The 121,896-nt window shown below is 36.2% G+C and overlaps 5 protein-coding genes and 1 pseudogene across 13 annotated transcripts; all 6 read left to right on the top strand.

Annotated features, from left to right (window-relative positions):
- Positions 1-525: 525 nt before the first annotated feature.
- LOC109056370 (DCN1-like protein 2) lies at positions 526-5,230 on the top strand. 6 transcript variants are annotated; one of them, XM_019073571.2, is made up of 7 exons: positions 526-681; positions 1,930-2,146; positions 3,155-3,323; positions 3,654-3,784; positions 3,883-3,965; positions 4,117-4,213; positions 4,363-5,230. In XM_019073571.2, the coding sequence occupies exons 1-7, from the start codon at positions 679-681 to the stop codon at positions 4,440-4,442; spliced, it is 780 nt and encodes a 259-aa protein (XP_018929116.1). In that variant the 5' UTR covers positions 526-678; the 3' UTR covers positions 4,443-5,230. The 6 variants fall into 6 exon arrangements, with proteins under 6 accessions (XP_018929116.1, XP_042587529.1, XP_042587527.1 ...); XM_042731595.1 differs by having other exon boundaries at positions 649-754; XM_042731593.1 differs by lacking the exon at positions 526-681 and adding an exon at positions 792-845.
- Positions 5,231-5,377: 147 nt separating this feature from the next.
- cdc16 (cell division cycle 16 homolog (S. cerevisiae)) lies at positions 5,378-14,136 on the top strand. Of its 2 annotated transcripts, XM_042731587.1 has the most exons (19): positions 5,378-6,041; positions 6,516-6,573; positions 6,982-7,036; positions 7,180-7,277; positions 7,521-7,559; positions 7,879-8,019; positions 8,246-8,405; positions 8,640-8,734; positions 9,034-9,167; positions 9,244-9,323; positions 9,412-9,461; positions 9,540-9,613; positions 10,324-10,449; positions 10,557-10,709; positions 10,794-10,857; positions 11,178-11,239; positions 12,829-12,964; positions 13,052-13,142; positions 13,226-14,136. In XM_042731587.1, exons 2-19 carry the CDS (start codon positions 6,526-6,528, stop codon positions 13,468-13,470), a joined length of 1,851 nt encoding a protein of 616 aa, XP_042587521.1. In that variant the 5' UTR covers positions 5,378-6,041; positions 6,516-6,525; the 3' UTR covers positions 13,471-14,136. The 2 variants fall into 2 exon arrangements, with proteins under 2 accessions (XP_042587521.1, XP_042587522.1); XM_042731588.1 differs by lacking the exon at positions 6,516-6,573.
- A 473-nt stretch (positions 14,137-14,609) lies between these two features.
- LOC109092713 (regulator of nonsense transcripts 3A) lies at positions 14,610-35,673 on the top strand. Of its 3 annotated transcripts, none has more exons than XM_042731590.1 (12): positions 14,610-14,816; positions 16,204-16,800; positions 18,525-18,631; positions 18,725-18,831; positions 18,989-19,087; positions 20,798-20,908; positions 31,165-31,220; positions 31,293-31,451; positions 31,802-31,935; positions 32,490-32,775; positions 33,081-33,158; positions 34,652-35,673. In XM_042731590.1, exons 2-12 carry the CDS (start codon positions 16,660-16,662, stop codon positions 34,814-34,816), a joined length of 1,443 nt encoding a protein of 480 aa, XP_042587524.1. In that variant the 5' UTR covers positions 14,610-14,816; positions 16,204-16,659; the 3' UTR covers positions 34,817-35,673. The 3 variants fall into 3 exon arrangements, with proteins under 3 accessions (XP_042587524.1, XP_042587523.1, XP_042587525.1); XM_042731589.1 differs by having other exon boundaries at positions 14,617-14,816; positions 32,487-32,775; XM_042731591.1 differs by lacking the exon at positions 33,081-33,158 and having other exon boundaries at positions 14,632-14,816; positions 32,487-32,775.
- Positions 35,674-36,883: 1,210 nt separating this feature from the next.
- p2ry8 (P2Y receptor family member 8) lies at positions 36,884-43,633 on the top strand. Its single transcript, XM_042731586.1, has 2 exons — positions 36,884-37,170; positions 41,856-43,633. The coding sequence occupies exon 2, from the start codon at positions 41,870-41,872 to the stop codon at positions 42,902-42,904; it is 1,035 nt and encodes a 344-aa protein (XP_042587520.1). The 5' UTR covers positions 36,884-37,170; positions 41,856-41,869; the 3' UTR covers positions 42,905-43,633.
- A 3,454-nt stretch (positions 43,634-47,087) lies between these two features.
- Positions 47,088-53,298, top strand: asmtl (acetylserotonin O-methyltransferase-like). The gene is given in 16 exon segments (XM_042731585.1): positions 47,088-47,211; positions 47,638-47,768; positions 47,865-47,996; positions 48,085-48,132; positions 48,233-48,297; positions 48,385-48,449; positions 48,545-48,653; positions 48,957-49,247; positions 49,249-49,277; positions 49,280-49,314; positions 49,601-49,775; positions 50,015-50,199; positions 50,304-50,436; positions 52,094-52,234; positions 52,390-52,512; positions 52,833-53,298. Coding segments are annotated over 15 exon segments (1,896 nt in total). The 5' UTR covers positions 47,088-47,211; positions 47,638-47,675; the 3' UTR covers positions 53,105-53,298.
- A 122-nt stretch (positions 53,299-53,420) lies between these two features.
- On the top strand, positions 53,421-56,568 carry LOC109070310 (annotated as a pseudogene).
- The last annotated feature ends 65,328 nt before the right edge of the window (positions 56,569-121,896 follow it).

The following is a 121,896-nucleotide window of genomic DNA, read 5'->3' as shown; positions in this document are numbered from 1 at the left end:
TTTTCTAAAACGATGCATGCGTATTGAACCTGTTTTATTACAGTAAAGATATTTTTATTTTTACTTTATAAAAATCATTACATATTTCACAGCAAAAACACACATGTGCCACAACCTGAGGGTATACATTGTTACAATTTTATTTAAAAAGTACTTACTAAAAAAGCATGAACAAGACTACCATTTAGAGGGGCAAAAGCATCTGGTAGGAACAAGCATTCATATGCTACTGAATATTTCTAATCAAAAATACGACAGAATCTCAAAATAATCAATGAATCCTTTGTGAACAAGATGCATAACAGGTATGAACCGTCTGACCGAATCGACTTTCTTAAATTAATCAGATTTTCTGTTTATTTGAGCTGAATGAATTGATTCATACGATCGTTTGTACGAGAGAGAGGAACACAACTACAGAAAATGTAGTTAAATGTAGTTTACTGCTTTTAATTGGTTACAACTCATCTCTGGTAGAGAGATTTTAATTAGACACAGTCAAACCCTTATATTCTCCAAACTACAGAACGCACGTCTACGAACTACAACTCCCAATATGTAACCGCTTCCACCGCGCAGACTCGCTGGCGTTCTAGCGCATTCCCTTGATGCCCACACGCATGCGCTGTTGTACATGGGAGCACTGGGTATCAATTTGGTCAAATAGTGGGTGATAAAATGGTAGGTGACATAGAAATTCAAAATATTGCTGACGTTTTCTGCTTCTGTGTTCGACGGAGAAGCTCTGGCAAACGTAGATATTCCGCGTCTTGCACGAGTTGTTGTCTGCGCGTGTCGCACCGAGAATGATCATAATTGTGTGTATGTTTTGTATGGGCAGGAAGGTCAGTTGTTGATATTTAGGGAGTTCAGCATGTACCTTTACGCCTATCTGTCCTGGAATCATGCACAGTGTGCTGCATAATGTATCTGAGGATTACTATTATTCTGAGCTTTAGCCAAGCATGCATGCCTTTAACACTGATGTTCTGTTTTGGATTTTAAAGACCCTCCAAGCCCTATTTTAACACACCAAAATCGTACTTAACATCGAACAGTCAGGTTAAACGTCATGACTTTTCCAAAATGCAACAGATCTGATTATGAACAAGCTTTCAACTCGATGTTATGATGAAATAGTTTAACATTAAAAACAAAGCTTATTTCTGTTGTGGTGTCATTGAGACCCCAAGTTTAAAACCTGATTGGTAAATGCAATGACATCACTGATGTTTTTAAATGTTTACAGTGAGTTTACACTTACAATATAGGGGTCTCTGGGACCCCAAACAACCAGGCAGTCAGTGTCAGCAGAACAGTTGGGTTAAGTGACATCCATACCCAGCTATGAAATGTCAAACGTAATTCTTTTAGCCCTGCCCTTTCAACCCAGCCCCCAATAGCAGCCTGGTTATTTTCCAGATTATAATACCCTCTAAACATGTCTTAACAGGGCTATCAAACTTTTTGAACATTGTGTTCTGGTTCTTGTCTTGTGATGGCCCAGTAAGAATGGTTCTTTTGAACTCGTTTTAAGAACTAGAGTAAAAACAGCTTACTGTGCATCGATGGAAATAACTGTCGGGTAACCCGGTTGTTTTGCACTGGCTGCCCTGAGCTTGCCATCTCATATTACATGCCAAGCGCGAGTGGCCTGTCACAGGTCCGCACATGCTTGGTGCTTCAGTCGAACTTTCTGTAACCGGTAGAATGTCCTTTTAAATTGCCACATAGGTCTGGTTCTGGACATTTGGTCAGCGCTCTGTTTATGGTTGTTCCAGTTCTCAGCTTTAGTCTTGTGCCTGAATGTGTGCAATTTTCTCTCTCTGTATGTTCGTTTGTGTCTCTTTCTGTTTGTACACACTGCTGAGTGTATTCCTCCGACTGTCTGAGTTCATGTCTGAGGGCATATCTTTTGTGTCCACACAGCATAAACTAAAATCCTCCCAAAAGGACAAGGTACGGCAGTTCATGTCCTTTACTCAAGCCGGGGAGAAGACCGCCGTGTACTGCCTCACTCAAAATGACTGGAAACTAGAGGTGGCCACCGACAACTACTTTCAGAACCCAGATTTGTACCACAAGGAATCCATGAAAAGCTCAGTGGACAGAAAAAAGCTGGAGCAGCTTTACAATCGCTATAAAGGTGAGTTTTAATCTAATTTGGATATGTATTATGCCTGCTGTCCTATGCCTGAGAGTATGAACGAATGCTAAAAAGTGCTCTTAGTCATTTGTTTCTCATTAAAAAAGTCTTTTTTTTCTATTACTTTTAAGAAATATGATTCAGTTGTAAGGCTTTTTAACTTTTCTAACCAGAGTGGCTTACACTCTCGTGAGGTCCTTCATTTTGAAATCACACGAGCAGCAGTGTCATGCAGTTCCACTGAGTTACTAATAATAAAAACAAGTTTTCTTTATATAGTTCATATTCAGCGGGTGCTTACAGTTGGCATGAAATGGAAATGCTTCCTAATTCATCCATGTATGTTTCTTTTTTTTTTTTTTTAATGTTTTGACTTTGTAATGTTTAATCAAATTTGTATAACTCTTTCCGTGAAATGACATGCTTTCTCTTTGGTGATTTATGGCAGACTTCTCAAATAATTCCATTTACATAAACTCTGCCCTTTTTTATATTAAGCTGTAAGCTTGCATTCACATCTTCCTCTATCCAATCAACAACTGATCAGCTGAACCAAGTCCACATCCTCTTTTTTCTTCCAGATAATCAGATTCACTCACAATTCGAAAAAAATTATTTTGTCTCTACTTTTGTTACATTGCAGCTTTAACCAAACAAATACGTACATCTAAACAAAACAATGGAATTAAACTTAGAATAAAGACAAAGTTTGAGTGGAAAAATAAAATGTCTAAACAAGGTTTTCCTGTTAGAGCAATAAAACAAGATCTGCAGCTTGCATGCCACAGAGTGAAGAAGAAATGACAGGACCTATACAAACAAGCATGGTGCATTCACATGTCATTATGAAGCCCAAAACCACTAAAATGAAGAAGAGCCAGCAGAACCTAAAGAAAAACTTACTCCTGCACCTCTAAATGTTGAATTCGTCTCAGAAATTTTTGTTTTACTAAACTCAGACACTTAGTGTTCTTGGTTTTTTGAAAGTCTTCTGCTTTTCCCCCTCAGATCCCCAGGATGAGAATAAGATTGGGATCGATGGAATTCAACAGTTCTGTGATGACCTCAATCTGGATCCAGCCAGCATCAGTGTTCTGGTTGTGGCATGGAAATTCCGTGCAGCAACACAGTGTGAATTCAGCAAGAAAGAGTTCATTGATGGCATGACAGAGCTGGGGTGGGCACTGTTGATAATATTTGGCTTGTGTGGTGGCTGGCAATATCATTAAAGGTGCTATGGGAATATCACACAAATCACTGAAAAAAAGGTGTGTTGAGAAATCACACCTCTTTCTGTGAGTCTTCAGCTCTGAGTACCACAGAACAATGAGTCAATCTGAAATGCTTGATGTATCTCAAATTATTTTGTACGCTTTAGATTTGCTGAGAGAGGCTGTATAGTTAAAATTAGCAGAATGGAAGAAGTCAGGCTGTAATCGCTAACCGCACCTTTAATGAGTTTTGGATTAGATTGATGATGAGCCTAAACGTTTCGTTTCATCTGCAGGTGTGACAGTCCGGAGAAGCTTCGAGCTCTTCTGCCCAGATTAGAACAGGATCTGAAAGATAGCGGAAAGTTCAAAGACTTCTACCAGTTCACCTTCAACTTTGCCAAGAATCCTGGACAAAAGGGTTTAGGTAAGGGTACCTTTTCTTTCTGCATTTCTGTGAGTTTTCACTCGGGGTTCTCACACTGAATAAACAGTTGCCTGTATTAGTTGTCTTGTCCATTTCAGATTTAGAGATGGCAGTAGCATATTGGAACCTGGTTCTGGCTGGACGTTTTAAGTTCCTAGACCTCTGGAACAGATTTTTATTGGTGAGTCATTACAGCTTTGATCCTGTTTAGCACTGAATACAAATAAAAATGGGTTTTCTGGCTGCTGCACGATGCATTAATAACCACAGAGTGGAATAATTTCCTTTAGCAATCAATTTAGATGCTCTGGTCTCTTCCTTATATTGTGCAGGAGCATCATAAGCGATCAATTCCCAAAGACACATGGAACTTGCTCCTGGATTTCGGCAACATGATTGCAGATGACATGTCAAACTATGATGAAGAAGGTGACATGCATTATCAATACTTTTTAGTTTTGTGAGCTGATACACTGACTGAATTTTTAGCGACTGTTTTTTTAAAGTCATAAATTGGCTGCATTTACTCATATAGGGTTTGTTGGATTTTAATAATGTGACGTTTTGTTTTGTTTCAGGAGCATGGCCTGTTCTCATCGACGACTTTGTGGAATACGCTCGGCCAATCGTGACGGGATCAAAACGCAAAACTGTATAGTAACGCTGCCCCCGGGCGAGAACTCACGCCTTGGTCGCTTCATTGACTTTGTAGTTTTTTTAAAGACTTGTAAGCATTATAAGAGAGAACTAAGAGAAACACTTGAAACTGACAAGCTTTGCAAAAGGAAAATCAGGATGGGAAAGATGACTCAGACTTCCACACATCACACAGGAAGGACAAGAGTGCGAAACTCAAGAGTCATCAAATGCACATGGCCAACTATATTTGCACTGGCGACTCAATTCTAGCCCGAAACCCTTGGAGATTTTGGGTGGATAACTTTGAACCTTGTACCTCATCTCCATAGCAATCAGTGTCACTCTGTAGGGCCGAGTCCTCATTGCCTACCCACTCCTCACGGTCTGAATTATGGAATAGTCAGTCTCTCCGGTTTCGTTTTAGATTATGTACTCATCTGTCTGGGTGTGTATCTCATGCAGGACGTGATGCTGATCATATCCGCATTTTAAGCCAGACATTCATGGGCAGGACAGCATGCGGCACACAACACCAGCACTATTGTTACAGTTGTAAAATACTGTATCTACTGCAGCAGTATGTACAGAGAGAAATGTATTATCAGTAATGTTTTATTATATGAAATATGAGACATATGAAAGAAAGGCGTGGTCAAAACAAGATGCCTCCATACCATGTTCTTGTGTGATTTTAGCTCAAACGTGTCATCTGCCCTGTTGCAGAACTTGTAACAGCACGGTTCAGTGTTACTCTTTTTTTTTTTTTGTTTACCAGATTTATGTTAAGGAATAAATTATTGCCCTTTATGTTCTTCTCAATCTCTAACAGCCCTGTTATTTTTTAACAGGGCATCTATGCTAGGACAACAAGAGGCTTTGCAAGCTTTCACAATGAAACATTCTCCCATCATGCTTCCGAATCAAAATTATTAGTACAGAATATTAATATCTCCCTTCATAAATCACTGAAAAGCAACCCTGAAGCATGAAGGTAGGGCGGCAGTTATATTTGGTTTGCACCAAACATTCAGGACACTCGGGTTAATTTTAGAGTCCTGAGAGCACGGTTATTAAAAAAAAAAGCTTTCAGGTTTGTCACAAGGCTTCTAGCAAAATTCAGGCATGATGTAATGTTCATCTCTTTCAGAAGTGGTTTCCTTCTTGTCAAAGAGAGCCAAATCTGCAGTGCTGAGAATATTGATGTCAGCCAAAATGCTCTGCATCGTGGTCCGTAGTGTAGCTGGCCTCTTGGTCACCCATATGACATCTTCCCTCTTTTTTTCTCTTGCTCAGTTAGGCCTGGATTGTGCCCAGTGTTTCTTTCATCCATTCTGTTCAGCTGAACTTAATGTGTTTAGGGAGATATAAAGCTCTGCCTCTGCCAATAATATTATAACCTTTTGAAGCTTTTGTAATTCTTCAGTTCTTCTGAAAGTTCAGTTTCACGGGCTGATCTTTTGTTTTAATGAATAGAAGCAGTCCAACAGTAAAATAACTGATTATATCACCTAATTTAGTGTATTTAAAACAGTTTTCGACTTCTGTGGAACATGAGTTTTTAGGCTGTCATCTGCCTGATATTCTCAATCCTCAAAAAAGTATCAGGAACAGCATACGGGTGAGTAAACGATGACAGAATTTTTATTTTGTGTGAACTATTACTTTAATGGCGGAAAGGAACTTGCAATGCAATTTAGCTGTGTACCACGAGAGAGCGGCAATGTGTTTAAAATCCAAAGAGGCTTCACGTTCACGTTTGAGAGCTTGTGTATTTATGTATTGCTGCATTTTTATTACGTGTGTTTATGTATATGTTCTAAGTGTGTAAAAAAAAAAAAAACATGTATTTTCACTGAAATGTGCATTTTTTGCTGCATTTTTCGTTGTTACTTCCAATCCATATACAGATAATAAAACAAAAAATGACGGAACTTCACAAAACCCGTGTTTCTGACTGTACGGAGTGTTATCAATGTAACACACGTTCTATGCTAACCGCGGGCTTCAATCTACACACAGAGGATCAGTCTTAAACTAATTTTCACTCTATTGCGTTTGATAAGAATGACAGTTTTTTGTATTTGACAAACAGTACAATCGCCATGAATCTTGACAGGCTTCGTAAAAGAGTGAGACACTACATCGATCAGGTAAGAAGAAGCGGTATATGTAGCATTAAGACTGTAGCTTTAATTTGTACCTCAAATGAGATTTTATAAAGCTGTTTATATGATACTACGTAATCAGAATATTATAGAAAACGAAAAAGGTAGAGCTAATACATTAAACTCGGTGCACCTGGGTGTATTTTTGAAGCTAGCCAGCTGACTCTCATGCTAACAGGTTTGAAAGCTTCTTAATTTATTTTTATATAACATAATTATTGGTTATTAATAGATATGACATCATGTTGTTTAGGGCTATTTTCTTTTCAGAAATAAATAGGTAATATAACCTCTATGAGGGCGCGTGCACGTCAGACTGCACTAGTGTGGCTAAATGATCTTCTGCAGCTTTTGATCGCTAAATAAAGTCAAGTTTTATCTTCTGTTTTATAGCAGCAGTATCAAAGTGCTCTGTTCTGGGCTGACAAAGTAGCATCTTTATCACATGGTAAGTATCTTCATCCTCCTGAACACTGAATACTGTCAAACAGCAGTGCAAGTCTTAGATAAAATTCATATTCTGTGTTAATTAAGTTACCTTGACTCTTAATAGCATACTGGACTAACCCCAGACCGTTTAATCTCTTATAGAGGATCCTCAAGACATTTATTGGTTAGCACAGTGCCTTTATTTGACAGCACAGTATCACAGAGCTTCTCATGCGCTCAGATCTCGCAAACTTGACAAGGTAAGAGCTATCGATGGATGAAAGTCATTTCAGTAGTAACAGATATTCTTAAGTCTCCGAGTTGCAGTCCTTCAAAAACCTAACCCCATAAATGAATGGACACAAATGTATTTCCATGCTGAAATGTTGGAAGTGCATTAGTGCAGTAGAATGGAGTAAAGAAATCATTGTGTTCAAGGGAGGTAATGAATTTGTATACAGTGCTTGTTATTTATAACTTCGTTTTTGGTTTTTGTTTCTCAGTTGTACGGAGCCTGTCAGTATCTAGCTGCAAGATGTCACGTGAGTAATTACATTAATGTCATGAACGTTTTAATTTTATGCATTATATAAAATAAAATATTGTGATATTGCATATAAATGCATTATATACAATATATATTTTTTGCCTTTTTTGTGGGAAAATTTGTCAAATGGATTTAATTATGTAAATATAAATAAATAAGTGTCTTGGTGTCTGTGAACTAATCAGACTAGCCTAAATATTTGATAAATGGCTGGAGCATTTATAAAATTTTATGACTGGCGGACCAATTTTTCTGAAAACCTAAATAAGGAAATAATCATTGTTTGTACTATTAAATCTTTTTGTAATCTGCAGTATGCTGCCAAAGAATACCAACAAGCTCTAGACATTCTGGACATGGAGGAAGCAGCCAGTAAAAAAATATTGGAGAAGAATGTAAAGGAGGATAGTGGCTCAAGAGTAACCGTAAAGGAATGGGAAATGTCTCCTGCCTCAGTGAGCATAACTCTTTTATTTATTTTTTAGGTTCAAAACTACTTTGTTTTTTTCTTTTTGATTTCTGGAACATTTTCTTGTTAATTGATTGTTTATTATGTTTTATTTTTGATATTTACACTGTACCTGAATGAATGAGTCTAGTTGGTCTTTAGAAATAAACTTGGTATTTGAATGGCATAACAGTTTGACTGGATCTTTTACTCCCTATGGCCTTTTCTCTCAGATCAATAGTTCCATCTGTCTCCTGCGGGGGAAGATCTATGATGCCATGGACAACAGACCCCTAGCCATGTCTAGCTACAAAGAGGCCTTGAAACTGGACGTCTACTGCTTTGAAGCCTTTGACCTTTTGACGTCCCATCACATGCTGACCGCCCAAGAGGGTGAGAGAAGCTCTTTATAATACTATCATTCAGTTTTTGAAATTCTCTGTTTTTGTACATAAAATTGCTTACAGCTTAACTAACATTATTAGTGGACCCCCCCCAAAAAAAAAAAAAAATATATATAATATAATATATATATATATATATATGTATATACATATATGTGTGTGTGTATGTATGTATGTATGTATATAAATGCTTTTAGATTCATAAAATATTATTTTGTTGTAGAGAAAGATTTCTTAGATTCTCTGCCCTTAAGTCAACAATGTACAGAAGAGGAGGTGGAATTGCTGCATTTCCTTTTTGAAAATAAATTAAAGAAGGTAAGAAGGCCTTTTTTCTATCGAAACTCTTGTAAGGTTAAATTAGGACAAAAGAAGTAAAAGATTTGTGTACCAAAGATGGTTTGCTATGATTTACATATGAAAAAGCTTTGATTGAACATTCACGTCATCATGTGGATCAGATGCTGTTCATTATTTATCCTGATATTGTTGTGTTTATTCTTCAGTTTAAAAAAGGAACGTGCACAAATTACTATGAGAATTTGAAGTACCTGTTTATTCAGTCAATGGTTTTGAAGTGCTCACTGAAGAGCTAATCAGCAACTCTCCTTTTGCAGTATAACAAACCTAGCGAGATGGTCGTCCCAGAAATAGTCAACGGTCTCCAGGACAACTTGGACGTTGTCGTCTCCCTCGCAGAGCGACATTATTACAACTGTGACTTTAAAATGTGCTACTCTCTTACCTCAATGTAAGTCTGCAAAACCTAATGTTTGGTTTGACATTTAGGCAGCGTTTGAAATCCTCTGATGTTGTTTCAAATATAGGGTTATGGTGAAAGACCCGTTTCATGCTAACTGTTTGCCAGTGCACATAGGAACCCTTGTTGAGCTAAGCAAAGCAAATGGTATGAGACTAAATATTGATTTCAGCTTTAATTTAAATGTCGACTTTTAATGTGGAATCATAACATTTATCATCTGTTGTCTTTTTAGAGTTGTTTTACCTTTCTCATAAACTGGTGGATTTGTATCCCAGCAATCCAGTGAGTTAGATTCTCTTTCATAACACAAGTTTCAGCTAAGTTTTATGTGATTGCTTTCTCATAATTTCTTTCTTTTAAGTTTCGTGGTTTGCTGTTGGTTGTTACTATCTCATGGTTGGGCATAAAAATGAACACGCAAGGCGGTATCTGAGGTACAACTGTATTCAATTATGTAAACTTACAATTCCATTCAAAAGTTTGTAGTCAGTAAGATTTTTTTTTTAAGAAATAGTTACTTTATTTAGCAAGGATGCATTAAATTGACCTGAAGTGACAGTTAAGACTTTTAGGTTGTTACAAAAAAAATAACAATTCAAATAAATGCTGTTTAAACTTTCTAAAACGTTAAGTAGCAAAACTGTTTTTTACATTAATGGCAAGTTTAGCTTTGCCTGCTCTGGAATAAATTACTTTTTTTAAATCTATTAAAATAGAGAACAGTTATTTGAATTGTTAACTAATATATAAAATTAATATTTAGTATTACAGTTACTGTAGTTCTGTTCAAATAAATGCAGCCCCGATGATTATAAGAGACTTGTTTCAACAACATTCAATTGTTTTACTGAAATTGTCACATAATGTTGTCTAACATACATTTCTTACTAAAGAAGCCACTCATATCTTCAAAGAAATACAAAATAAGTGAAAAAGTATTGTAACCTTTTGCCCTATTACATAAATGCAAATATTCTGGGGGAAAAACACTTTTTAGTGCTGACCCTACAGAACTCACTTTCCCATAGCGGTCATTTTCGTGAAACACGTTTCTGTGCTAAATCTTGCAACATGTTTTCGTAATGATAGCAGTAGATTTGTAGATGAGGAAACTTGTGGTTAACATCGAAATCCCCCTCTACAGTAAAGCCACCACACTGGAGCGCACATACGGACCAGCATGGATAGCATACGGTCACTCGTTTGCTGTGGAGAGCGAACACGATCAGGCCATGGCTGCGTACTTTACTGCTGCCCAGCTCATGAAAGGGTTTGTAGACCTGCGGTGCTTGTGACACTTCAATTCATTAGGACAAGACAAATATTTGCCTCTAGTTTAGGCCTAAAAAACAACTTTCTGACTTCCTGTTTGAGCAGATGTCACTTGCCCATGCTGTACATCGGTTTGGAGTATGGACTCACTAACAACCCCAAGCTGGCAGAACGTTTCTTTAGCCAGGCCCTCAGCATTGCGCCTGAGGACCCCTTTGTCATACATGAGGTAGCTGTGGTTGCCTTCCAGAATGGAGAGTAAGTGAATACATAAGCATTATGTTCATCAGTTGTTAGTGATTTTGTACAAGCTTCGCTGATGAACGCTTTGCTTTGTTGCAGTTATAAAACAGCCGAGAAGTTGTTTCTAGATGCTATGGATAAGATCAAGGCCATTGGAAATGAGGTAACCATCCTGTTGCTTCTATCATCTAGTTGTTTTTCTTTGTTGGTCAGGATAGATGTTAGTCAGAGTAGATGTCATGATGCACTTTTATGTTCTTGGGTGCATCGTTCAACTGATGAAACAATGAAAATACCTCTTTTACACAAATTTCCAATAGACAAACAGATTCAGTTACTCAAATTCGGTTGTCAAAATAAAAAATATGTCTTTTCTTTATAGCATATTAACTTTAATGGCCGTATTTCTCACTTTTGGTACATTGTGGGAATCATACCCTTGTAAAATGTTCTGTTCTTTTAATGAATCATTTCTTTTTTTAGGTGACGGTAGACAAATGGGAGCCACTCTTAAACAATTTGGGTCATGTCTGTCGAAAATTGAAGTAAGTTGAAAGAATCCTGATTTTACAGTGCATTTTAGTTTTTAGTACATTTACTTTTCGTTTTTCATAACCTACGCTACCATTCAAATGTTTGGGGTTGACAGAAATTAATTATTTTTAAAAAATGACGTGACATACAGCCAAGTATGGTGACCCATATTCAGAATTATGCTGCGGCGTCCGCAGTTGGAGCATCAGTCGTGGTAATGCCGGCCCTAAACTCGAACCCACAACCCTAGGGTTAGGAGTCAAACTCTCTAACCACTAGTCCACGACTTCCCAAAACAAGCACTCTATTAAAGTGGAGAAAACAAGACACAAAACAGAGAAAGGATGCCATGTGACCATCTTCGTTAAAATACCACTCCTGATCATTTTAGAAGCAGACACTTTTTAGTCACAATTCCAGGCTAGTGCGTCACTATGGCCCAGATCTCATAATGAGCTGCATTCAGTTGATCAAGGGTGTAAAAAGTTGAGCAGTAATAGTAAAGACATTTTATAATCTTACAAGAGATTGTTTGAAATAAATGCTGTTCTTTTTAACCTTCTGTTCATCAAAGAATTCTGAAAAATGATCAGTCGCCACAAAAATATTTCAACTTTGATAAGAAGAAACGTTTCTTTTAGAAGCATTTTAGAAAGATTTCTGAAAGATCATGTGACGGTAAAGACTGGAGTAATGGCTGCTGAAAATTCAACTTTGCCATCACAGGAATAAGTTATATTTTAAAATATTATTTAAAATCAAATGCAGCCTTGTTGAGTGTAAGAGACTTCAAAAACATTACACATAAATCTTACAAAACCCAAACTAAATGGCAGTGTACATACACTACATATTGGCAAATATTGCAGCTGAAATACCTCATTATATGCCTTTTAAAATAGATGGGATCTGGGCCATAGTGACGCACTAGCCTGGAATTGTGACTAAAAAGTGTCTGCTTCTAAAATGATCAGGAGTGGTATTTTAATGAAGATGGTCACATGGCATCCTTTCTCTGTTTTGTGTCTTGTTTTCTCCACTTTAATAGAGTGCTTGTTTTGTTCTGTCACTCTAGTGTTTCATGAATTATTCATGTCCACCCACTGGATATCAAAGGGCTCGCAATTCACACTTGAAGATCATTTCACTCATGATTCTATAGTTATAAATGGCTCTTTAATTATTTATTTTCTTGTCTTTGTTTGTTTGGTTTTTGGACTTTATCAATAAAACAATTTGTCCTAAAAAATGTTTAAGTTTGAAAATTTCAACATTGATACAATGTTCAGAATTCTAAATCTACTAAATTAGGCTTGGTTTTGTTTTTCTTCCAAGTATTCAATCCTTTATAGGTACATCTGAAAAAGGACATGCACATTGAGCATTTCATCTACACAAAACTGAAACCTGAGCGTACATAAAAAAGGGAAACTAGACCCACACTAAATATGAAAAATCGATAATTATGTGCAGTGTTTATACTCTCAAGTCGACATTTGATTACGATTTTCCACTGCCTCTATAGCGAGCTTGTCTAGACGTTTATCTGCTGCAATAGACACAAATCAGGTCAGTGATTGCTTTCATCTTGTTTGTGTAGGAAATATGAACAGGCTCTCGAATACCACAGGCAAGCTTTGGTCCTCATCCCACAGAATGCCTCCACTTACTCAGCCATCGGTTATGTGCACAGCCTCATGGGAGATTTTGAGAGTGCCATCGACTACTTTCACACTGTGAGAATATATAACCATCATAATTTGTTGGTCTTTTTTTTTTTTATCAATGATGATTCACTTCAAACATTTAAACTCCTTTATTAGGCACTTGGTCTTAAACGAGATGACACATTTTCCGTAACCATGCTGGGTCACTGCATCGAGATGTATATCAGCGACTCGGATGCTTACATTGGTAAGACAACCATCCATACGCTTTGTATGCAGCATCTAATTCGTAACTTTTCTTTGCAACTGTTAACTTATCTTGTTTTGCAGGAACTGATATCAAAGAAAAAGTGAGAAAGACCCTCAGCACGCCTGCACTGATGAAGATGCTCAACACTTCTGCTGACGGCAATGAGAGCAGAGCACAACCCGTAGAAGAGGTCAACGTGTGCCTGGAAACGCAGTCTTTCAATGCTGACAAACAAACCGATGCTTTCCAACGCTTCCTCTTAGAATGTGACATGCATGAGAGCGATATGATGCTGGAGACGTCCATGTCTGACACCAGCACGTGATTGAGACCTATAAATGGGTCAAAGAGGAACTTTGAGCATGAGATGATAATAGAATGTGACACTAAAGAGGACACAACCAACCCACCCTCCCTCCATCCGCCACCCCTGCCCTGTCCTCCGTGTCGGACCCCTGTGGATTTTTTTTTTACTATGAATAAATGTAAAGAAGTGAATGCAAAAGGGTTCAAATGATTTCATCAATAAACCCCGCATCCATATTTTTTACACAGATTTGTGTATTCTCATTGCTGGTCTATTAAAACATCGGTTTTGTGGATGAGGCTGAGCAAAATGTGATATTTACATTGCCAATCAGGCGATAACATTTATCTGCTGACATTTTAGAAAACCCTGAAATTAGTCAACCAAAGGAAGTTACTTGCAACAACTTTGATCAGTGATTTTATCAGTCATCTCAAATCTGTGTCTGAAGTTGAGAATGCCCGGTAATCTGTGCATTTCTTGTGCAAGTCACCAAAATCAGCCCACAGATTTTATCAGCTTTATTCTTTTTGGGAAATTTGTTTTCGTAACGCTTTATAAAACTTGAAGCTTTGTCCAACCAGATCAGTAGTGAAATACAAGAATATGATGATTAATATGATTTGTGTGATAACAGTGTACACTTTTGGTCATTAAAGATTTTTTTTTTTAATGTTTCTGAAAGCAGTCTCTTATGCTCACCAAAGCTGTATTTATTTGATAAAAAATGCAGAAAAAAATGTTATGTGAAATATGATTAACATTTTGAAATGGTTTTCTCTTTTGAAATGTTATTTATTAGGGACACATTAAATGAGACAGTGAGACATTAATAATATATATATATATTTTCAAATAAATGCTGTATAAATGTATCATAGTTCCACAAAAATACAAAACGGCACAACTGCTTTATTCCAAACTTGTGACCAAAAGTGTATGCTGATGTTACCACTGAAAGTTATTTTAAAGTGTTGCTGGTTTATTTATTTTGCTGTATTCAAAGCCCCTCTCAAGGGGGCATCTGGCACCTCCTCCATAATTATGCATCAGGAACGTCATGGGGTCTTTCAGATCGGCCCCTGAAGTAGAGCAGAAGTGTCTTAGTTTGGTGCCACTGAAATGTGCAGGCTGTGTCACTCTGGATGCTCCCCAGTTGGAAGCTGGCTTGTGAGCAGCAGAATTAGTCATGGGCTGCACACCATCCAAATCCAACATCACCTACTCGCATGTGCGTGTGAGTCAGGATCTGGACACCTGTTCCACATTTGTGCCCAGTATAAAGAGCTCCGTTTCCACGCCAGAGAGGCCTTCACCTCAGCTCTGCATTGAGACGGCCAGCGGGAAGCAAACGTTTCTCAGTGGTAAGACACACTACAACACCTTTAATTATAGATAGTGATACTCTAAATAGAGGAAATAATGTAGCTAGATATAAGTAAATGGATGAAGAGATATATTTGTAGAGTGATGGATTTTGGTCATATTTTATATTAGGTGACTTTAACTACTAAATAGTTATAAATAATAAAAAATAAAATAAATTGTAGGAACAGTGTGCCTACTGTACGTAATTGTATGTTGTACTGCAAATCACAAATCGCTTCTATTGAGACGGGATGCTGAAGTTAAGGACAGGTGTAATTAGATATAACTGTGGGGTTTTTTTTTGTTGGTAACACTATTTTAAGGTATCCTTGTTACACATTACATGTACTTACTATAATAATAATAATAAATTATGCATAATAACATGGAAGTAACACTAAAAACCAAACTATTAATATTAATATTACTCAGCACTTAAACGTATAATTACACTGTAACAAGGACACCTTAAAATAAAGTGTAACCTCTTTGTTTTAAATTTAATGTTAATAAGTTTATTGTTGCTCAGTAAATTTTGTACGTTGAATCGTGGATGCGAATTCACCATTTTCAACTTTATTTTCAAATTATTCAGATACCATATATATATATATTTTTTTTTTTTTTTTTTTTTTTTGTGTGTGTGTGTGTGCGCGCAGGATACTATAGATCAGTTTTGTAAGTGAGGATAAAACAAATAAATAAAACTGTGACATATTATACCTAAACATACTTCATACAGTGGACTACCAGTAAAACTGATAGAAATTTGGGACAAAAGAATTATTCACACACTTTGACCTGACCATGTTTTAAGTTTTCTTTTTTTTTTAATTGCCAATGCACGTTTTTACACCTCAGACTGAACAAAATTAAGCATTGCTCGTTAATCATTTGACTTAAACTGGCATTATCTAATTGTGTAGGCTACTGAAATTTAACAGCTGAATAATTTTTGGTTGATTGTAATCCATAACATACTTTTCTATCAAAGTCATCTGACATTAAACTCTGAGTTCTTGTCATATTTTATTACCATTTTTAAACCGTTGCGAATAAGCAGGGATAATGTGAGAAATGTTAAAGGTGTCCGAATAAATTTGGGTTTGTCTGTATGCATGCTTTTTGATACAGATGAGTCGATTTATGAGTCAGTACGTCGAGACGAACGGATAAATACTTTTTCAAATAAATAAAGTTATATACTTTTGTAGATAGACAGGACAGTCCCACATTTTTTGACAATAAATATAATGGCTAGGTTATATCTGTATAATTGATACTTAATGTTTTCGCCGACGGATGGATAGATAAACCTGCAGATAAGTAAGGGAATGGAACAGAATACAGATGCACTGACAGACGGTCTCGTGTCTCTTGCAGTTCCTAGTCATGACTGTTACGGTCACTCGGTGAGTCAGCCCAGCAGCCCAGGCATATGGAGCACAGTCAGCACCGGCAGCCCGTTCGGACCGGAGCCACCGTGCGTCCAGGCGAGCTGCACCGACAGCGACTACATGGACGACACCGCGGCTCCCGGCACTACACGATGACATTATTATCCCCCTCCACCTCGCTCAAACGAAGATATTTGTTTTACTTCAGTAATATATTTGTGTATCTCTCTAGTATCTAAATCGAAAGATGAACCAAACAACCATATTCTGTTTAGTTTCACAGTTTAAAATAACGTAGCTCTGCTTCATAATTCTGTTTTTGTTGCATAAACAAAATGCAACGAGGCATTACATGACAAGAACAAACGCTAGTCTCGCGGTATTTGGGTGAATTCCGCGAGAGTTTGCGGATTTCGGACAGCGAAGAGGGCGAAATGGAGATATGAGGTCTGAAAAGGAGCAGAGGGCTGGAAGCAGGGAGAGAGGCAGCGTGGATATCCAGTTCAGGGAGTGTCAGAGGGAGCAGGACAACCTCGCGGTGAACCCGAAGCACAAGGAGGAGAAAAAGGAGATCTTCACCAAGGTAAATGGCGCAGTTGTTTGGTAGGCTGGGAGAGTGTGATGATGATGATGATGATGATGATGATGGAGGGAACGGGATTCAGCACCATAGACAGCGAAAGCGCAGGACAGCCTGATGAAACGAAGATCCCAGTGGCACCAATCATTGCATTCCTATGCAATTAGGCCTATCATTTTGGATGGATTAATTAAGTCCAGGCGTTGAATATTTATATGCATCTAGAATTTTACAAAAGAGCACCTTCAGTGGTGCAATAGACATTAGAAAATTTATATTTTTAATATTTATTAGATTTTTAAACTTTTTATAAGAAATCCTCAATGATGAAATATAGAGGGAAAATTGTCTTTTATTCAACTGAAAAACAAAAAATGCAAAAAAAAATGTAGGTGCATTTTGAAATCAATTTGTACTTTATGAAATTAAACATTTATTTTAATAAATTTCATGCAGGTATAAACATGTAAACACTGCAAAATGTTTTTGCCACAAACTCAACTGACAGGCAAGTAATTGCACAAAATTATATAGTATACATAAAAATAAATAATAAACAACACAAATGATATCCCCTTTAAAGTAGCAGTCAGTCAAGTTTATTATTTAGTAAACTGATTTCCACTTTAATACAATATACTATATATATATATATATATATATATATATATATATATATATATATATATATATATATATATATATATATTTTTTTTTTTTTTTTTTTTCTCACCATATTATTTATATTTTTATTGTTACCAAATTCTGTTTTAGCATGTCTAACTATTTGAATTCATAACACAACTTAATTTATTCATTTTATTTTTCTTTCCCTCAGAAATTCTGTGTTGTGTATTTACATTTTTCTGGTTATCAAATGAAGGCATAAAACATTAATTTCATCCTTTATCATTTCATTATTGAAAATTAAGCAAACTTTATTTTTTGGCAAACAAAGGGGATTTACTATTAAAATTAAAACATGGAAGTAATGTTGTGTGATTATTCCTTTAAAATAATGTTTGTTTCATTTTAGTAGTAGTAATAGTAGTAGTAGTAGGCTAGGCTGTACATTCTGTTGTCGTTATTTCAAAACGGACTTTTATTTTTCAGGTTCATACTTTTCAGTTGGCCAAGATTAATCAAAATTAAAAGAAATAAACATTTGAAATATATCAGTCTGTGTGTAATGAATGGATATAATATACAAGTTTCACTTTTTGAATGTAATTAGTGAAAAAAAATCTACTTTTTGATGATATTCTAATTATATGACCAGCACCTGTATAACCCAAATTTATCGAACACATGGAAAATTTTAATAATGTATTGTTAGTTTTTTTTCCATGCATTTGCAATTAATGAGGACTGGATTTTTAATGATTAAAATGACATGAAAGGACCATAACAGCATTCTGTTTGATTCATGCACAGGGATTTTGGACTCTTCAATAAAATTAGACTGTAATAAGTGAAGGAATTAGAAATATTCACAGCCCCACCTAAGCACTAAAATTTCAGTTTTGATTTTGTATACTAGTAAGGTCTCTCTTTTTTATCTCTTGCAGTGTTCTACACACACATTATGCTATGTTCGTTTTTGTTATTGCCATTTTATTTCTAATATTTGCAACTATTATTTTGTAATTATGGTTGCTGATCTTGCTTTGATGTTGATGATTTTTTTTTTAGTTCAATTTTGTTTAAACATGCTTCTTTTTATATAGGTTGTCATACGCCGACTGCCACCCAGTCTATCAAAAGACCAGCTCGAGGAGCATCTGAGTCCTCTTCCATCTTTTGACTATTTCGAGTTCTTTCCCGCTGATCAGAGGTATATTTGATTTGTGTATATTAATATACTGTGATCAGGAGCACTGTCATTGTCTTATACATGTGCATGTTTTTATATATATAATTTCCCCAGCTTGTACCCACATCTCTTCTCAAGAGCATACATCAACTTCAAAAACCCAGAGGATATCATTATTTTCAGAGATCGCTTTGATGGCTATGTATTCATTGACAATAAAGGTAATTCATTTTCATAGTTTATTTTACTCTTTATTCCCCCTCAAACTAGTTAAGTATAATAGTGGTAATAGAAAATGGTTTATATTTAGTCTAATATATAACAAGTCCATTAAATATTTGTTTAATATAATATTTGTTTTATATTTGTTAAATTTAGGCCAAGAGTTTCCAGCTGTTGTAGAATTTGCTCCATTTCAGAAGGTTTCCAAGAAAAAGTTAAAGAAGAAAGATGCTAAAGCAGGAACTATTGAAGAAGGTGTTTATAATTTTAATTTATAAAACATTATTTATACAAACCCGATTCCAAAAAAGTTGGGACACTGTACAAATTGTGAGTAAAAAAGGAATGGAATAATTTACAAATCTCATAAACTTATATTTTATTCACAATTGAATATACTGTAGATAACATATCAAATGTTGAAAGTGAGACATTTTGAAATGTCATGCCAAATATAGGCTCATTTTGGATTTCATGAGAGCTACACATTCCAAAAAAGTTGGGACAGGTAGCAATAAGAGGCTGGAAAAAGTTAAATGTACATATAAGGAACAGCTGGAGGACCAATTTGCAACTTGTTAGGTCAATTGGCAACATGATTGGGTATAAAAAGAGCCTCTCAGAGTGGCAGTGTCTCTCAGAAGTCAAGATGGGCAGAGGATCACCAATTCCCCCAATGCTGCGGTTTCTCAGAGAAAAATTGCAAAGAGTTTGAAGTTATCATCATCTACAGTGCATAATATCATCCAAAGATTCAGAGAATCTGGAACAATCTCTGTGCGTAAGGGTCAAGGCCAGAAAACCATACTGGATGCCCGTGATCTTCGGGCCCTTAGATGGCACTGCATCACGTACAGAAATGCTACTGTAATGAAAATCATTACATGGGCTCAGGAATACTTCCAGAAAACATTGTTGGTGAACACAATCCACCGTGCCATTCGCCGCCGTTGCCGGCTAAAACTCTATAGGTCAAAAAAGAAGCCATATCTAAACATGATCCAGAAGCGCAGGCGTTTTCTCTGGGCCAAGGCTCATTTAAAATGGACTGTGGCAAAGTGGAAAACTGCTCTGTGGTCAGACGAATCAAAATTTGAAGTTCTTTTTGGAAAACTGGGATGACATGTCATCCGGACTGAAGAGGACAAGGAGAACCCAAGTTGTTATCAGTGCTCAGTTTAGAAGCCTGCATCTCTGATGGTATGGGGTTGCATGAGTGCGTGTGGCATGGGCAGCTTACACATCTGGAAAGGCACCATCAATGCTGAAAGGTATTTCCAAGTTCTAGAACAACATATGCTCCCATCCAGATGTCGTCTCTTTCAGGGAAGACCCTTGCATTTTCCAACATGACAATGCCAGACCACATACTGCATCAATTACAACATCATGTCTGCGTAGAAGAAGGATCCGGGTACTGAAATGCCCAGCCTGCAGTCCAGATCTTTCACCCATAGAAAACAGTTGGTGCATCATAAAGAGGAAGATGCGACAAAGAAGACCTAAGACAGTTGAGAAACTAGAAGCCTGTATTAGACAAGAATGGGACAACATTCCTATTCCTAAACTTGAGCAACTTGTCTCCTCGGTCCCCAGACGTTTGCAGACTGTTATAAAAAGAAGAGGGGATGCCACACAGAGGTAAACATGGCCTTGTCCCAACTTTTTTGAGATGTGTTGATGCCATGAAATTTAAAATCAACTTATTTTTCCCTTAAAATTATACATTTTCTCAGTTTAAACATTTGATATTTCATCTATGTTGTATTCTGAATAAAATATTGAAATTTGAAACTTCCATATCATTGCATTCTGTTTTTATTCACAATTTGTACAGTGTCCCAACTTTTTTGGAATTGGGTTTGTAAATTTCAAGTTTTTATAAAAAGTGACTTTACTAAATAAAATATATACTGCAGAAAGCTAATATATTTGTTTAACACTTTATTTAAAATCATTTTTCAGACCCAGAATACAGGAGATTTCTGGAAAATTACTCTTGTGATGAGGAGAAATCAGTGGCAAATCCAGAAACACTGCTGGGGGAGATTGAAGCTAAAACCAGAGAACTCATAGGTACTGTTTTGGAAATTGTTAGTCTGTTTGTAGATAAATGTATGTCAGGACATATATTTACAGGACAAGTGTATTACAAAGCTAGTTTTAGTTTATTTTGATGAGAACATTTTGATGTTGTGAATTTCTACTATAGAGCTGTTCAGTCATGACATCAATTTGCAGGCCAGTCTTGTAGGATAATTTGTAATGGGCTGCTATTGGCTTATTATATAGGTTTTTAACAGATGAGTAAAATATGTCTGTGGTGAACATTACTTGAACTAGAACACAACAGATGTTCCCCATCGATACTTCACTCGTACTGCGTCTGCTAAGACGCTATGGGAAAACTCATTTTTCTCCAGTGACTGAAGCCTTTTCAATAACACAGTGTAACTGCACGGCCATTGGTTCATGCAGTGAATTTAAAATGAACTAATGCCTCGGGAGCGGAGCAGCATGAGCCTATGGCGATGAAAAAAAAAAAAAAATCAGCTAAGCCTTGAGCTCTGTAATTAAACTCTATACAGCAATACTGGAGATGCTGTTAAGTGCCCCTCATTAGGGTATTAGGTGTCCTTCACACTTAATGCAGGCAGCGTCTGAAGAGTAGCTTACTCCTCAGACGTTTTATACTACTTTTTGGGTAATTCAAATTACTCATCAATGTCTGTGACTCATGGTGGATGTCCTTCCTTTTGTCGCTTACGTTCTGTCTGTGTCTAGTAGTCTTCCTTTTCTTCGTCATCGTCATCTTTGTCTGCCTATCATGTTGTGGCCAAATCTTTGTACTCTGCTTCAAAATGGTAAGGTACTGCACAAATTTCTGCCGCAAAAGTGTTAAATTGGTTATTTCATGTTGGTTTGCTCCAATGACATCCCGTTTGGATCCATTCCTCACAGATAAAGGTACGGCCTCTCCCGTCCTTCTCACACTTGTTAAAGTGCCCCATGGTTGGGATTTGGGTCTCAAGCAAGACCTTGGCCTCCACCTTTCTTCTAGGTTCCTGGGGCTTCTCTTCCACCATATCCAGTAATGCTTCTGTCTATGAGATAAAACATCCCATACTCTTTTAAATTCTTAACAATTTTTTCTGTACCTTCAATGTAAAGCAAATACAAAAATTTGGTTTATCACTTTTTTTTCTTCAATATACACTCTTTTACCTCATCATATTACATCTCAGTATTTCAACAAACACTTTTGGCCCTTCCAGCTCATAGTGATGTGATATCATCGCAGAATCAGAATGTTGAAGAGCTGGTGAATTGTTTCAATTCTTCATGTTCAGAAATTCTAAACATAATTGCCCCTTATAAAATTAAAAAACTGAAATCAAATAATCAACCATGGTTTAATAGCGACATAAACATTTTAAGGAAAAAATTTAGAAGAGCAGAAAGACAATGGAAGAAGGACAAATTACAAATCTCATATCAAATCTTACAGAGTAACTTGTCTAACTTCCAAGAAGCAGTTTCATTGGAAAGGGCAAAATACTTCTCTAACATAATCTCAAAATATTCCCATTGCCCAAAGATACCGTTTTCTACATTAAACTCAGTATTAAACCCTTCTAGACCTGCTGGCCCAGAACCTAGCTTAGACTTATGTGAGAAGTTTTGCAACTTCTTTATAAACAAAGTTACTGACATTAGGGCACAGATCTCTAGCAATTTAACTCAGAATTATCAATATACAAATATTTGCCCCTCTGCTTTTTCAAATTTTCAGAATATTTCACACTCTGAGCTGTTGAGCATTATCTCTAACATGAATCCAACCACTTGGTCTTTTGATGCCATTCCCACAAAGTTACTAAAGGATGTTCTGTCCTCTGTGTTCCCAAGTCTACTTTCTATTATTAATAGCTCTTTGCAAACGGGTACTGTACCATTTTGCCTTAAACAGGCTGTGGTCCATCCTTTACGCAAAAAAGCTAATCTCGATCCTTCTGATTTTAACAACTATAGGCCCATTTCAAAACTTCCATTTTTGTACAAAGTTCTGGAAAAGTGTGTACTAAATCAAATTTCCCCCTATTTAATCTCTAACAACATTCTGGATCCTTTTCAGTCTAAACACAGTACTGAATCTGCACTTTTGAGGGTAGTAAATGACCTCTAACTACCTGCAGACTCTGGCAACTGTACTGTTTTTCTATTATTGTACTTAAATGCGGCTTTTGATACTGTGGATCATCGTATTTTGTTAAAGAGATTGTACCTTGAAGTTGGCATTTGTGATGGTGCACTAGATTGGTTTGCATCATATCTCGCGAACAGGAATTTTTGTGTGGAAATTGGAGAATTTTCATCAAGCTCAGTTCCTATCACTTGTGGGGTGTCCCAGGGTTCAATTCTGGGTCCAATCTTATTTTCCTTATACTTACTCCCTCTTCGTTGCATTTTTGCGTCCCATAAAGTTTCATATCACATTTATGCCGATGACACTCAGCTCTGTTTTCCATTAAAATCAGGTACTGATTCAGTTTCCTCTCTGATAGCTTGTTTAGAGGACATTAAGGCTTGGATGGACAATAATTTCCTTCAATTAAATTCGAAGAAGACTGATGTTATGTTATTTGGCCCTTTACACCATTTAAATAATATAAGTTCTACCCCAGGCCCCTTTCAAGATAACATTCGTGATAAAGTTAAAAATCTGGGAGTTACCCTTGACCCTGAGTTAAAATTTGATAAACAAATCAACTCTGTAGTTAGAGTCAGTTTTCTAGGGGACTTTGCGAGCTGAAAAATATTCTGAGCTTTAGTGATTTGGAGACCGTTATTCATGCGTTTATTTCAACCAGGCTGGACTACTGTAACACTCTATATGCTGGAATAAATCAGTCCTCGCTCTCGCGTTTACAACTGGTACAGAATGCTGCGGCTCTTTTTTTAACAGGGACAAAAAAGAGAGAACATATTACACCTGTGTTGTCATCACTTCATTGGCAACCTGTTTGATTCAGAGTTGATTTTAAGGTTTTAGTATTTGTATTTAAATCACTTCATGGTCTTGCCCCTTCATATATTTCAGACCTTCTCCACTCGTGTTTTCCAGTGAGAATGCTCAGATCTTCCACCAAGATGATATTAAATGTTCCAAAATCTCGACTTAAATCCAAAGGTGGCAGAGCATTCTCAGTTCTTGGTCCTAAGCTCTGGAATTCTCTACCTTTGTCTATTAGACTTTCCCCTACTCTTTCTACATTTAAATCTTCTCTTAAAACATAATTTTTTTCTCAGACATGTGTGTAATTTGATATTAATTATTAAATGAATATAAAATTTTTTTAGTCTTAAATATTGTTTTATATTGCATGATGTTCCTGTCTTAATTTTATTACTTTTGTTTTGGTTTCTTTTGATATTTTATTATTAGTGTTTAAATTGTATTGTATGAGGATTTTTTATTTGGTATGTTGTGCAGCACTTTGGTCAGCATTTATGGTGTTTTAATCATTTCTCCTTCTCATTTTTTCAGTGTTATATTGCTTCATTACAATTGTACTGTCATTGCTTAATACAACATTTTTCTACATTTCCTATAATTTCATATAATCACATATCTTCCGCTTTTTAATTTAATCCAATTTACACATTTTCTATATTGTACATAACATTTCTTGTCTATCTGTGTCCAACATTTGCTCTTCTATACCAGACACCAGATCCATTTTTGTATTTTATTCCCTGTAATGTTGACTTCAGGCCAGTCATTTTTTATTTGATGTAACACTCTGGGGGAAGTTGTGGCCTAATGGTTAGAGAGTTTAACTCCTAACCCTAAGGTTGTGGGTTCGAGTTTCGGGCCGGCAATACCATGACTGAGATGCCCTTGAGCAAGGCACTGAACCCCCAACTGCTCCCCGGGTGCCGCAGCATAAATGGCTGCCTACTGCTCCAGGTGTGTGTTCACGGTGTGTGTGTTCATTGCTGTATGTGTGCACTTTGGATGGGTTAAATGCTCAGTTCAGTTCATCTTTATTCATTTCCCGAAGGCAATTTGGTTGCAGCAAACAAGCACACACATAAAACAATGTCACACCCACATACACAAAAATTTTTTACCTAGAATTTAAAAACTTTACAGCTGAATTTTTAAACCGATTAGTTTTACTAAGCGAAGTTCTATACCGGCTACCAGACGGGAGAAGATGGAACTCAGAATACAAGGGGTGAGAATCATCTAACAAAATGTTCTCGGCTTTACCCAACACCTGTCTATGGTATAACTGAGCCATAGTCATCTGCTTCCTCCCTGTTATTTTGTTTCCCTGATTTACCATCCTTTCAATACGGTTTTTATTTTTCACATTCAGAGAGTTGAACCAGCACAACAATGAAAAGGATAAAAACGACTCAATATAGGATCTGTAAAACATGCACATCAATGTTTTATCCACATTAAATGACCTCAATTTCCTTACGCAATACAATCTTTGCTGCCCCTTCTTACACAAAGCATCAGTATTTGCAGAAAATGTCAGTTCTAATCTAATACAGTACCCAAATACTTGTACTGTTCAACACTCTGGAAACCCGCTTTATTAATACTTATTTGCTTATCATCAATTGATTTCCCCCTATAATCTATAATCAATAGTCATCTCTTTAGTTTTCAGAACAATAAGTTTTAAAAAAGCATTCTGACACCAAACAGTAAAATCCTCAACCACAGAACCATGCGTAGAATCCTCCTCACTCAATAAGCTAATGATTACAGAGTCGTCAGCATATTTTAAGATGTGCCTATTTTCAAAACTACTCTTACACGCATTAGTATACAAAAGGGAGAAAGAACGCACCCTTGAGGTGACCCAGTCGATGACACCAACCATTCAGAATAACAGTCGTTTACTTTGACTCTCTGTGTTCTCTGCACAAGGAAATCTAAAATCCAGCCTACCAAATAAAAATCCAACCCAAATTCTTTAATGAGTTTGTCAATTAAAATATGTGGCTGAATGGTATTGAAGTCAGATGAAAAATCGATAAAAAGTAATTTAAAAAAAGTTTTCAGCTTCTCTAAATGCTGAAATACTAAATGTAAGAGAGTTGCGACAGCATCCTATACGCCTCGCTTATTTCTGTACGCAAATTGAAGAGGGTCTAGAGAACTCTCAGTCTTATGCATAATTTCTCTCTTAACAAATTTTTCTAAACATTTCATCACTAAGGATGTAAGCGCCACAGGTCTAAAATCATCTAATAACTGTGCATTCTGCTTTTTTGGCAATGGAATCAAAGTAGACTGCTTCCACCGTGCAGGTACTTTTTGTATTTTTAGGGACCAGGCAAAAATGTAATAAAATATTGGTCCTAACTGCTCAGCACATTCCTTAAGTAAACAACCCCCTATATTATCAGGCCCCGGTGCCTTCCTGATTTTACATTGTTTAAAAACTGTTATCACATCTCCTACACAAAAAGGGACACCAACATTATCTCTGTTTATTCTACACTTATTTTTCAAATCCTCAATTTCTAATTCAAAATCATGCGTATCAAATCTCATATAAAAATGATTAAAATCCTGTGATAAAGCTGCATCTGAACTGAATCCATTCAAACTAATTCTATTATTTATTTTCCTACTATCCTGACCTGTAATTAAATGCATCCCCTCCCAAACAATTCAAGATCTTCCTTATAAACTGCTTTAGCCCTCTTTATTTCACACTTAATTTCTCTTTTTAGCATATAATACTCTACAGTATTTCCCTCTTTGAAAGCCCTGTTCCTTTTTGACAGAAGAATCTTGAGTGATTTTGTTACCCACGGTTTACTGTTTGGAAACTACAAATTTCATCTGTGTCTGAACCAGAGTCCATAAAAACAGTCCAATCTGTACAATCCAGACACCCTTTTAAAAGTAACGTAGCATCTTCAGACCAGACTTTCATCTTAATTACCTGTGGCTTTTCATGTTTCAGAACAGTTTTATATATAGGAACAAGTAAAACCATATTATGATCTGAGGTTCTCAAAGGTGGTTTACCAAATGACTTGTAAGCTCCTTTAATCGACCCATAACACAAATCCAGAATTGAGTCCTTTCGTGTTGGGCAAGTTACATACTGATTAAAGTGGCCCAGTGATTTCTTTAAAGAACACTTATTAAAATCTCCCAGAATAAAACAGGGTGCGTCGGGAGATGCGGATTGTATTTCATGAACCACCCGTTCAATCTCCCTTACCGCATTATCCGCATTTGCTCGGGGGTGGATGTACACTACCGTAATGAGCAGCTGAGGAAACTCCCGGGGCAAGTACTGAGGTCTTAGTGCCACAGTCAATAACTCGATATCTGAAATGCAGAGCACGAATTCTGAGTATGGGTCACCCTACTTGGCTGTATGTCACATCGCTCACTCACTTTTAAGCTCTAACTTGCCTGCTCTCTTATTTTGCAATCTTACTTCTCTAAGATCATCTTCTGATGACTCATTACTCTCACTGTCTGTCTGTCACTCTCACTTCCCTAATTATGTTTCTTATTAAAAATCTGCTCTCTTTTTTAGATTGTTCTTTACTACATGGCTGCGTATTATAGTCAGTCATTATAGTATGTGCTATACTCCTCCATTTCGGAGAACCTCTAGTCACCCTTACTGTTCCTGCTTGTTGAGGACCTAATCTAAACCTCATATTCTCTATTTCCTTAAGAGTTTCTTCCCCTAAACATACAAAAACTGCTCCAGGTATTCCTGATGCTTTAATAATCTGTGGATTTCCATTTACTACCACCATACCACCTGAGGTATTCTCTGTCAAGCCTACATACATTCAGATCATTATCTGTTGTAACTGTATTTCTGTAATAGCTGACCAAGGTGGATGTGGGTCAGCTACTGTGACTACACTATCTCTGTCATCATCTACAGGTGGTAAAGTAAGCAGGAAATCATGTGCATTTTGAAACTCTGTCATTGACTCTCTTTATATCCTAACCTTTCCCACAGTAGGAGTCTCACCCCAAAACTTCTTCAGGTTCTTCCCATTCATAGTGTTTTATTTTGCCCAGGTTCTTTTTACAAACCATGCTGATAATTCCCTCTGCCTCTGAGATTTTATACTGTATAGTCACTTCCTGCTCATGGTGGCTTCCTTTTTCTAGGGCCCACTGTATGCCTGCTGAGCCAACTTCTGACTCTTGAAAGTCTACTCTCTGCAGTCCATCCCTACTTGATAACCATAAAAGCATCCGACCTGGCTCTGTTACCTGGATTGAGGTTTCTGCCCTTAAGGCTATTTTCTCCCAGGCTTTCACCCTGTGGTCTCTCCAGGTATATGCCTGTATTGAGATACTGCTGGATTTTCTCTGGGCTTTTTTACCTGTCATAGTAGAGCGTCCCCTACTTCAGGTTTTTCAACTCTATAGCCCCTCTAGACCCCTCTAGGTCTCACAAGTAGCGACCAGGTTTCCTTGGCCCTTCAGTCCTTTCTGGATTGGTCAATATGGGTCTTACTGGTAGCTCTTCAATGTGTTATCTAGACTTTCAACTTAAACTCAGACCTCAAGCCCCACATTGGGTGCCAAGTTAGTTGGTGTGTTTTTAAATTAAATTAAATTTAAATTAAATTTATGCATTTAGCAGACACTTTTATCCAAAGTGCATTCAGGCTATCAATTTTTACCTATCATGTGTTCCCGGGGAATCGAACCCCCAACCTTGCGCTTCGTAACGCAATGCTCTACCACTTGAGCTACAGGAGCACTTATTAGCACTTTTTTATCTTAAACCTTTAACCCTATGATTTTTCAGGTAGGGTAAGGGTAGTCAAATCTAGCCTAAACCATAAAGGTTACCTTACCCGCCCGCAGGTTGAAGTCCTTCAGGAGTGTCGTAGAAGAGGTTGTTCTTGTGGTTGTTCTTGTTTGAGGCTCAGTTTGTAGTTTGCAGCAGTTTGCAGTAAAGTCTCACGGGAGGCAATAGTAACAAAAAAAAATTATTAGTTACAATACAAAGCAGTTAATGCAAAAATTAAACAAAATCAGCTAAGCCACAAGCTCTATAATCAAACTCCCAAAACAAAGCTCGACATTCCAGCCCGGAATGCACATTTTCTAGTAGTCTTCCTCTTCTTCATCATCATCTTCATCCTCATCATATCCACTTGATGTTGCAATATGCTCTTTGTTGCTTATGCATTCTAACAAAGCAAGTTTTGCAATTGCAAGCACCTTTATCTCAAAGCATATATGGCATTAACATAAAACAAGCAAATAATATAACTTTGAAACAGGTAAATAGCAATATCATTTTTCATATCCAAAACACCTCGGAGGAAGCAATGGCCAGCTTGCGGGTTGAGCGATCAGGCTTGAGCAGTTTCATGCCAGCATCTGCCAGTGTGTGTTACACAAGAGGATCAGCACCTCTTGTTACACCGAGTGACTTAATCCTTCTAGGCAGATCAGAGCAGAATGCTGTCACCTCTCTATTGCTGGCAGATTTACATTTATGTGTGTCGATAAAGCTAAGCTCACAGAAACAAGCTGCTTTCACTACAAAAGCAATCTGTCCCTGTTTCACTCGTGAGAGGAGGCCCCGCCTCCCCCACTCTCACGTTTCTCTCCTCCCAGTTACCTCGGAGGAAGAAACAGTGAACTCGCAGGGATGAGCGATCAGGCTTAAGTGATTTAATGCAGGCCAAGCCCCAACGTGCTTCACTCTCCATGCAGCTCTTTGATGTGCCAGTGTGTTTACACATGAGGATCAGCACCTCTCGTTCGCTCAGTCCACCTTGCTCCGTCCTATATGGGATCTGTCCACGGTGTTGAGCCACTACAGTCCATTGACCTTTGTTCCTTGATGCTAAAAACCACTCTGCTACAGGCGTTAGCATCGGTTAAGCATATGGGAGAGCTGCAGGCGCTCTCTGTGAGCCCCACCTTTCTCGAATTCGGGGCCCAGCGACTTTAAAGTCATCATGAAGCCAAGGCATGGTTACATACTTGAGGTGCTCTCTACTCTGTTCAGAACACAGGTAATAACTCTATGGGCACTTCCTCCTTCGGAGCAAGACCAAGTGTTGAATTTACTCTGCCCTGTCAGGGCGTTGAGAGTTTATATTGAGTGCTCCGCCCCGTTCAGGTAGTCGGATCAGCTCTTTGTATGCTTCGGTGGCCACACCAAGGGATTTATTGTCACAAAGCAGAGACTTTCCAAATGTATATTTGATGCTATTGTGCTAGCGTACTCTTCTTTGGGCCTACAGTGCCCCAAGGGAGTAAGAGCCCACTCAGCTAGAGGCATCACCTCTTCCTGGGCTTGGTCTAGCAGTGTGTCCATTGCAGAAAATTGTGCAGCGGCCAGCTGGGCCTCGCCGTCCACATTTGCCAGGTTTTATAATCTGGACATCCCAGCCTCACAGGCCCGGGTTCTGTCTGCATAAATGGGCTCACTCTTGTCATATGACAACTGGTGCTTAGGCGTGTGCCTTCTTTCCTGTACGCTCTTGGCCCTCACTGAGTTCCAAGGCTGTAAAAATGTATCTTCGAACGATTACCTAAGGCCAGGCCGACCTATGTGTATCTGGCCCCATTGCCTCCTGCGGGGCTTCCCTGCAAAACTTGGTCCCTCTGGGCCCCCTTTGGTGCTTAAGGCAAGTTCAAGTATTAGTCGTTCCTCTAGCATAGCACAGCGGGATTGTACTGATTCCCCACAGCATCTTAGCAGATGCAGTACGAGTAAAGTATCGAAAGGGAACTTACTAGGTTACCAACTTAACCTCAGTTCCCTGAGATGCGAAATGTGCGTTGCTGACTGTGCTATGTAGCTGCACATCTCAGTTGTTGCTTCAGTCTAAGTAACCTGAGGATCCTATGGCGAAATGGCCACTTATATAGCCCAATGGCCCCACCCATTCTGGCGGGCTTCATCGCCATAGGCTTTTAATTCACTTTTTAAACCAATGGCCGTGCAGTTACACTGCGTTATTGAAAAGGCTTCAGTCATCTGAGAAAAAGGGGTTTTCCCATAGCATCTTAGCAGATGCAGCACTCGTTCCCATATCTCAGGGAACCGAGGTTATGTTAGTAACCGAGTACATTCTCATTTTTTGTTCTACTACTTAACACACAATCATTCCTCAAATGTGAATTTTGATCCTACTGTGTGATTTTAAAACACATTGCCATAGATGTTATTTTGATCATCAACAGAAAACCGCTATTCAGAATTTTCAGCTGGAACAAATTGTTCCATTAAAATTGACAATAAACTAAGCTCTGTTTTCCCTCTGTGTGACTTTATGTGCAGCCAAAAGGACAACACCTTTGCTGGAATACATCAAAAACAAAAAATTAGAGAAACAGGTAAGAACACCATCTGATTGTGTTATACACTATGATTTTGTACTGTATATCCATGATTCTTTTCAATTCTAGAGAATAAGAGAGGAAAAAAGAGAGGAGAGGCGAAGAAGGGAACTGGAAAAGAAGCGACAGAGGGAGGAGGAGAAGCGAAAGCGCAGAGAAGAGGAGAGACGAAAGCGAAAGGAGGCTGAAAAGCAAAAGAAGCTCTCTGAAAAGGAGATAAAGATCAAGGTATGACTTAAAACCATATCACATCCTGAAGATGACTGTGTCACAGACTTTCAGGTATTTGTTCTTAGTTTCATGGTGATTCATTTAATCGGCACAGATGTTTGTCATTATTTTCCCTGTTTGCCCTGGATTTAAGTTACCCTATTTCCTCTTTTTATTTCTTTCAGTATTGTTGCATTCAGCAAACTATTTTACATTGCCTACTCATATTTGGATTTGTCTACCTTATAAACCTTGTTTTACTTTAATCTTTGAACTTTATCTTCATCTTCGGACATTTAATATGACAGACTCTTTTTCACCTGTCATTACCAGTCATTACATGAGATTTGCAATATTGACTTCTTTAGCTTTTGAAGAAATGTGATGGAGACGATGACGTGGACTCAGATAGACTGAAAGATAAAGGAGACAGTGGAGAGAAGGAGAAGAACAGATGGGAAAAGCCAGCAGGACACACTAAGTCAAAGGATTCCAAGGATAAGTAAGAACTACCTAAAACTTGCCACTACTTTCCATAAAAGATACAGTGGGGTTTAAAAAGATGGGATTCAACATCTACCATTTAAAGTTTAAAGTTAGCACAAAATGGAAATTCTGTTTTTTGAATGCATCTTAATGATCTTATTGTGAAAGATTTTTCATGCATATGTTGACCTTGTAATCAAAAATCAAAATGTCTATCTTCTCTTAAACACTGCCCATTTCTTACAGTCGGATGCAAGCTCATATTCATCTCATATCTGCCTCCATCCAAGAAACAAAATTGATGGATTGAACCAAGTCCAAGTTAAGGATTTTAAAAAAAAATGTAGAAGAAGTTTAAGTACTGCTGTGTTTCTAGGTCAATAATCAATTACATTTTTGTCACTGATCATGTGAACTCTTTGTACAAATGTTCTTTCCTACATTGAGGCACTTGTTCTTTCATCATTATCAAATCATGCTGGATGTTACTTTTGGACCCCACTGTATAAACATTTATTTATAAATTCATATTCAAGTGGTTGATTTTATTAAGTGGGCTCTCTATAGTAGGAGTCAAATCGAGAGTGACAAGGAGCAGCGGGAATGTCACAGCCGTCGCCAGAGGGACAAAGAACATCGTGGTAGAGATGAGGAGCGCAAACGACAGAGGCATCACTACGAGTTTGACAAATTCATGCGGCGCAAGGAAGAGACCAAATGGGGTAAAGGTTACTGCCAGGACAGAGCCAAGAAAGACCAACATCATGGCTATTCTTACTGCCCAGAGACTGGAGACAAACTGGGAAAAGAGGATCGAGAGGACATGGGCAGCAGGAAAGAACGGATTCGCAATAGGGTAAATAAATGTTAACAGAGTAGCGATATCTCACAGTCACAGTCCATTTGCAGCTCTGGTTCTGGTATTATGTACAGTTATTGTCATCAGTCAGTTTGTCCGGTCTGTGTAGCAGATGAATCCACTAATGCATTCAATATTTACACATCTGTAGTTGATTTATACATCATTATGTCTGTGGGAAATACAATACGAATCTGCCTCCCTCCAGGGGCTTTCAATGCAGCCTACACTGATGTGTTGAGGTAGTTAGCTGTAATTTGGCTGTTGGCAATATTATTGACGGAAGACAACGTGTCTCTCAGTCTGTGTTAGTGCATCAGGAGAAAAGGACTTCCCAGTCTGAGGGGCCAGACCAGATAGGAGGGGCTCTGCCAGCAAAGGTACAGCTAGTTTTTGAGCCTTTCTACCCACGGGAGGGGATGCTACACATGCTGTTTACTGAGAGGCCGCACACCTTATAGTGCCAGGTGTGCTTGTTGACAGCAGAATGTTGCTAATGCTGTAATGGCACAGATGAGGAGTGGTTCCCAATAGAAGAAGCTTATAAAAAGACTCTGTTCCAAAACGTAGTGAGTTGCCTACATGGGCAGCATTTTAAGGCATCGTATGCATCTAGCTCCCAATGAAGAGATGGTGTGGGGGATTCATTTAAGATGGCAGATGAGAAATGTCCAGTAGAAATATAGTGTAAAATGTATAAATGAGTTGCAACAACTAATTTAAACCTATAAATAAAAAATAAGGGTTTTTAAATGTCATATAAAAATATAACATTATAAATTTTTTTTGAAAATCTTAAAGATATCCGCATAGCAGATGAGGTAGGAAAAACGTACATTTTAAATTTGGTTTTTAAATGTATAAATTAGATTCAGCATCTAATTTAAACCAGGAAAAAATGAATAAATGTGTATTTTAAATGTGTATTTTCAAACATTTAAAACATAGAAATGTTATTTAATAAAGTGAAGAATAAATATTTAAGATTCTGCTTTTTCAGAAAAAATAAATCTATCCTAGATGGTGGATGAGGTGAGAGATATGTTGAGTAAATTATAGTCTGTTAAATCGAATATTTCTTTTCAACCTGAAAATAAAAGTTTAAGGTCTTTAAAATGTTTAAAACAAAAAAAACTTTCAAATCTAGGTCTATTTTAGGGGAAAAAAAATCCATCCAAGACGGCAAGAGAATTTTCAGTTAAACCATATTTATCCACTAAATTTTTATACACTATGTATACCTATATAGTGAAAGGTCTGGATAAAACTTATTTAAGACTATATAAAAATGTAAATGTTCCCAATGTTTTTCATGAGGAGCACTATTTGTATGATAGCTGCCTGTGTAAAGCATATGTAGAGTGTTGTCTTAAAAGGCTGCTTCCTGTGTAGACAGTAAATTTAAAGCATTTCACTTGGTTTTGGAACAGATCCTTCATGTACATAGAAGAATACATATGATCTTGCACATTGAAATGCTTACATGCTGGATTCTGTTTATACATTTAGTAAGTAGTCATTTAGCAGATGATTCAGTAGTCCGGTTACTAGCACTGAGCTTTAGCCATTATGTGTCACCCCCATCACCACCACCATAAATACAAACCATGATAAATACAAAAAAAAATTAAAAAAAAGAGCATAACAGATACAGTGCAGTATAATGTTTTTGTTTTGGACTAAATGTATTTTGAGGGGCTGTCAATAGCTGGTTGTCTGCCTAACTGAAATGTGATTCAGAAGGGGACGGAAATTGTTTATATGCATGAATTGCACTTTCTGAAGTAACCTGTCATAAGAAAAATCTGTGTTTGTGGTTGAAATATGAGTGTATTGCTTTAGTGTTTTGTGTCTTACTCATTTCACCGCACAGGACCGACCGGCAATGCAGCTGTACCAACCTGGTGCTAGAAACCACAAGCGAATGGGCTCTGGGAACAAGACGTTTGACTTCCCACCAATCTCTCCTGAACACAGAGGAGAGCACTGCTACAAGACGGTCATTGGTACAGGCTCAGAGAAGAGTGCCGACGAGTGAAAAAAAGACCAAGACAGGAAGAAGTCTATTTTCATAAGCAAGGGTCATGCCAGTATAAAAAGAACAGTCAAGATCAACCTTGTTTTCTGTCTGTGTGAGTATAGTGCATTGAAATCCCCACTTAATATTTTATACACAAAGTCAGCAGTGTCATAAATCTAAACTGATCACTTCTGTATGCTTATCAAGGATTCACACCACTTCATTGACAGCAATACCTCAGATTAGATGTGTATGCCTTTTGTAGTGCAAGAAATGGATTCCGTTAAACAAAAGAATATATATATATATTACTGTAAAGAAAGCAGTATGTGTTGTGAAATCTGTATTTTAAATATATGTAATGTGGAAAGGGGGAACGGAGACATATTTTTACTTTAGGAATATAAAAAAGCTACATTGTATTAATGAAACGTTTAAGCATGCAACTTTTAATTTTACACTTTCACACTGTAATGCCTTTGAATGATGCCTCTGTTGTCCCTGATGTATAGACATTGTGGTTTTTCTGTATTAACAAATACATCTCACAACAGGATATAGCAAATGTCAGAGCATCGTTTTACCTGCGGGCCAAAAAGAACAAAAAATTGTGTTAAAATCGTCTTCTGTTAGGTCAAATAACATTGTGATATTTCTGAACAGTGTGCATGCTTTTGAGCAATTGCAGGCATTCGGTGGTGGAAGCCAACATGGGGTCACAGGCCTTACCTTTGATTTGCACTTAAAGATCCCGTCTGTTATTAAAATAGCCTACAGGTTTTTAGAATTGTGAACTCTGTAGAATACTTAAAAATGTGATACTGTATTTGATGGATTGACCATTTGTGTACAATAAAGATATATGATTATATAAAGTATTGTTTGAATTTCATTATTATTTTTTATGATTCTTTACTTTAAACATTTAAATTTGTAACTTTTTAATCTTTCCACTTTTCAACTTTGATTAAATTTAAAAATGTATAGCCTTAAAAAGAATTTGGTTCAAAAAAATTAGTTAAATTAAAAAAGAAATGGAATTAAATAAAATTACAAAATTCTATAATTCAGTATTTGCACCATAATTACAGTTTCTCGTGCAGCTAATTCTCAATCAAATAATCCTAAAAAAAAAAAAAAAAAAAAAACTTTTTCTTAAGGCTGGATTCATTAAGATTTATGGCTCTTGCTTGCAAAACAGCTCAGCAGCTAAAGTTTGCTCTTTGTGAGTCAACTCTAAACCAGAAACAGTTTGCACAGAAAATACAGAAATTAATGTAATTTGCAGTTTCTCATACTACTCTTTTAGTTCCCACACTTCTAGACCGAGAAAATAAGTCATAATGTCTTCCTGTGTCTTGCGCGGCATGATGTTTTACCTCTAATTTTACTTCTTAGTCTGGTTTTTGCATGCCTATCACCACTGCTTTCTTTTTCTCAGTGAAGGAGTATTAATGGAAAATGTGATAAACACAACCTATTGTCACTCGTGGCAGTTATCTATAGTCAATCAGTAGTAAAAGCAAACAACATTTCCACTCTCTCTAAAATAAAACGCTTATTTTTGGTTAGTGTGATGTCTAGTAAAATACACGAATAACCGACATAAAAGTTGAGCTCACAAAGCATACAGGAAATAAGATCACATATGACGCTGATAAAACCCCCGAATGACTTTCTGCATTACAGTTTCCCTTTTGGTTTTTTTTTTTTAAAAATCAATTAATAAAACCTTTCTTTCTATTTCTATATATCCACATGGAATTTTACAGGCCTGACCAAAGAAACACTGAGGTTTGTATAAATGCATCTGTAAGTTCACTACTAAAAATTTGGCGCATCTCAAAAGTGAATTGTTAATTTTACAGTTTGATTGCGTGGGACCCCTCAGAGTACTTGTGCTTGGCGTGAAGAAAGGTGTGTGCCTTTATTTTACTGGTTTATGTGGCGTATTGCCTTCACCACATCCTACCACATCAATTTCACCTTAGCAGGTGTTTAAAAATCCAATCCAACAAAACATTAAAAGACACACATCATTAATGGGAAAGAGAAACTGGGTAAAACCATCATGACATTAGAGGAACTTCCTCTGTGTATGCTGTAAATTCAATTTTGTTTGTGAAACCGATGAATTAATAGTTGTGATATCTTTGATGATGAAACTGTATGTAATCTTCTTAGAAATGTGATAAATTTAGGATATTTTGGAAGCATGGAATATGTTGTTACATTTCACATATGTTGCTTATTTTGATTGAAATGGGTAGTCAGACGGTGTACTTCCTCTCATCAAGAGGTTTCCTGCGTCTAACAGTCGTGCCAGATTAACTGCCATCAACACACGAGGGAAGTCACACATGCTTCTTGAGGTACGTACACAAGCCTGATATTGATTTTTATTTCCTAAATATGTGCAGATATACTTTACTCTACTAATCACTGTGATAGTCACGTGTACATCATGTGGGTTTCCCTAAATGATTATTGGAAATTCTGATTTTAGTGAAAAGTTACATTTTGTTCATGTGCCCTGCTGTTAGTTAGAACAGATGAGTTGTTACCTGAATGTTTTGCTGCTCTTGTCGAGGTAGAACTGTGTCGTGGTTCACTGATCTCATATAATCTCAGTACAAAATGACTCCAGATTTGACCATTTCAAACATTCCAGCTGAATCTTCTTTTGATACGAAGGACAACAAATGTAACATTGAAAATATAATAACACTGATAAAAAAATGTCTATGTTAGACTCCATTAAAAATTCTTTGATCATGTACTATAACTGTCATTTCACAACAGAGAGCTCTTTTTTTTTTACTACTAGCAGATGAGTCATGATGGTGTAACACCTCAAGAGTGATGAGAAAGTACTGTGAGATTGCAAATAGATTTTACTCTGAGCCTGTGTTATGTTGAAACAATGGGCCCTAGTTGTGAGTTACTATGAGGATTTATATACAAATCTAATTTATAATATGTGTTTTTATCTGGCAGTGGTTTTATATGGTTGTTTCTAACTCCTCAAACTCTTTTAAATGAATATAATTTAGTTGAATTCTGTTCTTCAAACTAAAATGTTTTGTATGTTACCTTTTACCTTCTTTCTGCTTCTAGAATTTGTGTTTGGTAGCTGTTTTACTATTTCAATTTTGCTGACAAGTTTAGAAAAGGCGATTTAATAGCAGTTTCCATTGTGACAACTTACTCCATATAGTTTGATAAAAGGCCCCAATACTGGGGCAATATTTGTTAATGAACTTTGGCATTAAGTGTGAGAATGTTCAAGCTTTTTGTAGCCAAGGTGGTTTGTGGTTATATGGAAACTGACTATATGGAGGAAAAAAACAAACAAAAAAAACATATTCTGAGAACTATTAAATCGTGCAAGTGTGGCAGTGAGCTGCGGCTAGGTTGCTATCTTCACATAGGCATGGTTTCACTGCAAAAAAACATGTAAAAAAAAAGAAATGCAAAGCTAAGTGTGATAACAGTTTAGTAGTTTATACATTTTGCGATTTTGAATTGGGCACATACCAAATTCAAAATGACGCAGTACAGTCAGGTACAGTATACATCGGTTTGTACTGATGTGTGTGGCACTGTTAATGTGTTCTCCTGCAGTTGTGCTAGGAGCGCTTGCATGGAACATGGGCTTAAAACACCCATATAAAAAATACTTGTGAAGGATGCAACTGATGGTCTTCAAGTATAGCGTGTAGCTAAAACTGAACAGAAAAATCAAACAGCCATTGAAAAAATGGCAATGGCAAAAAACAAACAAAAAAACAAACAACAACAAAAAAACATTCTGTTGGTAATGAACAATGGTTTAGCTAAAACCATTGTTCATTACCCCCCCCCCACCCCCACCCCAAAAAAATATATACTGACTATTATGTTGTTTGAAAGCTGCATGACTTTCTTTCTTATATTGATACACTGAAAGTCAACAATGTCCAATATTTTTTGGACCCCAGCAGTCTTCAAAATAGCTTCCTTGGTCCTCTGCAGAAGAACGAAAGACATACTGTACAGGTTTTAAACAACATGAGATTAATAAATGATTACTGAATTGAATTGGGGGCTAAACTTTCCCTTAACTAATAGATATAACCATATTTTCCCCAGCTGATTTACTACATTAAGAATGGCAAACATTTTTATTTGTATTAAAAGTTTTATGAAATGTTATATTTGAATATGCAAATGATGCATTATTTAATCGAATATGCACTAATTTGCATACATTATTATTATTGTTATTATTATTATTATTATTATTATTTTGCTGAATTATTTTGACATACAGTCAAAGGTTTTTACAGAGGAGATTTTGGATATCTCTTTTCATCACTCCGTAAACCCAAAAATCTCTCACTTTATATTAGGTGGCCTTAACTACTAGTACTCGGACTTAAATGAATCAGTTGATCCAATGCACTTATTGTGTACATGCATGAACATTGTACTTATAATTTAAAAATTACCTGCATGTAATTACACCTGTAATTATATTTATAATTACACTGTTGACACATCCCTTACACCTTAACCAACACTTAAACCTCCCCATACAACCAAAACTGGTCCCTAACTTTACCTGTATCCTACCTCAATAGCAGTACTTTGTACTTATTTTTATGTAAGTACTTAGTAGTTAAGGCCACCTAATATAAAGTGGGACAAAATACTGTCAACAGCCAGAAAAAATCACCTTATTTTTAGGAAAAAATGTTGTATAAAATCGGGTGAATTATATATGTGACCCTGGACCACAAAGCCAGTCACAAGGGTCAATTTTTTGATATTGAGATTTACACATCATCTGAAAGCTGAATAAATAAGCTTTCCATTGATGGAATCTGAGGGTGCAAAAAATATTGAGAAAACCGCCTTTAAAGTTGTCCAAATAAAGTCCTTAGCAATGCATATTTCTAATCAAAAATTACATATTACTAATTACTATGCTACTTATGACTGGTTTTGTGGTCCAGGGTCACATATATGAAAAAAATAAAACACTTCATAATATGGATATGTGAAATACTGTAAAAACCTTAAGAATAAGGATATGAATAAAACTGGTAAGTTTTGTGTAAGTGATAGAGAAGTGGAGATTTTTGACTGACTGAAAAACTCATTTTGAGAAAACTGCCTTTATAGGCATATGCTCTATATAATCGTGTATGTGACGAATAAAAATCTTGAATACTTGTAATTGAAATCTACAGACTCAAATGGATAAAGTAAAATAAAAGCAACACTTAAAAGTTTATTTTGTATGTTTTCTTACCACCAGTTTGAAATAACACTTTATGAAAAGACAAATAGCCCAAAATCTCAAAATAGTGTTTTTGCCTGTACACTCAAAAAAAAAAAAAGAATTCATTACACTTACTTAATTTAACTGAAGATAGTTTTAAATTACGTTTAGTTGGCTTAGGTCAAAGTAAACATCAACTTAACTTTATCACACATATATATCACATACACTTTTCTCCATAATGAGAACCACAAAATTCACAAACATCCACTGCCACTTAAATTGTCAAAAAAAAAAAATTATGTAGTTTTAACGCAAATGATTTAAGTACAAGACAGATTTGTTTTTTGTTTTTGTTTCTGGATGTAGTGTTTCGGCGCAAGTCTGCTTTAGGTCGCACTAAATTCAAAGAATTATAAAGCAGAAAATAAATGACTCAAAAGCGTAGGGTTGACTTTTAGACAGAGCTGGGGACACATTTTAGCCACTAACTTTAAGTGTTCAGTTTGAGTATGCAGAAAGGTGGTGTACCCATAAGTTGGCATCATGACCTCAAAAAAAGACTCATCAAGTCTATAAATATCTTTTAAAGAAACAAGGACACTGTTTCAAAAACATTTTTACGTAAAGCATTTGAAACTACAGCCCACCCCTACAATTGCAATCTGTGCAAGACAGCCGCACGAGACCTGTAATGACTATCAAACCTGATGCCGGCACACGCTGTGGCATTAAAATTATTTTTTCACTTCCTTTGAAAAAACACAAAAAAAGTCCCTTGCTCGAGACTCTGTCCGTGTGAATCATTTCAGTCAACATTTATGAAACAGCTCTGAGAATTACGACCTACAGCAGTGATTTGTTGGTTAAATGTGCCATCTGCAGTGTGTGTACCTATTGCAGTAGCATGTTTGGAAAGCACTTCCTGTTCACAGAAGTGCACCCCAATCTATGTGATGGTGTGAAGTAGCTTCACTTTTACATGTTATCTCATGTCTTTCCTGTGTGACTACAGGGAGGTCTTTTCAGCAAAATCTTAAAAGTAGATACTAAAATCAAATAAACAATTATTTTATTTTATTTAATTTTGAATTGTAAATTCTAATAAATAATGTTAATATTAACATAAACATTTAAATATTTTGATCAGTTAAATGATATATAAATGCTAAACCTTTCCATTATACATTCATTTTCAGAAAAAAAAAAAAAAATGGTACAAAAGTTGTCACTGCAGTGGTCCCCTTTCAAAGCATACTAATATATACCATTTAAGTACTACTATATACATTTAAGTTAATAATATGTACCTTTAAGATAATAATATGCACCCTTTAGGTGTAAATAAGGTACAAAATGTACCTTTTGGAAGTGTACCATCTCAGCTTTTGTAACTTTTTTTCTGAGAGTGTAAAAACTATTTAAATTGTGAACTTTATATCAATCATTTATGCATTTTTAAAAATATGATACATTTTCTTTTTGAAAAGAGTCTTAAATGAAGCACTTCAAGTTCAACTACAGTGTAAAAATATGATTTTGTCAAAGTTGTAAATAAAATAGATTTTTGGAGTACTTTATCAGTCTTTCTACTTTGAATTTTCACATTTAATTCAGTGTTTTACTTCCTGTCTCTTTGTAATTATTTGTGAAATTTACTAGCAATTGTTTCTACACCCATTTTTTTTGTATAACTAATAAAACTAACCAACAATGCAGATGTTTATCACAATTTGAGGTTCAAGTGGTAAAATCACATAATAGGTGTAATCTCTCTATCTCTTCAAACAGGTGGGAAAACAACCATGAATGACTCACAAAATTCCGACACCAAAATGGACAATGCCACCTTGGCCATGTTTGACAACAAATTGGCCAGTGAAATAGTGTCAGCCATCTATGTCATCGTGACCCTTGCCAACCTGAGTGGTAACGGCATCTCTCTGTTTCTGTTACTGATGCGCACCTCTCCGAAAACCCCCTCTATCATCTTCATGATCAACCTCACCCTCACTGACCTGATACTGGGCACTGTGCTCCCCTTTCAGATCGCGTACCAAATGCAGGGCTACAACTGGACTTTGGGTGCAGGCATGTGCAATGTACTGACGGTGGTTTTCTTTGCCAACATGTACTGCTCCATTTTATTCATGACTGCTATTAGCGCCGACCGCTACCTGGGGATTGTGAAACCGATGCGCTTCAAAGAGATGAGGAAGAGAAAAACATATGCAATTGTTGCCTGTATATTCATATGGGTGCTAGTCCTTGTGATTCTTAACCCGATGGAACGCACAGAACTGACATATTATGTAAAGGAGCGCAATATCACCACATGTTTTGACGTGTTGAGGAAGGACATGCTCCCAGGGATTGCTCACTGGGCGGGCTTCCTTTTTGGCTTGTTCATCATCCTCTTTCTCTGTCCGTTCATCATAACAGTGTTTTGCTACATTAACATCATCTTTGTCCTTGTCAGAAAGACCAATAGTCAACAGAAAAGCCGTGCTGTGCGGTTGGCGTGCATCGTTCTGTTCGTGTACATTTTTTGTTTTGCTCCCAATAACATATTACTCTTGGCCCACTCAATTGCAAGGCTGTACTACAACAAGTCTCTCTATTTCTACTATAAACTCTCCCTATCTCTTAGCTGCATTAATAGTTGCCTAGATCCATTTATTTATTATTTTGCATCAAAGGAGTTTCGTCGGAAGCTGAGACAAATGCTGAGGTTGCAGACTCTCAGTACGGGAGAGACTCAAATGATTGAGGGTCATAGAGAAAGCTTTTTCTCTGGACGTACAACGTGCAATGCAAATGAAGACTGTGACAATTGTTAACATTTCTTTTGGAAATGTTAAAAATCAGGAAAATGTCATGATTCAGATTTGCAGCGGCCACATGAGCACTGTTAAATGAGTCAGAGCACAAGCGCTAACCGCTAGGCCACAGCTCTGACCCGATTCCTAGTGTTTACAACAATATATTTGTAAATGCAAACACATAGTAAGGGCCACTTCCTATATTTTGTTTTTGTTGTTATTTTTTTGTAGCATTTAGCTTTTGTTCTGTTTTGATTTCCTGGCTGAGCAGCTGAGGAAAAGCACGCTGCTCACATGCATTCAGGCAGCGTGATGTTGTGTACTATTTTTTTTTTTTTTTTTGGTATCAGTCAAACCAAGTTCCTACTCACCGAAACTTTGACATATTTGTTTTGTACATTGATGTGTGGTTAGACTAAGCAGCAACTTCAGTAATTTCTGATTTAACTTAAAAAGTACAAAGACTTCATGTGGTAGCTATTTTAGATGTATTGCTAACCTGTAAGTTTTTTTGTACTGTAAAATATGCAGTTATGTTTTAGTTGGAACTATTTTTTTTTTCTATGAACCAAACTGTTTTAATATTTATTTTACTTAAGCTGTTTATAATGTGCCTGCATTATTACATTCTAATCCATTGTTACATGTTTGTTATTTGTTTTTATTGCTCTGTGGTAACAAAGTATACAAAGTCATATAGGGGCATTTATTTTGTCATGTTATAATAAATAAATACATCTGAACAAATTGATTTTGTAATTATTGTCATTCTAAGATTAAATATTACATATGGCTTATTCAACAAAATAAATGTTACAAGCAGCTAATTTTTTTCATTGTTGTTGCTGTTTAACAAATTAATCTGAGAACCTAAACCACAGACATGTCACAGCGAGTTCAAGATTTTCTTTCAGTTCCTTTGAAACTGAGAACTAAGTGAAGTACTGTGCAAAGTACATGTACTGAACAAATGGAATTTTTAAAAAGTAAAAAAAATCAGTGCATGATCTCAGTGGAAATAAAATAGCTTCCAGGGAATAGATATAAGTGGTCTCAGACCAATGTGAAATATACAGCTGAATGCTGAAGAAAATGCCCAGTGCAATGCACGGAAAGGAAATAAAACAGTTTGCAAATGCCACTTCAAAGTGCACTATGACAGGTGATGTTATTGTTCAAGTGAGTGAGAGAGAGAAAAAGACAGCCTTCTATAACAGATCCAGTTAACAATTTGAAGTGGAGTGATTTGCAGAGTGCATTGTTTTTAAGTTGTCTTCTAGATAGAAGCACGCACACACACAAATTCTTTGTATTTTTATTTGTAACTTATTTCAAAAAGTGAAACTTTCATATATTCTAGATTAATTTCATGTAAAGTAAAACATTTCGGAAGTTTTTTTTTTTTTGTTTTGTTTAATTTTGATGATTAGAGCTTACAGCTCATGAAAATTAAAAAAAAATCCAGTTTCTCAAAACTTTTGAATATTTACATTTAAATTTAAATAAATTAAAATTAAATTTATGCATTTAGCAGACGCTTTTATCCAAAGCAACTTACAGTGGATTCAGGCTATCAATTTTTACCTAACATGTGTTCCCTGGGAATCAAACCCACAACCTTCTGCACTGCTAATGCAATGCTTTACCACTGAGCCACAGGAACACGTTTGAGTTTTGTTAAAAAGACTGTCCCTACAGTATAAATTCAGGGTATCTCTTGTTCTTTGAAATCACAATAATGGGGAAGACTGCTGACTTGGCAATGGTCCAGAAGATGATCGTTGACACCCTTCACAAAGACAGTAAGTCACAGAAGGTCATTACTGAAAGGGGTGGCTGTTCACAGAGTGCTGTATCAAAGCATATTAAATGCAAAGTTGACTGGAAGTGTTGATCCACTGTGTTTTGTCAAGTCCAAAGTCAATGTAGCCATCTACCAGGAGGTTTTGAAGCACTTTATGTGTCCATCTGCTGACAAGCTGTATGGAGATGCTGATTTCCTTTCTCAGCAGGACTTTAGCACCTGCCCACCGTGCCAAAACCACTTCCAAGCAGTTTGCTGACCATGATATTATTGTGCTTGATTGGCCAGCCAACATGCCTGACCTAAACTCATATGGAATCTATGGGATATTTTCAAGAGAAAGATGAGAAATAGTCCATCCAACAATACAGACGAGCTGAAGACTCAATAATGCCTTAGCAGTGCCACAGGCTGATCGCTTCATGCCACACCTCACTGATGCTGGAATTTCTGCTTAAGGAGCCCCAACCAAGTTTCGAATACATAAATGAACATACTATAAAGAACTTGAGCTTTTCTGTTTTGCAAATCCTTTCTTTTGATTGATCTTAGAAAATATTCTATTTTGAGATACTGGATTTTTGGCTTTCATGAGCTGTAAACTCTAATTATCAAAATTAAAACAAAAAACTTTTGAAATGTTTTACCTTACATGTAATGAATCTAGAATGAAAGTTTCACTTTTTGAAATAAGTTACAAAAAAAAAACAATATTATATGTGTGTGTATGTGTGTGTGTGTGTGTGTGTGTGTGTGTGTGTGTGTGTGTGTGTGTGTGTGTGTGTGTGTGTGTAAATGTATAAAATCTGGATTAAGATTGCTCAAAATGTAAAAATAAATCATAAATCGTTTTTCTCAAATCAATAACTGTGGGCTAAGATGAGATGAGTTGCTCACCTATAGTGATAGTAAGCCTCCAAATGCAAGACAAACTTAAAAACAAAAGAAATAAAACAAAAACATTTCTTAGAATAGTTTTTAAGGTTTCTTATAAACCTTCTCATTGCTGGTTTATGGATATTTTTACTGACTTTTTTTATTTAAATACCGTGGGCATTCCCAAATGACTCAACATATTCATTGATATGATCAAGGGATCTAGAGAACAGTCAAAGCAATGTAAATAAATGTAAATATAATATGAGGACTGTAAAGAGGCCATCAGTAGGAAAACAAAGCCAATTGTACCCCCAATTTTGAAATCAAACAGTGGACATATTACTGTCATATTTGTATGGCCCTACACATTCTTCAAATTTGAGTTTGTAGCAGGCATCCATATAACATTACATTACATTTATCAGACGCTTTTATCCAAAGTGACTTACAGTGCATTTAGGCTATACATTTTTTTTTATCAATATGTCTGTTCCCTGGGAACTGAACCCAAAGCCTTCTACACTGCTAATGCAATGCTCTACCACTGAGCCACAGGAGCACATTACATGGGTACATTAGGCAATTTAAAGTAATGAGAAGGTTTTAAGAAACTGACTATTCTAAGAAATGTTTTATTTCTTTTGTTGTTAAATTTGTCTTGCAGTTGGAGGCGTACTATCACTCTTTAGGTGAGCAATTCATCTAATCTTAGCGAACCAACTACTGACTTCAAAAAAAAAAAAAAACAACATGTAATCTTAGTACATATCATATCCTTTACATGGTTTTATACAATCACCAACATACTTGTATTTTATATTATGAAACATAGCCTACCTGAAATGTGTTTTTGCTTTAAAATGTAATTTATTTGTCATGTAGAAAATTTACTTAATAGAAAATAAGCAATTTTTTAGATTAAAAGCCGCATACATATAAATGTAACTACTGATGTAACATTTTATATAATATTGGTGCCTTTTGTCATGATGATACAACTGTCATTTCCTACACTCCATTTACTCCCCCCCCCTCTTTTTTATTAATGCAAAGAAAGATTACAGTTAAAAAAATTTTGTACAAATACACAAAGTATCAAAAATATACATTATGCCAACTGAAAACAAAGATTACAAGAGAAAAAGTAGGAAAAATAAAAGACAAAAACATAAGAACTTCAGGGTAAGACATTTAACCATCAACTATAGTATACAAAATAAAGTAATTGCAAAATGAGATAGTTCTACTTGCTTTCTTATTTTCTGACAATAGTGTTTAAATACTTTTTAAAAATAATTCAGATTCATAATGTCCTCAAATAATTTCTTTGAAAGTAATAGATACATCATGCTGGATATTATTAATTAATGAACCAATATTTTTCCAAAGCTGTTCAGTATAATGACAATTCCAGAATAAATGAAACTACACTCCATTTACACGTGGTCACGCAGGAGTATCGTTATGGTGGCGGTTAAACATTAAAAAGAAGAAGAAGAAGAAGTATCGTGTTGTTACATCACGACAGGTAACTGCGCATGTGCGTGCGTGTTAGACTCCGCCTCTTCAGGATCTCTGCTGTCTCTCTCAGTGCACTACCTTTCGGGAAGCGCAAAGAGTTGAGTGGAGCAAGCCTTTCCAGGTAAATGCTTAAAAAGAATAAAGATAAATTAATAGTTACCCATTTTGTATGTGTGTAATTTGCTACTCCTGAATGCATTAATGTCAAAACATGAATAAATGAATAACGTTACCGCTTTTCGCCACGCTAAGTTCTTGCATGAACACACTGCTGTATAACTAGACTAAATACACTTCCAATACAACTACACTGTCCTTGTTCTTAGAAATGGATAGACTGGTCTTCTCAATTATGATCTGGATAAACTGTGGTCAAGCTCACCTTCAAGCATTATCGAGGTTGCTGTCCCTGAGAACACAGATTTTGCTGGTTGAGCATATGCACTTATGATTTTGCTTTATAAGCCATGTGCTTCAACTGCATGTCCAGGTATAAAACTTGTTGTTTTTGACATGCATATAGGCTAATGTTTCTCTCGATTCCCAGGATCGACCTCTGGAAGTGACAGAAAGGGAAGGTGTATCATGCTGTTAAATCCAGTAATATCCAAGCTGAGTGGAAAGCTTGTTGTCCTGGCAAGCGCATCTCCACGACGACTGGAGATTTTATCTAATGCTGTAAGGGTTTTGGTTATTTTTACTAGGTTTGTACATGGACAGTGAACTTTGAATGATCAGTGCTTTCTCTTTTCTTCCTCTGCATTGATGAGGCAGGGTTTACGGTTCGAGGTGGTTCCTTCTTGGTTTAAAGAAACATTGGATAAATCCTTATTTAAGAGCCCATATGACTACGCAGTGGAGACAGCCAAACAGAAGGCTTTGGAAGTGGCTCACCGGATGCCGTTTGTAAGTTGTTTATATCTGTATGTGAGAAAGCAAATTCTAGTTTCTGATCATTTACAATTCTGTATAACTGTATATGTGATGGATTCAGAAACACTTGAAAAGTCCAGATGTTGTGATTGGAGCAGACACTGTTGTGGTAAGTAGCTGTACAATATAATAGAATATAATAGATTCTACATATGATATTCTGTCTGTAAAATTGCCTTGTTAAATTTGTCTTCTCTTTTTGTCCTCAGACAGTTGATGGTTTGATCTTGGAGAAGCCTACAGATAAACAAGATGCTTACCGTATGCTGTCTAGGTGCATTTTCATTTTTTTGTTGTCTTAATTGAGACGTTTATTACACTCATGCAGAAACTAAAATATATTGAAATGATTGTATTCCAGGTTGAGTGGTAAGGAACATAGCGTATTCACGGGTGTAGCTATTGTGCTCTGCCATGATAAAAGTGGTACGTGAAAGTTTAATATATTTATTTTTACAGTTAAAGTCTTGTATTTGTAAAATAGACAGATCATTTTAAAGATGAATCATTCTTCTTTGCAGGCTCAGATACAGACTACAAAGTGGTTGATTTTTATGAAGAGACAAAAGTTAAATTTGCGGAATTATCTGAGGAGATGCTCTGGGAATACATCAACAGTGGAGAGCCCATGTGAGTTTATGTGTATTGCTTTTCATATGCTAAATACATTGATGGCTGTGATCATGTTTGCTGAGCATGTTCAGGAAATTTGAACTTGCTGAACCTGCGGAATTTGGACCTTTATAGATTTTTTCATCATTTTTGTGTTTGCTTTGACGTGTCGAAAATGACAAGGGAAAATTCAGCAAGGTACATTTTTGAGTAAGGGAGTCCACTTTGAGTAAATAAATCCATTTTCTGTACTCTGGCATTTCGCCTGCCATGCAGAATCTGATCAATGTTGAGATTGACAGATTTATCTGTGCTTTGCAGGGACAAAGCTGGTGGTTACGGGATCCAGGCTTTGGGTGGCATGTTGGTGGAGTATGTGAAAGGAGATTTTCTTAATGTGGTAGGCTTCCCTCTTAACCACTTCTGCAAGCAGCTGGGGTTGATTTTTAACAGCCCACCTGAGAGTCCAGCCCATAAGGTCAAACGGGAATCAGATGAGGCTTGGTCTCTGGTTAACAGCCTGTCTGAAGGTGCCGCAAATGGGGAGGTTGAGCTATTGGAAAATGGTAAAGATGTCAGTCAGTCGTCAATGCAAGAACAGATTGTGATTGGCGGAGTGCAGCAGACAGGACATCCCCCACAGTATGTCAGCTTACTGGATGGGTTCAAAGCTTCAAAGGTAGTCATGATTCTTTACATGTTAAAGAATAGTTTACTTATGCCAGAGTGCAATTTTGATAAAAATTCTTGTGGTAATCAAAATTAAAAGCATATAGGTTTGAGCAAGTCAATAATGACAGAATTTTCACTTTTGTGTGAACTACAACTTTAATATTTTAACTCAATTTAGCTATTATGCTGTCAGTGCATTCATTTACACATGAACCATTAAATTACAAATGGTTTGCATGATTTATCAATGGGGAAATGTGTGCTAACTGCTCTGCTATGCATTTGTTTATCAGACTCTATTCACAGCATCCAAACTGAAGGTGTTTGATGTATTGAACAGCTCTAACAGTCTGACATTAGAAGAGGTAGCTGGCCAAATCAACGCCTCTGTTTTAGGCACTGAGAGGCTTTTGGAAGCTGCTGTCTCTTTAGGGCTTCTAGAACGGGTCAAGCAGCAAAATACTAGTGGTAAGATTTACGTACTGCCGTTTTACTGTTGTAGAAATAGTATGTGGTTTCCCTAAATGCGAGTTCTGAAACCTCTAAGCTCATGGTCCATTTATAACTGACAAGCACTATTCTCTGTTCATTAAAGCAAGGCACTCGCATACATGCATTTCCTCCTACTGATTGTTTATTACATGTTCTCTTCAATGCCATGTCTGGAGGTGGACTGTGAATGTATCATTGTTTATTGTCTGTTGCAGTGTATAGAAATACAGAACAGGCCAGTCGCTTCCTGGTATCAGAGAGCCCAGAGTCATTGAATGGGTACATTCTCCACTGCAATGATATGGTGTGGCCTCTCTTCAGCCATCTAGAGAATGCTGTCAGGGAGGGCACCAGCCAACATGAGCGAGCGTTTGGGAAGAAGAATGAGGATGTGTTTCAGGTAAACGCGAGTTAAACACATCTGCTTATATCACCTATGGAGCATGCATTTTCAAAAGCTATTGACATTTCAGTATTAAGTAGAACTGCTTTGTTGTTTTCTAGGATGCCTACTACAGTAAAGATGAAGTAAAGATACGATTCATGGATGCAATGCACAGCATCGCAAGGGTGACTGGAAAAGATGTGGCAACAGCGTTTGATCTTTCTCCCTACAAAACAGCTTGTGACATTGGAGGTATATTATTTTTACGTTAAAAATAGAGACAGATGATAAAATAAAGGCTATCAGTTGGTTCGTTTTTAGATATACTGATTAATCAAATGCAGGCTCTAACTTTTTTCAATGGACAGCCTTAATATATCAGGTCAATTCAAAGTCAAATAAATATTAAAATCACTAAAAGAAAATATTAAAAAGAAATGAAATCAAATGTTTAATTCAAATATGGATTAAAGAAAAAAATCAGTAAAAGAACATTCTCTCAGCTTTTTTTTCTAATGTTCAGGATTATAAACAAACAAACAAAAAAAAAAAACAGATCAAAACATTGCGTGCCTGGCTTCCCATTGAGACATGAGCGAGTGACCGCGAGAACGCACAGATATGATGTGCAGAAACCACCGTCCCACTGCTGTCTTGCATAATTTGAGATTTCACTAGAGCATAGTGCATGCATATTTTATTCTGAAAGAGCTTGTTCTCAAAAGCTGCTTATCTGAAAAGGAGTTGCAACCTTGTTATGCAAATTATATATGCTTCTAATTACCAGTACTCTCAGGGGATTTTATGCCAAGGACATCTGTCTTAATTGTATCCTGTTTATTCTCTTTACCTGCTTTGACCTAAATTTAGAGCTAGACTTTATTTTCCACACCGACAAAAAAAGTTATAAACTTTAAAGTTACTTAAAGGGTGAAGGGTTTCATTTCTGTGACACTAGAGTAACTAAAAGGAATCATAAAGATATTAGTGTTTCCAAAATCTTCAGCCATCTTTGTTTGTTTGGACAAACAGATGGTCCTGCAAATTCACTTAAACCTGATTCTGACATGAAATAAATATGCACTAACATTTAAATGTTTATTTTTTATTATGGAAGTGAAGAATGTGCCAAATACGGAATCACTTGAACAAATGAACATATATACTGATAGCTGACATTTCAAAATCATTCTGATAACTCCTGTATATGTATTATTGTGATTGTGAGTGTGTGTGTGTGTGTCATTGTATCTAGCTAGGTGTGTGGGAGGAAGCATACAAATCATTGAGTATTTAACAAATTTATAACAGATTTAAAATACCATTTAATATTTTGATGTTAGTAAGATTACTTAAAAAAGGGAAATATAGTAATGCATTTAAATTCAGCAAGGAAGCATTAAACTGCATTTAAAGTGACAGTACAGAGCTGTACGTTTCAAAAAAATGCTATTCTTTAAAACTTTCTTTCCATTAAAGAATGCTAAAAAAAATAACTGTTTCATAGTTTATGCAAAAAATATTAAGCAGCACAACTTTACAACATTGATAATATGAAGAAATGTATCTAGTGCACCAAATCAGAATAGATTGAATTCTGGAGGATCATGTGACACTGAAGCCTGGAACCATCGTTGCTGAAACTTCAGCTTTGAATCATTGGAATAAATTACATTTTAAAGTGTATTGAAATAGAATATGGTTGTTTTGAATTAAAATATTTCATCACAGTATTACTGTTTTATTGTATTTTTGATCAAATACTGTAAATGCCACTTTGTTGAGCATAAGAAACCTTTTTTGAAAAAAATCAGAAAATTCCAAACTTCTGAGGTGTAGTCTAGAGTTATGAATTATATATATTTTACGATATGAGCATTTTAGAAAAGCACATTCTGTTCTCACACAGGTTGCACTGGTGCCATGGCATACGAGTTTACAAAAGCACATCCTGGACTGTCAGTTATTGTATTTGACTTGCCACAAGTCATTGAGATGAGACGCCACTTTCAGCCTAAAGAGGCTGATGACAGAGTGTCATTTGTTGCAGGTCAGTGAAGACTTTATATGATCACTTTTATAATGAAGTATTTTACAGTGTATTAATATTCTTGTTTAATACATCCTGAGTAATGTGCAGAAGGCCTTATGAAATTCTTGACTGTTTATTCTCACTTTTTGTTTTTCTTTCTATTTGCACAATAGGAGATTTCTTTAAAGATGACCTGCCTAAAGCAGACCTGTATATTCTTGCACGAATCCTCCATGATTGGTCTGATGAGAAACTGGATGTATTATTGAGTAAACTGTCCAAAATGTGCACACCAGGTAAGTGCTTTAAAAAGTAACATTATTAAATTATTAACGTGTAAGCCTGATTCTGAAGTATATAACACTTTTTAATGCCAAGGACCCTCTAATATGATGATCCCTTTGTAAATGGCCCCTTAGCGCCCCCTGGGGGTATTTTCATCCCTGTTTGTGAACTCCTGGCCTAATTGATTCATACAGTATAAACTCTATCTTAACATCACTTGTTCCTTTAAAGTATTTCTAATTGTGCAAACATTTAGAACATCTGAAGGTCATCAAAATTACAAGGTCAAGGGTTTAAATGTTTTGTTTATGAATGTATTGCTACCAAACAGGTTGTGGGCTTCTGGTGTCTGAGATCTTGTTGGATGAGGAAAGGAAAAGCCCAAGCCGAGCCTTGTTGCAAGCCCTCAGTATGACAGAAGGAAAGCAGAGGAGCCCCACCGAATACAGTGACTTACTGCAGAAACATGGCTTCACTCTCAAACACATCAGCCACACGGACAACCTGCTGGATGCCATGCTATTTGTGAAAGAAGACCCAAATGACAGAAGAACATTACTAGGCTGTTCTTCAGCATCCATTGAGACTGCAGAACTTGAGTGATAGAATGACTACAGCATTTTGGAAACACTACAGTTGACTTATTCTAGTTCAATGTTTTAGCTGTGTTCAAATATTATCAACATTTTTTGACCTAAATGCTCAAAAAAAGTATTTGTACATGATTATTATTAATCACAGAAACAGTTTTAACTGTTAATGTTGTATATTGAATTAAATATGGTTTTGAATCAAAAGACAGCGTTCTTGTCTTTAGCTTTTATAGGGAGAAATGGGGTTTGTAGTCTTATAGGGAATAGATTATAGAGCAATATATCATAACTAAGGGTTTTAAGTAAAAAGTCCAATTATACAGAGGTACTGGTAATTCAGCACTGCTTTTGTATGTTGGTTTATAGTTCAAATCTCTTAGATTGCAATAATATAATAAAATACATGGAATCAATTAGAATTTTATATAATGGACAATTCATTATGAAGTTATTAATTAATAGATATAGCATGTCATTAAAATGTAAGTTCTGTGTTGTACACAGCGTCTTTACTCGACCCTAGTAATTCGGGAGCAAATATCGCGAGAAACCTCGAGAGTTAGCGCAGTATGTCGTTCGCAGCATCCTCATCACGTCCCGCTTTACCTCCTGCTTCTGCCAGCACGTTTAGTATATCGTGTTTATAATACACTAAGCTTAAGTATTATCGTTATGGCTGATGCTGCACTTTCTTTTGCTAAAGACTTCTTGGCCGGTGGGGTCGCAGCGGCTTTTTCCAAATGTATCGTATTTTAAGGCCAAACTGAATTTCCAGTAGCTGGTTGGGTGGCACATCTTGCCCCCTGCAGTCTGGTCTCATGTTGCAGGCCCATACTTTATGCATTAGGGATGATTTTTGCCAAGAGGGGCATCTAAAATCAGAAGAAAATTATGTCAGAACTAAATGCTACCATACAAACGTTTGGAATCCTCAAGATTTTTTTATGTTTTTGAAAGAAGTCTTTTAGGCTCACTAATGCAGCAATATTGTGAAATATTATATATATATATATATATATATATATATATATATATATATATATATATATATATATATATATATATTATAAAATGCTTTTCTTTCGAATTTCTTATTCATCAAAGAATATTAGGAAAATGTATTATGGTTTCCATAAAAATATTAACCAGCGCAGCGGTTTTCAGCATTGATAATAATAATAAATGTTTCTTGAGCAGCAAATCAGCACATTAGAATGATATCTGAAGGATCATGTGACACTGAAAACGGAAATAATGGCTGCTCAAAAATACAGCTTTAGCATCATCACAGAAATAAATAGCATTTTAAAGTGTATTAAAATAGAAATTACTTTATATAAACTGCTAAAAAAGGTTCTTTTAAATGGTAATAGTATTTCACAGTTTTCAGTATTTGAAATATTGCTCAAGGACAATCAAACAACAAAAAATCTATCCAGATATCATGTATCTCACAGTATTGTGTGTTTCACTTTATACAACATGCCAGCAAGCAGATCAGTGTATTGTTGACTGTATTGTGAGGATTCCTAAGGAACAAGGCTTTGCTTCATTTTGGCACGACAACCTAGCCAACGTCATTCGCTATATTTCCCCAAACAAGCCCTCAATTTTGCCTTCAAGGACAAGTACAAACAGATATGCTTGGGTAGCGTTGATAAGCACACGCAGTCCTTGCGATACTTCGCCGGCAACTTGGCACTCCGGTGGAGCTGCAGGGGCCACTTCCCTCTGCTTCGTCTACCCCCTGGATTTCGCTCGTACCCGCTTGGCTGCAAATGTCGGCAAAGCTGGCAGCACCAGAGTTCAATGAATTTGCTTGACTGTCTGACCAAAATCTTTAGGTCAGGCGGGTTGCGGGGTCTGTATCAGGGCTTCAACGTCTCTGTCCAGGGCATCAGTATTTAGGGCCGCCTACTTCAGAATCTATGACACTGCTAAAGGTAATAGGTTTGTGCTTCAGATGATGTGATTTTCAGGGTTGTGCGCAGTTCTGGACTGATTTTAGACTGCCTTTCAAATTCCAGTGTATTACTTGAATTAGAAATCATTTGAATAGAGGTAGAAAACAGAATTCAGAATTCAATTTGGAATGTTTTGAAGTAGAATTTTAAAATCTGAATAGAATAATTGTAGCGTTTAGTAGAAAAGCAAATAATTACTTTGAATTTTAGACTGACAAAGTCTTGTTTGAAACAGGGTTGTTTTAGTGTTATAGTATTTATTCATAATTTGAATTAGTACTTTTTTTAATAAATTGAAATTTTAAAAATTCTCAATAAAAATTACATTGGTTTTACTAGAAAAGCAAAAGCAAACTTTAAATCTTGGCTGGACAAAGACTTGTTTGAAAATGTTATTTTACTGTTGTTTATATATTATTATAGTATTTATTAACATTTTGAGTTAGATTGTGTTTTTATATTTTCATTTAGCAGACACTTTTATCCAAAGCGACTTACAAAAATGTTCTGGAAAATGCTTTTGTGCGTTGGTACCATGGTTGCTTTACTCATAGATCTCAGATTTCTGGAGGGGATGTAGACACTCAGAAGTGAGTAGAAGTAGGCAGGTGCAGTTTTAGTAATTTTAGAACTTTTAGAATTTTAGATTAACTTCAGTTTCCTAATTTTATTTTATTTTATTTCAGATTTATTTCAGTGAATGGAAACTATTTGTAATAGTTCTACTTAATAAGAATACTAGTTTTAAAATTAAAAAAAAAAAAAAAACACCTTTAAAAATTTGTATTTAGTTTATATGTCATCATATTTTTGGGGACCAGGGTGAGAGATCACTTCATTTCCCAGAATGCAGCATTACCTGTGTTTTACTATTACAATTTAGTATTCAGAATTGCAATTCCTCTTTCTGTCTTTCTAATTTAACTTGTGATATGGCCAGTTCAAGTTCAAGTTCTTCAATTCTTCAAATATATAAGAAACATGCATGCATAATTGCGTGTGGTGCTGTGCAGGCATGCTTCCCGACCCGATGAACACCCACATTGTGGTCAGCTGGATGATTGCACAAACTGTGACAGCAGTGGCTGGCGTGGTGTCCTATCCATTTGACACTGTGCGGCGTCGCATGATGATGCAGTCCGGGCGCAAAGGAGGTACACAACAGACATACTCAAACATATGCACTGTTCTCCATCAAGTGTGCATTTATTTCATCTCAGGCCTTTGTCTTTTGTTTTCCCAGCGGATATTATGTACACTGGAACCCTTGACTGCTGGAGAAAGATCGCTCGTGATGAGGGTGGAAAAGCTTTCTTCAAAGTGGCTCTGTCTTATGTACTCAGAGGAATGGGGGGAGCATTTGTGCTCATGCTTTATGATGAATTCAAGAAGTTTGTTTAAAAAATATGTGCTAAAAGATAGTAGAATAGCTTTTACCACACAGCTTTGTCAAACTTTAACCAAACCCTCCCCACTCCGCACAGATGTAGTCTTGGTTAAATTGTTTTAGATGCCAAAAGCAATTAATAATTTTCATTAATTTTGTTTGTTGCTATATTTTTTTGTTTAGAAAATGCTTTGTCATTTAATGATAAATAACCAATATTTTATTAAAAGAAAGCACATTACAATTCTAAAATTGGTAATATAAGGGAAAGGTGTTTTATATTTCTGCTCAAAATTATTTAAAATATATAAACTACCGGTCAAAAGTTTTGGATCAGAACGATTTTTAAGTTTTTTTTTTTTTTTTTTTTTTACAGGAGATTCTTATGCTCATCAAGGCTGCATTTATTTGATCAAAAATACTGGACAAAAATATATTGTGAAACATTATTATGATGTAAAATAACATTTTTCTATTTTAATATACATTAAAATCTAATTTATTCGTGTGATGCAAAGCTGAATTTTCAGCATCAATATTAAATATATATTTTGGCAACACAACTGTTGCCAACATTGATAATTCTAATAATAAATCAGCATATTAAAATTATTTCTTAAGGATCGTGTGACACTTTATATTGGAATAATGGCTGATGGAAATTCAGCTTTGCATCACAGAAATAAATGATATTTTAAAGGATATTAATATAGAAACCATTATTTTATATTGTAATAACATTTTGCAAGATTACTGTTTTTTTTTTTTTTTTGTATTTTTGATCAAATAAATGCAGCCTTGATGAACATAAGAGACTTATTTAAAAAACATTACAAGTCTTGCTGATCTCAAACTTTTGACCGATAGTGTATATGAGTTTATTGAATTTATCTATAATATTGCTTCATGAATCTGAGCCATAGCCATCAATACCATGCAATACCACAACACCTCCTCAAGATGGCACAACAGCATTTTGTCCTGCATTTATTCAGTACCATGTTCTTGTAGTCGCTCAGCACAGTTTTTCAGTTCTTCTAGCCAAGGTCTGTGGTAACAAGGGTATACAATATCACTCTCAAGAAAAAAATGTGGAGTTCAAACACACAGAATAACATTCGACACTTTAAACGTTTTCTCAAGTTGGGCTTGAAAAACCAACTGAGAGCTGGTGTCCGATGGAATCATAGACGTATTAAATATGACTCTTTAATTCACAACAGATTGTCTAAGCAGTGAAAGAGAGCCTAGAAAAGTGTTCCAGCAGAAATTGTGTGGAGCCAGAGACATGGCTTTTACAGTCAGACCTTATGTGACACGAAAAGTGTATTTCCATGATTTCTCTTTTTGGAAGTCCGCTTAAGAATTTTCCATCTTGGATAATGAGGGGAGTCATATTTTCATGGTCATTTTCTTGTCAGTCTCAGTGTTTGGTTGCGTCAGGCTGATCTTGATGAAGTAGATCCCGCTTTTAGAAGTAGAAATGTGAGGGCAAGGAAGGAAGGACATTGTGAGTTCAGTAATGACACTGAAACGTTAAACCATTTTTAGCATGTAGAGCTATTGTAATCTTATTCCACACTATATGGAGAGAAATTCTGTAAGACTACTCACAGTGGTGTTTGAACACCAAGAATTCTTGTAAATTCAATAAAAGTGAATAGCCTACCCTATATGCTTTTCATTTTTAAATATTTAGGGTTTGTGGCAATTCAACGTTTATTAAACTTTTTTAAGATTTTTAAAGCCTTAAAAAAATCACACTGTTCTCTCAAATATGCGCTCTTGATTCTTATTGGTTGATTGTGGCTTTTAGCAGGCAGATTCAAAATATTCCCGATCAATCAATCACGGAAACCCTGCTTATTAATGTAACCATATTGGCGTTTTTTTTTTTTTTTTTTTTGGCTGTGTTAATGCAAACAGCATTTAGCCAAAATGTATTTTTATTGGAATTGTAATATTTCACCCTCATTTCTTGTCATAAATGCATTTTACACTAGATTCACTAGGTAGTGAATTCAGGTAAAGTGGGCCATTTAAGTTTGAGTGTACTGTGCTCAATGGGTTTGCACTTTCAGAGCATAACAATGGTTCTTAATTAAAGGGACACTGTTTCTCTAAATGATAAAATAGGTTTGGTTGATGCAATATGACACTTGTGGGTGTGGCCATGCCTCAAAGGAGGACTGTGTCATTGTGAAAGGTAGAAAACCCTTCAACATAAGACATTTCTAAATTATAAGGTTACTCACTAAATGATAACAGATATTATTGGGACAGTTCCTGCTGTTTTTGTTTCCATACAGTTAACAGAATAAAATGCAAAGAACAAAATGTTTAAAAATCTGTTAGCTTTCTTGTAAGGTGTTTAAATATTGCTGAATTAGCTGAAATGAGCAGAATGTGTTAGATAAAGTGGGCCGGTGGGATTCAGGTAAAGTGGGCTGACCTTTAACCCTCAGTAATTATACTCAAATTCATTAAATAAATGGATATTAGTTATTTTATAGTTGACATGTATAATTTACCTTTTTAAAAAGCAGAAGTGAGTTTAAAGTCAGGAAATTCAAGTAAGAGATGAAGGAATGGAAAGAGGATAGAAAGGAAGTCAAGGCATGAAGTTCAATCTGTGGAGTAAAGAAAGGATGAGAGTAGCAAAATGTAGAAGCAGAATATAAAGCTTTCAAATATGGACACATTTAAAGTTAATTTAAAGTGTTTCAAGGAAATATAGAAAAACAACTGATTCCAGTTCCATTTAAATGAACTGTTATTATTTTTTCACTATTTTACTTTCATTGAATGTAATGTTGCTGTAAGGTAGTAAGTAACATTGAGTAATGCTAGTCCATCAATCACATGTGCTTCAAAGCTGATGTTTTTTACACTGTCAAATCAATAACATTTTGCTTTTCTAGCAGGAATAAGCCGGTTGGCCAAACAGTCCCTTGAGGGCTAAGACACTTAAATCTAGCTACATTTCCCTAAATTAATAAAATATTAACTGTTATACTAAACCATGTGTACACACACTCCATAAACCCCCTATTTTACAAATAATAAATAATGCAGTCAGGAGACAGTGTGATGCAATGTTTCCACATTTTTAAACATTTAAAATGCATGAAAATAAATATTTTCCATCACTTTATCACTCTTGAAATGACTTGCACACTAAACAATCTAACCCTCATACTTACATAACAATATCAGTCTATTTATTAAGTGGATCAAGTTGAAGTCAGCATGTAGCCTAGCCTATATTAATGACAATATGGGACAAGTAAACCGGTTCTCGGTTCCCAATCATACTTATGTCTCAGTAAGTGGTGCTGTCTAAAGTCTCAAGAGAATAATTGATTGTAGTGAAGATGTCCTCATGAACACTACCTTTAATATGAATGTTTATCTTGTTGCTAGGCCGGCTGTTTTCGTACGTTGTAGTGGACTGTTTTCTTCAGAAGAAGCTTAATATTGTAAAATAATTCATATTTCATGTCAGTTTTTTTTATTTTGTATTTAGAGTGTTATCTTGTAATAAGCGAGATAATAGCCTAAACAGTCAACCTGACATTATAGCGAATTGTCTTTACAATAGCCTACATTATTCTTGTATGCCTACATTAAACTTTATTACCTAAAATATCGCTATGCTACATTTCTGGCAATACTATATACTAACAGAGCAACCTTCACTGAAACTTAATATTTTGTTTGTAATAAGCATCCATACATGGCAATAATGGGTGAGTAAAAACAGCAAAACGATTGTCTTCCTCGGCTAGAGCATTTCAAAGCCTCTGTAATCAAGCTGAACTACAATCTTAAGCACAGCTGGACACAGTCTCTCTATTATGTCTCTGATTTTGTTTACTAGTATCAACAGAGACTTTGTAAGTCTTTATAATGAAAACCATGCAAGTCAATCAACTGGCAGAGATCAGAGGCCAATGTAATTTACCAAAATGGCCATAATACAAAGCAATCTTCTGTAATGTGAACTGCCTTGCCGACTCCAAGCATACTGTACATGTCAGATAAATATTAAGTAATTTTCTTCAAATGCAACCTTGACAGGGGTTTGGACTCGCCAGCCTGCAAGTAATTAGGCTATAATAATAGTGTTAAGTGCTTTGATATTAAAATGACTGGTTTAAAACCGTTAACTTTCTTCAGATAACAGGAAATGTACAATTGTTTCCACATGTTAATACTTTGGAAAACTATGTGTTCATTGACAACATGTGACATGAAATTAAAACATTATCTGTGTTATCCTTGTATGAATCAGAGAATTCTTACATATACATTTTTTACTGGAATTGGTTGAAAATCCAAATACTTGCACTCTATTTTTATTACTACACAATAAAAAAAATGATGCTTGGGCTTTTACATTTACAACTACGAAGTAGTTGCAAGAAGTCCACTTGATGGCACTGTTGAAATGAAAATGAAACATTACTGGTTGTGAGAAGTAAGATGAACTGCTAGAAGAAACAGGTCGAGAAGAATCATAACAAACATGAACTTTCAAACATATTCTTACCATTAAAAAGCATGCAGTTCTTTCTCTTTATATTTGTTTTGTTTGTTTGTATTTTTTAAAACCCATTCTGAAATAATTCTGAGAAATTCTAAAGCCATTTTGACTTAACTTGTGAAAAAAGCCAAACTTGTGCCTTTGACAAATATCACAGCTAAAGCACAGTTATGTGTAATCCAGTGATTGTGTTCTGTGTTATTAAATGTGACTGCTCCGAGGTATCCGCTAGATCCAAGGTTTGTTGTGGTCAAAATCCCATGTGCTCTGGCAGCAGCCTCAGTCAGTCAATCCATGAGCACATACTCATTGAGGTGTGGACTGTGAGAAGTGATATATTTCATGACAGGGCTTTCATCCAGACCTCTGATGACTCTTTGTTGTTATTTCTGAGTTGTCCCAGTGGACCACTCTTACCTTGCAGTCTGCTGGCTGCATCTCATAAACACACACATACTGCTCGCTTCAGATGTCTTGCATGTCATGTTCTCTGTCATGTCACGCACCTTTATACTCTTTCATTCTGTTTGAAAAAAAAAAACACAAACAGCAGCAGCATGTATCTAAGGATGTTGTGTCCTTAATTTTATGTTTGTTTAAAAGATAAACTATTCTTGTTAGTAGATACTTTTCTTGTTAGTAAATTAAGGAATATTTTGACCTCTAGACAGTAATTTATTAAATATTATGTGTATTATTATTATTTTTAAATTATTTAAAAAATATTTTCTCCACATTTTAATATAATAGTTAGGTCCTCTATTTTATCTTGTATTTATTCTTCTTTAATAGTGTGATCCATGAAATAATTAAAAACAGCAACATGTATTTATAAGGGTGTTGTGTCTGTAAGTTTATTTTTAAATTAAGAATTTTTAAATTAATTAATTTATTTATTTATTTTTACTTCTAGACTAAATAATCAGTCATTTATTAATTATTATTATATTAAAAAAGTAACAAAAATATTTTGCACATTTTTGAATAATAGTGAGGTCCTTTATTTTATCTTGGCTTTATTGTTCATTAATATTGTAACCCACAAACTGTGAAGTAATATAATACATTAAAATAAAAAAAATAATAATCAAAAAAATAAAAAAGAACTAAACACTGAAAGCAAATAATAAAGTATTTCCATAAAAAAATGAGAGAAAAAAGAAACATGCACTTTATTGTTATTATTATTATTATTATTTACAATAACTATGCAGAAAGGTGCTTGAGTCAGTCTGATAATGCTCTGAAAAATGGAGAAACGTCTGACACGTACAGTACCTTGTGCCTAGTGGTTAGTGTGGTTAGCTCACAAAAAACATGTTTTTGCTTAGCTGCTTTTGTCATGTACACTGCAAAATGTCAACGATGACCAAACCTGATAACTGACTAAAAGTATGTTTGGAAAGTGACCAGTACTGTTACAACGATGATATTAATGAACCTTTAGGGCCCTATCATACACCCAGTGCAATGTGGCACCAGGCGCGACATCAACGCAAGTGTATTTTGCTAGTTTCAGCAAGACGCTGTTATCATTTTCACATACTGCGCCACATTGTTTAAATAGCAAATGTGTTTGAGCCTATTTGTGCGCCCATGGGCGTGCTGGTCTGAAAATGAGGTGTGTTCAGGCATTGTTGGGGCGTTGCTATTTTGAGGCAACTGAAATAGACTGCGCCATTGACCAACTGAAACTTGGTCTAATGTCAATGCCAGAATATTTTTTTGTTATTTAAAGAGCGCATAACATGCGCCTATGGGACACACACACGCTTATTACACACACAGAGACTCGGAGCAGCACACAAACATGGCAAATATTAGAATTGAAAGGATTGTAATGTAAAAGATTATTATTGTGTATTATTGTCAGGGGGCTTTGGTGGAATCCGGCTTGTCCTGTAGATGGTCTGCTCACAAGCTGTAACCTTGCACATGAGCCGATCCGTTTCCTCTCTGGAGAAGCGTTCAGTCTTTTCTCTCGGAAATTACGCCAAGTAAATAGCGAATCCGCCATGGTGCAAGCGCAACTGGCTCTTAAAAGAAATGGGAGATGTGTCATGCACTTCAGACCATGCGCTAAGACTAATAGGGCCCTTAATCTGAATATCCACGGAATGCTGCAGGTTTGCTAATGCAAATGCAGTTAGAATGTATTGTAAATCTCAAGTTGTGATTAGTTGTATTCAAAGCAATGGTAGATCAGCGTGACATCTCTTGTAGCGCAACTACTCTGCACTGTTGACATTGACACTTTAGTTGACCTTTATCGTGCCCTTGACTCAAACAAACTGCCACTGATCATCACTCGCAGTCATGTTGACTTTCAAAAGCTGTTTGTTTGATTGTATGTAAGTCAGGTCAACGCAAACAAAACAACTGTCGCTTTTCTTTTCCGCCGTTTGTTGCAGTGGCATATTGGCCCTGATGTGTTCCAGTGCCTCTGTTCAAGACCAGTGTTTGATGACGGTCACACATCACAGAGCTCCACTTCTGAAGCACAAATAGGTGACCCTCCACCTCAGTCCCACGTCTCCCACTTCTTCTCTCTAGCAACAATAACAATCAATGCTTCAACATCAGAAGGTTCTGAAGAACAACTTATAAATCATATGCATCCCCTGCTGGTCTCTTGGCGGCCAAGTTGACTTTACTGAAGCGTTTCTTTGATCCTGCACTGCTTTGATTCACTTTTCTCTCACCCTTTTAGCTAAACATATCATTGGAATTTCGCTCTTTGTTCCTGACAGGTCTCGTCTTAGCTCGGTTTCTCTGCAGACACGCAGCCCTTCCCAGAGGGGGAGAACTGCTCTGCAGCCCAGACGGAATCGAGTGCTGCTCAAAGATTTATCCTCATCTTTTGAATCGACGCTCTCTTTTCCCCTTCACTCCCTACCTTGACATATCCGTCCTTTCTGTGGCACAATTGAAATGACAAGGTTGGTGTGGTCATTGTCATTCACCGTTTCATAAATGCTGAGCACTAGTCTCATTAATCTGTATTACAAGTGGAGATCTTGAGGGAATGGTGGGATGCAGTTCATCTCGGAAACTATGGTCCTGTATACATTCATGGTTTGTTAAGAAAGTATTTGTGATATCAGAGACTTCAGGAATGTATACATGTACAATATAAAATGAATGAATGAATATTTATGAATATGTAGTAGTATTATGAAAATTCCAAATTAACTTTTATTTAGTTTGCCCTAACATTTTTTAATATGTTCTCTTGACTTGATCAAAACCCATTAGATAGGATTGCACATATAGGGATGCACTTCTCAGAAAATGTGGATTTTATATCCATTTTTCAACATATAGAGACATTAAAAATATTTTTTTCTCAAATTTACCCAGTAAAACAAATAATAGAAAAATATAATAAAAAATTAAAATAAATAAATTAACCAATAAAGAGGGTGAACTCTTTGAATTTAAGTGAACCTTATATATTTTATATATTTGGAGACCCCAAGTGTTTTGTATAATATCAACCTGGGGTTGCGTTTCCCTAAAGCAACTATCGTTGCAAGTTACGTCGTTACATATATTTAATGGAACTTGCGATCAGCTAACGATGCTTTTGGGAAACTCCCTGATTCTTAAATCTTAAGTATGTTTTTTGAGAACAGAACCTGTGGATTAGTTTTAATTAATTTTATTAAAAAGATGGCAAATGATTAGACGAATAAACAAAATAATTAAATTGGTGTACTTGAAGGATTTTTTTTTTTCAGACAAGATAAGAGGGTAAATAACTCACTGACTCACTTCCTCTTTTGCCTTTGAAATATATACTCTGTGTGCAAAATCATTAACATTATCTATTACAAAACAACTGCTCCAGGCTCATAAATGTGACTGTTCACACATTCACACATTACACTTCCCATGCATCTGCTTTTGTGTGATAATTAATGTTCAGCATATGATTTGTGCAGTCCATGATAAAGAAATTGTCTTTACTGCATGTATTTTATTAAGTCTTCTATGGCTGGAACAGAAAGGTGATTGTCAAGCTGCTTGTTAGGGTATTTTTAATGAGACAAGTGATGTGACTCATATAACTTTTTTAAAATTACAGTATTTAAAATGACCAAAATTTAGAACAGATGTGTGAAGTTGAAAAATGCTGATGGTTTAGATATTATTTTTTTATTATAAACATGGATAGTTAAATATACAGTATTTATACATTACATACATTTTTTCATTTGTGGCACAGTCACAACACCATCTGGTGGTCAGATGTTGTGATTGCTAATTACAGAATACTAGTAAGCATTATGGTGTTGATGGTTTTAAAGATCTTGCAAAAAGAATTCAGTAAAAGAAAAATAGTAGTGAGTTGTTTTAGCCTGGTTATCTCTTTGACCCTTGTTCTCTTCCTCCCTCTATCTGTAGTTGGTTCTGCATCTGCTCTTGAACTCTACATTATCAAGAATCTACTGGAGTCCCAAGAAATGAATGTGAAGTGAATAAGAAACAATTGAAAGCAAAACCACCAATGTGACAGTTAATGTCAAAGCCCTCTCTCATACTACACTGACCAACTCTAAGACTGTGTAAGAAGTGAGGTTGAGGTTGAGAGGATGGAAAGGAAACGAGTGGAGGAACAGCAGGGTTTGGTGATTCAGGTACAAATTGTATCACCTTTTCTTCTGTGCTCTAGAGACTGAGGCCTCTTCATTGTTAAGTAACTGAGAGAGGAGCTTTTCTTCATGAACAGGTGTGTTTTTTATCTGGTGGTAGTTGTTTTGTTGTTTTTTCCTGGGTCTAGTGCTGAGTATAATAATAGTGGTGAGTATTTTAGCTCTCAATTGACAGACAAATATTCAATATTTATTGTTTAAAACAACTTTCAAATAAGCTGATTACTCATTATTTTAATGTGACATCTATCTATCTATCTATCTATCTATCTATCTATCTATCTATCTATCTATCTATCTATCTATCTATCTATCTATCTATCTATCTATCTATCTATCTATCAAGAACCACTAGAAAATTTTGTAGCTGAAGAGCATGAAAAAAGACTTTGCAAGGTATTATAACAGTAACATAAAAAGTCCCCTTAGAAGCAATAAAACACGTATTTTCCCATTGTAAAGGTCATAGGTTCAATTTTTAGGAATGGAGCATATGACAAGCACATTCTTGTCAGTATACATTTAGACAAACATCTGATGATGATGATAAGCTTGCTGATAAGTAGCGCTGCATCATAGTGCATGAGCTGTCTGGAGAGCCACATCAAAAGGCCTGAGGAGGGGGCGGCGTTCACATGAGCTGGAATATCCTGTATAAGATTCACATCAGAACACACTCATTAAGTAAAGCCCCACATTTTCGCAATAATGTTATTCTGTCAGTCAATTTCATACTGTAAACACTCACATATTACTCATATTGTAATCTCAAACAACATATGTGAACTTTTTCAGCATTTTCTGCTTTGATATTTTAAAAAATATTTATAAAAACTTTAAAAGCATTTTAAACATTTTCTGCTGTGAACATTTTTAAAAACTATAATAATTAGGCCTATAACAATGACAACATGATAGTATATATTCTTGTTAATTCCGCTTCTCAGCAAATAAATAAATAATGGACATGAAGTATTGATTTGAGATTAAATTATGCAATTTTTTTCTGCTAGGAAAATATGGTCCCTTACAACGCACAACCTTATCAAATGAGAAAAGTCACTTGTGAACTGAGAATTTCGCATGAATTTCGTACAATGTTATTCATTTATGTCTATTTTAAACCTTACTGTCAGTGATGCATAAGCAGATTGTAAGAAAACAAATTCATATGAATTAGCCACCAACTTAAATAGATAAGAACTGCCATGAAAGTGATGCAATTTACAGTAGGCTAATATTAGAAGTCCTCTGAGGTCATTTTCACTACAAACAATAACTGAGACAAGATAGTGTCAGTTGAATTTGTATAAAAGATTCTGAGGTGTGATACCCCTAGTGAAAATTTAATATACTGAATTGTATTTAAAAAAAATTATTTAATGATAAGTATACTAAAAATGAATAGAATGCCAATGTACTAACTCAAAATACACTGTAAATGTAGTTATTTCATGCTTTCATCAAGCACAAATTTAGTGCACTACAAATTAATTTGTAAAATAGTAAACCTTTTACAAATGCAACTGGGGAAGAATTAAATATATATTCATCACTAAGAGAGTACACTGGTTAGGTTCTTAATTCCATCTACAACATGTCTGAAACTTGTTAAAAGTGATTTTCATAATGGTGTTCTCTGAACACATAAAATACTTTAAACAGCCTAAAATCTCTCTCTCTCTCTCTCTCTCTCTCTCTCTCTCTCTCTCTCTCTCACACGCACACAAACACACGCGCACACACACACACACACACACACACACACAGATCTGTATATAATATAAACTAACAGGACGAAACCTTTGAAAGAGGATGGCCATTTCATAACCCCAATGAGATGTCCATGCTCACTCAACCCAACAACTAGTCTAGGTAAGGGTTGAATGAAGCATCTTATGATCCTGTAGATGTATGAAGGACATATTAAGGTTTGTCTGTGGGGATTGTTTGTACTGTATGTTGTGATATCATTAAAGTAAACAAGGCTGCTGTGTGAGTTCTCACCTAATACTATGGCACAAGAGACAATATCACATTCTGCTTTTACACAACTAAAATACATTTACAAAATTAGCTGTTCCAATTCAACAGACTTTAAATATACCAGTTTGAGTGTGTCACAAATACATTTAGTTATACTAAAGTACATACAAATAAATAGTGCTTAAGTATACTATTTTTTCACTAGGGAAAAAAGATGTGAAAGTAGATTTGGTTTGCTGTTTAGCGTTGTCATGGACAATGGTGAATATTAGGAAAAACATACCACTGGATGGCATGATTGACCAGTCAAAATCATTACACATCCAGCTAAGGTACATCCAGTTGGCAAAATAAACCCTGACACAGTGATCAAGGCATTGATGCAAAATACTGAAGACCTCAGATTTCATTTTCAGTATAATCGATATGCAAAATGTTACTAGTTGCGTTAGTGAGAAACAAGGCCTGTTATTTGTTATCTGTTATTTAGCACTGCTTATTAATTATTGGGAAATAGCAGACCACTGAATGCCAAGACTGACCAGATTTTTCACTTTCTGCTGAATTTTGTATAGACCTACAGTACTCATGATTATTCTGCTCTTTTAAGGTGAGATATTAGATATTGACCCTGACCAGATTGTTTTTAAAACTCCAGATAATAATAATAAAATATCTACTTGTTATGAAGCTGAAGTGCAGTATAAGAACCAGTGTGTCAAAGACTGGAAGGTACTTAACACTCGCAGACACTTTTGAGCTGCAGTTTGACTCACTTTTAGCACAAACCTGAGAAAACCAGACTTGTACTTGCTGGGAAAATGCTCATGAATCTGATGTAAAATGACACATGCTATTCAAAGCAGTGCAAAGCTGGAAAATCTTACAGCCTGCATGTATTTGCTTACATGCAGGGAGGTCAAAGTATTCAAGTAAGACATCAATATGAGGTGTTCAATTTGGACCTGTCCACTCTCAGCATTAAGATGAATTATGATTTCAGAATAAGAATGAAGCTGGGGTGTCTAGATAAAGACTGGAGCAAGTGGACAAAAGTGCAAAGTTAGAGAAACAATGAAGGTACCGTCTCTTTGTCTTTGAAATACCATGTGTTCAGGTTCAGGACCAGAGCCTGGTTTGATAAATAAGCATTAATTTGGTCATCAGCCATAGCAATATGTATGGTTCAAGATATTTATGATCTCTTTACTAGCTTGTACTGAACTCTGAGCAATCCTGGAGTTTTTGTGGTTCATCTAATGTTAATTTGTCTCTAGTATGAATTCCTTTTGTAGCTGTATTCTTCAAGTTTGGTTTGGATAAGTCAAATGAAATATAAACAGAAGTAAATTATTACATATATTCTTCTATGTGTGTGTAAAAAGCTTCACAAATAAACTAAACATTTTGTTCACAGGTGCTTGTATGGTAGAAGCATCCGCCTACATATGGGTTTATATTTTGATAATTGTGTTGCCACTAACCGCCTTTCTTGTCTGTTTTTTGAGTATTAACCAGCACTTCAGTTATTATAATATCCTTGACACTGTTTTTTTATCAAACCTCTGAACGCCTTGACATTCTTTGGTCTTGAAAGAGTTAGAAGACTGATCTTTCCTTAAGTACCAGATCCCAGACACTTCAAAAATAAAATCATGGACACTGCACAGTCTCAGTTAAGGCCAACGCCATCCATAATATTAAATGCATTTATTTGACAGAATACACCTAAAGATCTTTGTAGTTTTACAGCTGGAAGAGAATTTGCACTTTCACGCCATAGGATTCTTGTTTTTAAAACAGAGGTTTTGTTTTACAGTAGAAATAACATACAATCACAGATTAAACGTGAATTCTGTCACTGTTCTGCACTTAAAAATGTGAGCTAGAGTTGCTAACAAGTTGCTACATTTGGTATTTAAACGTATATCCTTGTGGTTGTTGTAATGTTTCTCTAGTAGCATTTTGCACACAACTTTTCAAAATTCATTTATCTTGTAAAACAAAACAATAAGGTTTCTCAGAGAGTGTTTTTTAAAATGTACAACAAAACACTAATAGCTACAGCATATAAAAACCTTAGAGGTTAAAATCTTTTTCCCAGTATTTCAAAATTTAAATAGACATGTTCAGAATGAATATTACCAGAACACTAGCTGTTTAGCCTATTTGTAATGTCAACTCTTAAACGATTAAAGAACACAGTTTAAGGCTTTTACATAACACATTGTTTATTAAAGGGATAGTTCACCCAAAAATGAAAATTCTGTTATTAATTACACACCCTAATGTCCACACCCATAAAGATCTTCGTTCATCTTTGGAACACAAATTAATATATTTTTGATGAAATCCGAGAGCTTTCTGACCCCGCATAGACAGCAATGGAACTACCACGTTCAAGGCCCAGAAAGGTATGGACATTGTTAAAATAGTCCATGTGTAATATAGCTATGAAGCTATGAGAATACTTTTTGTGTGAAAAGAAAAGAAAAATAATGAATTTATCCAACAATTCCTTCTCTTCCGTGTCAGTTTTTGATTGCGCATTCATGACAGTATGCATGCCTCTGCTTGCAAACAAGGCGCAGTGCATCCGGGTTTAATGTCAGAACGAAGGGTCCTGCATCAAAAACCGACAGAAGAAAATAAATTGTTAAAGCCATTATTTTTGTTTTCTTTGCGCACAAAAAATATTTTAGTAGCTTCACAAAATAAAGGTTAAACCACTGATGTCACATGGACTATTTTAATGATGTCCTTACTACCTTTCTGGACCTTGAACGTGGTAGTACGGTTACTGCCTATGCAGGGTCAGAAAGCTCTCAGATTTCATCAAAAATATTTTCATTTGCTTTCCAAAGATTAATGAAGGTCTAAAAGGTTCGGTACAACATGAGGGTGAGTAATTAATGACAGTATTTTCATTTTTGGGTAAACTATCCCATTAAGAATCAACCACACACCTTGTTTTTACCTATTTTATTTACTTAATTACGAACCTTATGGAAATTACTGAGAAAACTCATGGCAAATATGCCTTCTGGATTGGCCTACTCTCGTTAATAGGTTGGGTTTTTTTTGTATTATTATCTACACTCTAAAAAATGCTGGGTTAAGCCCAATGGGTCATTTTATTGGGTTGTTTTTACTATTTTTACCCAGCAAAAAAAAAAATTAGGTTCTTTTTTTCTACCCAACTGCTGGGTTAAGCCTATCTCGGACACTTCGCATGATGGAAACGCCTTTTGCCTTACATAAAATAAATGGATTTTATTCGTTATAGTTCTGAGTTTATTTTAATTTGATGTTAAAATATGTTATTTAATCTCAGTACTGCTTGTTTATGGGCAGGTTTTGGAGTCACAGCATCTTTCAGCTTTGAGTGAAATGTGAGGCCAATTTGTCTTCTATTTTGTCCATGTGTTTTTGCTTTATAATAACTTAAATTAACTTAATAACTCAATTATTACTTAAATAAAATTACCCTGCATGTGTGGTAAAAACATTTAACCCAAACAGCTAGGTCAAAATAACCCAGCATGTGTTCTGTTCAATATTTACCCAGCGCTGGGTTGCCAAATAACCCAAGTTGGGTTGTTTTTAACCCAGCACTTCTTAGAGTGTATGGGTCCATGAAGAAACTTTAACATCAGTGGAACCTTTCAAATGTACCAAAAGTTTCCAGTTGTGGAAAAAATGTGTTTTAGATTATTAAAATGTTTCCACACTAAAAAAATGTTTTAGAAACTTTAATTTTTTGGATGTATGGATTGTAGTCATGATTGATTAGCTCTAATGAAATAATTTTGTCTGTCATTTCCTTTCTTAGTGGTGGGGGAACCTGACACAGTGGAATGAGGAATGCTCAACAACAGATATTGAGATTATTGACAAGAACGTAAGAGAGGACCAACATCAAACTTAACAGCCCATGTACACCAGCCCAGAGCAACATTACAGCATGTACTGCATCTACTTCTCTGAAACACCTGGTGAAATCACAGAACTACAGTACTCTCGAAGTGTGTTGGGATATATTATATCCATGAGCCAATTTACTGCTTTTAAGATTGATTATTTGATTGTTGTAACACATGGGGTAAAATCTTTTATGATTGCTAGTATCTCTGGTTTGTGATCATCACGGTTTAGATGCTTAGTATGGCTCTGTTAGCCCCTGCTGGTAGATTGTGTAACTATACCATCTGGATACAAAAAGCATCTTTCACCATTAACTGCCATTCAAAATTAGCCACCTATGCCGATGCAACTACAGTCTTTTAAGCAACATATTTCCAGGGCTCCAGCACAAGTCAAACAAGTGCCTTTGAGATGAATGGGAATGCTAATTGATATATTTCTCTAGGTATTATCAATCTCATTGGTTACTCCTAAAGTCTGTGATCAGGATTGTGGTTAAAGCAAGCTTGTACACAAAAAAATATTTTAGCACATCAGCTTGTAACGAACAATGTGAGTGCAGTACAATAATTGGACAATGGAGGGCACTCTGACTATCCTGAAGTGTTAAAGAAGATTAGAACCATATCAAAGCCAACAAGGAACACACTCTTCACAGCATCACAGCACTCTCTTAAGGGAGGATGTACGTTAATTTGAAGACTGATTTAAAAGATTAATGTGAAACTGCATAATAGATGTGGAGTTTCAGTGTGACGGTGTAACAAAGCCAGGGCAGCAGCCACACACTCTGATCTGTTGTGATTGATGAACTGGAATGGTGGTGAAGAATATGAGCAAATAATCATTAAGAGATAGAAGCAAAAATGAACGCCACACAGGTGGATACATGAATGTAAAAATTTACAGTTTCAGTTGTACCTGTTGCAGCTTAGACCAGCAGATTCTTCCTTTTTTTTTTTTTTTTTTTGTAAGGTAAGGTAATAGTATTGGCTTCATGAGCGAGGCAAAAGTGGAGTCAAAAGGTCTGAAACCACACTGAATTTTTTTTCTACATTTAAACGTGAAAATGTAGGGGGAAAAAATTCAAAGATATATATATATATATATATATATATATATATATATATATATATATATATATATATATATATATATATATATATATATATATATATATATAAAGAAAAATGTACAAAACTTTAAAATGCAGTTTTCTTTCTTTCTTTTTTAATATAAAGGAACATTTAGTGCTCTGCAGTTTTCTATGTCGTTGATCCAGCAAATTTGAGAGTCACGCAACTCCTTCATATTAATGGTCAGATTCCAACTTCCATTAAAGCACAAGATGCTCTTTAGAACATTCTAAATCATTTCTAAGAACATGATCATCACGCTTTAACCAAACTTCTGGAGATCATGCAGCTTGAGTGCTGCTGTCATTAAAGTCAAAAGAGAACACACCAAATACTAAGACATTCTGATATTCAAGTTTATTTTTTGTCATGCATTTTTTTTTTCACAAAAATTGCTATATTGATCATATAATTGGTAACTGGTAAATATAAAATTAGAAAAAGGTTACAACATAAAAGCATTTTTACACACGGTTTCAGATTTTTGGACCCATACTGTACATTCATTTGACCAAATACTGCATTAAAAAAATGCATTGTCTTTTTATTCTATAAATAAATTTTCCATCTATTACATTTCAATTATTTTTATATTTTGTCAATTTCTTTCCTCAAAAATTAAAGTACTTATGCTTTTTACTTTTGGATTTAATAAGAGCTTCATCTTTATGTCCACCAGTCGTGTACTGCTAACTGTTTTTGATACACAAACCCATTTCTATGGGGAGGATGTGACTGAAGCCTGGATGCACAAAAATTCCCCAGTAACACCTGTGTGCTAACTAACGATTCAATAGAAATTATCTTTTAGATAGAGCAGTGGGGAATTACCTTACAAATAAAAAAAAACAACAAAAAAAAACTGATCAACGAAAAAAGAAAAGGTTTACTCAGAATAATAAATTAAATGAGATAAGATAAACTGCTTTCACTATATGTAATTTCCATCTACGGCTCTTACAGAGAAACTCTTTTCGAAGAAGGGGCACTGGAGGTGGTATAGGTTTGTATTTCATACATGATAATTGTTGTCCGTTCAAATAGGCTAACAATCGGATTTAGCTAGTCACCACTTGACTGTTTTATGAGAGTTCACACCAGCTAAAGTCTTCATACCTCCTCCAGCTTACATAAGAGAAGCAACAAACAGCTTGCTCGATTAATAAATTAAGTATGCTAAATATGGCTTACAGTCATGTTTCTGCAGAGCTATTTAATGATAATCAACACTCCAACAATTACATCTTTACACTTTACACTTTTAATTATACATTGTGCTTTTCTGTCTGGCAAACGGGAATGAATTGTGTTCCCTGGTGATTTGTTCTCCCAAGCATTAAGCAAAAAAGTGTGGGTCTATCTGTGATGATTTTTACTCTTAAATACCAGGAAACACAGCCTTGCTGGACTAAAATGTTTTATTTATTGTAATGCTTTAGTGGGGGAAGACCCAGTTCATACATTCATTATCATAAAGGCCCCGAGACATTCCGCACAAAGAGCGAGACGAGTTACAAGCCTTGTACGGCACCTAAAGTATGTGCAGGTGGAGGAACGACTAGCTGTGCCGATGTGACAGAAGATGACAATGTCAAAGAACCGCCATCTCTAGCACATAAACTGTCCCTGAAGCAGACACTTAAGGGAGATGTAAAGCACTACACATCTCTGCGTTGTTTTCACTCTCATCAACTTGTTTTTAATATGGTACGATGAATGTGTCAGGGCCCCTAGGTGGTAAATGGTGGATGACAAATGTTACTGCAAGCAAACCCACTGGAGGCTGACCATATTGTACCTGTGCTGGGCTTCTTGATGATCCTTTTTATCAAAAAGCTCAAAGCTGGAAGAAACGCCTCTATTGTCACCTTCTGTGTTGTTTGTGAGCGTGTGCTCGGTGGATGCAGAGTAAAACAGATGTTGAAGATTCTCACAAAGATTTGATAAAAAAGACAGTGGAGGCCCTCTTTTCTATTCAATTATTTAGAGTTGAAGAAAGAAGCAATAGTATCAACATTTCCTCTGAAGCCCAAACGTTCTTGAGGAATGAATAACTTATTTATATAGTAATCCATGCTAAATAGCCGGAAATGGAAACGAATACCTTCTAATGTATTCTGGATTACTGTGAACCTCTAAACTCAATGTCAAATTGCACAAAATTGCTGACAAAAGCACTTTTTTGTGCAGTTAAATATATATTTTTCCTTTCTGGCATTCTAGAGAAGTCAAAAACAACTCCATCCTGTTGCTATTTAATTATATTAAAGCTTAAAAAAGTGAAAACTTCCACACCTCCAACAAGCGTATCTTAACTCTTTGCACTTGCGCGCTTGATAACATAAAAAGGTGTCACTGCCAAGCGGTGGGGTAATGCTTCTAATTATGTTGAACTCAAATAAATAAATTATTTGCTTTTCACCGGGTGAGTGTGACAGGTTTGCCAACAGCCTGACAAATGGAAGAATCGTTTGCAAATGCAACGCGCATATATAACGTACAACGGTGGAGAGCCTCAGACGAGGCGAGAGCTTGACAGCCGTTTTTTTCCCCCTCCTGTGTTAACAGTCTCAGTGCTCCTCTGAAAAAAAAGCTCTGTTTGAGGAGTATAAGGTCTATGTTGCAGTAAGCCTGATCTGGTATTCATTAGTGCTTATTACTTGTGACCTCACCTGCAAGTTGAGCCTGTCACGATTAAGCCTGTTCTTTTGGCACTTGCAAAGACTCTCTGTGGTTATGGAAGACGACACCAGACAGACAAATTACACAAACCAAAGGTTTCAGAGTATGAAGCGAGTTGTCATTGGGCTGGTGCATCGATTAAGTCTACAGTACGAAAAACAGAGACAAAGAGATAGGTAGTTTGGCAGGGGCTTTCCAAAGAAACCATTGTGTCTGTGGGAGGAAAGATTTGATTATTAGTTTTTGCCACTAGCACAGATGAGAGGAGGAAGTCTCAGCGGAGAATAAGGAGGATGCGTGGTAGTGGGCGTGGAGCCGGCAGTGAGCTGATGTTGTATTCAGCGCTCTCCAAAGGTCAACCTAAAACTGTATTGCTGTTCCTTAAGGATGAATGGCGTACATTCATTATATAGGCGCTCTGTTTAAAAACCTAGTGAGCTGCCTACGTAGGCCGCGTTGTAAGGCAACATAGGCCAGCTCACAACACTGAGGCTGTTCCAAATGGTTGGCACCATGATTATACTGCTTTCTTAGATACCTTCTTTTTGGTAGCTTAAGCAAAGCCAGCAATCCCAGAATTCATTGTGAGCTCTGTGGGGAAAAAAGATGGTGGATGAAGCAAGAAGAATTACTGTACTATATTCAATGCCAAAAGTATTGATAAAAATATTTAAATCCAATTAAATACCAAGTTCTGTCATGAAATTCTATTTTGTGAGGGCTGGTTTGTATTTAATGAATATTGTTGATGTTCTTATGTTTGAACTACTTGGCACAAATTGATCGGTTCATGTTGCATATGCAGCCAAAGAGCTTGCTGCTTTACATTTAAATGGATGGCCAGCACTCACTAGAGCAGTTCACAGCACGCTTTCGAGTTATTCTGAAACCCTCCACCTTCCCCAGCTCCACCTGTATAGATCGCTACCTGTTATTTTATATGTTATGTGTGCAGTACCCTTAAATACTCACAGCACTGTATCAGTGTATGTATTGGCAGTAGCAAATTCCTGCACTTGATTTGCAGCAGAAGCAGCAGTAGCAGCAGCAATAATCCACAACAACAGCAATTTAGCAGCATAGCAGATCTATTCTGCCAAGACCAAATACATTAGTATTGTCATATTCATTACCATGCTAAAATCTTCTGAGATTTGTTATGATTGAAATACAGATAACTTAAACAACATTTGTGTTGTATGGGGTTTTGCTCAATAGAGTATCATGTTGTATGCTAACATGCTAGTGTTGTAGGTAACATGCTAATGGAATACTAATTGTGAGTGTCTTCTGTGCTTCATGAGAGAAATTGTAAATTTTATAGCAGAAAAGGCAATCCCAGAATATATTGTGAGCTCTGTGGGGGAAAAACGATTCTTGATGGTGGACAAAGCAGGAAGAATGACAGATTTTACCAAAAGTATTGTATATTGTATATATATTGTTTATAGGGTATAATAGCTTAGCAACATGCTAATAACAAACTCCATTCTGTGGAAAAAAGATTGTAGAATTACTGAAACAACTCATTCACGACCAAAAGTAATATACCCAACATGTGTGTTGTATGTAGTTTTATGATAATTACTGTATTATTATGTTAGCTTAGCAACATGTTAACCAAGGTTGTAGTATACTCAGACCTTGAGTCCAAGACCATATTTTCTATGACTAGTTCAAGACAAGCTCATTTGAGTTCAAGTCCAGCCCAAATATGAATGCTTCTGAAAATATGGTCTTGAGTCTACAACAAAGTTGAGAGTATCACAACACTGATGCTAACACTAAGCTATCTTAAAATAGCCTTTGCTTCTTTTCTGGTCCTAGATGGTCTCCTAGTGTGATTCGTTTAAAGGGGTATTGAACAATTTTCAGCTGGTCAGGCTGGAAGACACTACTTGGCCTCACGGCTGAACCTAGCTCAGCAACACTGGAAATCCTGAGACCACCTTAATCCAGCAAACTATTTTAAGCTGGTTTAAAGAGGTTTTTCAACAGGGGAGTGCTATTTTTGCAACAAATAGTATTGCTACCTTTATACAGAGTTCCAAATCCATCACTTACAAGGTTTTGTTTTAGCATGGCAGCTTGCTAGTTTTTTAAGCTAATGCTACATCCAAATCCAGAGCAAATGTTGTCTCAGCATTGCATTTAAGAATCTTCCAGAAATAGATTCATAAATAGGGTTCCAAAGTACAACAAGCTGACTAATTAGGCGCAACATGACAAATTGTATGTACACTAGTAATAAGATTCTTATCGCTTCAGTGGGGGAGGCCATTTGTGCAAACTGATTTGCCAATCAAATGCTGCTAACGCATACACATGTACACTCACTATAGGAGAGAACCCCCCTCCATAAAACACACACACGGACACAGACAAACACAAACACCGGCCTTCTACCAAGAATATCTGTCTGCTCCAGAAGTGTCATATTATGCCAGTACAGCAGCTGTATGAGATGTATTTTTTTTCATTATTATTAAGTATTCACATTTACAAACTAGCCCTGTTCACAGATGAAGTCTTACCTTATAAATTATAGATGCTGAAACAATCTCTAAAACATGTTCATTAAAGACAACGCTTTCTTTTTTCTTTTTTTAAAAAAGGGCACCGGCTCATAAATATTTCTTAAAAGCAAATTTCGTCACACACACACACAGTGAAAAGAAAAGACTCCTTCCTCGACATCTCAAACATGTGAGAGGCATCGCATCAGCCTTCACTCGCAGACACGCAGAGGACACACACACCCTCGCACGCGTGGAGACAGAAGTGCGACTGCGTCGTCTGCGGCGGTGACGCCTCTCTCTTGGAAAAGCTGAGCTCACGTACGCTTGCCTGCTCTGGAAGTGATGTTTGTGTGGATGACACGTATGATCCTTTAATCTCAGGCTCAGCTTGTTGAGCATCAAATTGAAATATCCTGAACAGATGTAAAAACACATGTGAGCCTCAATGCGCAAGCTGTGCCGAGCTTTGTTTCATCTGCTGATGATAGGAGCCTTAAGGAGATCTTTTTAAAATTTCATCACTATTCAAAAGGATAATTAATACGTACCCCCAGGCTTTGATTATGCTTTTCTTACTGTGTACGGCTGGTGTGGAGATAATGAGACACTCATCAGTCGCTGCTAGAGCTCCCCGACAAACGCACACAGTTTGTATAAGATACTTGAGATTCTGCAAAGGTAGCGGCGAGAGGTGCACCCAGCCCGATGCTTATTTTGATCGCGGTGAAACCGAAACCATCGGCCGACTTGATACATGTGTTGCGGGTGTTGTGCTTACAAGGGTGCCTGTGATGAGCGGTGACACTGCATCGTCCTTGGGTCCTCGTGGTTGAGCAGGGAAGGCCAGGGATTTGGGAAATCTGGGCAGAGAAGAGTGATGGGGGTTTGGAGAGATTATAATGAGAACTGACAATTGGAATGCAGTTTGGTGGCTATTTTCTCTGCTCATGAAAAAAATAAAATCTGACCTTTGACCAGCACATTCCCCTAACACCTGAGTTACAGGCAATTACTTAGCTGCTCAGTTCTCAACGCTGAGCCCTGACTCATGGTTAGGCGCTATGAAGTGGGCTGCACAGGCAGTATGGAGTATAATATAATATAAAATAAGGTGTTTTGACCAAGCTTAGGCTGGGTTTCATTTATATATTTATGGGTAAATGCAATACAATGCATTGAAGCTTGAAATTTGTGCAGAAGTCTGTATTATCTCTAAAAAATGTACACATAACAGCGTAGTAACAGCTGTTTAGAACCATATGAGCCTTTTGTGCTGAAATGGTTCTTTGAGTTAGAGTTTAATGTTCTTTATTCCCGCCTTTTTGTTTTTCAAATCTGGAATTGTCAAAGCACCTCATTATTGATTTTCAGTTCAGCTAACTTTCCAATTATAACTGGTTTCATTACCAGTCATGTCTTTTTTCTCTTTTTAGTTTAACAGTCAAGTAGTGTGACCAGCTGTGTTCATTTGTGTGTGAGTGTGTGATTATTAAAAACAAAACACATTACATCTATTTTCTGCTACTATTTTGTGTTTTACTTCTTTATGCATTTATTCATGTTCAGCGTCAACTGTCTTTTTTGATACAATTCCACGTCAGTTAAAAAACAACAACTTTTATTTATTTAAAACCCTTAATAGACAAGATATAGAAATAAAATATTACAAATCCAGGCAGATAAAGGGGTAATAAACAATATTAATAAAAGATATACAAACTAATATTAATAATATCAATTTACTAAATATTAATGAAAATTAAATATCATTAAAATGTCCTTTATAAGGTCCTATTCAACACTTTCAAAGCATGGTTCTTTATGGAACTTATAAAATAGTTCTATTTAGCACCAAAAATGGTTCTGCAAATTACAAGCCGAAGAACCCTAATTTGGTAATACTGTTTACAACCATTTTTATATAGTGTAGAAAATTTGGAAGATTTATTGTAATAATTATAATAATAATAATAATTATAATAATAATAATTATTATAATAATTATAATAATATTATAATTATTATAATTATTATTATATTATTATAATATTATAATTATTGATGAGATAGTCATCAAAAGGTGTGTGATGTCATACAAAAATGCTGGCAAGATTTACACCCATATTGACACATGCATCTACAGTATGAGAAGCAAATTATCAGACCAACCAACCAAACAAACAAAAAAACAAACAAACATCTTATTGTGAACTTGCAGTTGACTGTAGGAAGGGTAGTTTAATCAGACCAGCATAAGTCCAGCATACATCATAGAAGAAAAGTCTGTTGATTCACTGGAAGGTTATGAGTTATGACACTGTGAGGGAAAAAATAATACAGTAGATAGGGTGGATTTCCATTTCATGCCAACTTTAATGTCACATTTAAGCAAATAAAATACATCTTTGTTGACAACTGCAAATGCCAGCACTGCAGTTTTGTCAGCTGCCTAAATGCTGATTCAGACAAGTTTAGAATGAGCATCAGCTGACCTGCGTTCAGTCAAGAACGCTATGCATTCATTTCTTGATAAGACATTTGACCTCATCAGGATGTATAAAGTCATTTGCCAGAGTTACATGATTATATATCATATATTTCCAAGACAAAATCTCAGCATGGCTACCAATGTAAAAAAACAACAACAAAAACCATAATGAATAAATAATACAAAATCAAAAATCACTCCTCTCAGCATGCTGTCCTAACATACAATAGACACCTCTGTTCTGAAAAAGACAGTCTAATTAATTCCTATGGGTTAAAACACACACACACACACGTACACATGATCCCCAATCAACATAGTCATTACAACAGATGCCTAGCACACACACACGTGCACAGATGCACAACACAAATGCAAACCCTGCTGCGAGCTCCGTCTCCTGCTGCTGTACGAGGGCTGGCTGTGTGCTACGGTAGTCATGCAGCACTCATCCGCTCACAGGGAAGAGGCTGGCATAGACAAAGCCCTGCCTGTAGGTAAGCTGTACGCCACATCAAGGAGCTCCAGAGGTTTCCTGCTGTGACAACTATTTTGGAGCAGCACACTGATGAGCCTGAGGAGTCATTTGCAGGTCCACCTCTGGGCCTGACACAACAACAGGGTGACAGTCGGTGCGAGTGTTTGTGTATGTGTGTTGTACATGGATCTGGGTGGGATTTGGGGACACCTGCTGTAGCCCATAGTAAACAGCACGGAGCTGCGTGCATATTCATGCTTCAAAAATTGAGATGAAACAGTGTTCGCAACCAATTTTACTTCATAATCTGATGTATGACAGGATATTTCAACAAGAAAAAAAATATAGGACAGGTCTTGGTTTTATCAATAGGGAATTGAATTGATTGTGAAAAGTGGGTGTTACTTACTAGAATAAATTCAGGTTGTATTTTTGACGTCAGTGAGAGTTATTACATTTAAGATAAATTATTTATTTTAAATTACATCATTGATGAATCATTCACAATAAAAGCAATACTGAATTTGTATATTAAATTTATATATTTATATTTTCATTTGTATGTTTGCCTATTCAGAATTATCGATTGCATAAACATAAAAAAATAACAAAGCATAAAAACAGTCACATAATAGAGTACTGAATGTCATTGATGAATCATTTACAATGAAACCATTAAGTACTGAATTTGTCATATAAAAATATATTTACTAATTTAATCTAATTTCTTTTAATTTCTAATTTCAATTATATTTTCTAATTAAATTTTTTATTTATTTACATTTATATTTTCATTAATATATTTGCACAATCATAAATTACCATATGTGCATAAACATAAAAAAGTAAGACTGACAAAGTGAGTGCTCTACTGTATGTCATTGATGAATCATTCACAGTAAAACCAGTAAAAGCAATATTTACTTATTTTATTATTATTATTTAACATTTTCATGTAAATAATTAATTTAATCTAATTTCAGATTTCTTCACATTTAGATTTTTATTTATGTGTTTGCCTAATTAAGTTGAGTTAGAAAGCCAGCTTACTGAAATGCTTCTTAAACTTACACCGGAAACGACAGTTGTAAACAGGGCCTTAGTGAACAGGGTGCATAAAGCACATGCTACTTAACAATGCTATGCCAGTCATTTCCCCTTGCAATAATGCTAATGAAGTCAGCAACAGAGGAGCGGAAGGAGCATCCCAGTGAGACTTACTTGTTAGTCTGTAATGGTGCATACTCATTGACATATTTATGTCAGAAATAGATACATATATAAGCACTAGACTGTCATATATTAAGAGCCAGTGAAGGTTGAATTAGTTTTAGAGTCTGTACTTGTGCATTAGTGTTGATGTTCAGAACAAATACAATAGATTCGCTGACATTCAAGCCCACATTGGTTAGGGGCCTCATGGTACCTTAATGCATTCTTTTGTAAATTTGTTGGGTTGAGCCAGAAGAAAACCGCAGCCTCATCCGTATGGCTGCTGGATTCTCCCAAGGTGCTCCTCTATTATGCTTTTTGCAAGAAGCATCTGCAGCCGCCACACAAGATGCTCTATTATGCCTCCTGTGAGAGGCATCTGCGGCAGTCACGTTTTGAAACTTCACACGGCCTTTTACACAAAAAATAATTTGATCCAAGCCATCTGCCACTCTGTGATGGATACATGTGTAGAGACACGGGTTTCTGACAACACCGCGTCGTCTCTTCTCCAGACAGATAATAGCATGTCAGAGTCACTGGCCAAAGGGCCACATGTTAGCAGTCGGCTGAAGTGACATTTGAGATGGTCTTGGGACCTGCTGGCAGTGGCAGCAGCCATCCAAGTGTCCTACAATTCAATTCGGTGCTTGACAGTGTAGGAAATTATTTGTAGACAGATGATAGATCGTTAGCGGTCTGAACATTTCCTATGCAGGACATTCAAGGACTTCTATATCACACAGAATCAAGGCACCTCTTTAAATAACGGCAAATTTTTGTAATTGCACGATTGAGAAACCGTGCACTTGACTGCGTGCTAACAGCTTTGTGTGGACTGACAGTTCCAGTGCGGGCCGAGGCTTCTCCAGGGTCGGGAGTTTCTTATTCTTCTCCCCTCAACCTGAGTGACAAACAGTGTGCTGTGCCTCCGAGCCGCGAGCTCGATCGGCCCTAACCTGCTCGTGCCGGTCAATGAGTGTCAATCAGGCCTCGCCCTCCGCTCGCATTCGCAACAAGTTCCATATCCTTAGAAAACAATTATGATTGGGCTGTTGTGAAAATTGATCCCCTGGTTGACGAGCTCCACGCACACATTCTTCTCTGGCTGGTGGGGTCCTGCCATGGGAAGCAATTACTGCTGGTTGCCAGCTGACAGCCTCATTCCAGAGTGAGTCAGGGCTGGCTTGATCCTCGGGCACTCTCTAGGCAAATTGTATCCTCGCACTCATCTCAAACCTCTTACCAACTGCTGGCTTCTATCAGGAAAATAGATTGTTCCCTTTGTTCCCAATGCATGTTGGGGAATGGGATGGACATGACGTTTCAACAGTAAGGAGCTGCTTTAATTTTAATGGGCCGCACTGTACGCCGGGGCGGAGGGGGGCCTGGACCTCCATCAACTTGACAGGTATCATATCACCTTAACAGTGAAGTGCAGAAACCACGTCCCAGGTTTTTGTATTGTTTGAGATTTGGATTGTTCGACTAGACCACTTTGGCAGTGATGACTCGCTCTAGGTGATATTTGTCAATTACAAACTTTCCAAAACAAAAAATAAAGTTTTAGGCTGAAAAGAAAAACCAACACTGTGCCTCACATGAATTTGTACACTCAAATAATTGTTCCCTTAAATGTGAGTTTTTTTGTTTTTGTTTTTAATTTTGGTGATGGTAAATAAATTTAAATCCAAGAAAGTGTGTATATTCTATTAATACTATAGATATGGAACAGCCAGCAGTGATCACCTTAAGTCAAAGCTATTTTTTCTAATACTGGTATCTTCTTAAAGGATACTCTGCAGACAATATTGAGTTATTTTATATTTAATAACGTGGGCTAACCATTTTTTTTTTTTACATATAGGAACATTGGGGATAACAATTTCACATATTTCCAGGGATGAAATTTGCATTGAACCAATTATGTTTAATTTAATCCTTTAATGTAAGCCACAATAGTATGTTCAAGCTTCATTACTTCACAAAGGCTTTATGTTTCTTCCTCACTCAGTAATACTTACTCCCTCAAGGAATGAAATAGGTTGATTCTTTTGGAACTACTGCGGGTTTTAAATGCGCCAGGACTCTATAAACAAGGGAAAAATTCAGAGTTTCAAAGTCTCATCTGTCAATTTACTTATTAATTTAATAAACACATCAAGAGACTGCACAGTGAACACTTTAATCATTGTAATTAATGCATGTAGCTGCATTCCTCTCTCTGTGTGTATTAGCAAGCACTAGAGAATAAATAAATTAAAATATATACAGCCTTCAACTAATTATCATGCAAATGCAGCAGCAACAAAGCATAGAGGGGCCGTTAATCTTTGCCAGCGCGTCGCTGCAATTCCCAGATGTGCTTAAAGCTGTCCATAGCACAATTAGAGACGAAGTGAGATGGCAAGAGAGAGAGAGACGTCTGTCACTTACTCATTGTCAAATTAATTCGGTTTTTGCTCGCCCTTGTCTCAGCAAGCAATACAGTGCGTCACCTGCCTCCCTACACGCGACGCCACTGGCGATGTCTGATTCGTGAATAAAATTCAATCAATCGTGTTTTTTCCCCAGTTGGATCATTTCGCACTGAATTCGGATTCGTTCGCTCTAAATCGGGTTGAGTGCTCCTCGAGGCAATGTTTGACTCCTTTAACTGTCTGTTTCAAACATGTTCGTTTCGCAAACCGACTAAAGGGCGAAAACTAACTTTCTTATAAATGCTAATTATATCTTGATTCTAAATGACTTTGTTTTTATGAGCTAAACCATTACTGCAACAACTTGTAGTCAAGAACTAGGCTACATTTAATCAAAATGCGCACACTTTTATTGTAGTTATTAGCGAGCATGCGCGTCTAGATATTGTTATGACTTTAATTATGACATAAAAGAAGAACTGTTGAAGCGAAATCCGATTCGCGTGAAAAAGCTGGATTTCTAGCAGCTCGCGCTCACAGCCATTTAATCACCTGACCTGTAGCGCAATGTCACGCGACCTCAGAGCGTTTGAATCAGGTGCGTTTGAAGTTGATAAGGAGGCAGGCGCTGGCGGTGTCAACATTACAGAATTTTAATTGACTTTAGGAGATGAGTTGGAGTATACAGAGGAACCACCAAATGCTATCAAGAACTCATCAGCCCAGACGCTTTGTCCATGCGTGGTAAGAGTGAATAGGGCAGGGACATGCCATTATGCCGCATGTCAATCCAATTTGTTCTCTCATGTATAAAGATACGTTGAATACTGCGGCTACAGGTTGCATCACATGGTTTTGTTTGCAATAAAGTGGCAAGCTGATTGCTTGAGCTAAAATTGAGAAGATGGTCAGATCAGGCGGGTGCGGTGGAGGCTATTTAAAGGAATAATTTTTTTAGCACTGATATCAAAACAGCAGGTGTCATTGGGAGGTCATACTAGCTCATATTTGGAAACCTGATTTATTTATTTATTTTTAAATGTGCATTCGTTTTTCTCCTTATTAAAAAGTTTTACACATAAAGATACAGAATAGTACTTTTTTTGTACGAAAAAAAAAAAAAAAACCTACCCCTCATGCCTTAAACCTTGTGTCTGTTCCATGTAAATTTTAGTTTTTGTCCTGTCCATACGTGTCCGTTATTTGTTTTGGTTCTGTAGAGTGCACCTGTTGGCTTATGAAATTAAAAAATTAAAATCCCATATGTATATTTTGCTATAAATGTTAAGTATATTGTTTCCATATATGTAATCAACACCTTTAAATCACGAGTTTCATATTTCTTCATAATTTTTTTATACAATTATGTAATTCGCAATGCTTTATGGGATTACTTGTTTGCTTCAAATTGAAATTCACTTTATAATGTTGTGATTTACCTCATAGTTGATTGGTTTCTTTTGGTTTTGTTTAGTTCATGACTTGTAACTCTTAAACAAAGACTTTTTTAAAATCCCTACGGGAAAGGGGCTGCTGAAAAAGTGGATGGACACTGTATGTTTATCACTTGGTTTTCATTCTGTATATTGTTATGTTATATAGGACTGCTTAACTTAATGCTACCGAATGTAAACCAAGTGATAAGCAAAATACTCTCACAGTTAAATCTGATTGATCTAAAATTACACTCCTCATAAATGCTTAACATTAAATATCTTTTGAATGGTTATTATTGTCACTTGTATGTTTGAACCATAACAGTGATGTTTTAATTAATGGCAATCATATTATTTTTATACGCTTTGATACATTGAAAGTTTACTTTCATTTTGTTGCATGTGGTCTTTTCTTGAGATTCATGGTAGTTTGAGGGACAATGAGAATATTTAATTTTCATGTGAGTAACTATAACAACATAAACCAGAATGTATTAGTTAATTGTTGGGAACCCTGGACTGTCATGGTCACCTTATTTTTTTCCTTTCCAAAAGATGTTGACAAAACCTACTGTATGATGTCTTTCCATGCTGTGTATTGTCTAAAGCAGACTACAAAAGGCCTTGTAGTTACAAATATTTTGCTTTGTTAAAATGTTAGGCGTTCTCTGTTATGCATACATTTAAGTTACATGTAAGCCAGTAAACAAGTTAAGTTGAAAGTAGCTCAGAATTAACTGATAATATCATATTAGAAACAATTTTGAGAAATGTTACTGCTCTGGCACTTAACACAATTAGAGGCCTTATTGCAGCATTGTACAATAAAATACAATAAGTCACCCAAACCTTTAACGCTCCGCGAATGCTTCCAAATCCATTGGTAACCCACTTAAGAGGAATCAAATTCTCTCAGGTAATTACAGCTACAGAGCGCCGTGCCCTTATACGCAAACTTATATGCTCCAATGAGGACTTTACTCTGAAATTTTAATCACATTTTCCATTCATCCCTGATGAATTCAAAGTGTATGGCCCTGTTTTTCTGCTATGAAATCCAATTCGGCGAAAGACTAAAATCTAATTGGCCTCCTTTTGTTTATCACGACAGTTACAGCCCGAGCAAAACAAATAAGCAAACTGCGACTTATTATCAGCACTCTTATTATCATAATGACCTTATTTGCCTAAATATTGTCCCTATTAGTCCAAGAAAAAGTATGGAGTCCAGTGCGTAATGAACTGCCGGGGTCTTGGCTCACACTAGGGATTTTGACATGCATTTTATTACTTTTACACTAAATGGAGGGAATGATGTGGCTCTTGTTGGTGATTACTTAATGTCTCTTTGATGTCAAAGTGAAAAGTGAATCCTCTTTTAATATTTGATTGTTTTTTCTGACGCAATTTTATCCAATTCATCATTTTGTGTGCTAATTTACTGAGCTTGTGACACTTTCAGTGATCTAAGTTACTGCGTAAGTGGACCTTCTGAGATGATGTTGTCGTTTGATGTCAAATTTCCTTTTGGCAAATTGACTACATTGAAGGAAAAGAGTTTGTGCAAAACATCTTTCCCTCATTTCTCAGAGTTTCAAACCCGAAGAACTCTATAAACAACAGCAGGCACAACACTTGCAGTCTTTTCATCTCTGAAGTGTTCATATAGGCTAGTTTCTACACACATAGAAATGTGTGTTTATTTCTTAATGAGGCCGCCTATTAATGTACTCATTTTGGTCCATTTTAAAAACAGTTTAATCTATGCATGTTTGCTCTCGCTGATCAATTAATCCACGTTTGGCCTGAAACAAAACTTTTGCAGGAGACTGGTTGCGATTTTCCTACTTATCCTTATCAGAGTTACGTTAGGAGGTTATGTGCAGGCTCAAAAGCGCAACATTAACAGCATAGTTGTCATAGCTTTTCTTGCGTGCACAGTGAACTGGGCATGCATTCTTGTGACACATCAAGCTCGTTAAAATAGCTGGGAAACTATTGGTGGTGAACGCAAAAGAATACAAAATAGCAGGAAACGGTGTCTGTCTATAACCAAGACAAAAGCCAAAAAAAGAGAAAAGAACAAGAAAGCGAGGCACTGAGAGAAAGATATTGAAGTCTGATTGCTCTCCGTCTTTGTCTGGATTTGTTTCCCTGCTTGTTATTATTACGTTTAGAAAAACGACAGTTACGCAGAAAAAATCTGAGGGGAATATTCATTACGATTCATTATCTGCTCCACCAAATTGCATCAAGCTTATAAAATATTTCTTTCACTTGTTCAAAGGCTTGTTAGCGCTTAAATTCAATTACCGCCGACTGTAACAGACTGTCAGGACTTTTTAGCAAATCATTAGTCAAGGTTTACTCCTGGGCAGAGAACAGCCGCTTGACAGCCTTAATTGTTGTGAACCATTTAAAGGTCCACTAATGAAGCAGGGCTATAGTCGGCCAGTAGTAGTTGGCTCGAGATTGAAATTTCCAAAACTTTGGCAAGATCAAAGTGATACGGTGGAGACCATTTGCTAAATTATCAGCTCGAAATTAAGCCCGTCTGCGACCTTGCTTTTTCCATCCGAGCTTTTCTAAGATGGAGGGGAGGAAAAGGTTACCCTCAATCTCAGTGCCTTTCATCTAGAAATGAAATAACATGGAGAAATATGAATTAAATATTGTCTTGGAGGAAGAGGCGAAGAGATGTTCATCTTGACATGGTGACAGCAGCAGAACGAGGACAGCCGAAGAGCAGGGAACTTGACCAATCGTAGCAGAGTCAGTTGCTTCATAAATAAAGCATTGTTGTTGTCCTCTATAAACTGCAGAGCATTTTAAAATCCTCTAAACTGTCTCAATGTTGTTCTTCCTTTTATGCTTGAGAAATGAAATCGTTTATTGTGTTGATATAGGAAAGACATTCAGGGGATTCTTGAAGAATGTATTCCTGGATGATTTAAATGCATGATCTTCTAGACGCTGTGTTTTCCCATGTTTCACACTAAAGTCCACACCCAATCCGTTCAAATAATGTATTTTAAAGCTCTTAGCAGCTGTTTTGCTACTTGATGTAATAAGAACATACTAAGCTCCTTTGTAACACTGTTTTGGTTTTCCCCCGTCCATTTCTTTGTACCAGTGGCGATTTGTTCGCTCTCTCTTTTTTTTTGGTCATTGCTGCATTCTTCAGAGCTGTGTAAAGTGGGTTCTTATTCAATTGGTCCCTTGATGTCACATTGGACAGATACTTGGATGGAAAATGGGGGTAAGAGTGTTTTATGTAGTTATTAGCTTAAGTGCTTAATCACAGCTGTTCCACAGAGCATGTTTAATAGTCGTTTTTAAAACTAAAAATCCACCTGAAACTCCACAGCGACATTTCCAAAGTGATCCTCAGTGAGTAGCTAATGACATGCGAAGGGTAATTCAGACAAAACCCGTGTGACCTGTACGTGGCTGAATAAGTAGTCGCGATCCTCTCATTAGAGGCTTTTCCCACACATTTGATCCATAAATTGTCTTGAGATTTTCTGGGAGGTGTTTTGGTAAACCCCCGCGCCTGTGCAGATATGCTTGTTGGTGCTTTCACATCAGTGGAATGTAATACACTCTTTAGTGTGACTGACAGGAGGCAGCACAATGACTCACTTATGGCAGCTCTACACCAGTGACCCACACCAGAACACTTTTGCTCTGAACCCCACCAGCTGGCGGCCTGCGAAACAGAGAAGATTAAATGTACCGGACCACAGCTCGCTGTCGACGTACTGATGGAACCTTTTAAAGGCGAAATTGTTGCCGAGTGAAAGCGTAGCGCACTTGGCTGATGTCATTTCACAGCTGTTTGCTCAATTAAGCTGTGCAATGGCACGGCCCCCACTTTACTCATTTGCTCTACACATCGGGACCTCCTCTACAGTTAATGCTGAGGCCTTTTTTCATGCCTTGTGACCTCTCATGAGCACGGGTTCAAAAGATTTGACTTCACTCATCACATTGTTAGGCTGTTGAGAGGATTGCTCCCCTTGTTGCTAGTTGTCCATCAGTTCTTCTCAGACTAGCTGTGGTTTTTGTTCCCATATCTGGCTTCTCTTCAATTAACAGACAGCTATTGCAGCTGCTTAGATGCTTTGTCTTTTGAGATTTTAAGAGCTGCCCCTTGTTTAAGATTTATCTTTCATCGAGCTAAAGCAAGCATTTTGGTGCCTAAGCTTGTGGTCGCAGCCTTCGCTCCATCAACCTGTGTGTCCTCACACTTTGCTTAAGCGTTTGGATGATTAATGGATTCTGTGGCGTTCACCTACCTGCAGCTATAAGCATTGATTTATCTTGCATAATATTCCAGTCTTGTCAGTTACGTCTGAACACTGTCAGCTTGCTGTGCTTTATTTTGTGAACTTTGTAATATGTCATTTTATGTAGATTTGGAGTAAGTGGAAATTATGTTTGCAGAGAATGAGTTTGAATATCTAATGAGGATTAATGATATGTAAGAGTGTCCAGAAAAAGAAAATAAAAAATTATCTTTAAATTTAATGACTCTAAATCTGACATGTGTTGTAACCATCAAGGAAGAGGCAATAATATAATTTAAACCAAGAACTGACTAATTTTTTAAAATTCAGCAAAAAAGAGAATTTTATACCCGTTTCATCAATGACAGTGATTAGATGTTAGCCTGCTGTGCTTAATTTCATAGAAAAACATTCTGTATAATTTTAGGTGGAAGAGGAAATCATATTTGCAAACTACCATCTGAACTACAGTACCACCGTCATCAGATGGCAAAAGTTGACCAAAAGGCCAGTAGACTCAGCACAAAGTTTGAGCAGATCTTTTTCCTCTCCTCCTTAGATCCCCTCTGGAAATACCTCCCAAGAAAGACGTACACCACATGGCCAGAGCTTAGTTTAAGTCACTCAAAGTTATTGGGTTTTGACAGTGTGTGCCATCGAGGCTTTACCCTCAACAGGTGTTTTACATTCCCCTTCTAGAGGGTGGCCTGCAGATTGTAGAGGCTGTAGGCTCTGGCTTAAATTGTTCCCTCCTCTGCTATTTGGCCAATGGGGTTACAGCAAGACATCTCGCACACATTTCTTTCATTGCTACTTCAGACAACACATGTAGGCAACAGAGAGCTGAGCTGTAAACGTCAGGCTTTGAACCATTAACCTGCCAAATCCTGCTATATGGTGCCATCCTCAGTGAGACTGGAAAGACTTTGCGTTGTAGCTTTTCCTTTTTAGCCGTTCTATATCCAGCCCTTGAGTTTGGTGCTAAAGGAGTTCTGTATACCCCTGTACCCCCCCCCCCATCATCAAGTATTCCACACTAAAGCGCAATGGAATGTCAAGACGATGATAAGAAGCAAGCTGCGAGCTGTCAATGCCGTCTTGATTGGGGAGCGAGGCTGAGGTGGGTTCCGTAGCTCGAGCAAGCAAATCTCGAAAGTCCTCGCAAAATATCTCCACTAGCAAATCAAATGGAGCTGTAAGGCGGTATCTGTTGCACCTGAGCTCCAAACAAGAAAAGACTTTATTATTATTTTAATTAGGTTCTTTGTGTTTAATTTCCCTAGGCTTACCCTGAGTCAGTGCCGGTGTGAATGAGGAAGCGTGCACTTTGAGTGCCGATACCCCCAAGTGATTATAACGCAGGTACAATAGCTGGCATGTATAAAATTTCTCTTATTAAAGTCAATACATATACATATGTCTGATGCATAATTTATACCAGCAGCATGTAGCGCCAACATGGGAGAATAGCTTCACAGACTTCAGACTTTTTTATTGCCTTCAAAGTGTTTTAGAAAGAGCATCAGGCTTTAGAGGGAATTCTGCTGAGCTTTCAGCAAACACTGATTTGGGTGAAGGTCCCAAGTTTCCTCCACATTTATTTGACCAGGATACCAAATATTTTGAGACAAAAGTTTCTTATTCTTTCATAGATTTTGTTAAATCGGCACTGCGCTATTATGAACACGTTTGTGTTGTTTTAATAGCATATTAGAGTACTTACAATGAATGTACAACCATAAAAATACATTAAGCTTTTATAAAGCTTTCCACACTGGAGTCTTGCAGGACCAATTGCTGTTTCTTTGGGGAAACGATGTTCTTTAGTTATTAGTCAGGTTTCCAGCCATTTACATTTACACGTTTGGCAGATGCTTTTATCCAAACTGCTTACTCTGCATTGAAGATAATAATTTTATCAGTTCATCGAGCATTCCCTGGGAATTGAACCCATGATCTACTAGAGTTTTAATGGCACATAATTTTTTCCCTTCTTTGGGATATCAAAAAAAAAGGCTAAATTAAAAACCTAAGAATTTGGATAAAATTGGCAAAGAAAAAAAGACAAATTTTTCTATACTTAGAAAAAATAAATTAAAAATAAATTCCAAGATGTGCATAACATGCCATGTGATTGATTAATTTGTTCAGAGAAGAACATAATTATTGCATAACATCTCAAATGTTATTGTCATTATTCTTAAGCAATTTATTAAATTTTTTTAATGGCTTCACGAGTGCCAATGACTTCCATTTCTATTTTGTGGCAATTTTTCTGTCTTGAACAAAAATAACTTAAACTTCCTTTTTATTTGGAAATTGCTTTTGCATAAATTAAATTCTCAACTTTGATGGAAACATAGCTATTTTTGTCAACTGAACAAATGCAAATGAAAGTCTAAAGTTAGATTATAACCAAAGACAAAGCAATCTTTGTTCTTGTTCATAGTTTGATGTATGTGCCTGATGAAAGGTTAATGGGGCAAAACAACTCAATTAAAAAAAGCAACAGTTTTGGTTCCCATCATCAAAATTGTGGCCACTCTGTTAAGAACATAGTACATTCCTCTGTTTAAGCACACCATCTGGCCTCTGAACAGACAAAAGTTTGCTTTCACGTTAGATGTTTATTGTTCTGAAAGATTGATGCGGCTAATATCAGCCTTCATGATGACAGATTATCATCAGCAGTTAATCAGCACTATTAGGAGATAAATATCAGTAATTTAATCAGTACAGTAATTTCTTTAGCAATAATACAATTTACAAATGTAAGTGATTAAGTAATTAGCATACATCGCTCCAGATAACAGTCCCTCAGAGTTCTGAGCGTCTGGTTTCTGTAGATCTCTCTGGTTGATTTTAGTCTCCCCTGCAATGTTTTTTTTTTGTTTTATTCTTGTCTTTTTTTTGTGAATAAGAATTGTTAGTTCTTGGCTGAAACCCAGAGCACTTTATAAATGACCCCCGCCTTTTTTGAAGGCCTTTTTTTTTCTCTAAGTCCAGCCGTTTTCAAGTTAGCGTGGACATGTTGCACAAGTGCTGCACACTGGGGAAATGAATGCCTTGCATTAAATTCAACTGAAAAATTATGTGCACTTGATAAAATAAAGCCTGGCTCTGGGCTGGCATATCTAAACAGCTATCAAGGATCCCTTTGTTGCTCTTCAAGCAGCACCCGCCTGGGGCAAGTCCTGGTTTCAACATTCTAAAGTTATACTCCTTTATTTACAAAGTAATTTGTCGGTTAGTGTTAATTTCCTAAATGCGACATAAAAGGAGTGCGGCGGAGAGAAATGTTTGGGAGAAAATCATAAAAACAGCCGAGAATCAGGCAAATTGCTAACATGTGTGCCCTGCTGCTGAGGGCTGCCTCTGCGTGGCTGTTCCCGGCCCTCTGAGCATTGGCCAGTTCCGTTTGAAGGGTGCAGTTCTTTAATGAAGGGCTAATTTTTATTGCCACTCCATTGACTTCAAAGCAGTTCAGGTTGCCAAACATAATTTCACTGGAGGTATTTTCAGGTGCACTGCAAATAGTTCATAAATAATTTCCCCATTAGGACCGTTCTTCTCGCGAGCACCACTTTTTGGGTGAATGTTTCATGTTTTTTGTCTGTGTGCCTCTCTCGGGTCCTCCTCCACGAGTCCACGGAGTCAAACGCCACTTAGTAGATCTGCGAGTTCTCTGCTAGCCTTCAGACATGACTGCGGCATCGGACATGTAATTTACTCACAGGGAGAAGCGTGATTAGAGGATTAGTGAATTAAAATAGATCCGACCCAACAGGGCTAATGGGGGGATGCCTTATTGCACATGACCAGGCTGCCACTTTCAATGCGCTCTCAATAATGTTGTGGAATGAAACGCAACACCCCTGCCCCCTGCTTTACCACTATGTTGAATTATTGCATTGTTAGAAAATTTCACCCAACACATATATAATCAGCTGCGGAGTCTTTGTTACTCATGCAGCGAGTCTCAAGCAATTAAAGTTGATGAAAGAATTGTGTTATGAATATTTGTTATGAGTGTGATTAGATTAGACGGCTGATGATGCGTGTGTACATGCATATTTGGCTCATTCAGGGAAAATCTCTTGTAGAATACTAACATTCATTCACAATTAGGTTTTTTGTGCATTCCAAAAGGATTTTTCCTTAAAGGAATATTAAGAGTTCAGTACAAGTTAACTATGTTGATCACTACATAAATAAGTTTGACATGTTCCTCCGTTTCTTACAAAAAAAAATTGTCATTATTATAAAAACTTTTATTTTTCTGTTAAAACTAGATTTATACGGAGCTATATGTTGTTTTATGGTCTTTTTAGAATTTTAACTTGTATGTTGTCATGTTACTAAAGTTGAAAAAGTGAATCTAATTTTCTAAAGTCTAAATTTTTGTGAGTGCTTCAAATTAAATTTAACTTGTATTGAACCTGAAAAATTCCTTTAATACAACCGCGGTGCCTAGTTGCATGACTGAAAAGATATTCCTATAGTCATGCTCTTATTTGCATCTGAAATACAGTTTTCCTTCTTTATGGCATTCAGTTTTCTCATATAATGCACATTTTATCCTCCTTGTCGATTTGAGATTTTAATAGATTTTGAGAGACTTCCAGATCCAGGCAATCAAAGTCTTTATTGAACACAAACTAGCAATAAAAAGAATAATGGCATCAAAGCACGTTTCACATTCCACCACATTCTGAAAGGATTATATGAGACTTATGGGGCCATGCCTTGACTTAGCAAGCTATTAAACATGTTTTGCCAATGTCAAATGCTTTGTAAAGAACTTCATAAAAACTCTTTTGATAGGTAATAACATGGAGGAAGTGGAGCTCTGGGTTTTTTTTTTCTTCTCTAGAGCACTCGGTCACAAACATAAAAATGTAGCTACAGACATACGAGCATGAGAGCCTAATGCGTTTTTTCCCATTATTGTGTGTAAAGTATTATTATTGTTTTTTTTAATTACATTTCTGTCCCTGCAGCAGACTGCAACCTTTGAGGGGAAAAAATGGAACACTCCTTTTATTGTTACCAGGCAGGTATTTGGCAATAAGGCTCATTGGTGTCATTGTACACGTAACATGTTTAATGTGAAAACAGACCATAAATCATGAATCATTGCAGTGATATTTGATTATGCTCCATAATTGCTGTTACCCACGCCAGAATTTTCAGCTCGTGCTGGCATTAAGTGCAGTCTGCTCTGTAAACGGTTGTAAGTTGGAAACGTCGCTAACATTTGTGAGTTTATAGCTTATCTTGTGCTCATATTGAGATATATTTGTGCTTTTTGTTTATATGTAATATAGAACATCACGAAGGAATGATTTTGCCGGCTCTTTTATTGTTTGGTTTTGTTTACTTTGATTCAAAGCCATTTTTAATATTCCTAGACTTTATAATCCTCCCAAAATGAAGAGAACATTAACCTGTCTGGTCAGATACTGTGTAATGAAGCTGTGTCATTGTTTACAGGCTTATGTACTTTAGCCTATATTATGTGTATTTGGCTCTGTAAATGGAGAAATATCAGCGTATATACACCATCTTCATCTGAAGAAGGGAAAGTTTGGTTCATGAGGAATTTAGAGACTCCATATAGGTCCCAAAAACATAGTCGCCCCTAATCAGCCCTAATAGACGGTATGTTCTTAATTTCAAGCCAGACAGATAATAATAAGGCACATTTGTGTGGAAACATCATAGTGATGAAGTCCACAGGGTTTTCAAAGCATACGAGGTGTGTATTTTAAAAAACTGGGCGAAGTATGCTTGTTGGAAAATGCTGATCTCTTGTGGGTTCTTTTTTTAAAGATCAAACCACCAATACAAGAATGATTGTTCTTGTGATTCATGACTGCAGTCTGCCTAATTCCTCTAGATACACAAACACTTAATTAATGAGTCATTATGAGAGGAAGGAGAGCCCAGGGTATCTGTTAAACACATTCACAGATTGGGGCTAATGAGTTCTGTCTGTGCACAATATGCCCATTATGGGATTGGCGCTGACTGGTGTTCCACCTCTGGGTGGCGTCGGTGCTGGGATACTCGCTGGGCAGTCCTGGAGGGCCGGTTGGTCTCCCAAGGGAGTGCTGAGGCCCTCAGCCTATGCCTTATCCCAGCTACAGGAAATGAGAGCCTGACCTCTTCTGTGGGAGGAATAAGGGCCATCTGAAAAGCTGGCAGGGAAAAAGTGCATTTATCTATTCCCACAAAAAGCTTCAGCTAATTGTAGCACTGAAGTACATAGTTTCCATCATAATCCATCTCTAAAGGAGTGAAGAACTGGAATAATTACGTAAGTGGTGAATCTTCTTGTAATAAATACCCAGGAAGAGAGCCAGAATTGTTGCCACATTGGGTTTTCGTCCTGTAATGCATAACTTAGCAAAGGGGCCTTTATTCCCAGACCCGGTTCATTATCCTAACCCGTGTTTCAGAATGCAATTTTGATTCAAAGCCATTTTTAATGTTCCAAGACCATCCTTATAATAGGGCCCTCCCAAATGAAGAGACGCTTATTATGCATGGTCATAATTAATCCAAAAAGATCACTCACTTAATCATTCACATCAGACCCTAGAAAATCTTCTCTAGATTTTCTGCTGCTTTCTGATCATAAATAATCACACAAAGAGACGCTCAATTAGATTTCCCTCAAAAGTCCTGGCATTATGTTGGGGAAAAAAAATCCTCTAACTAGTCAGGCTACATGCGTAATTGCTCTCCAGTGACTTTGATATCAGTCTTAAGCTGGAGGTTTAACTTCTCCTAATGACGGCTTCTTTGAGGTAAAAGTTCTCCATAATTGCAATTATAATTATCTGTAAAGTTATTTTTTCTCCCAGAACCTTTCTGCTGAGTTGCTATTGGTAGCATTCAATGTACATTAAGTTTTGCTTTGTAGTGTTGCTTGACTATTTTTTTATTGCCGTTTTGCAGTGGAAAGTCTTTAAACCTTTTTTTTTTTTTTTTTTTTAAGTTTTGCAGTGGTGTCATTAAACTTTTTCATTTCTGCAGTTAAGTGTTGTGTAATGACTTTTTATTTTCTTGTAGTTTTGCATTAGTGCCGTTTTGAATTGAAAATACCTGATTCGTGTAATTCCTGACCAAATGTGACGACAAAAAATGTTTTGCAATTTCAACATATTGGACATACAAATAATAGTGCATATTTTCAAATGTTATCTGCAAATAGTTATTAAATAGTTACAGTTACTTTTAACTTTTTTTTTTTTTGCATAAATTGAGATTATCTATTGTTCAGTTACTTTTACTAGCACTTTCAGAAGAAATGTAAAGAAAAGTGAAGAAACGGTTTTTATGTTTTGCTAGATGCTGCTCTCCTTTTCACAAGAGACTTCAGGGATGAAATTATAGTCATCTCCAGCTTTTTCTTTTACAGATCCTGTACTCATCTTGTGGCTGTGTATCAACGTTTAAGCAGAATTTCACTCTCAATCTTCATTCTCTGAAACTTCATGTCATCCTAGCCAATCAGTGATAAGGGCAGTAACTAGATCTGGTGAGACTCCTCATGCTGGCAAGCTTATTACTGCAAGATATGCCTACCCAAACCCATGTCTTTGTTTCGTCTTCCGCCAACTAAGATTACTGCATAAGGATTTTTCCCTCAAGTGCAAGAAATTGCATTGACCTCTTCTATCTATTGCTTCCATATGCAAGCAGTTATCTTTCTTGCAAATGGAAATGAGACCCAAAATTGCAACAAATGGGGCCATGCCACTGAATGCAGATGTTTCCCCTTTTTGCGGAGAGTACACATGCCCGATCGAATTAACTTTAACCCCTCTGTTGACGAAACAGACATTTCTTTTAAAGGCTCCTCTTCCCCAAATTTGTTTAGAGTTGGACCCAGCAGAACAACTGTATCTCACAGTGGAGTAAATAACCTGTGATTGTATTAAACACGTGTTGAGAAGTGCTCTCCCAGGACCTTAGCAGGGGTTCCTCGTGTCCAACAGTTCACCAGCTTCACTCCTTTGCTGAGTAAAAGAGTGAGATTTGAAGAAAGCCACCTGTTTGTGAGGCGGTGGAGGGATGAAAGTGGTCAGCCGGGTGGAAAGAGGCCGGGGGGATCATAACAGGTGCTTCCTGTGCTCAGTGCTGGGAATGCAGTGCTATAATGTATGGAAATGGGCATAGGAACTCACACACTTTGACTCTCCTTTCCCTAGCATATAATGAGGACAACTTATTAAACAGCCCTGAAGATAATTTGCCAAATTGGTTAAATGTTGCTCAGAGCTGTGCGTGTTAATGGCCTCTATTTGAAACCGAGATCGGTCACCTGAATGCAGCACAAACGCGGTTGTTACATCATACATCTTTTTACCCTGCAGTTTCGCCATTTATAAAGCCCTGTAACTTTGTTATCTAATCTATTTTTAGCACAATTAGATTAGGCCACTATTTAAACTTAAGTGTAGTGAGTATTTAGCAAACAGTAGACCTTATCCCTTATTTTATTATTTTGAATGTATTGCCTATTCTTTTAGTGTTACAAATAACCTGTTTCCTTCTTAGCCCATAATTCATCCTTTTGGCCCGGCAACACAGGAAGTATCTGTTCTATTTCCAGCTCAGGTCTCCCCTCCCTCACTCAGTTGAGTCCCAGGGCACAGCCTCCAAGTATCCAGGCACAAACAGCCTCTAACCCCATCATTTATAAGACTGTCAGCTCAATACACTCAAAAGTTATATATATACGCAGAAAACATGCCGAATTGGAACAAACAGGTGCTAACTTATTTCACTTTAGCTTTTCCTGTCTGCAGTAATGAAGAGCAGGTGAGGGCTGGTGCTTTAATCAGCTTGAGAGTAGGACGCATGGAGATTTGCTGCTTGTTGAAAGGCACGCTGTCCACATGGGGTTGATTATAGGGGGTAGAAGGGAAAATCAGTCATGAGCAATTGTTTTCCCAATCGCCATGCTCAAAACGGAATAACTTGCACATCTAGTGAAAGGTGGCTGATTCTGACCTCATCAAAGTCCCACCAATAGGATTCTCAGCGTCCAAAGCAGACGTGAGGTCTCTCTTAGTGTCAGCTTGCATTGTGTGACCGTGACTCTCACGCTAAGTTTAGCCCTTCATCTGTTTGGCTGGTGTGAACCCTCTATGTAAATCGCTCTGAGTGAGTCATAACTTGAATAATGACATCATTATTCAAGTGTTTCTGTCACTTCTGAGGAGTGGAGTCCAAAAAGTTAATGATGACTGCTTTTTGTTAAGCACATTTAATTCACAATTGTAAAAGGACTGGAGTGAAAATTAAATTCTGTGTAAGGATCTATAAACTGTGTTTTATGTCGTACACTAATGACAATGATTATTATTTTTTATGAAGTCACAAGCTGTTGATATAGGAGGGTTTTTTCATCCTTTTTAAATTTCTGTCTATATTGGATATTGAATTCTGCTTGCTCATTTCCCCTATTTTTGCCTATTACCTATTTTCACATAAACAATTTAATACCAATGTTAAGTGTAATCTGCAGCAAATCTCAAAGTGAATATCCATTTTTCATAGTTTGCATTATAATGTTGTGATGCCAAAATCCACTTTTAGCATTTTAAACTTATTTGTTTTATTTCTTATTTATTTATTTAGACAAAATGGTACAAAATTTTGATATCGGTTATCTGCAATAATATAAAAATAGTTGTCATCTTATACTGTAGATATCGACCAGAAATTCAGTTTTGGTGCATCCCTAGTTATGATATTACTTTGATTCAGAAATCATACAACATTTATTCTATTTTTAAGGTCTGTCATGTTGAGGAGATCTGACTTATTAAACCAAGCTGAAATTTACAGTTTACCAACTTCAAACGAGTCTATATTTGATGGATAGTGGACTCATTTTCAATTGGGGAAGTAATACATCATGTCTATCCCGCCGAATCGGGAGGTAATTGTAATGTTTGGTAAACAGAAAGGATCCGGCTTAATTTGGCAGAGTATCCGTCTACCACACAGGGTTAATTTTATTTGACGACTTCATATTTTTCCTGTTTTAACTTGGTTCTGGTAAACGTATGTGTGTGCTAGAGAAGTGTCAACAGAAGTGCAATTACATTTGTTTACCCATTTGTGAAAGTGCTCGCCTGTTGCTAAAAAATAAACCAGGAACGTTTGCATGAGTAGAATCCAGTTAAACAGAACAAGAAGATGTAGGAGTATTCGTCTCACGCTAAGGATGCTGATGCTACATGATTATATTTTAGAATTTTTTAATTGGCAAAAAATGAACCACCAAACAAAACAAATTCCCTTAATTCTTCACACTCCTGTGCAAACTTACAAGTCAAGTTTCAAGCTTTTCCAAGGTCAGCTCTGCCACTCTTTCCGATTCTCACGGGCGCATACCAATAAGACCATCGTCTTGGCTTGTTTACTTCCGGACACACACACACATGAAGCAACCACTTCTGTCTTTGCATGTTTTTTGCATTCGCTTAAAAAGCTGCTGTTTGCACCGCATTTGTTAATGGGCTCTTACAGTTCCATAAAAGTTTCAGCTCATCACAAGGCCTGAACTTTTTGAGGTGATAAAGAGGTGAGAAAGCGAATAATTCCAAGGTGATAAAAAGCCCACATAGAGATATTAAATTGAATCTAGTTGGCCATGGTAGGCAGAGAACTTCGGAAGGTCATCGGCAAGTAAATGGAAGGCTTCGTTTCGCATAAAACTCCCCACCTGATCTGTGACAACACCACTTACCGTGTCATTCGGCTGACAAGTGGGCATCAGCTCCCATTACCGCTGCCCACGTCAAAGGTGTCAGGCAGCTTTTCAAACTTCTACTCTTCTCCGCCATATGAAAGTCGGTGACAGACAGAGTTACCGTCTCTGGACAGAGTGCTGCACTATGTGACCCGCTCCCATTAGGACTAAGAAAATAGTACGAGGAGGAGAGCTGTGGGAGAAAAGGATACAATAACAAAGTGCCATTTGGGTAGTCTCTCAGAAGTGCCAGGGGACAATTAAGCTCCTATTTTCTCTGCCCCCATCGGCCCGGGCTCAGGCAGTTAAGTCGTTTCAGAGACATCCTGCACCTGTAAAATTGCTGCGCTCCTCTGAATTATGGAGGGGGTGGTGTGGGAGTGTGAAAATAACCTGTCTTTAACCTCTGATCTCGGAACAGTGTAGGACCGCCGGCAGTGGAAGATGCAGCCGCGGTCGAGGTGAAGATGAAATGAGCTGGAGTTTTTTTTTAAAATACACCCATCGTACTGACATCTCTACTGCTTTGGTCAGAGATGAAAGCTTGACATGTTCAAGTGAAAGGTGGACTGTAAATAAACACACGGCCCTTTTTTATGAACTTGATGTAGATCAGTCCGAATTGGTTGTGTTACTCTGATAGTCAGGCTGTGGTGCGCTGCTTTCATCTGTGTTTTCCCAGTTGAGCTGCACAGGGGGCTTTGTCTGTGCTTTACCAGTAGGTGCAGCTGTGGTTCAACTGGAGCAGGGGCGAGAACTGCCCTGAATACTAGTCAGATTCAGTAGCTTCTGTGATTATGTTAAGGCTGTGATCAAAACTATTGGCATGCGGCTCAGATCATGCAGACCGCGCTTGATTAGCCAACTGTAGTTCCTGAAGTCATTGCGTTTTAGATTCTGTGAGGGGCACAGCAACGCTGCATTTGGATGTGAGATGCGGCTTTATGTTTGGGGTTTGTTTTGCAGCTGTATCCAAGGTAATTTTTAGAATGTGTCAGGGTAACATAACAGCAATAATAATAATAATAATAGCTGGTGGAGTAGTAGCAAATTATTTTAGGTCTGCCTGAGTGCAGTTCCTTTAAGCAGTTTAATTTAACATTGTGCTTTTAGTTCAGAATAATAAAATAGGAGGCAAAGAGGAAGATGACAAATGATGCATTATCCTTTTTTTATGTGTTAGATATCATAGCATATATGTCATATAATTTACTGTCAATCAAAATGAGGATGTGATGGATAGAAGTGTAGTCCTTTTAATTGATGTATTGTTTTTGTAAGTATAGTCACCATATATTGGTACTGTATCAGTTATTGTTTTAAATAAGAGATTTTTTAGTTAGTGTCAGTCGATATTGGATATTTATTTGTGCATGCTCATTTACAATATTTTACAGTTAGCTTGCCATCATCTAACGCTTACTTGTAGATCATTTTTATACCAATTTTATACCAATAAATGAAATCTCTAGCAAAATAAATATCCATGTTACCCATACATTATAATGTTTTGATATCTATATTTACTGTTAAAGTGATTGATTTTAGTTTTTATGGTTTTATTTGTAATTAATAGGTATCTTAATTTATATACAAAATAGAGAAGAATTTTAAAATCAGCCATTCATTGGTTATCAGACTAGATTTTCTCTTTTGGGAAATTGATTTTAGTTTTTAGTGTTTAAATTGTAATTAAGTCAAACAATTTTAATTTTAAAATTCAGTCATTAATTGGTTATCAGCCATTAAATGAAAATATTGACATAGGATATTCAAATGTAGGGTGGGACTAGACTCTATCCTTGGTGAAATTATTGATTTTAGTTTTTAGTGTTTTATTTGTAAGTAATATAAAATAGAGTAGGATTTTAAAATAGGCCACTAGTTGGTTATATGCCATAAAATGAAAATATTGAAACAGGATATTCAGGATTTGGAGAGGACAACATTCTTTTCCTTTTTTTTTTTTTTTGAACTTCAAACATTTAAAGAACTGCAATATCCTTTGATAATTCTGTTCATGTATTTTCATTCTCATCAAATATGCCATCTACCCTGGCTAAGATCTTTCAGGTAGTAAGATTTGTCCCTTTTTGGTGTTTAGATACTACCTATAGAAGTGACAGTTTAATTATAACCTGAATTTATTCTCCTAATGATATAGTAGATGCTTGGCTCCGCTCAACTTGTTGTGTGTCAGGTGAAATATTGCTGAGCACTTTGATGCTCAGTGGAGCTGAGAAAGGAAGTCCTGCTGAGGCCTAGCACTTCCTGTGTTGCCCGCTGTTGCTGTGGACGGGGCTGGAGTGCAGCAGCTAGACCCGGCCCCAGAGGGAGCAGAAGTGGGCCTGACTTCATACATGATTAATACCCCCATCACTTTCTAAACGGCTGCCACAACTTTGCCAGACCAAGTCCGGAGTTTGGCTTCCAGATACATTGCTCCATTTATGAGAGGAAAGTTTTCTCCTGAGCGAGAAAGAAGCTTTCTTTAATTTGATAATTAGTGAGCATGTTTTTTGGGGTGAAAGGAAAGGATCGGTCTCATTAGACTTAATTTTCAAATAGCCTTTCATCTAAATAGCATGTAATTTTGTCTGTTCCCGATTGTATACACTACTGGTCAAAAGTTTGGAATAATTAAGATTTTTTAAAAATGTTTTTGAAAGAAGTCTCTTATGCTCACTAAGGCTGCATTTATTTTATTAAAAACATAGTAAAAACAGTAATATTGTGATATACATTCTTCTGTTTTGATATGTTTTAAAATGATGGCAAAGCTGATTTTTTTAACAGCCAGTCTTCAATGTCACATGATCTTTCAGAATTATTCTAATATGCTGATTACATGCTCAAGTAACTTTTCTTATTTTTATCAATGTAGAAAACATTTGTGCTGCATACCATTTTTGTGGAAACTGTGATTCACTATAATATAAAAGTTTTTGGGGTCAGTATTTTTTATTTTTTTTTTATTTAGCAAAGATGCATTGAATTTATCAAAAGTGACAGAAATCTTTTGTAACATTATAGATGCTTTTACTATTTTAAATAAATTATGTTCTTTTGAGCTTTTTAGTCATTGATGAATCATTAAAAAAAATAGTTCCTACAATTTCAAACATCAATAAGAACCAGTATTAATAATTGCAAATATTACAAGAATAAATGACGTTTTTTAAAATATACTCAAATAGAAAATAGTTTCTATTAATATTAAAATAACAACAAAATTATAATATTTAGCAATACTACTGTTTTTACTTTAATAAATGTGAAAAATAAACCAAATAAATGCAGCTTTTGTGAGCATAAAATACTTATAAAAACATTTAAGAAATTGCAATTATTCCAAACTTTTGGTAGTGTAAACATCTTAAATAATACACTATTATTTGAGTATTGAGATTTCTTTCATTTTCTGTATTTTTAGCAAACATGATTGTATTTTGACAGTGTATATGTGAGTGAGATGGAATGAGCGAGGGACGGGAATGCTAAGGGTGGAACAACACCACAGACATCTGCCTGCTGTGACCCCACTGTTGTGATAGGTGTTTGCTTTAGCCCAGAGAGGGGCCATTGTAATCCATCCTGCTGCTGAAAGGAGGTGCTATTAGCGGCCCCCCCATGCCATGCTCTCCGTAGCCAGCCAGCTAGGCCCGAGCCCCTAAGGACAGCCTGAGCTTGCTGCAAAAAGCCTCCTTAACAGGCCTATCTGCATGGAGCCACCTGCTGATGGAGCTCTGGCCTTTGTGTGGCTGTCTACATAGGCTGATTCTCTATCCCCAGGGAGGAACACATGAAGGGCGGACAAGCTGGCTCCTGTCAGGGCCTACCGTGGCTGAGCAGAAGGCCGTCAGATACATATGTAAAGCTTGTTTGTTGGGCAAAAAGTGCAGAGTGTCTTATGATGTTGCATCTGGATGATGCATCACCGTGCTCTACAGTAGCTGTACTTTTAGCTGGTTATGGCCGTCTCGTATAGTCTCATTATTGTTTCATTAATCTGTAATTCAGCCTCATGGTTTTTGAATGAGGGATTAAAGTAGTATGTTCAATAGTATTGATCTAACTAATGTGAAGCGTTAAACACTGAGGGGTTAACTCATGCATACAGTACACTGAGAATTATTAAAGTCTAATGGTGTACTCTCAAGAAAACAGACGTATAAACTGTGCCTACTATTATTTTTCTGCAAATTACAGCTGAGTGTTGTGAAATTAAATACTCTCCCGGCAAGCCGTTTTTTTTTTTTTTTTTTTTTTTTTTTTTTTCTCAGAGAATATTGGTAATTGAGATGCATTCTTTGTAAAGATTTTCAGCTGTCTGGTCAAATTATTGAAGGATGAATCTGTCTGACTTTGTAATCGCAGATGTACTATGGCTGATTGTTCTTTCACCACAAAGTTTATGCTCATGACTCATGAGAGAGTTAATTGCGTTAGAATGATGGAAAAAAGCATAGAAAGCCACACAATTAATATATAATATGCAACATATGGTGCTAAACAAAGAAAGAAGAATGCAGAGGGTTGTGATTCGGTGAAGCAGTTGAAAAATGTTTAGGTAGGCAATGTACATTTAAGTGTACTACTTAGTGTGCTGCTTTGTATGCTAAGTGGATGTGTTGCCCTGAACTGACACTTAAATATTTAAGGCACAAAAAAAAAAAAAAAATGCATTTGAGAAACATTTATGACCACAACCATTTATGAGCACAGAGAGATTGCTAGTAAAATGCTTTTCCATTTTTGTAATAAGAATTTTTACATTTAAAAGTTGTTTAACCATTTTAGTGAGAAATTGAATTTTAAAAATGTAAAATAATAATTTCTTGGTACAGTATGCCCCAAATTTTTGTGTTTTTGTTTTAATGACAGCAGCATTGAAGCTGCATGAACTCAATTTTGTGTAAAAGCTGATGATCATGTTCTCCAGCTTGAGCTCAAAATGATCCAAAGAGCATCTTTGCATTTTCTACAATTCTATAATTCTATTATTTTATTGGTGACCTATAGAAATAGTGTAGAATCTGATTTTTTTTGTATTAATGCTTTGTTTTAAATTTGTTTATTTTTATTTTTTTTTTTCAAACCTAAAACCTTTCTTCTTTTGCAGTTTAAGTTAGATTTTGAATCTCAGATTTCCATTGTAGACTTTTTGGTCCACTTTGAGCCATTACAGGAATTTTTTCTTTCTTTCTATTTTTCCCACACAGTGGTCTTTGAAGCAAGTTAAAACTACTAAACAACATTCTAGTCATTTTGTCACTTTTTTTTTTTATTTTACCTTTTGTCTTTGTGTCATTGTGATTTATATTCCCCGTCGACCTCATATACTGAGTAAATGCACAGGTTTTAGCTCATTAAACATTAATAAGAGGAGAAATGTCACCTGTCCATCAAAGCGTTGATTTCAGCACATCCGCTGACAAAGACACACGTAACCTAAGTTGACAGATAACTGAGAGTAAACTCTGACCTTCATCTGGCTATTGCACCATCAAATAAAGAGAATTTTAGGGATTGCCCTCTGACTAATGTCAGTGGTCTTGATCTGTGGATGAATTGACACCTGTCTTACTACATTCGCTCATGTCAGAGTTGTCAGTTTCTCCTCATGTACCCTCAGTTTATGGGGCTGCGTGAAGTTGTGAAGTGTAGATCACCCAGCCTTCAGTCAAACATATGACTGATTTTAAAGAGTGTCAGCTATCTAGTTTCAGCCTCAAAACTGCATGTTAAAACTATTAAATATTTATTACAAATTTTTAATAATTAATATATCAGAACATTTGTCTCTGTTTTCAGTTGAAGCTTCCTCAGTGTCATTTGATACTATTTCAAAGACTTGAATACTAAATTAACACTTTAAAAGCTTGATTCAGTTGTTTCACAAAAGTTTGATTTACAACCAAGGCAGGTTGTGATAGATTATTTACACTTGATGATAATTCTTCAATTTTATGTTATAATTCTTTGTTTAATTTTTTTTTTTAGAATCTTGATATTTTACTTTTAAAAAGATTTACAGAAATATGTAAGGAAGAAATAAGATACATTTCAGCTTATTTTAATATCACATTCATGAACATTTGTATGAGCACAGAGAGATTGCTAGTAGTTTAGCAATTTTGTCATTTAAGTTTTTTTTTTTTTTTTTTTTTTTTACATATTATAGTTTTATATGGAATACAACTTGTTATACAAATAGATATTATAATTATGTGTGTAATTGTAAAATATATTAACTTTTAGATATTTTACCCATGCAAAAAAAGTAATAAAGATTCAGTGAAACCTTTTTACCTCTCTATCTTGTTTCTCTTTGTCTTACTGAATAATGAATAGTATGAATTGTAGTTTATATTGAGTTTACTAATTACTCATTAATCTGTGGCATGCACTGTAGTCCTGTGCAGTTCTGATCCCGATGCATGTGTGTAAAAAGGAATCTCTCTTCCTGTTTTGCTCTTCTTATTTTCCCAGCACACAGCGAGAGCAGCCCTGGTCGGAGGCATTGTTTTGTCGGTCCTGCTCTGTTCTTTCGTTCTTATTTATTCGTCTTAATTTGAGGCATTGCTTTCAGCTCCAGCGCCTGCCGTTCTACAAGCGCTGGGAGCGATCTCGCTGACCAGCCAGGTCACTGGCAGAACGTGGGGCCAAAATGAGAATTTCTGCAAACAAACACAATCAGGCCACGATTAGATTCTGCTTTCATGATCTTGAAAGGAAATGCAAAGGCGATTAGATAACAGGCGGGCCATAAGGCTCATTTATCCCACTTGGCGCTAAGTGTCTAGAGATGGCTAAATGCTTTAATTCCCCACTTGTGAAGAGCACCTCGGGCCAACTCCAGCTATTGCAGAACTTAACTAACGGTATTAATGTGTAACAAGGAAAAAATAGCAAAGCTTATCGCATGAAAGTTTGCTTCGGTGTGTTCCGCCACACTGATGCTTTTTTCTCCAAGTTCCCAACCGTTTTAAGTGCCACTCTGCAGTTAAGTGACCGTGGCGTTTTTTGGACCCTCCAAGAAAGACTTGTCCCAGCGCCAGTGTTTTTGATTTAGAGGCCAGCCCTGGCACGCCGTGCCCGATCGTTGTTATCTGAGTGAGGCTAATGGACGTGCTGGAATTAGAACAGGCAGAAAACGTCCTAAATGGGAACCTTTGCAAGGCAGCTGTTTGCTAGTTCACAAGAATACCAATAAATGGCAGCTACATAGCTTTCCTTAATCAGATTCGAGCAATCAGCTTGAAAAAAAAAATTCCCATATGGCGCGGGAAAGCAGCGAGAAGGAAAGAGGGCCAAGGGTTACTGCAAGGACACAGGCCACTTCAAGGTTACCATGTCTGGCTACAATTAGCCATTCGCAGAAGAAATGAGAACGACGCTTCGGGGAGCTATTGCAGCTCAGTCATTTGTAATTAGTCAGTTAGGAATTACTGACAGCGAAAAGCAAAGTGTGGCTCCGTTTGATCGTTTACAAACACGTTTTGCTGGGACGGTTCTCGCTAATTCGCATGCAGCGAACTTGTAAGTACACAGTGGCTGTGAGGTGCAGAGTTTGAGACCGAGTACTTGGATCATGGACGATGGCTTGGACCGTTATTGCACAATCTAGATCAAACACAAAACACTGAAAAAAAAAAAATCATGTTTTCAGACTAATATTGGACTTTCTTAAGACAAAAATCTCGGAATCTATCTTTTTATTTTTTGTGTAATAGATTTTTTTCTGCCACTGCTTGTAATTCCGTATCAAACCCGTAATCCAGTTTGCGAACCAAACGAAGTTTGAAGGACTCCGTGGTCTGACAACCATACAAAGTCATCAGTATTCACCGCAAATATTTGTCTTATAAGATTCATGTCAGAGCAGGACAGGGTAAAGATGTTCAGATCTGTCTACATTTATGCGACTTTGCTTCATCTTCTCTTCATAGCAGATTGTCTTAAACCATACGAGATCCTGTCAATCTCACATCCGCCTTTTTTAAAAAGACCCTGTGAAATCAGTTTTCAGTTTATTTCATAATGTTCTTTTGGCTGTAAAATTTAATAAACCCTGCAGTACTTAATTTAGAAAGAGTGGCTGTTTCCGTCTTTCATAAGAAAAGTTATTCTGTCACCCAGATGTTGTTCTTCAAAACTGTGATTGCTACGCAAGTGTCTCATTATACAACATGTGAAATATGTTTTTTCTCTAACACTTTTTGCTGATAAAGTGTGACCACATATAAATTCCTGTGGTCTGACTATATCCAAAATAAAAATAAAAAAAAAAGTCCACGTTATGTTTGAACAGTGGCAAAATATTTTCCAGCTAAAATAGAAATTAATTATAAATACATTTAAAATTAGCCCAAAATAGCTCTTAGTTAGTCTTACAGTCCCAGACTGGTCTTGTTTGCTGGTTTTTGTGGCATTTTCAGCACTTTTAAGCTGCTAAATAGGTTTCTTTGAACAGAAATAGCTATTTTAATGTATGCTGTGTTATAAGTTGAGTAAAGAATACAAAATAAAGCTAATAAAAAATAAACCCTAAAACATTTGCTTTGAAATTGCCTTTGTTCTGTTGTGAAGTCATGGAAAATTGGCAAACATGCAACACAATGAACTGTAAGATGAAAAAGTGAATGCTACCGTTGTGACAGCTAGCAAATGTTAGCATATTTTGAGCACCTTGTTCCGCTAAGAACTGTCATGCTAATTAGCTAATTAAACCTAATCCTTACAAAAGTGCAGTCACACAACAGGGGCCTCAAATGCCAGAGATCTCTTTATCTCTGTGCATACTTATTCATTTTTAAAGCCGTGTTGACTGAACGTCTGCAGACATAAAAAGGAGAGAAAGACTTTCCAACAATAGAGGATAAACAAGGTTGGTTGAATTCAACCCAGGAGAAACGCTCGCCTCTAGGGGTCACTTTCTCCTATTGACTTTGGCAGTCTTGTGTTTTTAACCGCATGTATCCTGATTGTATGTGTAAGCAATGAGGTGCACTTTATAGTCTCCTGTTTAGTCAGTTTGTTTAAATTATTTATTTTTAGTGTCTAAGGATGTAATGTTGAAAGGAATTCACCAGTCCATTTATTTGCAGACAGGGCTTTTCTTCTTGACACTGGTGAACATTAAATAGATTTGCATGGTATGTTGATAATGTATCATTTGTTGTTGTTGTTTTTTATTTATTTTTATCATTTAATATTAAATATATTGCCATTTCGATATATCAATATTGGATATATCAGCATTTAATTTTTTATAATATGTTTTTATAATGCATATTTTTGTTTTTTGTTTTATTGGAATCTGTCTATTGTATATATCAGCATTTGATTTTTGTATTGTTCTTAATTTGATCATTTTTTAAAATAATGATTTTGTGTTTTATTATTTATTGGCATTAATCAATATTTGATATTTTATTGTGCATTTCCATTTTGTACTTTTTTTTTTAATGCAGTTTCCATTTTTACTTTAAGATTTACCAAAAGATTACCTTGGCTGTCATTTAACGATCAATTAATCTATAAAAGCTTTAATTTGATATCACTATTTGATGTTACCTTTAGCAAATCTCAGAAAGAATTTTTCATTTTTCATACTGTACTTTACAATGCTCTGCAGATTAAATTTTAGTATTTAAAACAGTGCTGTTAAATCGATTGATCGCAATTAATCACATTCAAAATAAGTTTGTTTACATAATATGTGTGTACTGTGTATATTTATACATATGTAATATAAATATATATTTATCAATAATATAAATCATACATAAATATGAATATATATATATATATATACATGTAAATATTTCTTAAATATATACAGTACATTTATGTTTGTGTATTTATAAATATACACAGTACACGTATATATTATATAAACTAACTTTTATTTAGTTTGCGATTAATCGTGATTAATCGATTTGCCATCACTAACTTAAAACTATCATTTTTTTAAATTAAATTACTTTGTTTATATATTTAAACAAATAGTAAAGAATTTTAATATTGACAATTGATCGGTTAATATCCATACACTCTCAGAAAAAAAAGGTACAAAAGCTGGGGCGGTACCTTTTTAAAATGCACAACTTTGTACCTAAACAGTACATATTGGTACCTTAAATGTACATATTAATACCTAAAGTGTACATAAGGTACAAGTGTACCTTTTGAAAAGGTACTGCCCCAGTGACAGCTTTTGTACCTTTTTTTCTGAGACTGGTTATCTACTTCACATTATTGGCGAGAAGTTGCATGCATCCCTACAATTAAACACATACATACACATATATTGAGCCCCATGCACACACATTCAGGAACACACATGGGAGATTGCATATTTCGAATCTATTGCAGGCAGATGATTTATATATATTGTGCAAACATATGTAGAGCAGATCTTACCCTTTTTGTCAAACACAACAAAGCCTGTGGAAAGCGAAGATGATACTAATTGAATAATAATATTAGTCATTTTGATGATTACTAGAATGGACCTCTGGAGTGCAAACCCTTGTGTTGGCAAACAATACATTTCACTTTCATTCAGCGTTTCGTTCCTCAAGCATCATGTGAAAAATCCAGATGTGACCGTTGCTGTCACCCCTGGATGGCTCATGACCTCAAATTTATATTCAGCTCATACTCGCAGCTGCAGCACTTCAAAACTTTCCCTCCTCCAGCTGGAGCTCTCAAGCTTTGTATTGAAGAACTCCACCGTGGGACAGAAACGCGAAGGAAAGCACCACAGCTACCACAGACAAGAGTGTTTGAATCTATTTTAATAACGCCCATTACGAGCACGCCGTAGGATCATAACTCCCCCCTCTCCATCATTAATACATGAGAGGATTTTCTCGGGATCTTTCATGAAAGTCAAAGCAGCCGAGATTTGTCGTAGCTCAGCGCAGACCACAAAGACAGACGGAAAAGGGGCATTTAAATAGCAATACACATAATAGTTCTGAATCAATACAAGTCATCAATATAAGTCGGATTTGTTTTTAATTTATGTGAACCGCTTACGGATGAACCTCGGGGAGTCCCGTTGGCTCCAGCACCAGCCCTAAACCCGATTGTTATTTTGGTCTTTCCTCTCATCGTACACTCCTACAAATAAAAATAAGAAATCAATGTACGTTGCAATTTTTACGGTGGTGATTTAAGTGGCGGTGGCAGGCCAAATCCAATAGTGCCACTAAAGCTGACAAGCTTGACATGTGCCTTGCCATGCTGCCCCTCAATTATGCAGGACCCAATGTTTCCTTGCCTTTTAATTGAATCACACCGTCTCAAACTTGTTATTTTTAATTTGTTGCATTTGATTTCTGACACCAGTGCCAGGGTGGCATGAATTATGCAGAGGGGGGACCTTAATTGTGGATCTTATTAGAACGAAACTAATTGCGAATGATTAAAAAGTGAATTGGAGGAGGTTTGAGCCGTGTGTAAGTTTCTGCGTCTGCCAGAAATTACTGGGCTCGTTTGTTGTCAGTGTTTTGCATGTTTTGGTGGCATATGTCAAAGCGCTTAATGGTCATGTAGAGACTTTTAGATGGGGCCCACTGCTGTAAAAAAGCACAATAACAGACATCTGACTCTCTTTTTCAACTAGGGAAGACCTCATATGAAAAGAATTGAGTGTAAATCACTTTTTTTTTTTTTTTTTTTTTTTTTTTTTTTTGGCTAGTGCGCCATGATAGTTAACTTTTATTGATCTTTTCTCGTGAGTTTTTAACAGGCCTTCTTTGGGATTGTTTGACCGGTATGTTACATGCAAAGTAACTTTCAATATTGGGCTGAGGTTGATAGTGAGCAGATGTTATTCTGCATTTTAAGAGCTTTTGAATTCCAGACAGTCATAGTTACCTTTAATGGCATACATAAAATACACCCCATTAAAATGCACATCTGATGTGTTAATATGTTTCTGTGCCACGGAAATTGTGTTAAAGTTGCATCATTGGGCAAATGCATGCATATGATCAAAATAAAATAAAATGCACGAATAATAGGATTCATGTGTGGTTTTGTGTCTTGAATATTACTGTAGATATTATGAAAGTGGTGTTTATATGATCACTTCTCTTTGCTCTTTGCTGATTCAAGAAGGAATGGCTAAATTTAGTCTTTTAAACTAGCATCAGGTATCTGGAAATCATTTCTCCCTCTGCACTTGCTTTAGTTTCATGAATGCTCAATCAATTCAACAGGACAGCTTGACTTTCCTTCTTTTTTCTCTCCCATAACCATAACCGTTTAAAGTCCCACAGGCACTTACCGATTGAATTCAAACTCTATTCTGACAAAGCCTTAAGATTTCACCTTTGGGGGGCAGTTGAGAAAGAAAATCCCTAAAGTAAGTGAAATTCCTCTTTTTGATGATCTAAATGGTTGAAGGGGCCACAGCACTGGCAGTTCATGTCCATATGTCCGTATGGGTTATACTTCATTTGCTGGTCTGTTCTCTGTGCCAAGCTGCCTGCCCTTTAAATCCATCCATATAAATATAAAGACCACCTATATTTAAAGGGCAGGCATAGAGTATAGTATACCATCTGTATATTTTAATGTATATTGTTATTTTATATACACCATTATAATGCATATCTATATAATATTCAGAGTAAAGGAACCTCAAATATATTCTATTATTCTCATATTATATTTTATAATAATAATTATTATTATTATTATATATTTGAAGATGTCTTGTATAAGAAATGTTATGTTATGTATGGTATAGCATTTCTACTTTGTAGCTTTAATCTAAAATTATTGTGATGCATTAAAATTAGTGTGATGCATTTGTATAATAAGTGCACTTGTTTATTAGTTTGGGTGTTTATACATATTTTAAAATGTTTTTTTTTTTTTTACAAGAAATACATTTTATTATATTTTATTAAATATTTAGTAAAACATTATTACTTTGTGTCTTCATCCTAAAACTAGTGTAATACGCATTTTATAATGTTTTGTGTAAGATATTATAACTATTATCACTTTTTTACTTTTGCTCTAAAGTTAGTGTAATATGCATTTGTAAAATAAATGTATTTATTGTGTACGACATTATATTATTATTATATTATATTATATATATTATATTATATTATATTATATTATATTATATTATATTTATATATTATATTATATTATATTATATTATATTATATTATATTATATTATTATATTTGGTAAAGTATTTCTACTTTGTGGCTTTGCTCCAAAATTAGTGTAATGCATTTGTAAAATAAGTGTAGGCCTATTTATTTATTGGTTTGTGTTTTTATACATATTTTAAAATGTTTTTACAAGAAATACATTTTATTATATTTTATACAATATTTTAAACATTATTACTTTGTCTTAACTCTAAAATTAGTGTAATATGCGTTTTAAAATGTTTTGTGTAAGATTATATTATATTGTTATTACATTACATTACATAATATTATATTATATTGATTAGTAAAACATTACTATCTTGTGGCTTTGCTCTAAACTTTGTGTAATAGGCACAAGTTTTATTCAAATAAATGTAAACAAAAATGTAATGTAACAAAAAATAGATTTTTTTAATTTATATAATTTTTAGTAAAAAATAATTAATTCATGGCTTCGCTCTAAAATTAGTAAAATACACATTTGTTGATTGGTTGATTGATTGATTGAATTATACATATTTATACACATAGATATATTTTATTGCTTCAAAATTATATTTGCTGTAAAATTTGTGTAAGAAGTATAAGAAATAAGCAAAGGTGAATTTACTTCCTAAAATGACACCCACTGCATAATATATTAATGTTATTGAGCTTTTTGAGAACATTCATCCTTGTAGTGTGATCACCTGTGTATATACTGAGGAGACCAGGCAGGGAAGATAGATCTCACAGCATTTCTAAAATCCACCTGTCAGGTAATGTTGTTTGGCCTGAGACTAAAAAGCTTTCCTAATTCGGTATGCATGATAAGTACAGCGTGACGAGCCCTGCCAATTTAAGAAGTCCATCTTAGCATAAAAGTCCCTTCCAATAAGGTCTCCTTGCCTGGCACCATCCATATGATGAAGTAGCTCACTAAATTTCAAGAGCATCTCTGGAATAGTAGCAGATTCTTGTCCACTGAAATGACAATTAGAGTCACTTTCTACACAAGTTAGGTTTGATGTCTCCTGTCAGCTGCAGCGAGAGGGATATGTCCTGAGACAGAGACTAATCTGGCTCAGGCTCTGATTGCATTGCCCCCTCATGATCCACTCATTGACCACTCCAAACGTGGGGACAGGAGATGGACGTTTCGGGGATGGGTGGACGGAGTGGGGAGGGGGGACCGAATAGTTCTCTGGGTGACTTCATGTTTCTTTATATTGTCTAAAATGGAGCTGTCATTAAGCAGGCGTCTTTTGCTCTTTTCACTTTTCCTGCACAAGCTAGCTTTTTCTCATCAATAAAATTGCTTGGCAGCTGTTTAATATATTTAGTCAGGATTAATCTCATTTTTTGTAGTTAACACATTCAGTCCAAATAATAAAAAATAATGTGTGTACAGTAAGTGCTGTTTGGCAGTTTGCATGAATGTCACTCATAGTGGTATATACATCAGTCTCTACCCTGAAAAGAGATAGATTACTGCAGCTGCTCCCTTTATTTTTCACAACTGAACACATATAGTTCATATTATTTAGTACTAGGCAACGATTAATCGCATCCAAAATAAAAGTTTTTGTGTATATAATATATGTGTTTACTGTGTATATTTATTATGTATATATAAATGTATATATTTAAGAAAAATTTTATGTTTATATACTAAATATATTTATATATAATGTAAATTAATCAAATATAAATATATAATCTAAATACAATAAATAAATATTTTCAAAATATATACAGTACTGTATGTGTGTGTCTTTATATATACATAATTAATACACACATATACACACATATATTATATAATCAAAAACTTTTATTTCGGATTCGATTAATCACAATTAATCTTTGCCCATTATTATTATAAAACTGCAACTAACTCAGTGCAAAACATTATAAATATTTTTTTTTAATGCAAATTATATAAAAAATTTCACATTGACTTAAGATTACATGTGAAGAGATGTTATTAGTGCTGACTGAAGTTATTTGTATTAACATTTCAACAAATAATAAGGTTTTGATCTGTAATTATTATAAATTTTTACTTTAATTATTACTTTGACCATATGAAGTGTGCAGAGTGCTTTATTTTTGTTAAATATTTATGTATTTTAATTAATGAATTAATTTTATTTTATTATTTTCTTTAGGCGATTCATTTATTACAACATCTTTGCACAACTATTTGGGAATTCATTACATACATGTAGATAAGGACATTTTGTATGTTAGTTTTTTAAAATTATTTATTCATTGATTTATTTCATTGTGAAACTGTTTTAACACAAAATTAAATTAATAGCCTTAGTAAAATAGTTTTATTCATTTGGCATATGAACTAACCTGGTGTGAATGAGACCTTCCTCTACAATGGCGCTACTTCCTTCCATCACGTAAAGCCTTTGGCTTCAGTAAAATGTGTGACAGGAAATGTTCCATTTCTGAAATACTGCTTCATTGTGGCAACTGAAAATATATGGCTTCATTTTCTCTCACTTGTATGATTTTCCTCTGACAGTATAGTCACCGCACGTCAGTCCGCAGTCAGGCAGCTGCATTTGTAAATGTCTCACTGATATCTAATGTGGTTTTGTGGCAAGATGATCGGTAAACACCTATCTGAAACGCTTGTGATTTGACTGATGTGGTTCTGAAGGAGAGGTGAAATGTAAACAGTTGCTGTTTGGAGTGTGTTGGCCTGGTTTATTCCTGTTCTTAGTTATCAGAGCACTTCAGTAATTGCTGTCAGTTAGAGGCATAAAGGCAGTGGTTTGCAGGAGTATCTGTGCGTATCCTCTCGGATGTGGCTTTCCCCCTTGCCTCCTGAGACTCCCCTCATCCTCGCCATCGTTGTTTACCTCGCATTGTCAACAGCGAACACGTTGAGGAAAAAAATTAAAGGAGGCCTACCAGACGCAGCACAACAGGCACTATAATTGAGCAGATTACCCTCTGTACGCCAGCAGTGATTTGGGTGTGAACAAGGCACCAAGAACACAGCTTGTTTTTTTTCCAGGAAAAATAGAAGAAAGGGTTTGACATTCTTATTTTTTTTACTGTGCCACTTCGCTTCATGGAACAGAACAGCTGCAAATTATTGTCATTTAATTCAGAGCTGTGTGGCACGAGCACAATTTATGCATTCCTCATTATGTCTGTTCAAAATAACTTCTTATAAGAACACATTCCATATTGTTTAGAATGATTTAGCACTATAGGCCAACAGTTGATCCTTCTTGGACAATTTTACTAAACATTTGTTGCCCTTCAGCTTGTGTTTTGCCACAAATCCATAATAACGAGGAATTAAATGTGGTGAAAAATCTTAAATTAGGAACGCCTTGTCATTCTTTTCAGTTCAGACATGTCTTATTTATGAGCAATTTACTATAGTTTATTTTTAAAATGTAAAATTTTTATTGCAAAATGTTTTTTTTAAATTTTATTTAAAATGGATGTTTATGTTTTCTGTTCATCACGGCCTCAGTAATTTTTCAAATTATTATTAATATTTGAAGAGAAGCACTATAGCCAGACTGATGCACTCGAGAATTAATCGAGAGCACTTTCAGCTTTTTAATCAGTTAGTTACCCTGAAACTGAAAATTCTGTCATCATACTCAATCTCATGTAGTTCCAGACATGTATGGCTTGCTTTCTTCTTCAGAATACAAAAGCAGATTTTTTTATGTCTATATGGTGACCAAAACTCTTGTTACCAAAATTCTTCAAAATATCTGAATTTTGTATTTTTGGCGAAGTATTCCTTTAATTCAGGTGTCTATCACTGATAGTATTCATAAAACAATAGGCGAACAGTGCCCAGATAATTTACTACTTCCAGCAGTGTTCTAAAGTGTGCATCTAAAGGACACTTTACTATCCCATGAGGACATTGAAGAGGATTTGTGAATGGCATTGAAGTAATGCAACTGTCATAGGTGACAGTCAGTGACAACATGGCATCATTGTAGTATGTGTACATTTTATTCATTCTACACACATTCTTGTAAAGAACATGCTTTTTTAATGATTGCATAGCTGGTTTTAAACCAAATGTATTGCCTACTATACACTATTAGATTTCAGCCACAGCATATATCACAGGAATATATTATATACCAGATTTTGGTAGTCTGTTGTATAACCTGACCTTTGAAATGGGTAGTGATTTTTTTAGAGGGCATGTCTGTATCTAAATTTGCATAAGAACTAAACAATTCATTGTGAGTTCCCCCTTTTGTGTTTTGTGTCTCTATATGAGTATACTGTATGCATGTGCATGGGATTGTGTAGGATGTCAGGGTGGGATTTTAAGGTTAAGAGTCCCAAATGAGTAAGGGCACGTCTCAAACACATGGCTTACCTGCTGGCTGAGATCAGTTTAATTTATCCTTTATTGGCAAATGTAAAATTCATTCAGAACTGGCGCTGACTACAGCCAAATCCAGCCTCTTGGCTCAAAGCTCCAGGAAATTGCTTGCATTAGGGATATATTGGTGAGAAAAGATCCCAAAAACATCTTAAAGTTCTGACACATTTTCTTGATTCTTGGGTTGTTGTTGTTGATTAGCGGTAGCAAGGCAATGGAAGCACAAACTTACGAACAAAAGTAAGGACGTATTTTTTTTTCAATTATTATTGCAATAAGAGTGGGATTTAAATCATTCTGCACAACAGCCAAAATGCAGTATACAGCAACTCTGTTAAGGTGCACTAGAGGTCTGGGCTGCCGTCACTGAAAAAAATATGATGTGTGATATCCATGAGTGATGAGAGACCTGTTTTTGTAATCCTTCTGAATGTTGGATCCATTTGGGCCGGACTCGTTTTTATTATTTTGCCTGACTTACCTACATGTTGAGATACATATATCTTCACGTAGCCTTAATTTAACTCAATTTCCTCATGTAAATAATACTAGCCATTGATTGAAAAGTCTTCATTGGAACTGTTTTTCCTCTCTTCCTGTTAAAGCTATTTCCTTCATTCGCATTTAATAGAGTAAATAACCCCAACGCCATGATGAATCTTTAACGATTGGAGGTGAAATTATCTAAATGAGTTTAATGATATTTGGCTTTTTACGCACAAGCCTGGCCTTCTCGCAAATCTCAAGGAGTGAATGAATAAGCATGTGTTTTGCATGTGTTTGTACAGCAAAACAAAACACCATTTTCTTCTGGTCTGGCAAGTGTGAAACGATTTAAAAAAAGATTTGATGTTTACTCACTTTTATATGAAAACGAAACCCCAAACACATTCAAAGAGCAGCTAAAGTAGCATTAAAGCATTTTATAGAGTAGATATAAAAACTAAACATTATTAGATTTAAATTAAGTGTCTGAAATAATTTTTTATGGAAGTTCGATGTAGCCTTTTTATGTGGGAGCAGATTTTCCAAGTTTTTTTAGGGCTTGTGCAGCTTAATTTGTAAAATCTCTTTGTTCTCTCTGTTACAAAAGCAGGCCAAAAGAAAGACATGCCACTTGATAAAATTGGATTTCATGCATTTGAAAATATTTAAATTGTTAAGTGCTGATCTCTACTTACATTAATGAGGGTCTAGAGAAATTTTGACCTTGCGGTGTGCGTGAATCAATATGAAGTTGATAAGCCAAGTTCATTGCTGCCTAACATAAAACAAACCTGATTTGTTTACATACCTAAGCCTGGGTATGTCAGGCCCATTATGAAATGATTTATAGACCACCATCCAATGAAATTGTTTAAAGTAGATTAGGTTCAGGGAACGATCAGCACTAATATGACAAGCTGATGCCACATGACAGGTAACCAAGCAAACAAGTTCCTGAAATTCAGATTGAATTAGAATCCTAATAATCCTGCGGGGAGTCCCAGATTCAATCAGAGAGTCTGGGGAAGGGGTGTGAACTCCACGCTCCTAAATAAGCAAACACACACGCACACACATCAACCAATTGTGAAATAGGTGACAGGAGTTTGTGTACGTGTGTGTGTGTATGTGCGCGCTCGTGTTCACATGAACATAAATCATAGACTTATATCCTAATATTCTATAAAATGTTTGTGCTAGTTTTCTAATGTTTTTGTTTACTTTCTTTAATTTTTTATTACCTTCAATAAAAAAGATATTTAAAACTTTAAGCAAACCGCTTGCCCTTTATTTTCTCTGATATTAATGCAATGCCAAAAATAGGAAACGTAATGCACAACAGAATGAGTGCCGCTCTCAGAAATTCTGTACCAAAGGCATTTATTGACCCGTACCTAATAAAAGCACAGGCTCACATCACAATGATAAAGGGCTTCTGCAATAAAGTAAATATTATCTTTCAACAAAGTGAATTTATGCACCATGAAGAACACATTTAGACTAGTTAAAAAAGTTAAATCTTCAATTCAGTAATGTCCTTATGAGTGTTTACATATTTTCGTAGATGATTTTTTTTTTTTCGTGAAATTTCCTCTTTATTTGAAAATAATGAATATAAATGAGTATTGTTCCCTCTGTTCCTAGGCACATTAAAGAGATTGTCTGCATATTAGAATATTAATGTGTAAAGTAAGGAAGGTGCATTTTCTGGACATTTGAATATGCATGATGAATATTACATTATAGCAGCAACAAATTCCAATTGTGAGGACTGAGAACAAATCTATTATGTATTATTAGTATTTTTTATATATATACATATGCTTTGCGAAAAAGTTTCTCCTGACATTTTTGGCAACATTTAAAAAAGCACGTTACTTTCATATAATGCAGAGGTGCATTTTTTTTCTAGACTTTAAATAGATTATTTGCACTTGTTATCATTACCCATGATTTTTGAAGAAACCCATCCTCTAACAATGCTCATGAAGAGATTCTTTAGTTTATTTGTGATTATTTATTATCTATATACTGTGGCAACACAAAATGGACCTGAGGAGTCATTTCCTAATTTAAGAAAGCAATGTAACTCATAACTAGATGTTACCGTATGTCTTCGCTTTTTAATAGCTCCCTTATCCTTACTCCTTTCGCTGTCTGCGTTTCTTCTAGACTGGCTCTTTTTCAGTGAAGAATGTTGCTTTGCATGAGAAGGAGGATGAGTATGTTTCAGATCCGGCCCTAATTAGGGCCCCCAGCATCAGTCCGGCGCGTCTAATGAGAGGTGTGTGACAGAGCAGGGGCCTGGTGAGCGCAGCCACGTTCTGATGCGAAGAATTATAGGACCGGTGATCCCCAACACAGCACGATCCACACCTGCAAATCCCTCACGAATGCCCTCCTCTGCTTTTGATGTGCTATTCTTTTCATGTCTTTAACTCCGACAACATCAAGAACCGATATCCCGTTGCAACCGAGGTGGAGGGGTGCGAGGGTAATCATCCGTTATACGTTTTAATCATGCTAATTAATTGATAATAGACCCTGTAATTAACAACCGGGAGTGCCGTGTTTGTACGATGAGTTGTAGAGTACAGGAATTCGTTTGGGAAGGCAAAGTTGAACAATACGGCAGCAATCATGCCACTTAATTTGGCCGCACATGCTTTAACGACCCCGGCACATCAATGTGTTTCAGATATCCACATGCGTACGGGCCACGCATTTATCTTGGGAAGAACAAAAACTTTCCTAGACCTGCTCGTCATGCGAATAAGGCGCAATAGGATGCAGCGGGTGTCCGTGGCTCTTGATGTGACTGGGAAGTCGATTATGGCTGCAGGGAGCTAGAGTGA

Source organism: Cyprinus carpio, chromosome B9, assembly GCF_018340385.1.
Source record: "Cyprinus carpio isolate SPL01 chromosome B9, ASM1834038v1, whole genome shotgun sequence".
Classification (NCBI taxonomy): domain Eukaryota; kingdom Metazoa; phylum Chordata; class Actinopteri; order Cypriniformes; family Cyprinidae; genus Cyprinus; species Cyprinus carpio.
The sequence above is the reverse complement of the archived record's forward strand: the minus strand, read 5'-3'. Positions and strand labels throughout refer to the sequence as shown.

Bases quoted from the DNA above. Each gene is read 5' to 3' on its own strand.
- p2ry8 (XM_042731586.1), top strand. From the start codon at position 41,870: ATGAATGACTCACAAAATTCCGACACCAAAATGGACAATGCCACCTTG.
- LOC109056370 (XM_019073570.2), top strand. From the start codon at position 1,807: ATGTGTGCAATTTTCTCTCTCTGTATGTTCGTTTGTGTCTCTTTCTGT. The intron at 3,966-4,116 runs GTGAGTCATTAC...TATATTGTGCAG, and splicing joins TCTGGAACAGATTTTTATTG to GAGCATCATAAGCGATCAAT. The intron at 4,214-4,362 runs GTGACATGCATT...GTTTTGTTTCAG, and splicing joins GTCAAACTATGATGAAGAAG to GAGCATGGCCTGTTCTCATC.
- cdc16 (XM_042731587.1), top strand. From the start codon at position 6,526: ATGAATCTTGACAGGCTTCGTAAAAGAGTGAGACACTACATCGATCAG. The intron at 10,710-10,793 runs GTAAGTGAATAC...GCTTTGTTGCAG, and splicing joins GTTGCCTTCCAGAATGGAGA to TTATAAAACAGCCGAGAAGT. The intron at 13,143-13,225 runs GTAAGACAACCA...CTTGTTTTGCAG, and splicing joins CGACTCGGATGCTTACATTG to GAACTGATATCAAAGAAAAA.
- LOC109092713 (XM_042731589.1), top strand. From the start codon at position 16,660: ATGAGGTCTGAAAAGGAGCAGAGGGCTGGAAGCAGGGAGAGAGGCAGC. The intron at 19,088-20,797 runs GTGTTTATAATT...ATCATTTTTCAG, and splicing joins AGCAGGAACTATTGAAGAAG to ACCCAGAATACAGGAGATTT. The intron at 33,159-34,651 runs GTACAGCTAGTT...TTCACCGCACAG, and splicing joins GAGGGGCTCTGCCAGCAAAG to GACCGACCGGCAATGCAGCT.